This window comes from Neolamprologus brichardi, chromosome 14 (assembly GCF_056152115.1).
Source record: "Neolamprologus brichardi isolate AB-2024 chromosome 14, ASM5615211v1, whole genome shotgun sequence".
NCBI lineage: Eukaryota > Metazoa > Chordata > Actinopteri > Cichliformes > Cichlidae > Neolamprologus > Neolamprologus brichardi.
The window spans coordinates 16,267,513-16,411,691 of NC_142117.1; the positions used below are offsets into that span (position 1 = coordinate 16,267,513).

Genomic DNA, 144,179 nt, shown 5'->3' on the forward strand with positions numbered 1-144,179 from the left:
CAGCTTTGTGGTCCTTGCTGTGGCTCCGGAATCTGATCTCATGATGGGCCCAAACAGCTCGACCTTTGACCTCAACCACTGCCTGGGCTGTCAGCTATGCCTGGAATGGTTCTTGTTTCTCACTGGGCCTCTGAAGATTTCTCAGGAGATCCCTTTCAGCAATACTCTGACTGTTTCACCTATATTTCCTTGCTAGGAGGAAAAACTTCTATTTGGAGAGCATCAACAATCATCAAACCACATTCTTTAGTTCAGTGAACTTCACTTATAGGCCATCAAAGCCTCATCTGAACATGGATGCACCACTTGCATAGGTTAAAATACCCATAAATGAACTGTTAATCACACAAATCACTGCAACAATCATAAAAAACATTGTTTCATGTTAATCCTGGACCCCTCTTGACGCATGGACACTCCCATGAGTCAACTCATCAAACCTAGATTCCTGTCTTAAAGAAAAAGGTTAGCTAGATCATGTCCCAGGCAACATCAGGGTGTCTCCTCCGGAGTAGCTCCGTAACCCTGCAATAAAAGATGTTAGTGTTTTGCATATTAAGTTTGCTTAAAAACTGGCTCCGCCAGGAGCCTGCATACACACCATCATGGCCTGGAAAACAAGATCTGGAAGTGAAATCAAACTTCACACTTGTAAACAATTGTATCATAAGAGTAATAAAGCATTCAACATCAGCAAGACAAGTATCGTGCAGGTTTTCTCAAATCAGTAAACTACAATTATTACCATAATGTGCCTCAGACATGGATCATCCCATGTACTCAGTTAACATTAATGTAATCGGTGACGTCCCTTAAGCAAAGTCACTCCACTCATGTATCACTAGGAGCTCAAAAGTGGCCAGCTAATGAGCCCCATATTAAACTATTCCATAAACACTGCATCTCTTATTTGTTTTTCTCATGTCACTTGTCCGCTTCTGCTGAATCCTCTATATGCATTCTTAGAAAAACACAAACATTAGCAACACACATAGATCATCCTGGTGACCAGGCGCAGGTCGACAGGTTCCAGAGGTGCTATAAAAAGACCATAAAGTTAGCCATCCATAGCTGTGGAAAGAATGTTATTCACATCATCAAAGTAACCTTCACATTTTCCCAAAAACACAGTGTAACAGCATCACTAACCCATAACCTATAAACACAGCTTCTTCACACATAAACCCAGAAATCCTGTGGCAGAAAAACATTAACCAATTGTCCTGTTATAAATTACATGATCAAACCACATTAAGAACTGTAATGCTGTAGAAAAGAAAATGCAAATGTTAGCGCTGCGCAGGTGTATACACTCTTTCTCACAGTTTCCTCTGTGAGCAACACAAGGTAGTGAATAACACCCCTGGTAGATGCACAGACACAGAAAGTGGCACTTAAAAGGTTAAATGATCACGCAACCTCAAATGTTGCTGGCATCTTTCTGCTCCTGTAAAAAGAAACACACATAGATTCATCTGCACCTTTGTCAGGTGGGGGTTAACTTCGCACAGTCGTGTTACATCAGTAAAGTCTTGTCAGCTTTTACCAATCAGGTTTTTTTTCCTCTTTCATTCTTTCTTTGCTGATAGTGGAACCTATCGTCGCATTTAGTTTCCACTCTCAGCAAAATGACGTCATTCCAAAAAGAAAAAGAAGAACTTTAGATCGGATTACCTCGCTGAATCCTTTTTGGACAGGAACTTACTTTCTAATTGTCCCCAGATAAGTGACTTTCTCCTGAGCCCATTTTAATGTGGAGAAACTCACGTGTAACAATTCTCTCGACGACGTGTCATACAGCGCTTCCTGTTCTAATCGTGCAGATCTGCTCAAACAGAGATTATCGAACAAAACTTTCAGTGCACGGTGAAAGTAACAAAATAAAAGGCCTTGTTAAGTCATGACATATGCTCCTCATCTCAGGAGGGTAAATCATACCATTAGCATGGTTTATCATACCATCATACTAATTGGCAGGCTCAACTTCACAACAAAAGAAAAATCATCAGCTAGATTAACTCCAAACCATCCATCAGATGCACAACACACAACATAAGCCTAATGTCTTATTAGCTATGAGTTTAATCCCCAGGTCTGTGCTCTTCACTCATTTAGGCCACACACCCATTTTATTCAGTTTTCCTTTTTCCCTTCATCATAAAACATGTGACATGTTGTCATGCACTTCACAAAAGAAGTTTGTTCTGACGTATTCAGAGTTGTGTATCTAGGTACAGGATTCACTCGCACATCAAAACAGGAAACTCAGTGTTTTAGAGTCTCCACTCAACACACAACAAACTCCAACACATCCCATTCACTTGTGCTAGAATTCAGTCACCTTTCATTAATCTAAGAACGATCAACTAATTTGCATATCAGCTATTAACCCACTAAGACGACAGGACAGCAGAAATGCATGTTCAAAATGTTATCACAAAAATAGAATTCCCCTCATACAGTAAATTACTTGTTCTGCATCAATCAAGCAGAAAGCATCTCCCAATTTACTATATTAACAACTAAATTTATTGTCTGATCACTGGTTGGTCAAACCAGAATCTTTTTTCCCACAAAAATTAAACTGTTGTCCTGCAACCTAGAGAGTTAGTTGTCAGCATTGGATAAATTCAGCATTTGATAACAAGTATCTGCTAAATTGACACTATTTTAACACTGATGAAAGATAACAAGCTGATCTTCATTGCATGTGTGTTTGTGTTATTAGGCAGGTTTAATCAATGTCTGTGGAGCTGCATCTCCAGCAGGGCATGTTCTTAAAGCTGCCTTTCCTACACATTTCTCTGCTATTATTTGATCATTTCTTAACTAATGTGCTATGAGTCCACTGGTCTTTACATCACACTAAGTGACTTGGACAAGATGATAAACAGACTCACATGCTTAAGATGTTGTCTAATCTTCATGAGCTCTCTTGTGTATGTGTTAGTAGGGTTAATGCATGTTCTGCTTGTGTGTGTGATTTTGTATATGTTTCTTTTTTGCAGTGTTTCAGACTCCTTCACAATTTTCCAACTTAAGCAGTCAGTTTTCTTTTCCCCAGGTTTGCTAACCCAAATTTTGATTTCCCATATTAAACACCAGCACTCCTCTGTGTTCTACTTACTCTCACTTTGTTGTCCTCTCCCACTTCAACAGTCCAACAGCCGGCAGTTCTCCTTCAGCATCGTCCTGTGTTCCACTGTCTCTTCTTGCCATTTTACTCCAAAGGTGGCAAATGTCAAACTCCAACAGTCTCCTCAGTTCTCCTCAAATGTTCTTTTCACATGCACAGTGAAGTTGCAGCTTGTTGGAAACACAGTGCCATTCATCCAATCAGTCAGGATGATGGGTTTGCTCTTCTTCTCTGATGCTGTTTGTCCACACTGCTGCTGCTTGCTGGGACTCTTTGCTCAGGCCTTTGCTGCTGTCTCTTTATCTGCCATGTTATTGCTCTTTGGAGCTGCATTCCTTGTCTTCAGGGAGGAGTGAGAGCTCGCTTGTGAGATTGAGGGACACATGGAGCTGTAAATAAGTCAGCCAGTAACTTGGCCTGAATGTTTCCAATGATGTTAAACTATAACTTTCTTCCAACCGCTGCATGTGGAAAATTGATTCAGATCTGCTTTTCATCTGAAAGTGACAAACTAAGACATTTTTATTATTGTCATCACTGCTTAATCAACACACATCTCTCTCTCTCTCTCTCTCTGTTTTTGTGAACAGTCCTTTCTTAAAAGCAGAAGAAAGTTCTTGGCTGATAAACACAAAACCTTTTTCCTATGATTATTTTTCATCTACAATGTAAATTTTGTCTCTTTTGTACTCTTTTTTTTTTTTTCTCAATAGCTGGTGACCTGCAGAATCACCGCTCTCACAATCAGAGGCAATTACTTTTACACAGCGCACAAAAACACTGTGACGTCAGACACATTCACACTCACTTTTTTCATCTGTGTAAATAAATCATTTGGCCAATGGCATGTGCCATGGTGATCCATAAATATGATCACGAGTTTATTTAATTATTTTCAACCCAACAAAACAAATAAACAAAAACATGATGCTGATGCTATGAACACGCTACACACATGAGTCAAGATGCAAGAAAACTGCTCACGGAAACTCTGCACACTCCAGTTATCACAGTTATCATAGTTCTGTTTCCCTCTCTTTGAAGAGTTCTCAGCCAGCTCTCGATCTGATAATGTGTAGCTTGCTCATCAGCTCAGAAGAGACCGCAACGCAACCTCACACAGTGGTTGCGTGCTTTGCAGTGGCAAAGACTTGCACTTTCATATTCGATTCAGCTTCTCCATCAAGTAGTTTTCAGCTGCTTCATACAGGGTTCAGCATATTAGTCGTTTTCATAGGTGTGCTCTATATCTCAACAATGGCTCATAATAAGACGACAGTCTTTCAAACAGGTCAAATGCCTCTATGCACGTAATTTGTTAAAATATTTATCTATATCACTTCATCTCATATGTCATTGTACTTAATTTGAGCAACCCTAAGCTTAATGCAGATTACTTTTAACAACTGACACAGACATACACAAACAACACAAATAGGCCTACAACTTTCCCCAGCCTGCGTGAACCCGCACGGCCGTTGAGCTCCTGGACTTGCGTGTACCCGCGCAGTCACTGAGATGCACCTGCTTGCGTGAAACCCCACGGCATAGGCGTCGCTCTCTTTTATTTATAAGCCTGCGATTAACCGCACGGCTCAGGTCCGCGTGAAACCCGCGCGACCGTACTCGCGTGAACCCGCGCAGCTAAGGAGCCGTCGCTCTCTTTCCTTTATAAGCCTGCGATTAACCACACGGCTCAGGTCCGCGTGAAACCCGCGCGACCGTGCTCGCGTGAACCCGCGCAGCTACAGCGCTCTTCTTTGTACAGTACTTGCTTGGTGTTGCTCTTGCATTAATCTCGAATCCTGTCAATCACAATCCAGCGAGGAGAAAAAACAGACAGCTAATCCACCGGCCCGATGACGAATTCTCACGTCTCGGGACTTTACTACAGGAACTTCTATACGTCCTGGCTGACGTCTTTCGGCGTGTCTCTTTTTCCCCTCGGGAATGTCAATTCTAGGGATCCGGCTCTGAAGGACCAATTAATGTTAGGTCTGTCTAGCACAGGCCCACCGCTGGAACGAGACAATTTAAAAAACACAGCAAAAGCATTGAACACCAAGTAGGCAAAGTTCTTCGTGTTACTCATGCATGAGGGAGACCTGCCTGGAGCCAAGTGTCGTTCCACCACTTGACCTCCGTCAGACTCTCAGCCAGGTTCCCCATAGCACTCCTTTTATTGTGGTTACATGAATATGCATAGGGTCATTAACATATAACATCTTACATAGGTATACATGTGAACAAAGAATACTGTGTGTGTGTGTGTGTGTGTGGTCAGAGTATGACCCCATAAATGACTTCCCTAAACCTACTGGTCTGGAAAGTCCAGCAGTTTATCTAAACAAAAGGCACTTAGACTAAAACAGATATTGCTACGTTAATCCTACCGTAAAACAATAAAACAAGGTACGACCTCTTCCCATGCTCCCAGGATGGAGGTGTGGATTCCAGAACACTCTGGAATGCGCACCAAGCCTTTGCAGACTATTAAGGATCACACATCCTGTCACTACACAATCGATTATACACCTCTACCAATCTAAAACTAATTATAAAACTCTAAGCATATATAAGTAGATATTTCTAAGCATAAATGACAATCAACATTACAAAACCTAACAACGTAATACACTTCCAGGTTAAATTTACTTTGTGGAACCACCTACTTTGACTTTTACAAGTAAAGCCACAAATGTAATTCACTCAAGTACATCCACAGGGTCTTGACAATTTAGGTGTCACCGTTTAGGTTTTCTTTTGCTGTTTTACAGCAGCGGTGTCGAACTCCAGGCCTCAAGGTTCGGTGTCCTGCAGTTTTTAGATAACACCCCGGGTCTACACACCTGAATCAAATGATTAGTTTATTACTAGGACTCTGAAGAACTTCAAGACATGTGGAGGAGGTAATTTAGCCATTTAAATCAGCTGTGCTGTATCAAGGACATCAAAAACCTGCGGGACACCGGGCCTTGAGGCCTGGAGTTCGACACCCGTGTTGCATACATTGTACAGGGTTAATCTATGGGGGTTTTATCCAGGATTAGATTTAACTAATATATAAAACCTGGTGTGTGGTGGATAAATGCCATTGCTTAAGAGATGTTTTTATCAGTTTTTGTCAAAAAACATGAATGAAGACTGTGCGACCAATATCCTGAAATAATGTTTAAAATGGAAACACCATTCAAAGAATAGTTTTAAAAAATGCATGAACAACATAACATTTTCTATTGAATTACTGTATATACTTCAGATTGTCTGCACACCTGCTGTTCTATTAGCAATACAAAACTGTTTTTGTTTTTTTAATTTATAGCTTGGATTAAATTTAAGTGAGGTTGCAAATAAAAGACTTAGATCATTAGAGTAATTTAAAAATAATGTATTAACTAAAAAGTGTTAAGGACAACAAAACAAACTTTTGGTTGGGCAAGAAATGCAATTAAAAGAGACTCACCAGGCCATGAAAGGGTTGTTCTGAGAATATATAGACTGAAAAGATTAAATATGAAGCATATTGCCATGTCAACATAAATAAAAATAACTGTTATTGGACTTGTGGATGTGATATTGGATTTGTACTATTGTGCACTATTGTCTTGCACATTGACAAAGGCTATTCTATTCTAGATATATCAGAAACACAAAATTAGAAGAAAAATATCTGTCTTGGGAGGATTTTCAGCTGTAACAGCTTCAACAATTATTGAAACACATTTAAAAACTCAAATATAGACTGGAAGACTGTGTGACATCATATTGTCCTCTAACATTGAGAACAAATACAACACATGTATTGACTAGTTATAGCATAGTAACATTTGCTAACTTGAACATTAACACTCAAAAGGGTGTTCAAAGGAGACATTTCCCTTATCTGAATCATTGTTACATTTGATAGTTTTATGTTGTCATGAATATGAGATCTGCTGTAGCACTGTGTCTTACAGTTGGGAACATGTTAAGGTTTAGTCTGGCAGGAGGAAATTGACCTGTCATCAACAACTGAAAGATAACTGAGCTCAATTACACTGTCACATGGCACAGTAGACTAAATAGATGTAATTAAATGTGGAGAATATAGTTCATTTACTTTGGTAACTAAACACACGAGAGTTAACGTGTGGACGGTGGGATAAATGAATTCTGACAGGATGCTTTTAGAATCTGCTCTACCAATCTAATAAAACTAATGCGGTGTAATACAACAGGCTTGCAATAAATTCTTGCTTTGTGGGAATTGTTATGTTCAGTCACTGAATTTCTTGATGAGTGTGTTGGTCTGGCCACTTTGGTTGATTTGCTTTATTGATTTGATTTGTGAAAATTTGTGATGCTCAGCTATAGTGGTTTATACTATTAAGATTTTTTTTACCATTATGTTGATACTCTAGATTTATGAAAATGTGATATTTAGTATGACAACCCCCTATGATCAACCACTTGACCACAGTGGGAAGGAAAATCTCCCTTTTAACAGGAAGAAACCTGGCAGAACAAGGCTCAGTGAGAGGCAGCCATCTGCCGTGACCAGTTGGGCGTGAGGTGAGGGAGATCCCCCTAACGCTTATTTACATTGCAAAAGAATTAGGCTTTTCGGGGCTTCCTATTATGCATTGAGGATTTCTTGTTCACTCACGTTTTCCACTCGTTCCTAAATAGAGTATGCCAATAATCTGACTTCTTCAGCCACTGGTCTGTGTCCATTGGTACCTGAGCAAGGAATACGATCTCCATTCCTGCCAGTGATAGAAGGTGAGCACTATGTTGCCTCTATCAAGCATCACCTTCACAATTGCCACCATGTATAGAGGTCCATACATGCCACTCTGCTCCAAATCGAGGGACAGGATAAACGCCTTGCCGACTGTCACAGGATCTCAGCTCCACCTTATCAAACAGGTCAGATTTATCAGCAGAAAATATCCCACTGCGAACTGAATCTAAGAAACGTGCATCTATTATACTGGCTCTTTCACGATTCAATCAATGATTAACCCTTTGTTTACTCATCTACTCTTGCTGTGTAATATGAAGATCCATAACACTTTTCATTTCTCCCAGCTCAAGCATCTGTGGACAAGCCTGTTGTAGCAAGACTGTAGTTGTTGCACATTTTCATTGTAAATAAATTCCCTGTATTGGAGGAACCCTGCGCTTAAGTCCAGTTTTGCCTCCCAGTAAAGCTGACAAAAGCAGAAATTTCTCATACATTAAGTAATGCTATGGCTGTAACGACTCATTGACAGGATCTGAGAAAACGGCCATGAGACTATTGCATGGGGTACAGTTAAGCTTGAAATTTTCTTTAACTTGATGAATACTTTGATTCATTTATGACATTTGCAAAACATTCCCATCACCGTCATCCATTAACCTGCATGCTAACACTAAATTAGTAATAATAATAATAATAATGGATTGGATTTTATATAGCGCTTTTCAAGGCACCCAAAGCGCTTTACAATGCCACTATTCATTCACTCTCGCATTCACACACTGGTGGAGGCAGCTACGGTTGTAGCCACAGCTGCCCTGGGGCAGACTGACAGAGGTGAGGCTGCCATATCGCGCCATTGGCCCCTCTGGCTAACACCAGTAGTAGGGTAAAGTGTCTTTTTTTTTTTTTTTTTTTTTCTTCTTTGCCTGTGCCATTTGGTTCTTTAGCCGTCAGAATTGTTGTCTGAAGACCAACAAGGATACCCAATGGATTTATTTTGCCAAATGGATCATCATGGCATTGCCGTATTGGTCCATTTGATCGACCTTTGTTTTTATTATTTATTTTATTTTATTTTCAGTTGTTACAGACAGGACAGACATGAGTGAGGGATAGGAAAGGGAGAAAGAAAGAGGAAGGAAAAGAAAAACAGAAGGGGAGAGGGACAGTGAGAAAGGGGGGAAAAAAAATATCTCCGGGATCACCTGTTGAGAGAAAAAGAATAGAAAACAAGCAAAAAAAACAAAAAAACAAAACAAAGCAACATACTATACACAACACCATCGCATTAATCTAGCTAAGTGTAAACAGCAGTAAATACTAAATATTGAATGTTGTTGTGCAGCACGCAGGACAGACAGCGCAAAATGTGCTTTGAAGTAGCAGCCAAGAAAGGTGTGATTTAAGTCTACAAACAGTGAACACCTGTGTGCACACCTGTGTGGGTCGGCGCACTTGTATTCAAATGGTTTCCCCATGTAATGGTCTGCAAGAGGATGTAGAGAGCCATAGCCCTGTCCCTCAGGGCATGAAGCAGGCATGGAGGAGATCCAGGCCCCAGACATCCAGAGGTCCCAGAGTGCAAGAGCCCAAGGAGGACCACCGGAGGGGCATCCGTGCCACCTTCATGGGAAGGGCTGAGGATACCCAGACGAGGGGTCACCCAGTAGCCACCGGGCAGAAACTAGAGGGGGCTGCACCGGCGTGCCCGCCGGCTCCGCCGGCAGCCAGCTGTGCCAGAGTGAACCGAGCTGCAGGCACAGAGGCCAGAGGCCCGAGGGCCCTCCGCGCCCCGGAAGAGGCCTGACTGAGCAGCAGGCGCCAGGCCCCGCCAAGTAGCCACCGGGAGTGAGCTGGCACATGACCTGAGCGCCCAGCCCCGGACACCAAGAACCAACAATGCACCGACCCCTGAGGGCATCAGTCACCGGCAGGGAGTGTGGTGAGGGGAGATAGGCCTCCACACTTGGAGGGCCTGGGAGTTCCCAGAGAGGTGGAGTCTAAGACCCGACCTGACATATAGACACAGACAAACAGGCACACACAGACACAGACATGCATTCCCACCCTCATGCACACATATACAAACACTCAGCACTCACCCAACGTAGGAATAAACGTAAATGGACATGTACACACAATCACACTCCCCAAACATACTCTATACCCCGGGTCCAGGTATCCTCGCCCCCAGAGGGGGAAACGGCACCCAGACCCAAGAGATGTTACCCTTCCCTCCGGGGTGGAGGCTAGCAGACCGCCCCAGGCTCCGCAGCAGCAGGGAGGCCAATCGGACAGCCAGCATCTCTTCCCAGCCCCCCCGCCTCGATGGCTAGCAGAGAATGGGGGTGTGTTAAGACCCCATACCCTCCTCCTCCCGCTCAAGTGTAGTGTTGCTGCGTGTTGCTCTAAAGTGTGTTTAAAACAAGGGAGAGCATGGTGCTGCTGCCAGAGAGCAGCAGGTGTTAGCACGGCCCCTCCCGAGAACCCTCAATGTCTACATGGATTTAAAATTGAGAGGTGGGCACCGGCGCCAGAGGTAGGTTTGAATACACAGACCGTCTACTGGACGCCATTAACGTGCCCACCCTCAAGGCCCTATATATATATATATATGTGTGTGTGTGTTATGAGAGTGTAAGTAATGTGGATGTCTAAGTTGTGAGATAAAATTGAGGCACAGGTGGCCAGAAGAGGACAGAGGGGGGGGGGAATGTCTCCCCTGCACCCTGGTGACACACCCGCACCCCAAAGCCCTACCTGTGTGGGTGGGTGTGGTGGAGCGGGAAGAGGGAGGCAGCGGGGGATGGGGAGGAAAAGAAGGGAGGGGAGGGTGTCCCTCCCTAGGGCCAGCTCCCCCGCTGACCCCAATAGGCACCCCCGTCCTCTGGTATCCACCAAGGCAAGGGAGCCCAGGCCCATCCAGACCGGGGCCTACGGCAGCAGCACCGCCAAGCCCCACAGGACCCGGGGCAGCCCACCCCACCCCACCGCAGAGGAAACTGTACCCACCCCAACATTCAATCATCTCCCAGACTACACAAGACACAGACACCCAGGTTAAGTTTATTCTCCACCTCTCCTATGTCTCTCCCCCACCTGCAGAGTGGACTCCTGCAAAGATGGAACAACCTCCCTGCCAGTTGAAGAGCCCCCCAGTTAGGCCGATGCACAAGAGGCCCCCTGCGCCAGGGCTGAGCCCCCGTGCACCCACCCGCCCACAACCTCGGCGACACACCGACGAGGACCGAAGCCCCCAAGGCCCAGCCAGAGCCCCAGCACGGAGGCGAAGCACCCCCGAACCCCAAACCCCCACGCCCGCCCCGGATCCACTCAGGGGCAGCCAGGCCACCAGGCCAGTAACCTACGTCCGCCAGCACAGACCATCCTCCAGCCCCGCTGCACGCAGCCACGAGGAGAACACCCTCTGAGAGCGACCAGAGCCACTAACCAGGTTATGAACACAACCCCCGGGTTAAGCCCTCCAGGGATAACATCTCTAGGGGTCCTCCAGGTGCCCTAAGCCCATCCCAACCTCCACATCAACCACAATAGCCAAGGCGGGACCAAACCACGACCCCCCAACCCCGCTAGGTGATGGAGCCGATCAAAGGAGCCCAGAGGGATTGATCTAATGTGGTGGCAGAGGCTATATCGAGACTAATGTGATCTATTAGATAGTTTCTATATTGGCTAGAATTAAGATTATTTTTATTTTTCCAGTTCATGAGGACCGTTTTCTTGGCGATGCATAGGGCAGTAAAAACCATGTGGATTGTATTAGTTTCTGTAGTGACATCATCCAAATTTCCCAACAAGCATACTAAAGGGGAGGTTGGAATTTTACATTTCAGACACTTTGATAAGTCACATATCTCGTGCCAAAACTTCTGCACTGGTGGACAGAACCAAAGAGCATGGATGTAATTGTCTGGTGTATTGCCTTGACAGTGTGAGCAGTTGTTGGCGGATGTAAAGCCCATCTTGAACATTCGATGACCTGTATAGTGCACTCTATGCAGTATTTTGTATTGTATTAATTGCAGATTGGGATTTTTAATCAATTTAAAGGTTTTTAAGCACATCTGAGACCAGACGTTTTGGTCTAAGCTGACTGATAAATCTGCTTCCCACTTTGCAATAGGAAGGGATATTGATTCATCTATTTTAGAAAGTGTTCTGTATATTTTAGATAATAGTTTGGGGGATTTAAGAGTAAGAAATTGAACCACACTTGGTGGTGTTTGTAATTCAACTTGACTGAGGTTAAATTTCTTTTTTACTATGGATTTAATTTGTTGATATTCTAAAAATCTTTTCTTGTTGATCCCATATTGTGTAACTAGTCTGTCAAATGGAATAAATTCTGTTCCCTCTAATATATGTTCTAAGTATTTAATTCCTTTACAACTCCATTCTGGGAAATTAATCTTATTATTGTTTTGTAATATGTCAGGGTTATTCCAGATAGGTGTACGTTTGCATGGGATTAATGAAGACTCCGTTATTTTTAGAAACTCCCACCATGCTGTCAGAGAAAAGCTGATGTTGATGCTTTTAAAGCATTCATGTCTTTTGATGTTTGAGCTAATAAATGGTAGGTCTGAAATCTCTAGATCATTGCATAGTGCCTGTTCAACATCTAGCCAGGGCTCATCTAAGAGGGTACATTTTAACCATTCTGAGATGAACTGAAGCCTGTTGGCTAAGAAGTATTGGTGAAAATTAGGCAGATCTAATCCTCCTCTATCCTTGGTTCTTTGTAGTGTTTTTAAGCTGATACGCGGGGGTTTATCTTTCCAAAGGAATTTAGAAATATGTGAATCCAGAGATCTGAACCAATCTTGTGATGGTTTGTTGGGGATCATTAAAAATAAGTAATTTATTTTTGGCAAGATCATCATTTTTATAGTGGCGACCCTTCCCATGAGTGATATGGGTAGAGATTTCCATCTAGTCAGATCGCCTTCTACTTTCTTTAGAAGTGGGATGTGGTTTAATTTAATTAAGTCTGAAAGCTTAGGAGAAACATTAATACCTAAATATTTAATATTTCCAGATTGTAGTGGGGCAGAAGATGAATTATGGAAGGAGCAGTTAATGGGAAGAACTGTAGATTTTGGCCAATTAATTGAATAATCTGAAACTCTTGAAAACCAGTTTATTAGAGTAATTACCTCAGAGAGGTTGATTTGTGAGTTTTGCAGAAAAAGCAACACATCATCCGCATAGAGACTGATTTTATGTTCTACGTTCTTACATTTTATGCCCTTAATTGTTGTAGCCTGTCTAAATGCTGCTGCTAGAGGTTCGATAAAAATTGCAAAAAGTGAATGGGAGAGTGGGCATCCCTGTCTGGTGCCCCTCATGAGACAAAAGCTGGAGGATGTCTGGTCATTTGTTCTGATACGAGCTGTTGGGGAATTGTATAATATTCTTATCCAATTTATGAAAGAGTTTCCAAAACCAAATTTGTGTAAAGTTGCAAATAAAAATTTCCAGTTAACTCTGTCAAATGCTTTTTCTGCATCTAGAGATAATATTATGGTTTCAATGTTTTTATTGTATGAGTAGTCTATTAAATTAAATAATCTACGAGTGTTTGTTGAGGAGTGCCGACCTTTTATGAAACCAGTTTGGTCAGGATGAATTAAGAGGGGGGTTATTTTCTCTAATCTCTTTGAGAGAGCTTTGCAGATTATTTTAAGGTCTACATTTATAAGGGATATTGGACGATAACTTGAGGGAAATAAAGGGTCTTTTCCTGGTTTTAGCAGGAGATTAATGTTGGCAGAATTCATATTTGGTGGTAGTCTGCCATTTTTCTTGATTTCCTGCAACAATCTATGGAATACTGGTGCCAAAATTGTCCAGAATTCTTTGTAGAATTCTGCAGGAAAGCCGTCTGGACCTGGAGCCTTGTTATTGGGCATACTTATCAGGGCTTCCTGGAGTTCACCTGGCGTCAGTGGCGAATCCAGTGCTATTGCTTGACTGTCTAGTAATTTTGGAAGAGTTACGTTGTCAAGAAACAAATCAATTTCATTTTTAGACGGGTTTATTTGTGGTGAATATAAAGTTTCATAGAAATCCCTAAAAATGTTGTTTATTCTTCCAGGGTCATATATTGTGTTCCCCGATAAATCTTTAGTAGCACATATAGTTGTTTTTTCTTTATTTATTTTTAACTGGTTTGCTAGAAATCGACCTGATTTGTTACTGTGTTCAAAATTCTGCAAGCGGAGTCTTTGTACAAGGAATTGTGTTTTTCTATTAATAATTTCATTTAATTCTAGTTTTGTTTTGCATATTTTGTTCATTATTTCTTGATCTTGGTGGAACGCGTAGGCTTCTTCTAAGGATTTGATGGTTTTTTCTAATTCCTGAATATTTTTGTTTTCTTCTTTCTTTTTGTGTGATGAGAAAGAAATTATTTTACCTCTCATCACAGCTTTTCCTGCTTCCCATAGAACAGAAGCAGATGTTCCGGGAGTGTCATTAAAGTCTAAATATGAAATCCATTCCTTTTTAAAATATTTAATAAAGTCTTCATCTTTAAGTAGTGATGTGTTAAATCTCCAGTTTTTACTTGGCGTAGTATTATTCTTGTGCATTAGTGTTAAAGATACAGAAGCATGATCGCTGACAGCTATAGGGTGAATCTCAGTGTCTGAAATGTCACTCAGCAGTGAGCTGCTGACCAAAAAATAATCCAGACGAGAGTAGGAGTGATGAACATGTGAGAAGAAAGTATATTCCTTACTGTTGGGGTGAAGGGAGCGCCATGCATCGCAAAGGCCATAGTCGCTCATATACTGTTTGATTATATTTGTGGATTGCCAATTGCGCTGAGTTCCTGTTGTGTTGAGCCTATCCATTTCTTCATTTAGTCCAAGGTTGAGGTCGCCTCCAAGAATGAGTGTGCAATCAAGGTGTTCAGAGAGTGCACTAAAAAATCCGTGGAAGAATGAGGGTTCATCAACATTTGGACCATATATACTTACAATACATAGTTTTTTGTTCAATATTGATAGTTTAATAATTAGGAATCTACCCTCTCGATCTATAACTGTATCGAGTACTGTAAAATTAACATTTTTATGTATTAAAATTGCTACTCCTCTTTGTCTAGAATTATAACAAGCTGCAAACACATTAGGAAACTCAGGTGTTTTAAGTTCGTTTAAACCTGTAACAGGTCTGTGAGTTTCTTGTAATAAAACAACATCTGCCTGTAGTTTTTTAAGCTTTAAGCTGGGTAAAGTGTCTTGCCTAAGGACACAATGACCAGGACAGAGAACCTGGGGATCGAACCGGCGACCTTCTGGTTACAGATGCGCTTCCCAACCCCTTGAGCCACGGTCGTTAAGAAGAGCAACTGGGAAACCTTCAGCTATAGCAGACTGGATCATTGTTATAATGTTAAAATGCTGGCTTTATTTATTTATTAGAATAGTAATGTGTGAAAAGAGAATGTGAATAACAGGAAGCAGCTCAGTGATGCTGTGAGATCTCGGTCAGTGGCTCTAATAGGGTTTCAACTTTTTTGCCCTGAAGACTTAGTGTAGTCATAATGCAAGCACCCACAACCTCCTCAACCAAAATACTACTACTTTTCTCACTACTAGGGTCTTATTGTCTTACTATATTTTGTATTGCAAAAAGTATTTGGGCGTTTTTCAATGTATTCTTTTTCTGCTGACCTTTATTCAGTTGAGTTCAGAGATGACCTCTTTCACTTCCACCCAGCAGTGCTCCACCCTTCAAATGGCATTACTTCTGAGCACTCAGTGCTGTGAGAATGTTGAGCAAAAACACATTTTCACAAAGCCAGCTTCCTGATATTGCTATATTATGCAACGTGAGTCTTATTTTAACTTTTTTGGAACTTTTTGATGACTTTGTGTTTCATTTCCTGATTTTTTTTTTTAAATCTTGGTGATGTCACCAGGCTAAAACGGGAAATCATACCAAAGCTATTTTTCTCCTTCTTGTTTATGGACAACTGTTTTTCTCTTTTCTTCCAAACTTATCTCTCAGTAGTGGAAGTGAAAGATGCTGACTAACTACGGGGTCTTAATGGCAGCAGTTACCACAAGGTTGCAGTTCACGTTTGAGAGGCACTGTGAAGCATGGCACAAAGGGAGGCAGCAATAGTGGCTTTTTATTACAAGAGCTACATATCACTAAAAAACACTTTAACTGTGCTGTAGCTTCTGAGTAGGTTAATTTGTGAATAACATTCTAATATGAGAAACATGTTATGTTACTGTCAAATTATTTTTATGAGTTAAAGAATAAACTCTTTTGTCCTATAAATGCAGGACTGCATTCATTTTCAGGTGTTGAGGTTTTTTGTTAAAATATTAACAAAGGCAGAAATAAGCCATTTTAGCTGGCCTGACACAATCATACACAAACTCCTGACATACACTCCAAAAAAATAACAATTAAATAACAATTATTACTAAAATATCTTAAACCATTTAACTGAAATCAAAGGAAGTTTTATTTCTGGACTTAAGGGACACTGAATACAAAGAACTTGGCAATTTTAACTACAAAACTCCAAATTGACAGGACACACCGATCACAACAAAGAACAGATGAAAACTAGGGGCTTAAATACACACAGGAGGTAAACGGAGCACATATCTGGGAACACAGGCAAACTAATTCTGACGAATGAGCCAAGGAAGCAAAGCCAAACACAAAGCACATGGCACAAGAGATTATCAAAATTAGATCAGAAACAAACAGAGACAGAGACTCAACTTTTACAAACTCAAAGAGTAAACAAACACAGACACGTGATCAGGGCCACAGACGAAGATAAGTACATATTACAAACTAAGAAGAAAAATGAAAATATAAACAGATTACGAACTTGGAATGAAACCATAAACTAGACACAGACTAGGTAAACTTAACACAAAGATCAAGACTGATTGACTACAGGAGACACTAAGGAGACAGAGAGGCATGAGACCAAGACAGACTGGAAACGAAAGTGGAATTAACTAGACCAAGGAACTAAGAACTAGAAACATAAATAAATAAGCTTGGAAGCACATGGGAAAATACTAAACACCAAAGGACTAGGCAATGAAGAGCTAAAGCATAATCACATTATAAATCTAGAAACAAATCAAAAACCCACAAAACTAAAGAACTGGGTTCAAAGCCAGGGATCCTAAAAGGTATATTTACAAAACTAGGAAAGGAAGTTTGCTTTATTAAGAATGAGACACTTTTGTGCATGTGGAAGTGAAAGAGAGAAGCAAGTAAAATGATGACTGGTGCCTAAAACATCAGGTTTAACGTAAAGTAACTTTATTGAACCTTATAATAAGTATAAGTAAGTATACATAAGTATACAAGACAAGTTTTGAGCTACTGATCAATTAGGAATTGTTTCAATTTTACATTCTACGAATGCAGATAAGCCTGGTTAAACAAATCTATTACAAATAAGGTTCTAGGTATCAATTGGTATAATATATAACGGACTGATCAACCTATTATAGACCTATAAAAGTGGTGGGGCATTGCAATTTTTACATGTGCTGCTCTCGGATTCAGTGAGTACATAATCTGAGTTTTTGGAATTTGATCTTGAGGCGTCCAAAACACTCTACATCACATTTTTTTGGTTACTATAGAACAAATCTAGCCGTTAGTAAAGCGCTACTCTCTTTAATGACGCTTTTAATTAAACTGTAGCTCTCTGTATCTCTTTCAGAATGTTTAGAGTCCCACCAGACCTAATTCAAATGCCCAGAATTTTTTTTAAATTTATCTAATTATTGCAAATGTTCTAAATAAATATACAACTGCTTCCCTGTTTGGACATTAAATATTTCTCTTTTTTTGTTTCAAAGCTGATCATTTTTCCTACAGAAGTATTTTCAATAACCACTTTACATTTTGGAAGGTCCTTATCTGGTTAGAAATCTGGCATAGAGCTTGCCTCAAGTATCGTCACATTGTTACATTTATGACAAGGTTAATATGCTTGGTTGCTTATTAAGCATTTTTAAATGTCTGGTAGACTCTTTGAAACTTTAAATATGTCTTATGAGCACTTCTCTGCAGCATTCTCTACTAACTCAGTGCCCAGACACTAACTTTTAGCTTTAAGCCAGTGATAGTATCAGATGTGCATAAATCCCTCAAATGTTTGGAAAAACAAGAGGCCAAGGCAACGTATAGTCTTTCCTTTAGATTTTTTAGTTACTTTAAAAAATATTTATTTTGATGCAAATCAAATTCCCACACTATGGACCTCTGCTTTTTGTTCTCCCTTTGTTTAAAGCTAGGGCTCTGATGATTTCATTGTTTCAGTGGATAACAAGCAACACTATGTAGCCTTTTTTTTTTTTTTTTTTATCAATCAAGCCAAGACATTTGATCATAAATGCTTAAGCCAAAGACTTGTCAATGCAGGGTTGTCTGAAAAGAAAAAAAAAAACCAGTTGGATCGATTAAAAATTATTTATTAGGCTGGTCTCAGTGTGTACAGGTAGAAGAAAACACTTCTAGCTTCCTTAATGAAACAAAGGAGTGCCCCTGGATTCTGTTCTAGGGCCACTGTTATTTATTTTATATATGAATAATCATAATATCACTACAGCAAAGTTTACTTTTTATGCTGATGACATGTTCATATACTCCTCTGCACCCCCACTTAATCAGGTTCTCTGTCATCTCCAGCCAGCATTCAGTGCAGTACAGCATTAACTGTGATTTAAAACGTTTTAAATGTTGACAAAACTAAACAGATCACGATGTTCTCAAATTCAAAATCTAAACCACTGAACCTTTCAGGTATTACAACAGTTCAGGGCTTGTATCTCAGTCAGCACAAGTACTTAGGAATTAAAATTGATGACTCGCTCTCTTTTATAACCCACATTAAGCAACCAGTGAAAAGAAATGAAATTGAAACTGTTCTTTTTTGTAACTTAGAACAAAGTTAAATCTGTTTGGTGAAAAACATATACTATCAAACTCAATCAAATTGAATTCAATATTAATAACACTGAGAACACAAAAGTTTCTTATTGCAAACTAGTCTTTGCATTCAAATAAGTGGGAGGTTATCATGTTTGTGGGATTTGCACATTTCCCACATTTCCTGAAATGGCAGCTAGAGTGCCACCATGATCTTTAGACCACATCCTTCAAACACATCTGTTGATCTGTATTTTAACCTCAGGCAGATTCATTTCAGGTCTCAGCTCAAAATAACTGAATTCTAATTTGTATATTTTTATATTCTTTTCTTACATTGTGCGTACTTGCAGGTGCAAAACACACGAATAAAGTAAATATTACAAATTGTCACATCACTTCTGTGACCTAGGTCATTAGGCCTGTGACCTAATTATTTCTTGTGAAATGAATTTTTTGCAATTAAAACTATTTTTTTTTTAGATTCACCAATTTTGTGACTGCAGTTTCACGCCTACAATGAGGACTCTCAACAGAGATCATGTGCAACTGTGTCTGTGTGGGGTGGGGTGAGAGTATAAAGCTGAGACGCAAACCAGCTCAACAACTTCCTCTCAGTGGTGACAGAGCAACATAACGAGAGGCTGAACATCGGTGAGTTAATACTGAAGTCTAAACTTGATGGTACTACTAAAATTAATTAAAAAGTCAATAAATATTTTTTCTTGATTGAATTGTATTATTTCAGTGAGTTATGAAAATGTTTCTTATACTTCACAGTTGTAAGGAATCATGGATTTCAATGACTATAATTACACATTTCCTGATGATAATTTCACATTTCCTGACATTATTGAGTCTGTGACTCCTGAGATTCAGCCGATCCAGATAGTGGCTCTGGTCATGTACAGCCTTGTGGTCCTGCTGGGTGTGCCTGGAAATGCTGTGGTGGTGTGGGTGACGGGGTTCTGCATGTCCCGCTCTGTCACCTCCCTCTGGTTCCTCAACCTCGCTCTGGCTGATCTTCTGTGCTGCCTCTCCATCCCCTTGCTTATGGTCCCTCTGGTCCACGACGATCACTGGCACTTCGGTCCGCTGGCCTGCATGCTCATCAGAGGCCTGTTTTACCTGGTGATGTACTGCAGCATCCTGCAGCTGGTTGTGATCAGCGTGGATCGTTTGTTGCTGGTCATCAGACCCATCTGGTGTCAGAACCACAGGCGACCCAAACAGGGTGCTTATGGATGTGTTGCTGTGTGGGTCCTGGCCCTGATAGGCAGTATCCCACAGTTTGTGTACGCCAAGCAGATTGAGGCAGGTGACGAGAAGAGAGAGTGTAGGATGGAGTACACTGTAGACAGTGCCTGGCCTGTCTCTGCTTTTCGCTTCCTGATTGGATTCATTATTCCTTTCCTGGTTATTCTAGTTTGTCACTTGGTGGTTTTCCGCAACACACAGAGGAGAATGACACGTAGTCGGACTGGATCCAAGAAAACCCTGAGGGTTGTCATCTCTGTGGTGCTGAGCTTCTTCTTGTGCTGGATACCTCTGCACATCGTGGATTTCCTCATACTGACCACCCCTCGGGGTACTTATGTGAGTCCCAAACTTCACCTGGCACACGTTATAGCGCTCTGCCTGGCTTACTTCAACAGCTGCCTCAACCCTCTGCTCTATGTGTGTCTGGGTCAAAGCTTCAAGGACAGTATGAACCGCTCCCTGCGTAACATCTTCCACTTCATGGGCGAGGAACCGACCACCAAGAAGAGTGTCACTAATGTGGACACCAAGAGCACCAGCAGTGGCAAAGAAATGACAAAAATATAACTTTCTTGCATATGAAGGACTGCTGTAACATAAACATTTCTGTCATGAAGTTTAGCAAAAGACTTTGGCTTGGATTTAAGTCTGTGAACACGAAATACTTTTTTCCAGTGAATTTGGGTGGTAAGTCAAGTCAAATTTCAAGATTTCAAAAGCAGAACTGATAGTTACACTGTAAGGTTTCTGTAAAAATCCATGTCTTACGCAACAAAACTCATGAAAGTTCTATTTTTGGCTGTCACAAAAGAATTACTTCAGAGCATTATGTATATGATGCATTTTCTGACTTTTTGTCATGTTTTAGTATAGTTTGGTAGCAGAAATAAAATACATAGAGATTTGATTACTTTTTCGCAGTGATTATAGAAAAATGCTGATTACATCTTCTTGTATACATGCTGTTTTCATAGACCACAAGAGGCAGACACACTCTAAATGGCTGACACTCAATTTGCTGTAGAACTCTTTGAAAATAAATCAAAACTATTAATACCAGTTATAATTGCTATTAACAGTTATGATTTTCAGTTATATATCTCTTTTAAGCCCCAGTATGTTTCAGAGCCATAGATCCTGCATAGGTGCTTAGATTCTATTAATAGCTGGTGGTTGGTCCTTTGCTACATTTTGCTAAATCTAAAATCAGGAATCTTGGAGTAGTTTTTGACTTTTGTTTTCACTTTGAATGTTCATCTCAAATGTCTGCTTACGAAACAAGTGAAGTCCCATTGTGTGACGCTCTGAACTAAATGTGTTTTTCATGCATTTTTTTCATTATGTGTGGATTATTAAAATCCATTGTTCACTCCTGAACACTCCAGGTTGTTCTGAACACTGCTGCAAGGCTTCTGACTAAATCTTCCAGGTACTCTCATGTCCCACTGTTGCTGACCCAGCTGCACTGGGTCGTCATTAAATTCAGTCTCCACTTTAAGATTCAAATTTTGACCACGGACAAGCACCAGCATACATTAGTGAACTTTTACATCCATACGTCCCCAGCAGGTCGTGTGATCACCTCCTGATCACCTGGAGATACTGGTTGTGCATTACATGAGGCACTAAATGGAATGAGAGCTATTTGTAACAGTGGCCCCCAGACTCTATAACTCTGTAACTCTCTACCTTATGGTCATCACAATGACTTGGTGGTCTCTTTCAAAGAACAGCTGATAAAATTTTTTATTTTTTTAAAGCTTGAGTTTGTGATGTTTATCTTGAAAGTTGATGTAAAAAAAAATGTACATATATGTACTTATATTTCTATCTATATGATGGAGGTATTTTGAGGCAAAGAGACTAGAAAGAGACAAGAGCTACGATAAATAGTCAAATCTGGGGTTTGACCATCATTACATAACTATTAATATTGTTTACCATTACATATAGTTTGCTATTACATATCAAGGCTCAATACACACTATTGGCTGTATAGATACTTTCATACTATACTCAACAGCGAGAGTTGGTCATGAACTGCAAATCCATCCATCCATGCTCTCATCCTACAGTGGATTACCAGTCCTTCACAAGGTTAAAGCAAAGAGCTTAACATCACATGGGGGGAAAATGTATTCTTGAAAGTTTTCAATCAGGATTTCTGCATTTCTAACTTTTAACATATAAAACAGAACCTTAATTTTTGCATTATATGAAATATTAAGAATATATTAACCTTCATTTTGCTCGTTAACACATTGTCTTTTTTGATTTAAGAATAAACAAAAAAGTGCTAAAATATCAAAACTGAGTGAAATGCTTTCTTTATTTACAAACTACAGTTGTTCCAAACAAGGCCACATATTTATTTACAGTGTCTAGGTCCCAGTGTTTCAGGGAATCTGTGAGTTTAAACATGCATGCATGAATGTACACAGGCCCCTTAGTGTGGCCTCTAATAAATCCATCCCTGACACATGGATGTCTGGTTCTTTATGCTCACTGGCTGCAGAGGAGAGGTAGTAAGAAGTTCACTGCAGTGAATCCAGGACATACTAAGAGGAGCTCAGTAACAGCTGGATATGCAGAGGTGTGTGCATTGATTCCCTGCTGAGAGACTCACAGTTGGTGCAGGATTTTTGAGTCTGCAGGAAACCAAATTTAAACATGGTTATTCAGTTAAGTTTTAACACTTATACCACATTTCTAAATCGTTCCCTTGACTTTCTTACAGAGGATTGTGAATTTGTAGGAATAGGGAGATATTCATTAGCACAATTCTAGTGGATTAATCCAACATTTCAAGTGCACTGCAAAGTTTAGTTGTAGATTTTCTGCTAATATGTCGATTTTTGCTTGCGTTTGAATGCAGTTTAGCACAAAGAATTCAAAGAAATTCCTGTTTACTTTATGACTTTCAGCAAAAAGCATAATCTTTAAAAAAGACCAGGTTATTATGAAATCTGAACACAGCAAATTTACCTAGTATGTTTTAAGGCCTGTATCACAAAGATTTGATATAGTTTTTCGACTAATAATGCGACTTGGTGAAAATATCAGTAATACATTAATTAACCACAATTGTCTGATGAGAGCAAATGAAACAGAGAAAAAACTGCCAGCATATTCAGTCACTCCGCTTCTAGGTGGTACATGTCATTTGGTATCAGTTGTCATCCATTAGAGCAGTATACTGCCCATTAGTCTTGTGTCTGATGTGTCTTGTGTCTTGTTGTCAACTGGAAGATACATTTAACCAGATAGTACAAATGAAAGATCTTTGAATAGATCATTATTCATGCCAATACATGTAAAGGAATCTCACTATGACATATTGACATATTGAATATAAAGATGGGATGTGATATTTGACATAGGATTTGGTGCCAAGTACGTTACTGACGAGTATGTGTTTAAAACTAGTTTGACAATTTTCTCATACAGTAGTCATGACCTTAAGCGACCCTGAGCGGAATCTGAGAATCTTCTTCTTCAGAGCGTGGGAAGCTTTTATCTTGACAAAGGCTTTTGGTTGAGATGGGGTATTGGCAGTGGCTTGTGGTGAAGGAGAGGATGAAGAAGAGGTAGAAGCGAGGCGGGGTGGCAGCTGCTGGGGCCACACCAGCCCCCCGCTCTCATCGGAGTCGCTGGATAGTGAGCTGGAGGCTGGAGAATATACCTCGCTCATGCTAGACTCGGACTCTGCGGGGGCAGCACCACCGTAGCTCTCCTCCCCCTGACAGAGAGGTGCACTTTCCTGAAAGTCCTGCTGCCAGTGCTTGGTGTGCTGCTGTTGGTGGTAGTTCTGGGGTTGGGAATGGGAACAAGAAGGGCCGTGGCGAACTTTTCGAGGTGGTCGTCTGTGTACCTGCCCTGCTTGGACTTCCCCCTCATCTTGGCTGAGCTCCAGGTTAGATCGCCAGCGTCGGCTCTCGTTGTGGCCGTTGTTGACCACCTGGTGTCCTACAACCTGGTTTTGATTGTGAGGCAGTGTATGAGGATCACCTCTGCCTTGGGGCCTCTCTGTGGTGCTGTACCTCCTCTCTGGAAGCACCCGCTGACCCAGGAGGCTGTTTTCAGACTGGGATCTATTGGTTTTACTGCTCGACTTCTTGGATCTCTGTCTCTCGCTGTGATTTTTCTTAGATGCTCTGTACTTGAGGTGATCAGGAGATGTGAAAACTTGGTTGGACTTTGGCTGCTCTTGGTTGTAATGTCTTGGGGAGCACAGAGGGGCATGACAGGCTTGTCCAGGAATATACTGAGCACTTACTAAACTGTGCATGTGAAGAATAGGGGGCTGTGGATGTAGATAATGATGGGGGGATGGGGGTTCACAACAAAGGTCAAGAGCCCCAACTCCACAGTTATGGTCCAGTGAGGGCGGAGGGGATGGTAGCCTTCCACCCAGGGAAATTAGATTGGGCTGGGGGTAGGGCAGAGCTAAATAACAGTCCTCCTCCAAAGATGGGGCCTCCCCACCACAGGCCTCTCGCTCCAGGTCACAACCCCATCCCTGGCCATTAGGATTTGTAGAAAGGTCACCATGGGGCTGAAGATGAGGATCAGAAGGGCGGTGTTCTGTGGTTAAAGAAGGAGTTATCCTGTGTAGGGAGCTGTGTCCAGAGCCACTGCAGTATGGGGGGTCAGGGCTAAGAGTGGTGCGAGGCTGACAAGGTCTTGGTGTGAGGGTATGGCGTTGGATGAGACTCAGGATGTAACCCTCTACCTTCAAAGCCAGCTGATAGTCCTCTTCAGTGACCTGATCCTCTTCAGGTTGCTGCTCCCAGCCACCATTGTCTCCACTGGGGTCCCACTGCCAGGAGTCCACGGCAGTGCCCTCCTCAGCAATACCCTCAAGAGGTGGGTAGGGGGCAGAGAAAGAGCGGGGTAGCGTGGTGCGTAGAAGTGGTGCATCAAATTCTCCATCCAGCATAAGGGGGTCTCCTGATTGCAGAGAGAAATATTGAGAAATAAGTGAAGTAGTAAGTAAAATCATCCTGAATGCATCATTACGAGGTGATCAATAAAAGTTCTAATAGTTAAACAGTAATAAATAATCTCAAAACTAAGAGTCTGCAGCCATGCCACTCTCAGTCTGTTCCCATACATTTGCAATATTAGCATTTAACAAAAAGACAAATAACAGAATTGAACTTGTTATTAGGCTGGGTCTGACGCATCGTCATCTTTGACCTAAAAAGATGGTAATCAGAACAGAGCCAAACTCCAGTCTACAGAAAACCCTAAAATAAAAAGAATAAGTCTTCCAATGTTTATTAAGCCTCTTTCACATAAAGACAGTTGACTAAGAGTCTGCTGTTTTCTCATGCTAATATGCAAAGAGTATGTGCTAATATGTTAATCATTTTACTTCAACAAGAGCACATATGCAGGTTTCACAATATCTCAAATCTTCCACGTCTGATAGTCTTGCTTACCCACAGACTTTGGCCTGTCACTGGTGTAAGCCCAGGAGGAGACACTCTCTGTGGGCTCAGTGGTACAAGATTTTCCTTTTGGTGACTGACCTTCACTTGATTCATAGAAACCTAGGACACAGTGTAATTAGTGTAATTAATTCATTGCAATTTTAATGATTTCTTTGAACTGTTTTTTTTTTTTCAGGGTGGAATGATTGCACAGCATGCATCCTAAATGACTCGGTTTGGGATTTTCTTGAATGTACACAGGGTCAAAAGGATACATACAGGCTCATATATGCACATATATGCACAGTCACTTAAATCTTTTAATAAGTGATGCTGAAGGTTCTGCAATGTCTTTTAATTGAACAACAACAAAGCATATTAACTTCTAATTAGTGAGAGGTTAACAGGCCTTATATTGTACAATCATTTTACTCTGGAAAAAGAAGGGTTCAAAGAAATCTTTAAAATCCTCAAATTACCATAACATTCACACAGATTATGAGTCTATGTAAACTTCTGATCATAACTGAAGAGAATTAACCACATCCCACGCATATCTTTGGACGGTGGGAGGAGAACCCACACACAAAGGCCTCAAACTGGACTCAAACCCAGGACCTTCTTGCTGTGAGGCAAAGGCACCAATAAAAAAAGAAAGGCTCATCTCATCTCTTATAACTCATTCCACTCCTCAAAAAATATGAAGTTTCTCACTGCATTTCACAAATAGGCCACAGATTAAAATCACAAACAACTGGAGCATAAAGGAACAATAAGAGCAGAGACTCAAACATGAAATACAAAGAACACAAGTTTCGTTCAGCTGAGCAACACTCTGGAAAAAAACAACTTCATTTACTGAAAAAAGGGAATTATATAGTGTGTTTTCACTTTGATTTAACTGCCTTGCAGAAATAAGTACCAGAACTCGGTCGACTGTTGCCAGTTTCTCCTTGGGCTCTGTCACAACAGTCATCAGCAGCGTCGATCCTCAGCTCTCCCACCTGCTGTTCCAGCGTTTGCATTAGACTCCATGGGGAGCTCTGAAGAGCACTCTGAAAAACAGACAAACATGCATTCAGACTATTTTCTTGTGGTCTGTAACTGGTTGAACTGATGGGAAAATAACTGTTAAGTAGACAGTACGAAGCAAAAATGATTGATTTTAGGAACAAAGCAAAAAAACAAAAAAAATTCCAGCAGTGTTTGTAGTTTAATGAGTGCTTTCTGGATATGCTAATGGCAGAAGCACAGCTGTGAATCGTTCGCAGCTTGTTCCTCCAGCTGCAACATTGTTCCTAATTTATAATGCCTGAAAATATTAAAACCAATAAATCAAAATAACAAAGCCAAAACTCTGATGCAGAAGTGTGCAAAATCGAAACGTGGCCATCACATGACCATCATTTATAAAAGCAGGCTTACTGAAGAGGCAGCCGGTTGAAACATGAATAATTCATAGCACTGTGAAGGAGGGGGAAGAGGGAGGGTGGGGTGGACACACACACACACGTGCTTGCAGACACTCACGAGCCAGATATACAAATAATTGCTCATTTAGCTCAAACCAGCAACAAATGAGACTGGGTATATGTTAAACATATGTTAAAGTCCCCCCAAAACAAATAAATAAATAACGCTGTCGTTCTCACGCTTGTGTGTTTACCATTTGGAAGCCCACCCCGTTACCTCACACAGCCTTCCTCAAACCACTACAATCACCCACCCTCCCATTTACCCATCTGTTTGTGGTAAAACCGAGTAATTAAACATGCTGGTTCATCCAGCCTGATCATTTTTTGCTGGTGTCATATTGACAGCATGTGACACACACACTTAACATGGGCACGCATTTCCATGCCCGCCTACCTGAATGGGTTAACACAAGTGCACAGACAGCTCTGTTTGCAAGACTTTAGAGGACATTAAATGGACTTTGATTCACTGCCTGCGGGCTATCTTTCATTATGACAGCTAGCTGTCACAACCTAACCCTTCCTTGTTGCACTTGTGAGGAAGACAAGTACCCAGAATCTGAGTCTATAAACAAACTGTGTCAGCAACGTGAGTAATACCTTCTCTGATACACGCAGACCTAATACAGGCATTTTAGATGGCTGGATTTAATATGACTGACACGCAACGCTCGTTAAGAGACTTCATTACCAGGCGATTGAGCGTGCCCTCATAACAAGGTGACACTTTTCCCATTACACACTTCTCACGACAGACAACTCCTTCCTGAGCTCTGTCATTGTCGACACATGTAGCTGGATGACATGCAGAGAAGCTCGTTAGAAATCCTCTAAGAATGCACTTTATTATTAACAGACAACAGATAAAGATAATGCAGAATACTGAATAAATAAATACGTAAATAAATAAATACATAAATAAATAATATCAGAGAATCAACACAGCATCAAAGCAGGGATTTGTTTATTTGGGTGGTGCTGGAACAAAGTGGCTTTTAAGCTGTGCTGTGCACCACTTTGGGACTTGAAGCCTTCATCCATGAGGAAGAAGCGCACACTCACTATGCAAAGGTGTAAGTCATCAAGTACAACTGAACCAGCCAACCACTGTAAATGCCTGGCTATACAGGGATGGTAGGTTCAGCTGTTGCTCATCAATCAGCCACAGATTGCTCTAAAAGACTTCTGATTAAAATGTAATGAATTGTAGCTGACGAAAAGTCACCCAACGTAATCGAACATAAGAACTTTAAAAGTGTTTAAGTATTGTGGCATTTTCTACTCCTCTATGTGGTCTATAAACAAACTGCATTAGGGTCAAATACATGCTCATTTAATCTTAAAATCTCAGGCCGTTTTTACAAATGTTTTCACCACAACTGATCTAACGGTAGTCATTCATTTGCAAAACATTCCCTGTAACATTTTGTGCAAGCGACATAGTGGCATGCTAACATCAAATTAAAAAGATCAACAAATAGACATGATCATTCTTTTTGTGTTACAGTGCTGTTATTATCTATTCAGAACAGTAATGTGTGAAAAGACAATGTTTATAACAGGAAGTGGCTCAATGTTTCTGAGAGATCTCTGTCAGTGCCTTTAGGCTCTAACTCCACTGTCCTGCAGACTTAATGCAATCATAACGGAAGCACAGACAACCTCTTCACCCCAAATACTGTCACCTCTTTTGTCTCTGCTAGCGGCCTTATTGTCTTACTATAAACAAAGCGCTAGCATCACTATATCAATACTGTTTTGTATGGCAGAAACGTTGGGTGCTGGTTTGTGGTAAAGAAACGCTGAGAGGAGGGGAGGCTATTGGAAATCAATAAATCAATGATGCTATTTCAGAGTGGTAACTGACTGCCATCTAATTGTGGACATATGCACAAACACTGTAGAAGCCACAGGGCTGGATATTAATTTATAACAAAAAAACAACAACAAATCTCTGTGGATGAACAAACCATTTGGTTTATACTGTGACATTTTGCTTTGACTGCACTCTGTTATTACAGGTCTCACACTGGTTCCCAGACATGCTGCACACTGTATTATTGCTTCTTTTTTTTTTTTTTACTGCATCCTGCAGGCTGCTGGGGGATGGGGGAGATGAAGAACACTGTGCAGCCAGTCTCACTTATAGCCATTAAGCTGCTGTGGCTGTACAACACATCAGGACCACCTGTTCTCTCAGTGAAAAACACTGAGCAGCAGGTGAGGCCAGGTGAAACCAGGAACATGAACAGTGACTGGGCAAATATTCCTGTCATTAGCTACTGCGCTTTAGTATGTATGCAGAACGTGATGCTGCAGAGTTTAATAATAGTGGATTGTCTATGTTGATATAGAAAGATACATTCAAATTCAGTCACACATTGGGTTTTGCTGCAAGACAACAGAGAAGCAGGCAAAAGTGTCTCTGTATTTTTTTTTAGAAAGGACCAATGACCAGTGAAGGCCGGTGGGTCTTTGAAACAATATTGCCAGGATAAAGAAATCTATTGAACAGAGAGCACAAAGCATGCAGGCTCACTGCTGGACTCTCTATAATTAAAGCTATGTTGTGACTGGATCCACAGTGGGAGGCCGGAAACACACACACACACACACATGCACAGCACATGCACAAACACAGGGCACCCTGCCCCCCGTGTTTGCTCAGCTACTGATCTCTTATTTCTTCAGAGCACGTGGACACATTCTAAATGATTTGTTTTAGTTTGGTAAAATATATTCAGTGATTTTGGGAGGAAGTTCTTCACACGCACACAAAGAGTTTATCCATTGCATTGTGAATAGTATTAATTAGTTTCCTCTGAATCTGTTCAGTGTGCGCAGTGGCTCGTAGGCACAGCAGCAGGGTGCATGGCCTGCAAAGGGAATCCTTAAAGAAAGACTTGAAACAGGCTGTGCTCATGTGACTGAAAATTGCATAACTAAATGAGAGTTGATCTCAAAGTGCGCTTGTATCATAATGTTTGCACGTGTGTATCGTCTGTGTGCATATAATTTGTATGTTTTCTGAAGCTTATTTGCTAGAACGGCTGTGTACACAAAGAAACCAAAGAGCACAAACAAAAACCGGTTGAGGTTTTTGTTTGTGCGCCAGAACAAAGCGCAGTAAACCATCATGCGAGTGATCAGTCACTGCTGAGCAGACTATACGTTCACTAATGATGCGCTGCTGTCTTAAAACAAGGACACACACAGCCTGATTGATGATGAGCCAGCAGTTCAGCAAAGACACAAAACAATAGCAAAATCCACTGTAGATACAAACACACAATCCTGTAGAATGCAAAGATTTTTTTTCTATGTGCCCAAACATGCAATAATTAAAAATGTGGTTTAAATCCCCTAGGCCAATTAATATTCTTCAGAGGAGATTAAATAACATTTCAGAGCACATATTCTCCCCTAAAATCAAACACTTCTCCGCTGATGGATGTATGTGTGCCACATTCATACAAAATTCATATAATCCCTTCCACTCTCTCCAAAAACACACAGCAGGGAAGCTGAGAGGGAGGTCAGAGATTCGTGCTTTCCCAGCTGCTGTCTGGCGTCCCACAGCTGTCAACACCTTCAACACCACATACTGTATGAAGAAGGGGGAAAAGAAGAAAAAAAAATTGCATCTCTCAGCCTGTTTGTTGCCACATTCATGTTCAAGGCACACACGCTGTCAGTCTCATGGGTCAGTTGTTTCTATGTCACACCGTGAACTATACATTTTGCAGACTTTAACCTACACGCGAAATGAGATTGGGGATTTGGCTCGGACGCAGATGGTGACCTGATATCACGAAGACTCAATTTGAGGCTTCAATTAGAGTCCTGTCGGGTCCAAATATTCTCCCAGGACTTTCCCGTGTAATTACTCACACGCTTGGATGAGCGCAACAGTTAATAAACATCGATCCAAAGGCGGATTGCGCAGAAATGAAAACGGGGAAATTATGCGCCCTTGTGAGGAAACTCGTGTCACTCCTTCACTCGCCTTCACTCGTCACTCTCCAGCTGATGTGGAGACTGGATGAAATGCGCTGGCAGCTACTACAGCACCGGATGTGAGCGTAACTGCGCGTGGCACTCTCGAAAAACTCACTTTATGATGATCGTTAATTAATTAATTTATTTTTTAACAGAAAATAATATCATGTCATATTTCTAAAGCCAGTGCGGAGAGCCACCTATGTGCGCCTTTTCCTCTCACTGGGGCCTCGATCACCATCATTAGTATTCTGCTCCATATGCGCCTATTGTTAGGGCCCCGGCGGAGGAGGAGGAGAAGAAGGAAGGGAGGGTGGAGATGTGAAGAGGAGGAGGCTGATTTAATTTCTCCCTTTTTTCCACCCTCTTTAATAATGCCATGCTTTTGTAGTAATGTTGAGACAACACCAGAAGTTAAAACAGAATTAAACCTCACCGAGACATAAAAACTTGGGCAAAAAAAGAGAGAAAGTGAAGAAGAACCGTTTTCAGCGCAGATAAGTGCTCACTGGTGCGTGAAACTCCCCGTGTGAACCGCTGATGTAATGCTGTTAGTGAAACTTCTATTTGCCGTTATAGAACCAGTTTTAACCCCCCCTCCCCGCCCGTTTTACTCTGGCAACATATCGGTCTTATTTTGCTTGAGCGTCACGTAAATAAAAAAAACAAAACAACATTCCATCAATTACACGGATGCTAATGTTCACATAAAAACGTTAGCTCCACCAGCAACAAAAAAGCAAGAGGAATAATTCATCCATTTATGATGTGCGGAGAGTACAAATGAGAGCTTGTTAAGTGGAATATAAAAGTCTAGGTGGAGGGAACAATGGGCCATTAAATAGTCGGTCTGTGGCACAAACGGCGGCTGCTCCACCCCCTGATTTCGTTCCCCAGGGGCATAAATCTCAGCCAAAAAGCAGAGTAACGCATTACACCCTTTCAAACAGAGACCCTATTAATCAAGTTGAGTAACTTTTTTCACTTTGCAGCTAGACTTCACAGCAGCACAAAAGGCGCTGCCCAAACTAGAAGACCATCCAGCGGTCAAGCGGGTTTCAATGAGTCTAAGCTGAAGGCTATTAGATATTCAAAAGTATGTAGAGTTGTGATACATGACAGGGGTATAAGGTGGAGTTCTTTTATCACAGGGTGGGGTAATGCGGGAGGGCTGGAATGCAAACATACAGTGCAGTAAAAGGCTCAACACAAACTTCTTACCAGCTGACGTCTCAGTGTCAAGTTTTCCTGGCCCCAGCTGCTGAAACATCTCAGCTCTCCTCTGGAGCTTTCCTGGGCAAGCGGGTCTCCGAGAGCCAGCGCCCCCAGAACCAGACACTCCTGCCGCTGTCTGCGGAGCTCCAGTTCGCATAGCCCGGCCAAACACGCCTCCAAGCGCTCTTTGGTTCGACTGCGTTCCACAGTTACGGGATACGAGAAGGCACGATGCATGCCTCTCAGATCCAGGAATTATGTGCAATGAAAGCTACTTAGTTCCCTTGTATTGTAGTTTGCGCTCTCCAGTTGACCCAAATTTACGAGGGCAAGCGCAGGCTATAAAGGGCCATGCTGTATCCCATTCCTTGTGATAGTATGGTTGCATTGGAGCTGCATGGTTCTCCAGACTGTCTATCCGCTATACATTTTCTATTTCGCAGCTGTCAAACGGCAGGAACAGAGCTCCGCCCTCTGCGACCAGCCAAAGCGAAAAAGTGGGGCTCGAGCCATCCGCCCCTTTGTAAATCCACTCTCAGCCTTCATTGGACACGAGGGGCTGGCGGGGTGATGCGCGTAAACGATGTCCCATCCCCCTTGATTCATGACAGCGAGGCGTCGACCTCACCCATCTTCCCATCATGGACCTACACTAATGTAATTCTTCAGGAGGCAGTAAAACGCATGAAGCAATTTAACGTCGCCAACGGAGAAATGAATTAAACAACGACAAGACAGAAAAAAAGGACATCAAGTGAAGAGGATCCAATAATCTGATCGTCACATATCTTTTCACCAACATCTAGTTTGTATTGATCTACCTCATCTCCATGTGTTGTCTATAGCAAATGATTAACTCATGATTTATTGAGGGAAACAAGTTTTCCTCCTTCTTCATTTCACCCCCCGCTGCTCGCGGTGCTGCATCTCTTCTGGATGCTGAGGAATGCAGAACACGTCTTCCAATCAACGCTGTAAAAATGTTTATGAATGTTTTATAAAGTGCACGATTTTGTTTAGTCTGTGCAAGAAAGTAAAAAAAAAAAAGAAAAGAAAAGAAAAGAAAGCGGAAGCCGAAAGACACCAAATATTGAACAATACACAGGATAAGCAATTCATTCACTACCATTATTTAGCATTTTTTGAGGCTTTTACTTCGCACATGCACATGTCTGCGGTTTTTATGGCGTCATAATTAAATAATTAACAGGCAATTTATGAAACATAAAATGAGACAACAGGGAGCTGTAAGAATCACGTGAGCCATCTCTTCTGACTGCGGAAGGTTATGACAGAGTTGTTCTGTAGGTACAAATCCTAAAAATAACAACACTTTTAAACATGACATCAATATTTAAAAGTCTTATGATTTTATTTTTTTGAGTGCAGTAACAGATGAATATTTCATCCATGCGTCACACACTATTTTCCTCAATACTACTCTCTCTGTTAAGTCTTCTGAGGTCAAACATATTGTGTCTGTAGCAACCGCAGACAAAAGAAAGTATATGCTCTTTAAATTCTTAGGTTTTAGGTATCAGAATATAATAAAAATTATTCGGTCCTTAGCAAGTTATACAACAACAAGAAGACATGACATATTAAAACGCGTCATTAAAGCACGATGCAGAAGCAGTGTGCAAAATATTAAGTACATGATTATTTCTTAACAGTATTAAGAGTGTGGGCTGGGTGCTGCCAATGAAATGCACTGAATTAGCTGAATTAGTGTGAACATCTCCATTAAAGCAGAAGTGTTGGCACTTTGTTTGTCTGGAGAATTCAGGTGTGTGTTAACATGATGCCACAGAGGAAAGACATCAGCAACGATCTTAGAATCTTAGAAATCCAAAACAAGAAAATCCCAAGACTCTAAAGGTCTCAGTTAACATGCTAAATGTTAAAGTTCATCATAGTACAAATAAAAAACACTGATCATGTCATGGCTGTGTGCAGGCAGGCAGGAAGGAAGGACCCCAAAATGCAGGACTCACTGAGGCAAAGTTGAACTCAAAATAAACAGCTTTATTGCAGGTTGCAGACTGAACAAAAGACTAACTACACTGGGGGGAAAATAAACTAACAGGCAGGCATAACAGGTAACGGAACACACAGTGAAATCTGAGGGTGAGCAGACGTTAACGACGCGACACTAACACAGAGAAACACAGGGCTTAAATACACAGATGGCAGTAATCAAGGGATGAGAGACAGGAGGGGAACACACCTGGGAGAAATCACAGCTGACGAGACAGGGGAAACTTAAACTGGGTACACTCACAAAAGACACAGACCTTCACAATAAAACAGGAAACTCAGACACCGGGAACCAGACAAGACGCTGAACTGAACAGACAGATTCACAAACAGATGGGGTGACACCATAGACAGAGATACAGACGCAGACTCAGAGGCAGACCGAAGAGAACTCAAATAATAATCATAACAATAAACTAGAAAATGATAATAATAAACTTAAAGCGCTGGGTCACCGACCCAGGACCATGACAGTTCAAATATGCCTTTTTTGTAACTGTTGCTGGAACAAAGCCCATTCTCTCTATAAGAAACAGGGCAGCTCCATTGAGGTTTCCAAAGTTGTATCTGAACAAATTCTTCTGGAACAATGTGCTTTGCACAGACAAAACTAAAGTGGAGATGCTTGGCAATAATGCACAGCACCATGTCTGGAGAACAAGACAGAGACAGAAAATCAGCACAAGCACCTCATACCAACCAGCCACAGGGCCTGGGCAGCTGGCGAGTCGACTATAAGCTCCTGTGGATACCAAGGTATTCTAGAGTCAAATATGAGGCCATCTGTTTGACAACTAAAGCTTCCTAAACTGGGTTATGCAGCAATGACTTCAAGCACAGAAGCAAATCTACAAAAGAATGGCCAAAAAAAGGAATCAAAGTGTTTCAGTGGCAACAAAGTTCAGATCTCAACCTGATTGAAATGCTGTGGTGGAAGATCTGTGCTTAAACTTAGAAGAATGAAACCTCACTGAACTGAATCAACAAAAACTATAGAGAAGAATCAGAAACTACTGAATCATGTGGCGTACTTTGCTTTTTTCATGTGCTGCTTCTGCACTTCTTAAAAGCGACATGGTGCTAGGTTCTTAGACTGTCAGAGTCACTGATTGATTTTTTTCCATTTATTTTTGGGTTTGTGAAGCAAATTCTAATTCTATGCTATTTACTCTTTTGAGTTTTGTGTTTTTTTTCAGAGTTTTCTTATTTATATTAGTAGTCGTCAGTTCTTCTTTAAATAGTATCAGTTCCCTTTTCTGTCCACTCGCTCCTTGTTTCATCTCAGTGTGTTGTCAGCTTCCACCTCCATGTTTGTTTACCTTTAATGTGTGTCTAGTTTATGTGTTCATGTCAGGTTCACATTCCATAGTCCCTGACTCTCTATTTATGTTTCCTGTTTTAGTTTGCTAATCCTTAGCCTCGTGGGCATTGTGTTCAGTTTTCCTCCCTCTCATCAGTTACTTCCTGTCCACCTGTGTCTTGGTACTGTGTCCCAGGTGTTTCTTCTCTGCTCTAATCTCCCCGCTGTGTATTTATACACTTTCTTTCTGTTGTCAGAGCGTAGTTCAGTTCTCTAGCGTCATTCTGATCTCTGGTCCCTCGTGAATTGAAATAGTTTGCACTTGTTTTGCATCGTTTTGTGTTTGGCCTTATGTAGATTTCCATCAATCCAATAATGCCTTTTGTTAACCTCTCCATCTTGGGTCCTAACACAACATATCCTGACAGTAAGAGCTCACGTGTTGCTGTTTATCTTAGAATGAGGTTGTATTTACCTCATTCTCAAATCTACTAAGGATCCGTTTTTGTGATTCAATTCCAGATTTTCATGAATATTAATTTTCTTATCACGCATTACTGCATTTGTGAAACTCAAAAGTAACCACACCAAAAACAGCAGCGGCATTTGTTTTAGTATTTTTTCTTTATTCAAACTTCCAACCTCTACTTCACATGAACCAGAAAGCCACTTTTATCTCCCGTCTCTATGAGGCAAAAGTCATCAGCAAGTCAAAACCTACGCGCAGCGCAGGTCGGATTCTTTTGACAGTGTGCGTGTGTGCACACTGCAGATATACACAACATATACATACAGCATATTCATCTCATGTAGAAATTTCACTAAAAGTCTAGAGATCAAAACCTTTAAAAAAACATACAGCAGAATTCTCTTTGAACAGAACTACACAGTACATGTTTTATCAAGACACACTCGAAGAAGAGTTTTAATCAGTGGTCGTTTTCAGGAGGTTGCGTGTGATTCCTACTGTGTGTTAACCAAGGCTGTTAGTCAGCACTGTGTTGCAAGGGTAGCTCTGTTGCCTCTAGGCGAATGCCCAATGGATACAGTTAACAAAGCACGTACAGAAACTCCATCTGCTGTCAGTGACAAAATCTCCCAGATCACCTTGGTTCCACAGTTGTGCAGCGATCGCAACCATACAATCATTCGATTAACACAGATTAACTGCGTGAGTGCATGCTAGGAGAGAAAGAGTGAAAGCAAATGGACAGAAAAAAAAGTAGTAAGTGTTGATTGCTATAGAATGAAACTTAATTTGTTTAATTTGCTGGTAAAAATGAGAAACAGAGTTCTGAAGAAAAAGAAAAACAAGAAGTAAATTTGCATAACTGCTCAGATTTGTGAAATAAAACTTAAGTTTGCTGTCGCAACAGCTTCCTCAAAAGCCCGATCGAGCGTCTGACTTGGACTGAGGTGACATTAACTGCTTCACTCAGCCGCGACGGTGAAAACGTGTCAGTAAAACCATCTCAATCAAGCATTTACTACAGAAGCATCTGAAAATGAAGAAGAAGAAAAAATCTACTTACTACACTTGAAAACAAACTCTTAAAGCATTTCAGTTACATTTCCATGTATTTGCACCATCATACACACAAAGCATAACTTCACTATAATCGTTCAGTGCCTTCGGGATTGTGAAGGTGATTTCTATAAAACAGAAAACATCTCAAAACCACTCACATTCACGTCTTAAGGTTTCTGTGCGTTACCGTCACTGTGCCTCCTTCAAATGGAACGCGCTCAATATGTCGGTCGAGAACACGCCACAGTAAAGTTATCTGCTTGCCCTCATACTGATCGCTCGTCCCATCTTTGCTCCGGAAAATGGACGAGAAGGTGTGCCAGGCTAAGTTCGGGGCGAGGCCTCAACAAACGTAACATTGCTTTTTATATAGCTGCTTTCAGCTGCTCCCTTATTCACAAGGGGGTTGCCATAGCAGGCAGCTCCGTGTGTTTGATTCGGCAGATAAAATTATTATTATTATTATTATTTTTTTACACCGGGTGCCGTTCCTGATGCAACCCCAAATAGAGATTTGTGCATCATTCTGGGATCAAACCTGGGGATGTTGTTAGGTGAATGAGTAAACCACCATACTAACACTTGTGTGTGTGTGTGTGTGTGTATGTATATATATATATATATATATATATATATATATATATATATATATATATATATATATATATATATATATATATATGACATACATGATAAATACTTAATTTAAAACAATACGTTCTCTGTGAAAGTACATTTCTACTTTCTTTTGGTTCAATTTAGTTGCATAAAGTTAATTCTCATGCTTTCACTGCATCCAAGACAGACACTTGAAACGGGGAAAGGTAGAGTACATTTTGAGTTAACGCAGGTATCTTTAAAGGAAGAGGTTTCGATTTTGAGGAATGTGCTTATGCTCTCACTTTTTATTTATTCTTTTATTGAGAGTAAGATGAAAAGATTCTACCAAGATGCCAAATATGAAGGTAGATCAGGTAAATCTAAACTTACAAAGAGTGAACAAAAACTGTCAGGCTTAATTTCTTTTTGTTTCTTATTTACTTACTTAGTTTACACACGTGACAGTAGCATCCGATCATATCATCCAACCTTACAGCAAATGTGCAGATTTCCTAAAATGCCAAAACCTCTTCCTGTTTAGCAAACAGCGGCAGCTAATGGGGTGAAATGAACAGAAGAGTTGCTCACAGGGGGCACGAAGGGTTCATTTCCAAAATAGCATGTATCCATTTCATTTTTGCAATCTGCAAAAAATATATATTTGAAGTTTTTTTTCCTGCCCTTATTTAGAAAGGGTTGTCACAGCAGGTAGCTCTGGTTATTTTTGATTTTAAGCGAGATGCTCTTACTGACACAACCTCAAAGGGGTTTGTGTTTCCTCCTGGGGTCGAGCCAGGCATCGTTTAGCTTCTTAGCCAAATGTGCATGTGACACTACCTAACCAATCGATCGTGGCTGTTTCCAGCTGTCTGATACATCATTTTGGAACAAAACTCTTCAAATGTGCAGCTGCACCCTGGTGGGACTAATGCAAGGCAGCATCCAAACACATCAGCATTAAAAAAAGAAAAAAGGCAGTCCAGCTGGAAGAGCCAGAAAAGAAACATAGACATGTGGAATGGTAAAAATTCCTGCACACATAATCACACACACACGTACACGTACACATATACACGCTCACGTGCGCGAACACAATCGCGCGAATGAAGAATCATACTTGCACACTGGACATGTCACAGACATATCTGGCATGCATCTTTAGAAGAAAACACTTTTTGTTAGAAATTCTTTAACTGGTCTAGAGCTCTGATCATTTCTGTATGTACATAAATTAACAATAAATATAGGTAATGTTTTTTTTATATATTTTGAAATATATATATATATATATATATTATTAAATAATGAAATATTCTTATATATTTCAAATATATTCATGACCTCTTTCCAATCTGAAACATTTTTAAAGAGATATAATCACAGTTTAGTAATAAAACATGTAAGAACACAGGACTCCCTACTGGTCGGTCTAGCTGCAGCGTCCCCGTTTCAAAGTTTATCAAGTTGTGATCAAAGTCCAGCCTTTTTTTTTTTCTTTTTTTCCCCAGACTAATACATTCGACTTCATCAGAAGGATGAGAAATAATGCGACATAAGGTAGGTAACACTGTGACGGGAGAAACCGAGCCTGCGAATCGCATCTTATCAATCTTACGCTCTACTCATCGGTATGTCAGGGAACCAGCCCGGACAGAAACCACACAGTCCAGGCTCAAACAAGGCAATAAGGGCTGATCAGGGAAGCTGATCTCCTAGCTACAATACGTCTTTTCTCGTGGAGTGAACCTGTCCTCTGATCACCTGGAGGTTTACTGAAGGGACGCTGCAGCGAGGACCTCTAGGGTACGATTGATTTGGAACAGTCGGAGAGTGTAGAAAGCCGTTAAGACTCAAAAGGATCCCCCTCCCCTTTTCTTTGACTCAATCTCTCCTCTTCTCCTGTTCTTTTTCAGACACACATAGACTGGAACTGGACCACATTAACACTGACTGAGGGGAGATAAGTTGTCTAAATGCATGCAGTAGTTTTCCTTCGCTCTCTCCGCCACGCTCCTGGCTCACATGGCTTACAGTAGGATGCACTTGGAAATAAAGAGAGTAGAAGGAAACGGTTATCCCCAAGGTGTTTAGAGGAAGCAAGTCTTGCACTTCCTCTTGTTGGGGATACCTCGATTCCTGTGTGTGATCGGGACCCTTTCTGTCCGTGGTTTCGTCCTCTGGGGGTGGTTTTAACTTCCATACGCTAGAGATGACTGTTCCTCTCTTTATGTCCATGGATCCGCTCACTATTGGTCCCACCACCCCCCTCTGTTCTCTCTCTGTCTTGCCGCTGATGGCATACTGGTTCAAAAAGAAAACAGGTCCCGTATTGCACAGCATGCCCTCATGGCCTGATGGTAGTGTGTCAGTGATAGCGACTCCGCTTCTCCTCAGTCTCAGAGGTGTAGTCCCTTAAACCAATGCCTCTCTGGAGGTTCAATAAAGAGTCTTTCATCTGAAGAAGCAAAACAACAGGAACAGATGTTAAATAGTATTTTCTCCATTTTAATAACAGGTGAAAAAGTTATTTAAAGTGAATTTAATCATTTTATCATTGGTGACATTTGAAAAATTGCATTGATGGTGATTGATGATTAGTGGAAATGTTACAACTTCACAATCAGTGTCTAGAAAATTCCTCAACTTAGAAAAGCTGCTATTAAATGTGGTATGAATGCACAGTAGAGAGGCCTTTTTTTCCTTTTAATTAAGTATTTTCTGATTCTTGAATATCCATTATCCAAGTGGGCAGTGTGAAATCCAGTTTAACCTCCTAGGACCTGTCGTCCACATATGTGGACATCACATTTTGGGTTATTTAGACCAAAATACTCAATTTTGCTCTACATGGGCCTGATATCCACTTATGAGGACATTATACTGCTACTGTTCTATCGACATTTTAAATGAATATCCTCATATATGGCTCTTATTTTTCTTAAAAACAAAAATAAGGTAAAAAAAAAAAATTTGGTAATTCTTTGTTTTTACATTCATCGGGCCCCAATATGCCCAAATATCAAAGAGAAATTAAAGATGCATGCCGTGGAAGAGTTCGGGTCTTAGGAGGTTAAATATCAGGAGGAGGAGTTGGCACTGACTCTCGTAACAGCGCTCTAGGAGTTGAATTTGTGGAATTTGTAAGGTGGGGGCAATTCATTTCACTTTTTATACATTTTAATAAATCTACTGACATTCTTATTTAGTTCTAATATAGATAAACACCCTCCAGCCACTTCATTAGCTTCTCAAAGTTCTCACAAACATGGTCGCAATAGCATAAATGAAAATCAAGCTAGTTAGCAAATGTAAGCTTTGGTCAGAGTTGAATATATTTATGAGAACACGTACAATCTCTTCTGGCAGAAATAATATTAAAATGACACTAATATTTAAAATGAAACTATTAAAAATATTGAAACACATAAATAAAAGTAAAACTACATTTTCAGAATTATTATTCATCTTATTTAATTTAAATAATGTTAATTATATTATTATTTACTATCTGCTGTAAAAAAAGAAACTTTTTCTATACCTGGTCCAGCAGCACTACGGATGACTTGATAATCTCCCTCCACTTTTGCAGCTCAGCATCGTGGTACCGCTGCTGTGCCTCCAGGAGTTGGGCCCACTCCATCTGCGTCTGAGGCAGTTTACTTGGAAAAACACACACACAGATAAACACACACAGCAAACTAAGGGTGCAGGCACTGAAGCATTATTTCCATTTTAAGGGACTGCTAACAAGCAGTTTTTAAAAAAAACTTTTCAGTAAGCAAGCACAGAGATTTCCTGTTCGAGGCCATATGGATGCAGTTTACTTTACGGATGTGTGTGCCTGTTTACATCTGGAATTGTATTACAGTGTTTGAGTATCTTTAATGTGTTTAACAGAAAGTTCTGTGTAAAGAGTAATAAAAAAACAGTGCAAAAAAACGTGTGTACACATGGATCTGTTGGGGTGTGTTTACCTTTCATGAAACCGCAGACCTTGCCAGGTTGTTAAGGACTGTGCAGAGTACTCCAGCATCCACAGTTTGTAGAAAAGCATCATGTTGAGGAACACAAGCAGGACCAGGCTGGAGGAGGGCAAAGAGACAGAAATGAAGAAAGAGTCAACAAACAAGGGCTCAGCTTCACTTTGAAATCATTCATAATGCCTCTAATGAGCTGGTATGAGCACTCTGATGTATACTGAAAGTACACTTTGACTGTGGGATGATTTTCAATAAATACTGAATACAGACGGATGACAAATGTAATGATTGAATGAATCTCTGTTATGCTTTGGAGGCATTTTGCTCACATAGTTTGGATCTACTTGCAAACTTTATCCTCCCTGACAGGATAAAGGACACAAGGGCGTCGCTAAATCGTTTGATATGTAAACACATGTGGGAACAAAGCTTTTTTTAGAGTAATGAGAGTTCAACATCACTGAATGCCTACAGGAAACTTTCGACTGTGCATCAGTCAGTCAGTCACTCTCCATCGACATTGAGACATTAAATAAAAGAGCAAACTTGCTAAGGAACGCTAAAGCCAATCAATCGGCCGACATAGAGTGGCCCAGTACCTTACTGAGACAGTTTGTTAGTTTTTCTATAATTTGTAATCTGTCTATATATCAGAGAACATATATGTGTACCTGAGACAGATCCTATGGATGGCAATGAAAGAAGAGGAGAAAGGAGTTACACTCAAAAGAACAATAATGACATATTTCTAAGGAAATTAAAATAAGTCATGTCAGCATGTGTCAAATGTACATTTACATCCTGATGGACAACTGTGCAGCCATCCTCACAGGAATGACGCGTGCTCTGATGAGCTGCTTACACAAAGCTGATGATGAGCAGCAGTTTGGAGACGCTGTACAGAGCGAAGCCTCCGGGCAGGTGTTCTGGACTCTGGTGTCTCGTTTGCGTGGAGCCGGCCACGTGTTTGATCCTCTGGATCACTTCCTCATCTGTCGGCGTGGTAACAGGGCTGAGAGCCTCATCCAGATGCTGGCTGCGCATGTGGGGAAGCGGCCTCTTCTTGCGCCTCACCGTGGAGTTCTTCACCACTTTTGCCTTTGGAGACAGCTGGTGAGTCTCCATGAGTATCTCCTCCAGCTTGGACAGCTCCAACTCTGAGAGAGAAAAAACACACCTGTTACATATAAATATATATAACACCCATGCACTTTCAGTTTGATGAAAACATCCACATGGCTTTGTTCTCTCTTTAAGAGTTAAGCAATGATTAGATTAAGTCTATCTTTGCCATTATTTCTCCCCTTGAACGGGGGGAGTATGTAATCGGTTCCATTTCTTTGTCTGTCTGTTTGTCTGTTTGCTGCAGTCCAGTGTCCAAAGTTTTTAAGATATCATTGTGAAAGTTTTGTGTGATGGTAGACACCAATAACAGCTTCAGCTGATTTAATTAAGGTATAACTAGGGTCAAGATCACATTAAATGTTAAAATCAGTAAAAAAACTATTTTACCCACAATTTTTATGGATCATCTTCACGAGTTCACAACAACATACCAGGCCTTGGAGGACAGGTACCATGTTGGCTGAGCATTTGAGCTTGACCTTCATTGTTAGCGCCCAAGATCATATCGAGCATAACACCCCCTTTTTTGAAAAAATACGATACTCTACGAGCTCACAGTGACGCCATAACAGGCTGATGTCATCGTATTCTAATAAAAACAAGCTGACGTCAGCATGTTGTAATAAAAGCATCATAAATAAAGGTTTTAGTTTAGCCCTTGCTCTTTGAGTTGTGCTCTCTGAGTCTTCTTGTTAAGAAAACCACGTGACTGATGTGACCAATCGAAACAGCCAACCAAACAACCATGGAGTTTACCAAGATGGCGGAAGTTTTCTTCAAGCCCACTCCAGAAGTTCTTCTCTATGAAGCCTTTTACCAGCCCCCATGGCTGTTTCCTGTAACGCAGCTCTGTTGATATCCTAGGAGAAGAGGATGACTGTATTTATACACAGGTTTTGTCTTTGCAATAAAATGCTAAATAAATTGAGATAAACCATGAAAAGAAACACTTAAAAATAATTTAAACACGGGGAAAGATGGTCCAAAAAAATAAAAAAAATAATGTCACGAAGTCTTATGACTCACCGTAACCGACACTTGTTCTTGGCCACCCTCGTGAGCATGTAGCGGTTGAGAGTGTAGAAGTAGTCATGATAGGGGACGTCGTGTGTGATGACCTCAGCATCAATGATGTAACACTCACTCTCCTGACTGGCTTTGTATAGAGTCTGATAAAATCAACAAAATGTAGTTTAAGTGTCTCATAAAGCACAGCAGAGCTTAAATAATTAAACACGTTTCTACTTGACATGACTCTACCTGTGTCTCAGTGACTGTGGCTGTTTTGGGAGCCAGGGGGTTGGACAGAGAGATGGTGTACATGATTTCTCTGGTCTGGTTCCCATCTTCCTCCTTCTTCCATGGATGGTACACTATATCTGAAAAGCAAATGTTCGAATTGAATAAAGCCTGTCTTTTTAGCTTGCACTCTTTCCAAGGACCTCAGACGTGACTTGACTGAATCATGTGCAGGAACATCAGGCGTACCGACCTGAGAATCGCCTCTGCTCCATGAAATCACTCATGAACTGGGACTCCGTGAAAAGGATGTCATACAGCTTGTCCACACTGAACTTGTAGATCTCATTGATATGCTGCCTGCCATTGAGATCCTCATGGAAGGCTTGTACCTCTCCTACACGGCAAAGAAACACACATAACAAATAAAGAAAATACATTTCTTATGTTCTGATTTTAAATGATATCAATAGTTGTCCTGTTATAGCTTCTGAAATCTGTGAGAGCAAAGACCGTCCGCTCTCTGCAATTACCCTCGTCGTGTGTTTCTGAAGAATCGCTGAGCTCAGTGGGGATGTCTTCATTGTCATTGAAGTCCAGTGACGGTGATGGGACAGGACCAGCAGGCCCACTGGTCTCATTCTTTTCCTCCACCACCAGAGGGACAGCCAGCAGATCACCATCTGGCAGGCAGTCTGCATATTCCTCAGCTGGGAGGTCAAACTGTGGAAATTTATGGTGAAGTTATTCAGAGATTCTGAGGTTTGCATGTGATTTGATTTCAATTTTTGTGATTTTTTTTTAAATACTGAAAAACCTGAAAAAATTGCACAAAAATACTGAATGGAGCAATAATGATACAAATTAAAACTCTTATATGCAAACTAAAATGTTATTTCCTTTTTAAAAATGTGAAAAATGTCAAAAGGTAGAATAAACACTGAAATAAAAAAATAGAAGAGAATTGTCTGCCAATGATTTCATGTTTTAGGCTTTACGTGGTTAAAACAGAGTATAGAGCATAACTGCAACAACTTACTGTGATGGTATCGGGGTTGCCAGGGGTGGGGATGGTGCTGTTTGGGATGAGCTTCTTTTGTACAGGAGGAGGGCTCCCTTCAGGCTTGGCTTCTACGTTGTTCTTGGACAAGTTATCATTGTTGATCTCGTTCTCCTCATTGGGAATCTCCTCACTGAACCTGAAGGCAATGGAGAAACGTGACAGCCCAAGACTTTACTGCAGCTGTAGAGACGTCTGCGATAATAGAATAGCTAAGTTACAAATATATGAGTTTCTGCCTGTAGTCTGGATGTGTCTGTTTTATTGACATTTTATTGTCAACTTGACACACCCAGATGGCTACTGATTGCGAGCATGACCTTGCCACTGTCTACGAATCAACCACTGCAAAGGCAGCATGGTTCGTGGTATTATGTAGGAATGTTTTTCACGCTGGCCAACCAAAGGAACTAGCTAACATTACCGCTCCATGAGGGGAGAGCTATTGTTTCTGTATGTTTATATTATGTCACACGTTTGTGTCATGTCACACCCTCACGGGTTCATGTGCTTCTATGTTGCAGAGGTAGGTGATGAGTTCTCGAATGAACGAGTTGTTCAAATACATTTTTTGGCTCTTCTGAGCACAGTGAGCTAAGTGCCATTTATTTACATTATGTCATAAGGAACACAGACACCTCCACAGACAATTTCTCCAAAACGGATGAGCTCAACACAAAAAGGTCGAGATCGATAACTAGCACTAGGGGAGAAACATGTAAACTTGATTTTGAGGCAAACTGTCTCTTATGTGTATGTAGACATGTTCCTAACAAAGCCTTTAGCCTTCACTGTGAGTGCATTGTAGAATAAAAGCATTCAAACCGTGACTGTATTAATAGTACATCGGCACAGAAAATACTCAGTATTTACTGGCTCTGGCTCATGTTGGCTGGAATAATTATTTTCTAATTTGGGAAATTAGGTAACCAAATGACAATATTTATAATGGTAGCCATAGTAACTGATGCAGCACCATAACCAGACATACCCCATGGTGTTAAAGTCATCATCGGGAGGAACGTAGTCCTCATCGTCACTGGTCAGGCCGAGCTCGTTGCCATAGCACTGATGAACAAAGTGCCAGAGCTCTTTGGGGCACAGAGGCTGCAGAAGATCAACAAACCAGTTAAAAGGAACGAAGAGAGTGAGGAGGGAACCATGCAGCAATTTTTTGTTGTCATCCCATGTGTGGCAAAAGAAAAAAAAAAAAAATAGACCAAAGCATAAAGTCACAAATTGGATTTGCTGACCTTGTCGAGCAGCGCATTCTGCCACAGTCTAAACATCATCATGTACGTCCTGTCCCTGGCTCCGAACGAGGTGAAGAAGTGCTGCAGGGAATAAAACGCGATCTCGTATTAGCCGACATGGAACTAAAATAACACCATAAATAAAGGAATTTGCATCATGTACAAAGACATGCAAACAGAAAAAAAAGGGAAGAGAGTCAGTTCTGGGAGATTAAATAAGTGGAAACTACAAAAGTAACAAAATACAAAATGAAATGGAGAAATAATTTTGTAAATTAGTTGAAATAAATGAAAATAAAAACTAAAGCACATATTTATGACACATTTACGAGTGCCCTCCATAATGTTTGAGGAAAAAGACGCAATTTTGTAGTTTTGCTTCTGCACACCACCACCCCACAGTGGGCTGTAAATCAAACATTTAATGTGTGATTCTAATGCAGACTTTCAGCTTTTATTCAAATGTTTTTTCCCAAGAAAGTACAGGGACTAGAAAGTTACTGAAACCTCTTTAATTTGCAGCTTGTTTGCTTGTGTCATTTGCATGCAGTTTTCCATTTAATAACTAAAAAAGCGCCTCTGTTTCACTGAGATCAGATGACTGACTGGGCCATAGAAGAATATCCTGTTGCTTTTCCTTAAGAAACTCTTGGTTTGCGCTTCCGGCGTGCTTTATCTCATCATCCATTTGTAGCTGTCTGATCAATTTGGCAGTATTCGGCTGAATCTGAGCAGAGAGCACAGCTCTGTAAACTTCACACTTCATCTTTGTGCTTCTATCAGCAGCCACATCATCAATAAACACTGACATGTACACACTGAAAGTCTTGCGTATCCCTTACCTTCTCAGTGTCCGTGCAGACCTGGATGGCATTGGGAATGAGCCGGGCGGTCTTCTCCTTTGTCATTGAGCAGATGTCCTTTAGCCGCACCGTCAGCTTTAAACAAACAAACAAATGTACACCATTACTTACACACACACACCCAATACTGCCAGTAAGAATGCATAGAAGTGTGGCAATACCAGCGTTTCCCAGCGGAAGATGTTGCTATAGAAACAGATCCAGTTCTCAGAGAGGTAGAGTCGTCCCTGCAGGAGGATGTCCCGCTGAAGAGCACAGGAGTAGTCTGCAACATGGATGAGTCATGAAATCAGATCATGATGGAAAATGAGAAAAAAAGACAGCACAGGAACTGCACCATGTAGCACAGAAACAACAACAACAAATAGGACACAAAACTGTCCATTTCAGCAAGTTCGAGTCAAGTTCACATGCAGTTTGATTTAGTCGGAAGCATTTACAACAATGACTGTACTCATAGGAACACTGAGAAACTCTCAACAACAAATGAGCAAAACTTGTGTTCACATTACATGTTCACGTGAGTGCCCGAAAAGGAAAAGGTCTCCTCAAACAATGACACTAAGGCCTCTGAAGATCGTGGGATTTATTTTACTCAGTGATAAAAATCGACACATATTTACAGTCATGCCATGATGTCAGCCGGTGGGAATATCCCGTACTTGACTGCTCCGGAAGGATTAATCATTTTCTAATTACTACCAAGCTGGCTGCACCCTGCCAGTACTCAGATGGCCTCAGTGTGTACACTCACCCACAATGAGTCTCTCTGTGTCAGGGAGCTGCTTGAAGAGTTTCCTAAAGTCCTCATTGCGCTGCTTGTATGTCGGGCTCAGCACCTGCAGTGACAGGCAGAGTCAGAAACCGCACACACACACACACGCAACACACTCGCATCCTCATGCTCTCTTCACAAGTGTTGCCTTTGTCACACAGCCTGGGTTACTTGTTTCCACGAGCATGTGAGATAACCTTGTTAAAACCACCCACAGGTTTGATTGGTATGTCCGCTTTACTTTAATCATGCCGTGACTTTCATCCTGTGGGGGATTTTCACAGTTACTGCAAATGGAAATACAGAGTACGGCAAGCACAGGTACGTAGCCCGAGATATCTGAAAGGACGCATCATAACCGATTTAAAGCGCAATACAAGGAAAGAATCAGCCCAGTGCAAATCATTCAAAACACATGCTGCCATGATGGTATTTATGAGTCAGGATATCCTATTTGCATTACAGGGCAACATATTTCTGACAGTGAGGCTTTTGTTGGATCATCGATGAAACCTCAAGTGTACACAAGCAGACAGTGTTGGCTTATTAGGATCAAACGGGAAGCATATTCTGTTTCATATGACCAGTATTTTTCTTTATGCTTGGCTTCAGCTGACTAGATTAGCCTGTGATATATCTCCAAATGTGTACCAGAGGGAAGGCTCTCACTGTCCGTGCCAGATGCTTTCCTTCAACAGGAAAACTACAGGAAAACATAACAGTAACAAGAGTTAAGCAGAAAGAAAAAGAAAATACATATTCCTTTTGATCGAGGCTCAAGGGAGAAGTCTAAAGCCAAAAAACTGAAAGTGTTCTTAAAAAAAAAATCATGCTGTTCTCTGCAGACATCATCATGTTTCCATTTTTTAAAACAACCCTAGATGAAGTCACTCACATAGTAACTGGACAATCATGCCAAACAACAGGCCTATGTGAGCTCAAGAAGATTTCAAATAGCAATGACTCACAGCCAAACCACTTGTTTGAATTATTGGTGGGGATTTACCACAGAACTACGCTTACAGCAGCATGCACAGCACACAAAGTTCCCTAAAAAAAACCCTCTGGGCGATCCTCTGTTTTGCCGCTTCAAGGTTACATTTTCATTTTTCATCGCTTCTCCGCGTGATGTTTTCGGCTTACGAGCTGAGGTCGACTTACAGCAGGAATCTCCTCACTGTCCCACTCGGGGTCTTGAAGGTCTGAGGCAGCCCAGCCCCACTCCCAACCCCATTCCCCTCTAGCTGGACCCTGCAGAACCCACAATGCCAACGCCTCATCCAGCTCCAGCATGGCCTCCCAGTCAGACAGCGTACAGTCCTCATCCAGTTCCATATTCAGGGCGCCAGATCCTTTTTGCTGCCTGGATGGAAACAAGTTTTCCAAAAATGCGCCCAAGTGGGCTCGTCTCACAGCCGACTTGACTTGTCAGTTCGAGAAAAGTTGGGAAAATAAGAGAAGCCAGACAATGTGTGCAGCAGTTTGAAGCTGTAGTATCCGCGCTCCCCTCCTCCTCTTGGGTGCTGCTCCCTTTCAGCACTGAGCAGTGGACACAACGCACTCCAGCCACATGATTCCTGTCTCACTCTGTCTTTCTGTGCCTCTCTCTCGCTTCCTTTCACGCAGACAGGGAGAGGAGTTACGGCCGTTGCCCTCTAGTAACCCCAGCCAACAAGTCCTTTATTATCACGCCAGTAGCCTTTTCCTTTTTTCTGCTTACTCCTCCTCGTAAGTGTGCAAGCAGAGCACGAGTGTGTGTGTGTGCGTGCGTGTGTGTGTATTGCTGTCCAGGTCTGAGTGCCTGATAATTACTCTGTTTATGACCAGCAAAGAATGAGGCGAGTTTTCTCTGCAGACTGGAGGATTAATATAAACAAAGATGTAGCTGGAGGGAAAAAAAGTAGGACTGAATAAAGGGAAAAAAAGCCAAAGTATGTGTTGAGTCCGTCTTACAGTCTGAGCGAGTGATTGAGTTATAGAGAACAGATGTGAGCATAACCTCCAGTTACCTCTGGCTGCAAAACAACACCATCAATCTTGAAAGGGACTGCACCGGGTCGCAAGCCAGGGTTTAAATAGCAGAGCGAGGAGAATGAATAAATACGCGCTCTATAATTCTTTGCTCTTGGGCTTTTAACGTTTATTTTATGAATGAAAGGCCGCCGGAATCCAAAGTACGAGTACTGAACGTGCTGAACGCTGGCGATTTCAAGGAACAGCAGGTATGGAGTGGTTCCTTCTTGCCTTGGTATTAAGGTCATTCATGCACTCCTGACACCTGATCCCCCTCTGCTACTTTCAGTGGGCGAGAAGGATGGAGAGCTTCTACTTCAGCAGCACTTAAAATCGATAGATTTTCTTAACAAAAAAAATGCTTCAGCGCTCAAAAACGTGGGCGCAGTTATGGAGGTCTGACTGGTGAGCAAAACAAAAAACAAACAAATTTATAAGTCATATTTGGGCACTGGAATCCAGCCACGAGTCCCATCTTTGCGTAAGTTGAGGAAGCAGAAAGAAAAATATCACAGGCTTCTTGGAAAACATTCCTTTACATCATGAGCATGAAACTTAATGAAGGTTCCTCCCGTACTTGTGGTATTTCTGTGTATTCGTGACGATTTTTTAGCTTTATAGCTTAAGGAAAGAATAAGTTCATTGACTTGACTGTGACTTTGCATGCAGAGTTCAGGCGGCACAGTGACGCCTAGGACGAACGGGGTATAAAGTGGAACTACCAACATACAGCGTGTATCAATCTGGTTAACTATTAACATGCTGGACAAACAGTAGGGGATGGAGGAGACTGGTACTGCAAACCTGGGTGGGGTTTTATGCTGTGTACCGGAGGAGTGTGTTTATCCAATTAACAATAAACTCTCTATTTTACTACCGCTGTTGTTCATTTTATGGAAAGTTGGTCTCCATGCACTAAACTCATGCGCTGTCTATCCAGATATCTCTTATCTTGCTGTTTGTTGCTTGTTTTCTCTTTTCCTGCCAACTTCCTGGAGGCCACACATTTGTGTAGATGCAAAGCGAATAAGAAAACGCAATTATGCTGCTCCTAAGAAAGTGAGGTGACCGTGCCTACCTCGTACGGGCTCGCGTTAGGAAAGGTGGATGTTTAGTCACTGTAGTTTCGAAGTCGTGGCCGATCGCTACTGCCACGTAGACGTGCACACACACACATGCACACAGTGTCTGACAAGCAGGCGCACGAATGCTACAACACCTACGTGTCAGAATCAGGTGAATGGAAAAAGGATCTGTTAGACACACATTTCTCCAGCTGATTGAGCTTTAGTAAAAACACATGTGTGTAAAGATTAGTGTACAAGATGTCAGGAAGGTAGCCCTGATGCTAATTAAATTCACCATTATGAATCAGCGGTGATGGTGAATTTCACCCCGATTCACATTGTCAGCGGGGTTTGAAGAGAACATTGTAATGCCAATTCTGAATATTCATATTAAGGGATTACTCCATAAATGCGATATCAACATTTCTTATTTTCAGGCTTTTCCTCCCTGTTTGTGGCTCGGAGACCTGAGGCCAGCTATCCTGTTGAAGTTGTCTCACATACACACTCTATGTAGTTTTAGTCTTGAGCCAACGCAACTTCGAAATAACAACAATGTGAACTTCTTACTCTTAAGACGTTCACGGAGCTACAAAGACTGACTGGCTTGTTTGGGTGCAACTCTTAGCTTGGTGTGCTTAATGTGAGTTAATGCTGGAAAGCTTCATCCCTGCATCACATGTGCTGATTTAAATTTGATGGCTCAAGTCATCTCTGTATGTCAAAACAAAATACTATTTTTAACTTGTAAGCCACAGTAGATTTGTCTTTTGTGTCCACAGCATTTACTCATCACCAAACGTTTCAGTCTTATTTACAGACTAAATAATTTCCTTTCAACATCTGGGCGCTGTAAGCTAATGCATATATGTATATGCAGTATATGTGTGGACTGTTTTCAGCTGCAGAACTGATACAGATGGCAGGCTTGTAGTACAAAGGGACTCGAAGGAGCATGCATGTAAACAGTTGTGACCGTGTTCAGGGTAAAAACACGGCACGCAGTGCTTCCGCTGACAAAAATGCAGATCTGCAAGACAAAGGAACAAGAAAACGTGGCAATTAATGAGCAGGGTGGCTTCACTGTTAAGTTTGGCCTTTTACAGAGATTTGTTGACAGCAACATAATCTGGAGGTAAGGGCAGATCATCCTGCCATCTTGTACACGACAAGTTCACTGTGCTGGTAGCCGGCAATATATCATCTGTAAGTATGACAGTGACATCTGTGAGAGATTATCAGTGCAGTCCAGTGGTTTGCAAACTATAATGTCCATTTTCTGGTAATTTTATTGAAATAAAACTAATAATAATAGCATCAGGAAACTCTCATGCGTCTGCCTCCTCTGCTTAAACTGTAATAATTTAAGTTAATGTGGCTCCTTCCCTTGTGGTGCCTCTATTCTCCACCAGGGGGCCCACCCCACAGTTTGAGAACCACAGGACGGCACTTACAGCAGTGATTATCACTTGTTACGGTCTGTTCCAGATAGTAGGTCAGTAGAGGAAATGAAATGGGTTTATTACAGCTGAGTGCATTAGCGAAGTATTGAAAAGCTTTCAGAATCCTTTTTCATGTTTCAGCTATGTTTAGTTAGGGCCTTGTGTATTCTCCTTGATTTAATGCCAGACCAAGTGTCCGTGCTTGTCAGGACACAGGAAAGAGAGCTGGGCAGGAGGAAAACGTGCCACAACCTAAAGCACCATGCTTCATTCCCATGGCGCATTCAGAAGCCCTTGTGATGGTTTACTGAGCTGCTTAGTACAGTGAGGAACTCAGTGTGCTACCACCTGTTGCACGACAGAAATAGAAATTCACTTGTGCTCACAGGTCCACGTGTAAAATGCAAACCCTTTGAACACTGTTACCGCTACGAAAGAATTATTGTGCTGTACGATTCTTCTACACCGTGTTGAAAACACAATATGGAAGGTCTTGTTTTGAGCTTTACCATGACAGCACAGTGCTTTCTATTTCAGCGTGTCACTTGCTGGCGGTAGCAACGCTGAGTGCTGAGGGAAGGCAATGGAATGAGAAACAGGCAGGAGGGATATCAAAAAATCCCACCAGTCTGAGAGCAAGAGAGACAAGTCAAAGATAATCAGGGCTGGACAAAAATACAAGTCATGCTTACTCTCAGGATGTGTTGTCTTTCATGCTGGGGAGAGAGGGGAAGAGTGTACACACAGGGAATAAAAGAAAGGAAATAAACCAACAGAAGAAATAAAAAGAGCACAAAATGGGGGGAAAAAATCCAATAAAGAGCCTTCTGTAGAAACTGTGTTCTCACTTATTAGTGGTTAAATCCACTTAAACCCACACAGCTGGCAACCTTTTTGTTTTTTTTTTAAAAAAAGGTTTAAAATATTTGTTAAGTGGATATTCAGTGGCTATCGACAAAGAGAACCATGGTTAGGAAAACAGTGTTAGCACACCACCTTGTGGTGAAAACACAAAACTGCAATAATCTGCGTCGATTCTATACTGTGTGATACCAGTGAAATATGTGGGCATATTAGTCAAATCTTGCACTGCAGTGCTGAAGAATTGTTGTCTTGCTTTGCTGCATCAAAGGCCCACTTGCTGCTATTTTAAGCCTCCTGCTAATCCCTTCCTGCAGGACCAGTAACACACACTGGTGGTTCAGTGCTCCAGTAAACAAGGTCAAGGACAACAGACCTTTCAGCTCCTAAGCAGTGTTAGCAACTAAACCAACACTTTCAGGTGTCACAAACATGACATGAAGACACCCCAGCACACATACGCAAACCACACACACACACACACACACACACACACACACACACACACACACACACACACAGACAGAAGGAGATAAAGAAGGCGTGACTTACGTTGTACCAGCTTTGGCTCTTCTGTGGAAAGAGAAAAAGAGGAAAAGCATTTAACTCCGTGGAACTAGTGAACAGTGCAGCAGGCTTGAAGGCTTATGCAGATACAAACGATCACCTTTTTAATAACCAGATCCATCAGATGTAAAACAATAATTTGTTAACAGCAGAATTCCCCACACTATTTAAATAATGTACTCTATCCTGAACATGGAAACGATGGAGGGTTAAATTATCTTCCAGTCCACTTACGTATGCACCCAGACAGACATGTCTACTTAACAATCAAATATAGGACTTTTCCCCAAATCTTCCAAGGAAGACCTGTTTCCTGTGTTGGTGGAGCTGAAAGTAATTTAATTCTAAAGCATGTTGCGTGCTGCATTCGCTGACTGGATATACTATGTTTGTCTTTCAAAATATCTTTACAACAAGACGTACATCGATATGTCTTCAAAAATCATCACATTGCCTGCGTGGAGTTTATTTTTTAAAGAAAATGTGAAAATTAATTCACCTTTGTAGTTTAGTGAGAGCTGTGATGATAATTAAATGACCTGTAATGGGTGTGAAACGTGTCACTGGTGATTTTCTATAATTTATTCATTTGAGGTCTCTTCTTAGACAAACAATCACGTCTGTTGCAGTTTTACAGCAGCAGAGGGCAGCAGAGGTGCGGCCTAATAAGATTCACAATTCCATTCACATAAACACACTTTCAACTCTAACAGTCTAAATGCAAAAAGTCCCACAGAGGGAACATGCAGGTGATCATTCAAAGGGGAGAACAAAGAAGAGGGTTTTCATGGGAAGAAGACGGGGACTAAAGAGGAGAAAGTGCATCATACAGCATGTGTCTGGCAGCAGAGGGATGATTGACAAAGAAATATTATATTAATAAAAAACCCCAAACTGGCACAGTAAGTTAAATCTGATGTGAATAACAGACTTTGCGGATAAACCAGAATGAGTTTTGGCAAGAACACAGAAAAAAAAAAAGTAGATGATGTTGATTGTGACAGTGTAGCTGAAGAGTGAGTCACATGTTTCGTATCACACTTTGACTTGGCAGCTTTAGAAATTGCCACAAAACACAAATCCTGGACTGAATGAAGCCCTAAATATTGCAAAACTGTAATTTTAAAACACAGAAATATTTAGTTTGTTTGTTTTCTGTTCAACAGGGTTTGCTGCTTTTCTGGTGTGCGCAGCGTCAGCTAGCATTTAGCTACAGAAGCAGGCTCAAGGCTGTGATGATAGCTGGGCCAATGTGCGCTACTCTGATCTGAAGGTGACAGAGAGAAATTACTCAGAGTCCACTGTCTGGACAAGGCGTGCATGTATGCATGTGCCACTGTGTTTGACTTCCTGTGACTACATAAGAGGAGGGGCAGATTTCTTGGTTTAAATTTCAGATCATATTGTTTTAAAGAAATAGTTTTGTGTCGGGGCAAAAGAATTGGCTCGAATAATAATATTTTGTCATTTACAGTGCTGACAGTCACTACAGTGGAATCAGTCTTCTGATTAAGCCGGGCTGATTATTTAACATTTCAGAATGAAATCAGGACCCTTTCGCATTGAGTCAGAGGGTGGGGGCGCACTGGAAAGGACAAGAGGGACGGGAACTAGAAATCCATCTCTATATGATGGGTAAGTGGAGGCCTAAGGGACTCAATGGGAGGCAGCAGGGATTGTGAATGGGTCAAATGAAAACAAGAAGAAATGCTTACTTTAATCAGGTTTAGCCTGTCATACTGAAAGAAAATTAAAGAGAAAACAAAAATGTCAACTAAAGCAATGAGCAACGTAAACACTGACAGGAATGGAAACGCGACACACTGATATCATAAGCGCCTGTGGCTCAAGTACAACTCTGAAATAACACTGCCAATACCGATGTAACAGCGTCACAGGGCTGACTGAGTGGTTAGGTTAGCCTCTCCATCTAGCTGGATATGTTACATTAGATGCCTGATTGATTATTATTACATCAGGACTGCCGTTTATGCCGTTTTGCATAGAGGCACGGTGCATACGTTTCTTCTACCAAATGCATCTTTGATTTGTGCATCATTAGGGTTGGGGCGATCGAGCTCACGTTGCTTGGACCTAATGCCATTGCTGAGGTCATGTGACCACTGCAGGCCACAGAGGCTTTATATATGTATACATATACATATATTATTTATATATCTATATATATGGGAGATATTGCAAAAGAGTTAGGGTGGGGGTGGAGAGGGTTCAAACTGCGGCACATAAAAGGAGAGTCATATGATCAATTAGGATCTATGTGTGTGCACTAAACTGATTGTGTGACTGCGCAGCAGCAAACAGAGCATCAGGAGGGCTCTCTTCACACCGACCTCCAATTTACTGACTCACTCTCCCATTTTTGCGTCTTTCTATTCATTTATGGTAAAAATTGCACCCTATAGCCTGAGTCACTGTATAGCCGAGCCATAAATTGAATGACTGACATGAAAAACACTGCGACAAGTAGCAAATTAGATGATGGGGCTACAGGATAGCTGATGCACCAAAACGTGACTGCAGTCTGGAGAATTGTGGGGCATGTGGTGCAAGAAATTTTTTTAAATTAAATATAAAAAAAAGATAAGATGAATTTCTTTCATGTGATGACAGAGAGGCTGCTTAAATAAAGATCCGGTCCTGCTGCTCTGGACTAGGATGCTGGCAGTATTTTAAAGAGTTCATCCTTCTACAGCAAGGGAATTACAGTATATTACTGTTACAGCATAACAGATGTAAAGCACTCATTACCGCAGTGTGATAGCGAGATAAGTTTGTAAAGAGAGTTACAGGACAAAGGCCCAAGCAGGGAACAGGAAGAGGAGGTGAGGAAGGAATTTGGACAATTATTTGCAATATTTATTTATGTATTTAGTGAATTTCTCTACATCTGAATAGGAAAAAAACAACAAATAATCCTGATGTGACATTTCTGTAGAAATTCATGTCATATAAAACCACCAGAAAGGGAAAGGAAGGAAAGAGGAAAAGGAAAGGAAGTGAGTGAGGTTGCGTAGGGTTATTGGTATTGCAAAAAACGTCCATCTGCTGTGATGAAGGGTGCAGATGGGGATCGCAACGGCTGCAGTGTGCACAAGGGGGCAAGCCGGGTTTCAGGGGGAAGCATTCGAAAAACAGGAATGTTGTTTTTTGGGGTTTTTTTTCACAGCGCAGCTCACAAGACAGGAGGTGTTGCAGAGGGGAAGTGGGCACGGAAATATTAGAAGAACAGAAAAAAAGAGTAATGCTTACTTTGGAAAGACGCTTGTGAGACTAGCATGCAATCAGGAGAAGAACAAAGAACAAAAAAATCAGATAGAAAAATGAAACCCCAAAAACGAAACAAACTGCAAGAAGAAACAGCTGACAGTACCAACAGAAGAGCTGAACAGTCTTTATCAGATGGTATGTATTATCATTATGGCATGTAGCAGTAGCAGCAGCAGCAGCAGCGAGGAGAGAGACGGCGTGCACAGTGTGATGTGGAGAAATGAAAACGATCTCAAAAACCCAACGGAGATCAGCGGAGATGGATGAGGCAAAGCCAAAAAAGGAAATGGAGTGTGATGGCTTGTATCTTCTGTGAGAATACCTGACTTTCAAAGATTTAAATTCGCTTGTGATGAGAAATGCTGATGAGAACTCAGATAGATCCAAAAGAGAAAAAGCTCCAACACTTGAAAGCTACACAGAAAACATGCTCAGCGCAAGAAATCCTAATCTCTGATTTGAAACCATTGTTTACATTTTACATTTGTCAATGTAAGTCATTTCCTGGATTAATTTTGTTGTTTAGCAAGCTAAAACAGGTACAATATAAAACTTTTACTGATTGGCTTCTTTAATCTTTTATTGTAAAATTAGTGAAAAAATGTGTGTTCAGGAGGAATAGAGAGAATAGTGTTATCTGTTCAGATTGGTTTTGGAGGGGTGGAGTGATAGTTACAGATCATCAGTCACCTACCAAGTCAATAATCGAGCCGAACACGTGCATCACTACACTAGAAAATAACTAAAGCCGGGCCGACACTGACGTGTTAGTGCAGCCACAGTTACACAGCTGGATCACAAGAGTTAAAATATCATCACGAGTGTCAGAGAGTCAGGAGGACTAATTTAGAAGATGAAAAAATGTAATGCAACATAGCAGGACTATAATCACAGAGGAAATCCAAAGCATGGCAGGTAGTTGCTAACCTCATTTCGGTGCCCTCCTATTGATTTATGTCTGTTTTCTACACGATTATGTTCTTGCTGAGTGTAAGCGCTCACGTTATAAAACCAAATCTTCTCCAGAGTCCTGAAAATTCGTCTCCACCATCTTACTGTATTTGAGCCAAAGTGGAAACAACAACGTAAAGATTACACTCAACTGTAATAATGTGTATGCTTAGGTTTGAGGTTAAAGACAACATATTCTCAAAGCAGGTAACACTTTATACTAAAGATCATTGTTAAATGGTGAATAGATAGCTAATAAACAGCTTACTTATTTTGAACAGTTTTTGATGTTATATTACATTATAATTAATAATGTTTAATAATTGGTTAAAATAAGCAGCTTTAAATGTTCAGTATTCAGTTAAAAGGCGTCCCTGATAATGATTGATGCCCAGTCAAATCAGTTAGTGTACAAACTAGTTAACTAGTTAAATGTTATTAATAATTATCAAACATAATCAATGATAATTCCTTCACACTGAAATATTTTTTTTACTACAGTTTAATTAATTCTCAATGAATAATTTATTACTGAGGATTATTACTAAGTGTTCCACTTAGGCCTTATCCTGCCCGTCTCACCTTTATCTTTGTCTGTGATATTGACACCTGGTGTCCCACTGTGAAGCAGCTCTGTGTGACGCAAAGTGTTGTCGAGGTGTACGGGGGCCTCTCTTTCTGCAGTTCTGAGTGTTTTGGGTGGAAAGGACACACAGCTCAAAAAGGGCTGAGAGACGCTGAGCGCTGGATCCTCTGTTTTATCCGTTTTTAAAAAAAAAATATGCCAGTGAAAGTGCACCGTGTTTCAGTCCGTATTGTATTTCCATCTGATCAGATTCCAGATGATGCATCGAGAAGATAAAAAGGCGACTCTCCCGTGTACTCACCTTTGAGTTCTTTCCCCCGCTTCGCGCTGACTGCACGGAGTACGTTCTCTGGACAACCTGCTCAGGCGTGGAGGGGGACTTGTCAGAGGAGTGGTCTGAACCCTTCTCCACCATGTTCTCACCCTCCTGGCTCTGTGGTGTGGGAGAGCGCGAGCGTTTACGCAGGACTGGTGAGCAGGCGGGCGTGCTCTTGTTTGAGTTACTGGCAGTGCTAAAACAAACAAACAAACAAACAAAAAAAAAAAAAAGAGAGAAAAAGAAGAGAATTCATTCCAATGTGATTTAACCTCACAACAAATATTAAGACAAACTGCTCTGCATGACAGCGCTGACCTACAGGTCAGTGTGGACAGCAGCACAGCACGTACACTGTTTGCTCAGCCTTACATCACTTGAGGCTTAATAGGCTTGAAGCACCATGTGCTAACCTGGCTAATAATGGCCAAGCTAATACGGGAACTCAAAAACAACAACAACAACAAAAGCAGCAATGACGAAAGGAAATGGCGTAAGCTACATCCACACAGTTATTAAGAAATCTTTAGAAAAAATATCAAATTTGAACGATCCTCACTGTGATATTTCACTATTTCTGTTTTGCATGCAGTCCCAGACCTTAACTGTGCGCAAGGTTCCTATCTGCTAGGCTCTGTGATCCAGAACTAGACTATCTCAAACATCTCTGGCTGAGTAAGGAGCCTTCTTCTCCTAATGACAGAAGCTAACAAAAGGCCCTGTAAGTGATCTGTGTGACAGTGTGCCTGCCAGGCCTGGTTACTTGACATGGCGTTATGCAAGCCATTACGTCAGTCGATGGCTGCTGTTAGTGGTCATGAATTACTGATCTACCGTTACATTTGGGACTTCACTGCAGCTTGGAGCCTTGAATCATAGAGAGCGGTGATGACAGCTGCTGTCTGACTGTCAGATGCTGCTGTACCAATAGCTGCTTGATTTTAAAAGACAAGGACATCACAGAGCCTTCACATCTGTTGACTCACCAAGATAAATAATGCACGCCTCTGACATCAATACATATGATTACCTAAAGTTCAGTTCTTTAAGTCGATGATCATTTTAAGTATAGTGTACATTGTGTATTCCTTAGTGACGCCATTAAGAATACATTAAGGGAAAGCTGTCCTTAAAAGACATTAATTGTTAAACATTTAGAATTTTAAGTACACATTAATTTCTGCCAACGGTAAAGGACCACCACATGAGATTTTAGTGCAGAGCTACAGTTTAGCTTTCTAATGAGTATTTTTATTGCCTCTCACGCTCCCTCTTGTGCTTTTTGGCTTTTCATATTAACTTCTGGCGTTGTACACGCCAAGATGCATGCTATTAAAGTTTGCAGCTTGCTGATCTGATATGCACTGTGCAGTACAATCTCTGTCTCAGCCAGAAGATTTGTAGTTAAGCGCATATACGACATACCTGGAAGTTGGGGGACAATCAAGCAAATACTTTGATTTTAGCACAGGCAACACCCAACCCATAACCTGCTGAGTTTCCAAATAAAGGATGACATACTAGATTAAAATCACAACGGACAATGAAATTATGACATTGGTTATTCAGAACGACACCTGTGCTGCTTTTCTTTAAAGGTGAATGGGTGGTTTTGTAAGGTTATACATTTTTTATGATGTAAGCAGATTCTTGTCTGGGCTACAAAACACTGTGGGAAACCCTGTGGGCAACTGCACATGATGATAGGAGGATGGAGAATGGCACAAATTTGGCACATGCCCGTAAGTGGTGGGGGCGGCTGTTGTGTTCCGTGCTGCTGGTGGACGTGTAAACCAACATGAAGCACAAAGGTGTTCAATGAACGTCTTTTATGTTTGGTCAGATAGAATATTTGTGTTTTGGGGACTTTTGGGAAGACATGATGGGCAGATTTCTATTTTTTATTACTGGGTTGGACGCAAACCCTGTTACTTAAATTTGGCCCTTAAAACTGTACTATGTGCTGGGTCTTCTTCAGTGTGTTTGAATTCCAGAACAAAAATATAGATATAATTAAATACAAGACCCTTTTATATACTAGTTCTTCACTAATGTATTGTATTTGATCCATGACAAATTTAAGACAGATTACCATCATACGTTTTATTGTAATAGGCTGTGACACATGGTGAATTCCCAACCAGTTCACCCTATTCTAGTATTTTCTCAACAATTCATGTGAAAGCATAAATAAATCATGACTGAAACCACGTGTGTAAGACCAAGTGATGCACAAAAATACAATTCTGTGCACCATGTGCCCCTTGACTGGGACAGGTGACTTATAATCAGAACAGCTGTCACCAGTTTCACAAATATCAACCAGAAAAGGTGCAAGTAGCGCACTATACCAAACCTTAGAAGAGCACAGGTACATCAAATAGATGTATTAACAATATATATCAAAATACAATAGCTACAGAACTGGAATCTCATGACAAACCAAACCTGCACCAAAAGTCCACACTCAGTCATGTGTCTGTGTTCTCAATGATCTCATAACTGCAGACACAAACACATTTTTGTGCAAATAATACAGATAAAACATACTGTTTTCGTGACTTTGCATCCAAACAGAGCATTTTACTGTAAGACATAAAATCTCAGTCTGCACATTTGTTTGTTTCTTTGTCCGCCAACTCCAACACCTACATCGCCAGGAGCTGAGCGATAAAACTAGGCGCACGTTTGCATCTTAGGCTCCTTTAAGTTCTTTTCCATATCAGATATTATGATATCACCATGTTGCCTAGGAACCACCTAGCAATGGGCAACTTATATGAGCTGCTTTCAGTATTGATGCACCTGCATCCTTTTATTTCATTATAATGACATTTTATTTATGTCCACAAAACTTAATTTATACACCATCAGACACTTGATGGCCATCCATCCATCCATCTTCATCCGCTTTATCCGGGGCCGGGTCGCGGGGGCAGCAGCCTAAGCAAAGAGGCCCAGACCTCCCTCTCCCCAGCCAGCTCCTCCAGCTTATCCGGGGGAACACCAAGGCGTTCCCAGGCCAGCCGAGAGATATAATCTCTCCAGCGTGTCCTGGGTCTGCCCCGGGGCCTCCTCCCGGTGGGACATGCCTGGAACACCCCACCCAGGAGGCGCCCAGGGGGCATCCTTACCAGATGCCCAAACCACCTCAGCTGGCTCCTTTCGATGTGGAGCAGCAGCGGCTCTACTCTGAGCCCCTCCCGGATGGCCAAACTTCTCACCCTATCTCTAAGGGCTTGATGATCACTTGATGGCTTCATTTAAAAATCTGCCAAATCCAACATAGGGAGCTACCCACTGTGAATAATTTGTATTACCGCATCAGGTTGCCTGGCAACCACCTAGCAATATGTAAAAATGACCCGTTTTTAGCATTTATGTGCCTGCGACATCTTATGCAAGCATCCTGTTGCCTTAATTAAACAAGAAATAGCACAAATAGGCCAACAATACTATAGCATGGGCATGTGCTGGGCTCATAAATGTGCCTGTCGTGTTATTTTGCATGTCACATCCTAGGCTGGTCACTCTCACTCTCACACTAGCAGGTCTGGACTAGAGCTGCAAGACTGGATGGAGTTCCCATCTGGTCCTATGAAGGTTAATTATACTAAAAGTCAAAATGCTTGGATACTACAATGTAGCTACAATGTAGCTTGGTAGCATCACCAAACAAAAATAGACAATACATAAAGATAATGGCTTCTATAAGGGTTACCTGAAGAGCATAATTCATGTGAATCCATGTTAAGTTTGAGAGATGCGGTTGGGTAACAAACTAGCAAATAGAAGAGATAACAAAAAAAGACACGGCTCATCTCTTATAATGTCCCCGCATGCAAAACATGTACAGCGACCCCCACTTGTTGTTTTCAGTAATAGGAATGCACGGATCACCTCTCCCTTCCACATACACGGCAGTAAACAATGGAAACACTGAATCCGTCATCAGCGTATGAATGACTGAACCCAATCGGTCATTCACACAAGAGTTTGCTCTTTGAACCACCGGGCTAAGTGTGGACAGAGTGAACATGCAGCCTTTGCTAGCCTGGAGAAGAGTGGACAAAAGCATCAGTCGCAACTGCTTTGTTCTTAACTCCCTCATGAAACACAACACTGAGACACAAAGCGAGGACCTGTCACAGCATTATCTCTGGACGCTAGTATGTGGTGTGATTAATGTCAAACACAGAGTTCGGCAGTAGATTAATAGACAAGGCTCTTACAGTTATCACGTCATATGAAAATGCTGTATGTAACAGACATGACAAACACTGCAAACCTATATGCACTATTGGTTGTATTGGAGCTAAAATAGGGAAAGAGTCCCTACTGCGTCATAGGGTGGCAATGATAAAGTGGCCTGAAGGCTGCTGTGTACACTTATATTCAGTGACATATATACAGTATACACACACAGAGAACTTCAAGAAATTTATCAGTTTAAAAGAAAAACCCAAAAACATATCACTTGGAGCATTGCCTACTACAAAGCTCAAACACAGCTCTACTTTGAATGAAGATCGCTATAGCAACAGTGGACAGGATGGCTTAAATATTCAATGTGTGTGGCTAAATATACTCAAGCTCTGCAGTCAGAGAAGCCGTCTGAGCCGAAAATACAGCAGGACGGTGATGTGACAGACAATACCGCACGTGACAGACAATACCTCACAACCCATCTGGGCACCGTCATTGTACATTTCATGATTAAGCAAGTGTTTGTGTCTTCAAACAAACAGCTGTCATTTAAACATTGATTATTTACATTGCATCTGAGAAAACTTGAAGGTACAAACACAACTTGGCTCCGGAAATGTTTGGATTTTGCCTCTGTATCCCAGCAAATGGAGTTGAAATGAACTGAGATCCAAGGGAAGTGCAGAGGCTTGGCTTTAATTCAAGAGACCTGATAAACTGTTACATTAATTGTTGAATAATTGCAAACTTTTTTAATGCTCAGACTCTTTTAAATGCAAGTGAAAAACTCAAAACCTATTTTGTGGACACCTATGGGGCTATTTCTTTATTTCATTAAGCAGATAAGAAATCTGAAGATGTCTTATCTGCAGTTGCAGTTGTCAATGCAATGTTTCAATGCAATGTACATGAAGTAAATGGAGACTAGGATGACTTATTCCTGTGCTTTTGTTGGTTCTGAGCAGTAGCTTGGACTGAGTCGAGCTAAGACTTGATGATACAACGAGATGAGTAACAAGATTTTTGTTGTCCAGTTTTGGCATTAAGTTTTGCCTAGTTACATAACCCCCCCCCCCAGAGAACTGACTTCAAGGTGTTAATCACACAGGATCTTGACGTGCCAGCCATTCACAATAGGTCAAGTTCTTGCGCTCATAGTGAAAGAAAAAAGAAAAGAAAAGAAAGAGAAACAAGCTCGCTGTTTGCACCACTTTGTTATAGTCTTTTCTTTAAATAAGCTCTAAAGCCCTAAATCCAACCGGCTCAAGCTGTCCAAACGCTCAACTTCACAATAGAGCAGAGTTCCGGGCCTTTCCATGGGCCCCACTTGTTTTCACAGTTTTGCTGACCCTGGAAAATACCCATCTGGCATTGGTCCTTCAGCTCTGCTTGCTCCCAAAGGACCATGAGGAGCACCACGCTCGCTAGCAACCACTGCACATGCGCTCCCAGGAATGCGCGCATTGAGCACACAGGAGCAGAAGTAAACATGGGCATGCGCGTGGACGCACAGTATGTATGCCCACTAATCACACCAGGCACGTCACAGTTCGCTTTGTCTTGCCGAACTGATAAAAATAGTGACATCGCACACACAATCTACAAAATAATACAGAATAAACCACTTATTTAAATGTGCCTGTGAACTGCACAGATTACATAACCAAAACCATTCTACCCCACCCATCCCTTTTTTCCCCTGCATATGCACAGTGGCACTAACGCATGCATCACAGAATCCACCATACCCCTGATGAAAGACACGGCCCCTCAGCACCTCCTCACAGCAGCCCTCAAGGCAGCGACAGCCCTCGCTGGCCACCGTCACACACTCAAACACCACCATGTCCTCGTAGGCAGCTCCCAGTGATGAGCTGTTCACCCAGTGGATCATCCCACAAACTGCACACAACACTTCTTTTCTCTCTCCGTGCAAAAGAAAAGGTAGCTGGAGAAAAACATGGTGAGAGTGAGAGAGACAGAGAAAAAAAATGGAAGGAGGAGGCTGGGTGATTTCCTTCAGCAGGCTTACAGCCACTGATCTTCCCCAGCCAGCTCTGATCTCCTAATAACCAGCTTACGTTGCCCTTAACACCACCTGCCAAAGAAGACGCATTGGTGGTCTGAGGTGCAGCTCTCATCCTCCTAGGATTTTCCTTCTAAATAGAACGTGTTGATCCAAGCAGGGAAACTCATCATTATGCCGGCTCCGTGTCAGTCTGTCTGAATGCAGGCAGGTATGCAGGCAGTTGTTCCCAGAACTAACCTGCTTGTAGCCATGTAGGGAGCCACTCCGCAGCGCTCAGCCCCTTTCAATCAGCTTCATTCACGCAGCGGGAGCCTTAGATGAGGAACAGGAAGAAGGAGAGAGGAGGTGGATGAAGGGTGGGGGGGAGAGGAAAGAGGGATGAGGGATAAAGGGGAGGAGGGTGGACGAGTTCCGGAGCATGCCAGGAGGATGAGAGGTAAAGAAGGAGGAAGCAGACGCAGCAGAGCGAGCTAAAGGGAACATATTTTGTTCCCAACAGATGGAGAGAAGCCACCGAAGCCAGGATATCAGACCTCGTTCTTCTCTTTCTATCATGCGCTCGCCTCTCCTTTGTCAGATACGGGCTGATAAGCTCCCGTTCTCTCTTAGCAACCTGCACTTTTCCGTTCCCCCTTTTTCTTTCTCTGCTCTCTCAGCCATTGGATCATCTGTCTGCTTATTGCCTCTCCTAGTATCCAAGCGAGGCTCTTCCTCTCGCGATCGCTGCTGCTGGGTCACAGGATTTCAGGGCTGCAGGCTGACAATAGATAGAAGAGACTGAAAGAGAATGTGCGAGCCAGGCTAGAGCGAGAGCGGGTGAGAGACAGAGACGGAGCTAATGAGGAAAGAGATGGCTTTCACTTTGCATTCCATCTCTGCCCAGCGCCGGTGCACTGAGCCTGCTTCTTCCTCAATTATTCATGTGTTTCATGAATCGGAGGGGCTGACATCACCGGCATTCAGGTCATTTTACACTGGAAGCTCCTTTGAAATCGCATAATGAGCCACCCATTTCTCAGTGGTAAACACATTTCATGTTTCACACCCACACACATGCACAAAGCCACAGTGTTTTTTTTCTAATACTAGAAGTAACCCAAATTCATATATTTCAAAAGAATCATAGCTGCTGATGCTCCCTGTATGTGTCCAACAAATATTTAGGATTAACCTGCGATTCATCTGTGGAACTGTCACTCCATAGCTCCTAAAGCATTCTGTGTTTCCACTTTGTCTCATGGTCACATGAATAAATAAAGATTAAAATAAGAAGCTGTATCATTGCTATCCATTTTAATGCAGATATACAAGCAGTTCACTTTGCATTGTAACACACGTGTGCGACGCCTGTCATTAGTCATTCCTGCTGCAGTGGAGAGTGCTTCCTGAACTTGATCTCACCTCTGATTGTTTTGCATTTTAAAGCAAAGAGTGCAGCAATAATCAAACATGCCCCTGAATATAAAAGGCATCGCTGATTTAAACTTCACATGAGCCTACAGTACTTTCCCCCGAAGCAGTGAAAACACATTATTTTTACAGACAGTTACATTATACTTTAATGATGTTTTATTAATGCATGCTCAAGCTCTAATTACGGAATATAAAGGTGCATAGTTTTACAAATTTGGTATTTTATACATGGGCGTTTGAGTCATAAAGGTAAAAAAAATGAAAACACAAGATTACAAAAACAAATTGGCTTCTTATGGATTTCACATGGCACAGTAGGAGAAGTGGATGTGTAAATAACAAAATAAACCATCCCTAAATCCCATTAAACTGTTCACAGTGATGACTCATAGTCACACTAGTTCCATTTTCATATGGCCATTTTGCTACAGGGTGCCGCAGCATTCCTATTTATTTCATGTGTTCATGTGTAGAAGGGCTCAGTCCTCTCCCTTCACCCAAGTCTGATGCTTCCAGGATCTCAGCTCCCAAACTAGTCACAGGTTTCATAGACGTCACGACCTGCTCGAAGTTTTAAAGCCCGTTTCTGTTATTTTTTGTTGCATTTAGTTTTTATAGCAATGTTAAACTAATGTTGGTGCTTCCTACCTCTGCTTAGCATTAAATACTATCAATACTGGACTTTCTTTTCCAGTTTCTAGTTTTTTTAAACGTGCATACAGTATAACTGTATTTATGTTGGTGGGTTTGGGATTAGCGAACCAAAATGTACCAATTAACCTAACCCCACTAACTGTGGGAGGAAGCCGGCCACGCAGCCAGGTGTCGGAATCGAATTCAGGACCTTCTTGGTGTGAGGCAACAGTGCGGACAATAATTACCTGGATTACATTATTTTAAATAAACTGAAAATGGAAAAAAATCTGAACATAAAATCACACAATCATTCACATGCCAGCTTTGTGAGCCATTAAAATTCTGTTGTTATCTATAACTTATCGAATTAGACATATTTACACCTTCATGTAAGTCAAATAGATGCAAGGTTTTGGCTATAGGACTGGAATGAAACCCCTAATGAGGTACAACTGGTTTCTAATTATTATGGGTGAACCTGTTCCATGTGAAACCTAAAATGTTTGTTTATATTTACTACTTTATTAATTATTACTATGATCTACTTCTAACTGCACATTGTTGTGAGACTATAATAAGCTTGCAACAGCGGAAACCTGTCACATGTACATGCCAGGAAAAGTCATTTTAAGGTAATGAATTCACATTTACATTTACACATGCAGGCTATCGCAGTCAGTAATCACCTCTGTGTCTGTAAAAAGAAGCAAACTGAACCTTTAGCTGTGCTGCTGGAAAGACTTGACCCTGGGGCTGCAGCATTGCTGGCTGCCTCTGTGGGAGCGCTCAGCGGAGCTGTGCTGTGGAACAAAGGGAGCTGGTCCACTGAGCTGGACTACTGTGTGCCATGATAAGCCCGCCCAGACTCACACCAACAAGTGACCTACTTAGAGAACCTCTGTTCTCATTGTTGTTGAACCCGGGGGATACACAGATGGTCAAATTGACCACACACTCACAGACATGGTATGAAATGAACAGCCGTGTTTACGTAGCTGCTCCTTTGCAGCTACGTAATGATGATTGAGAGGTTTAAAAAACTATTCATTTGATTTCATACAGTTAATTTTGCTGATGATGTACGCAAAAGACACCACAAACGTTAGAGGCTCCTATGACTTTTGAGAGGAAGGCGTGCTGTTTACAGAGTTGTCATGACGACACCAATGTGACGATGCCTCGCTGGGTCGGAAATGTCTGTCAGCCTGACTGTGTCGGCCGTGCAGCTACCATGGCAGCCTGTCAAGCCATTCATGTGCACCGCTACTTGAAATGTTCCCAAGTCGAGGGAGAAGTAGAGAGCTGGAGGGTGGTGTGTTTGTGAGTCAGAAGGGGGGGGGGGCGGGGGGGGTGTTCTGATGATGCAGTATTTAAACATGCTATTAGCAATCAAAAAAATCCCAAGAGTTCAAGCTGATGATCGGTGTTTCCATTTGTTTTGGTTTTTTTTTTTTTAACCAAATAAAGGAGACTGAAAGACTGACATAACACTTTCTGCATCAATGCACAGTGTGTCCCCACAGTAAAAAACAAAACAAAATGCGGGGCATTATATAGGTTACCTTTCCTAAAACTATTTAAATCTATTCCCACAAGCATGACTTTAGTCCCAGGCTTAATTAAAATGCTTAATTATCCTCTCTGTGAGACAACCTAACATAGGGAGGCCTGTAACAATTTTTGGGTTCTTATTGAAGCTGTCACCTCTGGGTACAAGAAGCTGTTTTAAACGCTGATATAATTAAACATGCCGAATTAAATTCCAAACCACAGCTTGATGAGGTAATTTGAGAACTCAAGGTGTCAGAGAGGGACAGGAAGGGACGGGAAAGTGGCAACCGGATTAGGCCCCTGTAGGACACTTTGTCCCAGTGGGACGTGGCACAGCCGCTGCCATCTGCAAGGGATACACAGGCGGAAGCAGGCTGGGTGACAAAGCTCTGGGCAGGAGGTAGGACGAGGGAAAAAAAGTGAAGTATTTTTAAAGTTTGAAAGTCAAATAAGTAAGTAGTGTTACTACTAATGTTTGAAATATGTAATTAAATATTTTGATGAGAAACACAGGAACACCCTGGTGTTCTCATGCTGTTATGCTGCACTTCTATCCTAAAGTTAAGCCGATACCAGCAATTGATTCGTTTTACAGAAACAAAGATGATAATCAATGAATACCAGTTCTTCAAGCAACAGTTTCCAACACCCAGTAATCATATGATCTCGAATGTGATCTTTACATTGAAAAAAATAAAAGGTTAATTCATACTGTTAGAACTTGATTTGTTAGACAAACGTCTTCTATGTGTACATTTTCATCATTTTCTGGGCTATAAGTGAACCACAAGTTCTTATTTACTGACAGTTAGTATTAAACAAAACCTTTTTTACACTAGTTCCCTAAAACCTGCATGAATTTAACCTTGTGCATATGGACGCATACATTAATAACTACTCCACCTGACTGAGGTAATGCTGTAAAATACAGCATCTCCATTGTATCAATGTTAACTTTACTTCACTGGTCAATCTGGATATTTAATCTCTCTAATATATGCCAAACCTTTCAAGTCCTTCATGGTTACAAAGTTCTGCCCATGTCAGAGACATAAATATGCATCATCTCCACATTACTGCGGATTATGCATCTATAGCTACCACTGTTTGTGCCCTGAAGACTTTCATGACCCAGTCTAATAAAATATATAGTCTCTTTGTTTAGAGGGGCTTTGTGAGAGAAGCATATGTAAAGGTATGTCTGTGAAGGTTCTCAGTCATCCAGGTCATCGTAGTCAAAGGAGCTTGCAAAGAAAAGCGTCTGGACTTCTTTAAGTTACTTGAAGACGTTTCACCTCTCATCCGAGAAGCTTCTTCAGTTCTAAGGTCAAATGGTGGGGAGTCCCAGATATAAACCTAGTGGGAGTATCACCCCACAGAGGGACAAAAGGACCCCCTGAGCTTGCATATCTTTGCAAGCTCCTTTTAATTTGTAAAGGTACTATTTTTAGGCTGGCGAAAGAGCAAAGTATATGTTATATATGTGTATATGAACCAGTTTTCTGGTTCCTGAAATATTCATAGTCTACTGACTGTGGGGCCTTTAAGATCGCAGAAATATATATAAAAATATATAGAAATATATATAAAAAAGTCTTTTAAAATGTTATTCCTTATTTATTCACATATAACCAAACTTCCTAGTCTTCCTACTTAGGTAAGCTGAACCGCTAATGTATGCATTATTCCTATATCCCTAAGTGCTGTTATGTAACCATCTCTGTGTTTTTCATTGACTTTGTGAATCAATAATTCTGGCTTCATCAATCATATCCGCTCATACTGCAGACACAAAAAAAGCTTGCTGCATCGGATGCAGCCTGGGGAACAGTACAGAGTATAATCGGTGATGACAAATGGCTTGTGGCAAGGATGCACTAATAAAATAAGTAAACAGGGGGATGGGGGGACAAAAGAGAGAAAGGGAGATAATCAGTTGAGGCTGGACGGGAAAGCCTTCTGCAGTTTCTCTACACTGCGGAGCCCCCTGTAGTAAACCTGGGAGTCCACTGTGGCCTTGCCTGCTGGTGCAGTGGTCTATTTCTGACTCTGCAGCTGGGTCCAAGATGCTGCACCTATTCCTTACAAAATCTTGACTCTTGACATTTCATGCTTTTGCTTTGAATGCAGGGGGTTGATCACATCTGACACCTCTAATGGCTCTCGAGGACCAGCTGGACAATCAGCAGTTCACACAGAGGCACAGTCTTTTCCTTCTCTCTCTCTAACACCATGCATATACTGTGCTAAATTAAACATTCTCTGTACAGAGGCCTGGGAGCTACAATTTTCAAGTCAGCCTAAAATAGCCCAGAGAGCTCAGCACTGGATATTAACTGCCCGAAGCTTTGGATTCTATATATGCACATGAGGATCTAAAGCAGCTATGCAAATTCTTTGCTAGGTGCGAGTATCTAAATATCCCTGCTGTTTTGACTCTGTATGACAGCAGTGTATATGGACACAGCACATACATGTAGATAGCTGAGGTAGTGACAGAGCTCTGCTCCACAGCCGCAGAGGGGAATACAAATCGTGGATGGAACGACTCCTCAATGCCACTTGCTGCCTTAGTATGACGCGAAGCAGGGGAAGGGCATGCATTCGCCATCTACGATCAGTAATGTCATTATAGACAGAGAAGCTAAACAACTAACTAGACATGTTTGGGGCGAAGCAAAACACACGTTTCTGTATGCGAGTCTGCACACTCACAGTCTGTCCACCTATCCTGCAGCAACAACTGGCTCGTGCCACGTGCAGTGAGTAAGCTCCAGCTCTAGCCTGCTGTCAGTGCCTTGTTGCTACAGCTGCTGTTGGCTGTATGTGCACATCTGCGTGCGAGTAAATGTGTGTGTGTGTGTGTGTTTGTGAGCAGATTTAAGTCAGGCCAAATGTCATACCAAGAGCAAACATCCATACACTGCGGACACCGTCAAATCCTGAGCAATCTCCCTCCTTCCCCCTTCCCTTTCTCACACACACAAACATGTGCGCACATATCCTGTCTCTCTTCTTCTTCCCTATTCCATGTCTTCTGGGTAGTAAGTAATCAACAAACCCCACACTGGATTTCTTTAATGCATTGATGAACGCAGATATGTCCTCATCCCACTGAGATTAATAAGAACTGCATGTCCAATGTCAGCTCCTGATTTATAACCTTAATAACAAAATGAAGTGATAGAGGTATGGAATGACCTGCAGGTTGCACTGTTTTGCCTACAAAGCAGATTGCTCCTCGAAGGATGGAGAATAGTGTCATAAATACTGACAGTAGTGAGTTTAGTGCTCAATCATCTCAGTGATAAATGTGAAACAGGCAACAGATCATAAAGACATCAATAGCATGTGCATGCATTTCTGCCCCATAAGAGCAGGACATGCATGCTAGCCAGCCAAACAGGGTCCTCTAAGGGTCCTGTGTGGATGCAAACAGGAGGACACATTGGCTGACACGAACATATATGCACTCAATATGATTTGTTTTATGAAGGCCTGAGAGGAAAAATTCAAAGCTGCTGTCTGCATCTCGAAATACCCGGGGGTTTATGTGATATGTCTGAAATGCATAGACAAAAAGGAGAGCAGAAAAGAGATGAAAAAGAGAAGAGACGCAAGAAAACATAGAGATAATAAAAGAGAGACATTAGGAAAAAAGAAGAAGACGTCCTGCAGGAAAGAGGAGAAGTCCTCATGAAAGTGAGAAGGAAGGAAGGAAGGAAGGAAGGAAGGAAGGAAGTGGGACGCACGTTGCCGAAACTGCTCCCCCTCCAGTTTTTTTTCTTCCTGCAGTGTGCCGTAATTCGTCTCTAAAAATATCAAGCAAGAGGAGGAGGAGGAGCATAAACAAACACACGGGGAGGAGAGGATAAAAAGATGGACGATAGAAGAGTGCACGGGGAGCGCACAGTGCAGCAAGACAGGCTAGAAAAGAAAGTGAGAGTAGAATCACTTGCTGGTGCTGAATCTGTGTGTCTATGTGTGATAAGGAAGGAGCAGGAAAACAGGCAGGGGGGAAGGCGAGAGCGAAAGCCGCGGAGAGACCGAGGGAGCATGTGCATGCTCTTTTCCAGGCAGCCACGTGAGTGTCTCTCCTCAGCTGCTCCTTTCACACTGAGCCAGCCAGAGGGGAGCAGAGCAGGGTCGCTATAGTCACAGCGGGAAAAGCACGCTACACCACACTGGCCCCACCGGATGCACACGCTCTGGTCACAGCTTACTGGTCCTGATCTAGCCCTCATTACATGCCAGTTTCTAGCGATTTACATAAGCGTGTAGAAATACACAGGTGTTAGACAGACGGATATGTGCTCGATTTAATAAGCACAGCTAAATAAACATCCATCAAGCCTCATTAAGAGAATGTCATCTTAGGATGACACACGTCATTAAAGCCACAGAGGACAAAATACCAGAAAATAGCCCAGACATCTAGATGCTGGACTGGGTTGCGTTTTGCATTCATGACAGGCTCACGGCTATTTGGGGGAGGAAATAACGGTAACATTTCAAACACACACATTCGGAGTGCCACATCTCCTTGTCTTTTCTTACCAGGCGAGCTTGAAGCCTTTCATTAGTACAGCGAGGAGTGTCTGATATCCATAGCGTGTTGTGGGCACTGGGCTGCCCGTTCACACCGCCGCATGTTGACTGACAGCCTGCCAGTGCCTCACCTCCCATACACAGAGCAGGAGAGATGCACAGGGAGAAGAAGGGAAGAGAGACACGCACAGGCTGACGGATGGTCGGGAACCGAAGTCTGGATGGATGATCCTCTCGGCTTTCTCCAACCTCTCTGCTACATTCCTTCGCTCGGATCAAGATGCCGCAGTGCTGAGCACTTGTGCCAGAAATTCACACCTCCCTGGGGTTCCTCATTTTTCCCAAAAGAGAAGGAGGTGACCTGCACCGCAACAGTCGCAAAGCAAGCTGCAGCATGCAGCAGAAGCACGAGGGCTAGTGATTGCAAATAAAAGCCAACATGGCTAGTTGTTGCTCCTTTCTTTCAAGCCCCGGTCGGCTTTAAATCAGGCTCGCACACTGTCGCTTCAAGCTTCTGTTCGCTCACTTTAACTCTCTCTGCCTCTGCCTCAGCCTCCGCTGCGGATGAAAGCTGCACTTGCTGTGCTCACTATGAGCAGGCGCAGGATCTCTACCCTCCCTCCCCCTCCCTCCTGTTCTCTCTGTCCTTTTCCCTAGATGGCTCTCTTTCTCTATTTCTCTCCAAGATAAGCATAACTAGCCCAGCAGAGAGGGCTAGAGCAGGGTGGAAGGCTCCTGCCATAACATCCTCTTTGCATTTAGCCCTGTGCTCAACTCCGACTATACAAGAACAGCATTATTTGAGGAAACCTGCTGCAATTCTTTCCTCTCGTACTCGTCTCCACCCCTGATCTGTGTCAGCGGCTAACCCTGTTAATCTCTTAATGCATTGAGTGTAGTGGGGTACTTGTGTTTATAGCTATGTGGCCTGCACACATGATGAATCAGATGGCCTTCATGGTAACTCAGTTTGCTTAGTTGGCTAGTAAGTGTTTTATAACTGCAGTAACTTGACTTTAAATCAAACTGCCCTAATAGGCGGGAGGATAGTTCTGGGTGCTGGGTTTATAAGTCTGTCAGCAATAACTGCCCAGTCAACAAATAATGGGAACTATCCAACCTAGCCAGTGAGTGTATTATGCTGTTATTCTAGTTTTCCAAAAGATTTGTAGTTTTATTTTTAAATACCCTGGAGAGAAGTGCAGTGTTTGACATTTATTATACCTACACGTGGCTTTTTTAGCAGCAGCTTCTGCTAAGCTAAAGCAACAAACCACTAAAAAAAACTAGAGTATATTTTAGTTATGGGAATTTATGATTATGATTCCATTTGCTCATTATTTTTCAGGCACTCGTGCGTGGTAGTAGTAAAAGCAAAAACATTTAATTAAATTACCAACAAACGGCGGGGACATTTTGAGGATATTTGAGAAAAAGGGCGATTGGTCCCCTTCAGAATCACATGTTATTATTTCCACCCCGTTAGGCTTAGCGCATGAACATCATAACACTGAGCTCAGTGAGGTCAATCATTTTAATCTTTAACTATATCAGTGAGCAGCAGGTTGACGATCTATAAATGATAACTCAACTTTCTGAAGAAAATATCCAGAAATGTGGAGTGACAAATCTGTCTCGCTCATCTTTGAACTACAGTCTGTGCCTTGCAACCATTGAATGGCTGTAAAATATAGCAAAGGCCACTAATACAAAAAAAGACACATAAACGAATGGCTGAGTATTTCATGCTCTCAAGTTTGCGGTCCACTGAACACAGAAGTAGCTGCTTATCTCTTCCCTGGATCACTTGAGGCCACAGGGTTCAGAGAGCAGCTGATCATTCACTTTAACAGAAGCTGTCATCAAAAACGATGACTGACTTTAGCACCGACGCCGGGTGAAGGTGCAGCCCATTCTTCCTGTTTAATCTTCTTAAAGCACTGCACACGAATTACACCTCATTAGGGGTGACTAATACCATAACAGATGCAACACACACATGCTCTAAAGATCTAGAATAACAATTCTAATAATTTCCTCAATTATTAATAAAGTATTCTGATTCTGATTCGAATGTAGACCTCTTATTTTACTGAAACGTGTTTGTTTTGGAGAGATGTCTTTTTCTGTTGTTTGAATACATTTGTTTTATTATCACAACCTATGGTTAAACTGTGTAAGCAGTTTTATTAAAGCACAGTTTAGTTATAATAAGTTATTATTGAACTCAGCCTGAGCCACTGACCTTCAATCACTCACTTTGATTTCTAAAATGTAGATGTTGCCACGTGAGTGAGCACATGCCTGACCAATAAATAAAACGATAGCACGCAGATAATACAGATAAACCTGAGTACTTCAGTCTGCGAATAACATTAATATGCTCCAGTCACAGCCAGTAGGCCAAAGTTAAAGGCAGTTCTAAGCCAACACCTCGCTACACACATAGAAAACTCCTGTGTTGCTATAATGCTGCATTAACGCCACAGAGATTTCTGATTAAAGTATGAGCCGTGGCAGCGGAGTATAACAACTCATCTATTTATGGCAATGCAATCATGCTCTGAACTGTAACAAATCAGAAGTTATATGTAGGAGAGAGGAAACAACATCATAATCTACTCAGATATAAGTCTAGAACTTGTATCTCTATATCGAGTATTTGGGAACACATATTGATCACAAATAGGGTTAAATCAGTTAACCTTCACCGTCTCTGGATGGAGCTTGCTAACTGGTGGATTACTGTGAGTGTTTGTGGTTGCTAATGCACACATTAAGAAGTGCTGAATAACGCAAGCATGCCAGATTTTTTGAAAATCTATATTTTTCGCAGTTTTGTGAATGATACTGAGCCACTATACATTATTTTACAGAAGTCTGGCAAATAATTTCTAATGTCTATAATATGTCAGCAGCATAAATTCATCTTTGCACATTTGAGCATGTCTTATCTCAGAGGATTGCAAATTGTGCTCCATGACTAAAAGAGGGAATAGACAGCAGCTGCTCACTCTCAAAAGCCCCCCAGACCCCACTGTGATTACTTTTATCATGAAAAACTCTCACAGTGACAACGCTCAGTGAGTGCAACTTTCATCGCTTCACCAGGAGTGGGCAAGAGCAGACAGATGGACAGCTTCTTTCTCTACTGTTAGCCAGCATTTGCAGCTAATGTGAATGCAATAGGACTGTGGGGAAAGGGGCAAAAAGTGAGGAAAGGAAAAGAGGGAAGGAAGTGAGGTGAGAGCACTCTAATCGCTCTCCCAGGATAAAGCTGTGAGAGCTTGAACTTCATTCAAATAAAAAGACTCATCTCACACAGTGGCCATATGGTGCACACCTTATTTTAGACTGCTAAAAAAAACCCAGGGAACTAAATAAATAAATGAATAAAAATAATGAAAAAAATAATGATGTGAATATGTTCCATGTAAGATTAGTGGCAGTCATGATTTCTGGAAAATTCCAGGGAGTCTTTCACAGATTAGGGAGTGAGATGTCACCTGCCAAGGCTTTCAGTCTTTAATGAAAGCAGAGCACAGCTATTGTAAAGCAACTGCAACACGGAGCATGCATTGTTCATTTCTGTCACTATCACCAGATGGGTCTCTGTGACATTTTACTAGTTCTGCTGCCTTTGTAAACTTCATTGATTTTTCTATATCACAGGTTTCTTCGTGTGTATCTGTAGTTTGAATCTTGACAGGGCTTGAGCTCAGACACAGGAGACACGGGGTGCTGAAAGGACAGCTCCTCTGGTGAAGAGTCAAACAGTCAGTGACTGTTTGACTCTCACCGACGCCACCTGCTGGTCACTGAGTAGCTGAGTCTTCTGCAGAAAAATATTTGTTATGTTCAGATGAAGTGTTATTATAAAAGTATTCAATATGGGATCAGGAAAAATGACTTATTGTCAGGATAAACTCTAAAATAAACTTTAAATGTTAAATAAAAAAAATGTGTTCAACATTTTCTTTTTTCACCCAAAGACATAAAATTTTATGTTTATTTACACTAATACAGTATTTTATTGAATAGGCGTTACGGATAGTAGGTCCTTGTAAGTCTGCAAAACACTGGTCATGTGATTTCTCAGCTTCTTTTTTAGCATTCCTTGAACCATAATCTGATCCAGAGATTTTTCATTTATATCTAAGAATAGCATTGGCAGATAATCTGCATTAATCCCTCTACACTGCCTTGTGGGATTGGATGGTGACTCACTCATTCTGCCCGCAGGGCATTTCTTACTCTGAAGCTGAGAATGGATTACTCTCGCACTGGTTTCTGTCAATATAGATGACCCTCCCACGTTCATCTTTACTCTGTGACCACAGACGGAGAATTGGTGGTCACGTGACCAGCTGACAGTTTTGTTTATCGATTAACTGACCATGTTGGATAATCTGAGTTCCCAAGGTCACAGCGTGGGGAGAGAGAGCACACTTTTACAGCCCGCAAACACAGGCGTACATCGTATATGCACGTGGGTACACATCAACAATAGCATTTCTTTGTAGTTTGCTGTTTGAAGGAAGAAGAAAAAAGACAAACAGATACAAACATTAGATTTGGAATAAGATGAAAACCAAATCAGTGAAAAATATCAGAGATTAAAAAACGTCAGTATGTGAACTCAAACATTACTAAACGGTCATAATTATAACATGAAGAGGAATGAATAAAACCCTTAAAAGTCATATGAGCGATGTGGAGATGAGATGATGACACAGCGATACAAGCTGACGTGCACGACTAACAGAAGCAACAGATAAGCCGGGGACACAGCCAACGTCTCACAGTAAGAATAAGTCTGAACAGATGCAAACATCGGACAACAGCACACAACAAACATCAGCTCAGGATGGCTTAGTGAAATTTAATATTCTGTTGAAAGCACACAAGCAGCAGGCATCGCACCGAGGAGAAAAGAGACAATATGCAGACGCCCAACACTGACATAAAAATAAAAGTAGTGTAAGGAAAGCCAGACTGATCCAATGGTAAAATATGTTTATGTTTAATGGCAAGAATCAAGCAACACTGCAAAGGGACAGTCGTCACGTTCAATATCAGGTTGACCCACAAAGTGATAAAGTAAAGTACAGATGGCCTTCTGCCTGCTTGGCACGTGTGCCATGAATAAAAGAACAAAGTACTGCACGTGCTGACATTAAAGCACTCTTGAAAAAACCCCCCCCCCAAAAAAACAGCCTTCCACTTCCTGTTTCTGCTGAAACAAGCAAGATGGAAATGGGTCGATGTTTCTTTTAAAACAAACCTGCAACGCACACATCCATAATTACTAAACAAAGAAGAGAAAAGGAGGAGAACGGGATTTTGGGATTAAAAACCTAAACAACAACGTGGGTGTAGGCTTGAGGATTAGTAAGTAGACAACACACTATAAACAGTAACATGGTAGCTGGAGTCTGGTAGAGTTGTAGTTCTTTTTCTTTTATGATCTAAATCTGGATTTTATCCATCATTTCATTTCAAATCATTTCACCGTTCTTCAGCAAAACAGTGAAAAATAACACCAGTTTGAATATTTGATAAATAGCCCCAAACACATGGAAATAGCCAAGTTTGTAAGCTAACAGCTTTTAAATAATATGGGTAGACTAGTACAATTTTTTAGCTTCAGTAAAGCTTAATTGTGGTTTTGAGATATTGGCCTTCATTTACAAACATGTGCATGGAAACATTCCTACCCTGCACAAAAAAGTGTGCATGCAAAATTACCGTCAGGTTTCTTACACGTGCACACCAGCCTATTTTGGTGCACTTGTTAGTACATCAGATTCATTCTGAACCAACAGTGTTGTGCAAGCTACATATATGTGAAGCAGACTAGCAGAACTAAAACTATTGTGTCCAAAGAGTAAGTCAGAGAAGACAAAGGTTACAAAAGTGGTTCCATGGGAGTAATGAGAGTAAAAACAAAACAAATAAAACAAACAAATGAAAAAGCATGGCTCAGGCTAAAATAACAGAGGATCTGAGTATCTTTTAAAATTAAACAGATACTGTGGTAGTAAAAAAAATAGTGAGAAAAAGAAAGGTAAGAAAAGACTAACAGACTGCAAGTAAAAGAGGAAAACAGGTGGAGGACAAAAGAGTGCGTGATCTGTCAGTTGGAGATGAGAAACTCCCTGCAATAGGGGAAAAGGAAAATCCAGTTTCTCCAGCTTCCCAGGGATAGTGCCAAGAAATTAGACTATTAGACAATAGACAATTTAACATAGGGTGAGATCAGATAAGGAATACTGGAATAGATTTAAATTAAAAGATAAAAGTCTACATGTTTCCTTTTAGTGTTTGGTTTTCTGATATTCAGTCTTTTTTTTTTTTTTGCTTTATTTAGTTGCAATTCTGAGCACTTTGTGGTTTATGGTCTTTTAGGCAGCATTGAAAAAATGACCAAAAGGCAACAACAATAACAAGAAAATACTAGTAGCAGAATTCCTGTTGAACACTTAATACTTTACATGTCTTAAGCCTGTCAGGCCTTCACTGGTCAGAGGGACATTTTTTGAGAAAATATGAACAAATTTTGGTCTGTACTTCTTGATTAACTTTTTATAAAATTGATCGATGGCAGCTCCACTCCCACTAACAGTGTGAATGGAGGACATCTGATGGTTCACTCAGCCATTCCCATCAGTAAAAATTATATATTTCCTCAGGTCATTACTGAGTGTGTTGCAAACATCTTCAAATTGCAAACTCTGACACCTTGTAAAATATTTAGGTAATATATTTACTACTAACTAAACTACTGTGCTTGGTCTTCAATCTCCTTCCCGCTGTAAGCTGCTAATGATGCTTAAAATGATTTTAGCAGCCACTGTGTGAGCTCTGCTCGTCTCCCATCCTGAGTACTTTAAGAAGATGCTTATGATAAACCTCAATGCTGCTTCATTTATTGGCAGCCTCACTCATAAAATTGTGGAACGTGATACTGATATTCAATCTTTTTGAAAAACCAATGACTTACACTTTCTTTTTTCTTGTGTAGTTTATAAAAAAATATCTTATATCTCTTATGGATCTCTATATGTGTTTAGAATGGAGAAGTGCCTCCAACCTAAATTTTTCTTTTTAGGTTTTATCTATCTATTAGGGGTGCAACAATACTCGTATCGATATTGAACCATTCGATACAGTCCTTTCGGTTCGGTACCCATATGTATCAAACAATACAACATTTTTTATTTATTTTATCAACTTTTCTTCTGACGATGCTGTCTGTGTTGAGTGCTCAGTGGATCTGCGTTCGACTACTCTGCCTAGGCTGCACTGTCGAGTGCAGATCCACTGAGCGCAGCGCAAGCTAGCAAGACGGAAGCTAAGCTCGTTGCAACATGGCAAATTGAACCTCCACCACCCTCATTCAGATCTGATTCAGATTATTTTGGTCTTCATGTGAAGCATGACCCTGATGGTAAGTGCGTCATGGACAAATGTAAAACAGTATGTTGGATGTGCCACGCAATGCTCAATTTGTGGGAACTAGTGCATTAGCGCAGTTAGCTTGTTAACGTGTTGACGCCGTCCAGCCCCATGCACGGGGCGATCCGCGGTAACTTCTTAACGGAGATTTGCCGCGTTATGGCGTTAATGTCATTTTAACGATATCAACGCTGACAGCACTAGTGGGAACACAACGAATAAGACTGCACATTTACGCCGACATCATCCTAGTGCAAAGACAAGTGGAAGCAGACAAAAACAACAAGCACGCATGCTACAAACTTTACCCGAGTCATTTAGACAGCCGTTAGCACATGATTCTCCTTATGGGGACCTGATATGTTTAATATGCTGCTGAGAGTTTACCCCAGAAGAAGCGTACAGTGTTGCTTTTATTTTGGAAAGAGCCATTTCTATGTAATAAACTCTCTTTTCCAAAGATGAGTGATTTCTCGATCAGATAGATTTATTTTTTTATTTTGTTGATTCAGCAACATTACATTTAAAAACTGTACTTTTGATTTAAAATATATATTTATAATTTTAATAAATGATAAATTAAAAAGGCATGAACATTTTTTGTATCGAAAAAATATCGAACCTGTCACCAAAGTATCGAACTGAACCGAACCGTGAATTTTGTGTATCGTTGCACCCCTACTATCTACCCATCTATCCATCCATCCATGGTACAGCGGACTAATGGATGGAGCAGAAAAAGCATTTTAGCTTGGAAACTTATGCTAACACATGATGTTATAATACACCTCTTTTGTCTGAAATGCAGCTACCTGGCAACTTTAAAGAGGCTTTTAATGAAGTGCATTGACCTTTGAAGGAATAAATTGCGTGAGAGGTCTGAAACACTTGACTTCACGAATCGTGACTCCTTGAGGTTCAAACAATTGAATTCACTAATCATGATGTCATTTAGTTACCAGCAGAAAAAAAACAGAAAAGTGTAACGTCTACTCTCTAATGCACCACATCAGTGACTCATCACTTCCATGACCCTGAGCTCCTCAAATACACAGATGCGCCATTCAGAAAAATGATGTCATGACACAGATCGGGTTTCGCTGATCTCTCCAGATCTAGTCCACATCCAGTAGTGTACGGTATAGGTTTTAGCTGCTGCTGTAACACTGCATTGCTGACACTTTTGTCTAAGGACAGAAATGTCAAAGAGTCGTCTGGGGAAGCCGTGCTTTCCATTTACTGGAAAGTAATATTTCATTATATATACCCAAGATTAAAATGTTCCTTTTTTTTTTTATTATCAGTACTTGATTTGTTTTGGTATGAATATCAAAAACCTTCTCACTGTCACCAACATCTTTCTTTGTGTCTGTGTATGAAAAAGGTCCACATGACCTTGTCTTTAAGAAGTGAGAAATGCCGTGGTGTGGACACCAGCACAATCAGATGAGGTTTTGTCAGAGAGCTCATTCAACATTGGAAACACTCAGAGGCCCCAATGAGTGAAAGAGTCTTCATGCTCTTGCTCATGTCCTTGCTTGGGTTTAACTTAACTTGAAGTCTAGTGTCCACCCTATGATGGCGTTCGGTCTACATTAGCGCGTTTATCAGTGGTATTTAAGTGCCAGTGACGTGCAAACACTCGTCCGCTCTGAAGCAAAAGCTTGAAGGCTGAGTGAGGGATGCTATTTTTATATGAAATAACTCTGGCTATAGAGCAGTGGCGAGATAAGGTATTGGGTGAAGAGATATTGACTGACCCCTCCCCGACAACCCTCACTTCTAGTCAGTCAGGGCTGTTGCCACAGAGACGACCCTGCTACCATCAGAAGCAGCCCAAACTGCTGCTTCAGGGCCACATGGGGACCTTGGGTGCTTTCTTCACATAAACACGCAGATGTAGTCCGTGAAACAAAATGCTAAAGCCCACCTGAGCACACCCAAACACACACACATACACTGCGTACTACTCGTTGCTATGCCACTGTCGTCAACAAGGCATTCAACAACTACGTTTGAGCTATTTTGAGCCACACAACTGATCTGTGTCACTCATGGTGACAAAGCAACAAGGTCTCAATTTTGCATTGATGCACTCCTCTCAATTCTTTTTTCATCTTTCTTTTATTTACGCAACAAGCCTATTTTGTGGGTGAAAACTGGAAACAGTGGATTACATCAATACGGTCAAATTCAAGGGAGAGGGACAGAGTCCTCTAATGACTTAGTGTTATGAGGAATTTCTTCGCAAATGCTCCGACTAACTTTCATAAAAATCAGCTTGGTCGTTAGAAACAAAAAACGTACGGTGTTATTCACAACATAATCCCCTGCTGGTAATAATCATGTGCAGGGAATTGATTCTGATGTACATGCTTTAAGCACTCGTGAAATTTTATTATAAACTGGATAAGAATGGGATACGGCGGTGCCAGGAAAGGACTCTCGAGAGAAAGTTAATCAAGAAGCAGATATTCTGACATTTAGTCCTGAGTGAGTGACTCCCAAAACACTAGGAAATAAGGTAGAAGATACTGCGCAATTATAGACAGGCTGAGTAAAACCTCGCTTCACTAATAAACTGATATTGCATAATCAGTGGCGTGTAACTTCTTTTTTAATCTTTCCAGTTTGCCTACAGCCATGTCCTTGCAGCGAGGCTTTTGGGTAGTTAGATTCTGGATGCAAGAACAAGCACAGTTTCACATAACTGGGTTGCGCTCTGAAAAGGACAATGCTGACCTCGTCTCGTTAAATGATGCAACAGCAGTTTTGCTCCTGGATCTTCCTCACTGTGAAATCTGAGGACCATAAGAGGCTGATGGAAGGCAGAAATGCATCTTGGGATTTAAGACATTTCAAAACAGTGCCCTCTCTTGGTGGACCTGAGCATGGCATTGTCAGAGGTAATAACTTGCAGGTCTTTATGTTAAGAAAGTATTTTTTAATTAAAAACATGATATTATAGGCAAGTACATTTAGAGAATGAAGGACTGCATGATGTGCTAGAAAGTACTTTGTATCCTTAAAGATATGACTCACACCCAAACTGCCACACAATATCACTGCTGTGTGTGTCTTTTGAGATACATCCTACCTTTGAGGTTTCCATATCAGTTTCTTCCACTTCTTTTGCTTGGCCTATCAGTAAAGGTAGAGAAGAGTAAATGAGAAGAATATTTATAATATGATCCTTTGGATGGTTGAACTAAATGCAACCTTTTATGTGTTGTGGTTTCTGTAGATGGGCAAGATGACCTTTTCACTAGTAACAAAGCAGATCTTGGTCTCAAGACAGCCAAGAAACTCACTCTCAGCTATTTCACTGTGGTTATTTGTGAGCACTTGGACTCAAATTTCAAGGCCTAACGGACTTAATATGTCCTGATATCAGCTGCTAAACATCCAATTTAGGGAATTTAAACATCAGGGAAAGGGGGGGATATAATTATTTGATCTCCTGCTGAATTTCTAATTTTTATGGTTTTTTATTTTAATGGAGACAGAACATCAATCAACCAGTCAGAAAAAGAACTCCATTACATAAAAGTTAGACATTAATTTTCATGTCATTGAGTGAAGTAAGTATTTGATGTCCTACAAGAAAGCTGGAATTCTGGCTTCAATCAATCAATCAGTTACTCAACAACAGATGCTTCTGATCTCATCTACTGCAGCGGTCCCCAACCATTTTTGTGCCACGGAACGTTTTAATGACCAAGACAAAAACTGTGGTATCTTGCAACTATAATAATAAACGCGAATTCACTGTGTAATTGTGTAACTTTATTAGCAGCATCCTCCTGAAAATGCGCCAACAACATTGAGAGTAACATCCTCCTCTCTGCCCTTTAATGCTCTCTGGTCGCTATGGTAACGCGTAAATATTTCTTTCAAAATAAGACACACAACTACAACACGGGAAAAGACCCAGGGCAACTGAGTTAACGATAAAAACCCTGAAAACCATAAATTTCACATCCGAGGGTCGACTCTCGCGGCCCGGTACCAAATGACTCACGGACCGGGGGTTGGGGACCGCTGATCTACTGTATTTAAGCACACCTGCTCACAAAATCAGTTTCTTCCATTCTCAGATTTTTCTGTCAAAGGACATCAGGGACAAGACTTTAGAACTGCACAAGAAGGTAGAATGGGCTACAAGACCATCAGCAAGAAGTGCTGTTTGGGAGATTATTCGGAAATGAAAAGAAATTGAATCTGGAGCTTCATGGAAGATCGTGCCTCGTAGGCTGAGTATAACCATGAGAAAAGTGGTGGATTAGCCCAAAACCACACAAGAAGAGCTTGTTAATAATCTAAAGGCAGTTGGGACTACAGTCACCAAGAACACTGGTAACACACTACGTAATGGACTGAAATCTTGCAGGTCCCCCTGCTTAAGAAAACACATGTACAGCCCAGTGTTCAGTTTGACTGTAAACATCTAAATGATTCAGAGAAGGCTCGAAAGAAAGCGCACAAATACTTGTGTCACTCAATGACACGCAAATTAATTCATAACTTTTATGTGATGTATTTTTTTTCTGGATTTTTGGTTAATATTCTGTCTCTTTCCAATAAAATGAGCATACAAAAAATTAGTGACTGCTCATTTATTTACATATACATTTTTATCTGCATTTAATAAATAAACCAATATATTACTGGGTAGTTTGCTAACTCAACTGCTGCTAGTGACTCAAGACAGTGTATGCATGAATTATGGTGATCAGAGGCTCTCAATCACTCCTCCATCTATGTAGCAAATACATAATACAAATGTATTATGCTGCAATACATTTGCCTCCCAAGTCAGGGCTATGGCTTCCCACTCTTTTTGCCCGTGACTGAGCTTCCCAGCAGCTTCCTTCAGCTGTGCAACACTTTGTACAGACCCAATGCCCGTCAGTGAGGTAATCAAATTTGATACTTTTTCACCAAGAGAAATTGATTAACTGGAGTAACACCGGCAGATACAGAATAGAGGTTATTTAGCTAATGCTTTGGTATAATGCTGCTTACCTTGAGTCAAATAAATGCACAGTGTCAAATACCTTCAAGCAGGTTTTTTGGTACTTTTTCAGAGGCGCGGGGCACAGGAAAAGGGAACCCCTTAGCAAGAATAATCAAGACTGACTTTGGAACAGCTAGAGGAAAAATCAATCACGCCTCTGATGGAGGAAGGCAATTTATTGAAGACAGATTACACCACTTGATTTATAAAACCTGAAAAGCAGGCTTCCAGTAAAAGCGGCTATGTAAGAAAAGCAAACTTCTGCAGAGAATTTAATCTGAGATCTTTGGAGTTTACATCTCTAAACAGCTAAAGGAGCTTGAGTTTGAGATACTCAACAGAGCTGCTAAAACTATCTGTTTTGTCAGTTTGAATGATCATTTCAGTGTTTTGGAATTAAAACTGTAAACATTTAAATAGACAAAGCTTCAAAATGTCACCCACCCTGGGCTCAATGAAGCCAAAGTATCAACAAATAACTGGATAAATTATAGAATGTCATCAATAGACTACTCACGAATTATGTAATTGTTACTTTTATAATGATTTGAAACAACTGTGCTTCTGGCTCTCCATCTACAACATATACAGCATATCTGCAGAAAAAATGAATGCGATGTTGGTGTGCAGGGGCAGTGATATATTCATCAGTGGGACTGATTTGCTGATGAGTATAAGTGAATCACACAGTGAGTCAAAAGAGGCCCTGTGATTAGTCAGCACCAAGGTCCCACTGAATGCAAACACATGGCCCACTCAAACAGATACACTATGTTCTGTAAGTTGATGTGAAAACCTCAAACCTGGATGTACAGGGGTGACTGCAGTCTGTGCTGCCTGTCTGCTTATCCTTACCCACATACAATACTTTGAGTGCCCCAGTTTACTATATTGAGATGTAATAAACCATAGATCCAATTCTCCTGCAAACCAATGCCTCAGTAATAAGACTGTATAGGTGGACTTAAAGAAATCATAACTGGATTGCGGTCAATAAAAGATCCAACTGTAGTCAGACCTGTCTTGAAAGTGATTCATGAAAGACAAAGACAGGTCTATACTTAGTTTTCATACTATTAGGCAGCATATGTGCATGGCATATCTCCTTGTGTAACTCTACAGTGAGGCAGATGTCCACCCAGCATGAAAACAAGACCTTTCACGAAAGCAGTAAGCGGGTTTGCCAGTGACAGTTAGATTGTCTTTAGACAGGAGGACTTAATGAATCACCTTCAGTGTGACAACTGGCTCAAAATACAGGTTGGAGGGAAAAAAACCTTACTTATAAAGGTTTAGAGATGTTTTTAAAGAAGCTTTAAAAGAGCTCTAGAATTTCTTTTTAGGTCCGTTTTGCATGTCACTATCTTCAGCAGCTAAAAATGATATTTGAGCCTTACAGTCATTGCTAAAAGATTTGAATTTTCCTATACAGTGCATCAAACTGTATCTCTAACCAAGGCCGAGATATCCAAACATATTAACTCACAGAACTCACATTTTAGGAGGAAAATATGAAAAGCCACACATTTTTAACTCTATTTCCAACGTATGAGCGGTTAGGAACAACAGTATCTCATAAGCTTTAGCGTTTTAATTTACAACTACATGTAATTGAAATTAATTATCATTTTGGTAGAACTTTGACCTTCGACAAGTTAATGTGATTCAATGGTTATTTATATATCATATATATAAGTAAAAAAACGTTCATGCCAAAGTATATGACAGGGAAGAAAAACGAAATGCATGTGCAACTGGTATGCAATTTAGTATTCATAAGAATTCCTGAAATGTAATTTAAAAAAAAGATATTTGTGAATGTATATTAGTGGAGACACTTAAATACTTAGTGTGCATATTGCAAGCTTTCAACTATCCCAGAATATTAACAAATTGCAGCTTAGTTCATATCATAATATTTAACTGTTAACAAATTGCTTTTTAAAATTTGAATATTCTTAAAATACCATTTTGATACATATCATGTGACATGAAATGTGACTGAAAATATTTAACTGTAACAATGAATGAATCCAAAATAATGCTTAAAAAAGACCTCTTTTTTCCACTTCACTTGATCTTTAATGTTTATCTATTGGTGATTCATTTAGTAGCTAAGGGACAGTTATGTAGAGGTAGTGCAGTAATACCTGCCAGGAGTATTTATCACAGGGTGGTAACCTAAAACAGCCCTAGGACTGTCCTGCATCCCTGTCGACAGGCGAAGTACAGCTAACCAAATTGCCCTTAATGGATCTGGGCAGCAAAGATCACAGTCGAGATTTAGAAGCCGGCTGGAAAATCCTCTCTGCTGTGCGTGAGAGGCCGACTGTACAGGCACATTGTGATTTATTCTGCAAAACCCCTGTAGCCATTCATCAGTGTTAGGGAAAATGAAATGTGTTTATTAATCACTCTGACACTTTCTCCCAATTAAATATAAAGGATAAAGCTGACCAAAAGTTGTTGTTTAATGGTGATTTTAACCCAAGCCCCACCCTACAAAAAACATGGGAAACAGTGTAGTCACTGCAGCAGCACATTACGAAATCATATGAACTAAACTTATATTTATGAATCTACATGTATAACAATGTTTCATAATGCACGATGTCTAAAAATGCATAACCTTATATTAGTGTACAGCTGCAAGACATTCATAAAAATATTTAAATAATAAAGCAACTTAGAAGAACAAAAAAAGCTAAAGCAATTGACATTTAAAAACCTGCTTTGGACAGTTTTTCAGCAAAGGTCAAACAGAAAAGGGTACAGCAGGGAAATAATGCCAGGGCCATCTTGGTCATGTGAATTGGTCAGTGAGGCTACATTAGCATACATTATTACTTAATTCTGTAGACAATAAATAGCTAAATGAGCACATCTGGATTAAGGAGAACATACGTAGGTAGCTATCCATGTATTTTATACACACACACATACATATACATACACATACATCTGTATAATAGATACAGTTAGTCAGCCCGTTTGACACTTCATAACACCTTTTTATGTTAACACATTTTATACTTTATACTAATGCTATAAACTATTTTACGGTTTAGGATTAAGAATAGAGGTTGTTGCACTTTAACTCCAGGGCTGAAAACATTCTGCAACTGCACACCGGTAACAGAAATGAGAGCTGACCTTATGTTTGTGCATGGTGAACAGGTAGACACCATCCTGGCCTCTCTCCTGGCTCTCATGGCCTCTCTTCCCTTGTTCCGTTGTCAAAGTGTCACTTATCCAACATGTTTTGTCATCGTCACCAAATGTCGAAATCCCCGTCGTCCTTATCTTTCAAGCAGCACATCCAGTGTCAGTCAAATGAGACATAATGTCTCCGATGCAAGCAAACCAAAGTGATACAGACACTTGTAAAGCTAAAATGCTCGTTCGGAAGCCGCAGGATGTCCAGGCTGACTAAATGCTTATATCTTGGCAGAAACTGAACCAGCTGCTCATTATTCCAGCTACTGTCAAATCACTGCCTTCCTTCCTATACATAACAATAATAATAATAATAATGAAAAAAGAAAACACACACTGAGCTTGTGTTTTCAGTCTAAGTGGCTCTCACAGTCGCTTTCTACTGTATCACCTCACATTTGCTTGCAGAGCCATGGATGAGCAGTTGTACGCGGGAGGATGGATCAAGGATGTGAGTGCACTGATTGGCTGCCTGGTCATGGTGTGTGTGTGTGGGTAGGTCCCTTTGGTAGGCTCCCTGCGAACGGTTATGCTCGACGAGGGTGGTCCTTCACCTCTTTTCCTCTTGTCGTTGCTTTATCAGCCCCCCATCCTGTTCTGCTTCCCTCCGTCTCCGTGTCTGCACTAAAAGCTGCAGTTACGCTTTCCTGTTCCTCAGCCACCGCATCACAGCATGCTTGTGAGGACGCCACATCAGTGCTTCAGTGAATGCATGCACACAGATACTGAATGAATATGGAGAAGAAACAGCAGCTGCGTCATGCATTCATTTCCTCTTTCCAGACGTAATGGTTCTAGCAAGTGCTCACTGAAAATTTATTATATAAATAAATAAATAATTAAAAAACAACAAAAAACTCTCCTCTGAGGTCACAGCCTGAGCTAGATGTGGAGTAAGGAAGGAATTAGCTGTAGGTGGTTCAACACTGGATGTTATAAACAAATATATATTTTTTGGTCAATAAAAAAATGTAATGGTCATGAAATACCTGGTAAAAATTGCATCCATAGTTTTAGCTCATTTTTATTTATGTATTTATTGTTTTTAAATTAAAAATCTCATCATATGTTAATTGAATTCTTGCCTGTATAGTGAAAGTCACCCACAGCCAGACTAGTGTGTTTTCAAATATGTTGAATCTTTGCTTTTCTGGGCCCGTCTCACAAAGTAAAGGGCAAGATCAGATTATGCTGACCTCCATCACTGGAAGCTAATGTCTCTAACCACAGACATTGATCGATAATCCAGCATTTGAGAAGGCAGAAAAGCAATGCAGACATTAGAGCAAAGGCAGAGAGGATAAGGCAGGACAGTTTGGAAGAATCTCAGAAGCATAAATATCACAGCTAATATAAGGGGTGTCCATTATTAGCCAACCAAATCTTAGTTCATGAGAAGCCTCTTTATGGACCACGTTTTGATTGGTAGTTGGCTGCAGTATAAAAACAACAACAACACAACAAAGAAACACAACTAAAGTCGGTCAGTCATTCAGAGGCAAATGTTTTCATTTATATGGCTGGTGCCTGTGATTATTAGATTAGTTATTATCCAATGAGCTGGGCAGAACTCAAACAATGCTAATAATGTTAATGTATGTAGCATAAACCTAGCCAGCATGTATGGCAACGCGCTTTAACACAGGATAACGCAGACATTATCACATTTATAATAATTATAGGTTGTGCTCATTATTAGGCTTTTGTATTTCTTTCTCACTTTGCCATCAAAGGAAAAACAATGGAACTTTCCGAACCATTTTTCCAAATTTCCTGGAAAATGTATATGTAGATAATTGCTGAGTAACCCCATTATATTTTCCATGCAAAGAATGCATCAGAGCTTCTTTCTCCTCATCAAAACTGAAAGGTTTCTAATTACACTTGCATTACATTTTACCTAACCGAAGGGCTTTTTGCATGCATTATTTACAGGTGCTCCTATAAATAAGTATTGATCTTAAGCAGTCTGTCTCACTACTTAGGAAATACTGGAAGCCCTGTTACAAGGTCTACGGAGATAGATTTAGGTCCTGTTGGCTGTGGGATGGCCTCACGGATTGCTCTTTTCACACTGTACCCCACATAGGGATGGGTATCGTTTAGGTTTTATCCGATACCAGTACCAAACCGGTACTTTTGAAACGGTGCTGGTGCTTAAACGGTGCTCGAACCGGTGCTTAAAGAATGGAGAACACAAAATTGGTCCAAAAACCTCTCATGTTCAGCTGTTTTTTTGTAAAAAGATAACAATGTTAGCCTTTTCTGCAGCTATAGGGCCAGTGTTGGGACTAACGCGTTATTAAGTAACGCGTTACAGTAACTACGTTATTATTGTGGTAACGAGCACGGTAACTAGTTATAATGCCAAAATCAGGAACGCGTTAGTCGTTACTGGGATTTAGATAGGGTCGTTACTCGTTACTTCGTGTGGTGGCTATCGCAGAGCTTCCACAGATTCAGTAGCATTAGCAAGTGGTGGAGGCCAGCAGGTGGATGAGAGAAAGGGGACGCAGAAGGAAAAGAGACCCGAGGTGGCCGCCGGTCCGAGTGCGAACTGAACTTCAGGTAAGAAGTTATGACCTGCAGTCTATCTGGGTCAGATATAAACCAAGTTTAGGTGGAGTTTATTTTTGTTATTCTGACTTTTTCCGTACTGCGTACTAGCTAGCATGACAGAGTTTCTATACAGCTGGGTGGGTGCTATGAAGTTAATGATGTTGAACTTTATTTTGTTCATAAGTTATTAGAGTTGCCAACCGTCCCGTCTGGTATTCAGAGAAAATATTACGCGTATTGAGGTGAAAAGGAACAGTTTGTCCCGTAATTCAGCTACAATGAAAAAGACACAAAGCTGGAGTTATTCTGTGTCTTTGCTGCACAGCTGCCTCTTCTTCTTTGATTCTCCCCCTCCCTCTCCCGTTTCTACTTCAATCATGAAAACTGATCAGTGATCAGCTGATCGGCTTTTCTCTCTTGTTTGTTTATCGCCCACTTTGCGCCAGAAAGAGGAAACCAGCCGATGTCGCGTTAAACAACAGCAGCACGTTTAAGCTTGATCAGCTGTTGTTAGAATTTATTTAATATTAATTTCTAGTATCAGCTGATGTTTGCTGGAGCCACAGCTGTAAACCTGCTAGTCATGATATCGGTTTGGTTATCTGGTGAGAGGGAAACATGAAGATGAAACCAGGAGATGTTCTTACTGAATCATCAGAGCTGAACAGGTGATGGAGAAACAGGTTTACCTTTTAGGTGACATGAATGAGTTGAAGGGAAGTTATGAACTGTTTCTGAGAGACAAATAACCCCAGGATCCTTTTTTTATGTAGCTGACAGCTGGTAACTGTGCAGGTGCGGATCTAGCAAAGTTTTGCCAGGGGGGCCAGGTAGAGCATTAACAGGGAGAGGGGGGCACAAGGAAATACTTTTCTTTCTTATTCTCATTTAAAATATCTAGCTTTTAAAAAATAATTATCTGAATCTTACAACAAACGATTGATAGATTGATGCATATATACCATCAAGACAGTGTACATCTCTGTCACAACAGCGTTTGTTTTCATTCAAAGGCTTTATGATTTTTCCTATAATGGCGGGCCAGTCTCCAGTCAAAATGCCCGGGCCAATTTTCTGTCCCAGTCCAGCCCTGTACGCAGCTCATCTGCAGTCTGGTGTTACCTACATCTTCCTATTCAGAAGGCAGAATTTCCGAGTTCTGAGTACGATCAAAGCACCACGACTGCAGTTTTTGTGTTGGATGTAAAAGGCGCACATGACGCTGTGATGTAGGCTAGAATCATGGCAGCAGTCAATGACGGTCCAGGCGTGGGATTTCTCTCATGGAAATATGCACATTATCTTTTCCTTTCTATTGGTAGGTGGCACAGTGCACTTGTGGCAAGTAAGCAAGCTAGAAGACTGGCAAAGTTATGGAAGCAACACATTAACAAGAGAATTCTGAGTAAAACCAAAGTTACTTTCCCTAGTAACTAGTTACTTTGAAAGTAACGAGTAACTTGAAGTAACTGAGTTACTTTTGATAGAAGTAACTAGTAATGTAACTAAGTTACTATTTTAAAGTAACTTACCCAACACTGTATAGGGCATATATGGTATCACCCTTGGCTGGAAGCAGTGCTTAATCAATGGAAAAAACAAACTTTTTCCAAAAACCTCTCATGTTTAACTGTTTTCCACTTTTTCTTTGGTCATTTTAGCCTTTTTGGCCAGGGTGAAGGGAGCATCTGCCATCAAACAAGAAGACAGCCGCATGTAACTACGACGGTGTTTGCTAGTTCACCTGGGCATTTTTAATCTGTAGCTCTGTTCTAAAAGAACGTACGTACCTAGGCCCGCCTACTACGCTTGCAAAGGTAAAATGATTGGCTGGAATCCAAAGTGCATGACATCTCAGGAAGAAAAAAAAAGCACCAAAATGTGTGCTGCTTTTTAGTCTGGTTACTACCGTTTATGTCAGAACCGGTGCCAGATACCGGTACCCATCCCTAACCCCACACATGCTTGATTGGATTTAGGGGGTTTGGCGACTGGGTCAACACCTTGAGCTCTTTGCTCAGAGTAGTTTCTGCTGTGTGGGGAAACACATTTCGCGGAGGGACGTCAGCTTCAGCAACATTAATAAAAATGCAAGGATTTAAGACTTCTCATCAAAACATTGCACTGTAATAGTACGATCAGCATTTTTTAATCCCCCCTCCTCCCTTATTTTTTTTTTAAATGTATGACTGGTGTTAGATTAGTTGTTAAAAAAAAAAGATGTACTAACTAAAAATTTACTGCTATTGTTTAATTATATTCTGTCATATGCACTCATAACCATTCAGTTCTATGTTTTCCTCTCAATAGGCAGTTATCCACCTCTGTTGTTCTGCCATCCTACCCGAAGCAGAATGTATGAATCATTCTAAAAATGCAGAGGTGTTTAAGTGAAGATGGCAATCAAACAAAATGCAACAAAAGCAGCATCTCTTGGACTAATAGTTAACACTCACTATTACAAAATACACCCACTGTCATTCAGAAGGTTTGCCCACCATATACAACATGCAGCTGAGCCACCTGTGTATCCAAAACAAATTTCAGACATTCTCCGAGTCCCGTGTCCTCACAAATTCAACAAGCATTAACTAGGAAGAAAAGGAAAATCAACATCTAATTACCATCAATTTTCCCACAAAAGGCACGGCTCCTGGCTTGAAAGGCATTGCACTAAATGCCGAAGTACAGAGACTCCTAGTGGTTTAAACCTGGACTGGCCTGCTTGTCACCAAACTCGCATGACTGACCACTCAAAGCATACCAAAGCAGACACACGCATACCAGATTGCACACACACAAACACAGAATAATAACAGTGTTCATTCAGCTCAGAAAATGTGCTGCACAAACATCATTTCTCCTGAATGATCGCTGCAAGCATCAAACACAGGCACACATCAAAAAGCAAAGCGCTTACATGGTTATGGCCTCATAACAAACTGCCAGTATCACTTTCTGCATAAAATAAAACATGCTCAACACCATGTCTGAAAGATAGTACAGTATATCTATTCCTGAGTTGACTATACTCTGACTCAACATTGGAGAGCAGTCCTAAAGTCAGAAACGTAGAAACAGCAACTTATATAATTTCCCGTCATGCTGCCGGTCAAAGACTTGCTTGTAGCCAATCACACTCACCTTTCCAGTGTACGCCTTGGACCTTTTTGCATCAGGTCCAGCACAGTCTCTCTTGCACAGCCTTCACACCCCAAAGAGCAAAGTGTCTGTGCCCACAGTGTGAGTGCACAGTGCTGACCTGCCACCGGCTGGGTAGCTAAAGGACTACAATCTCCACAACAGTGCCCAACCTACAAAGCCCTGTTTGTGTCTAATGTTGTTTGTCCAATAAAAGATAACAATGGCATTCCATGGCTTGCAACTGTATTCACTGCTGGCCTCTCCAAATGTAAAGCGTATTCAGACACCTTGGTTGGTGGACAAAGGCGTGAATCTGTGTCACATGAGGGGTGGGTGGGGCCAGGGCAGATGGGGTGACAGTAAGGCTGGTCACGGTGCATAAGCTCACCAGCATACGATGCATGCCACCACCTCTACGGGGACGATGAGGAAGTAGACTCACCTGATTTTGTCCGCTGCACTGTCAGACCTGCACGGGGGAAAAAAAGAACATTCAGTCATAGCGTACTGTAGACACGGCTTTTATCTAACAGCTGAAACACTCTGCATCATATTATGTGGTTGTGACATCAAAAAGACACTTTCTTTTTCTTCTAAATAACTATAATTTCTCACTTTAGAACAACTCATGTAAAGAATCTATTGCATTCATTATATATTCATATAGTTTTACAAACTCACTAACTATAATTTACCTGAGACGCATGAGGTGAGGCGCGTGTCCACAACTGCTTGTTAACAGAAGGATCTAATCAGCCAATCACTTGGAAGCAATTATATTTAGGGATGTAGGCACTGGTCAGATGACCTGCCAACGTTCAAACTGAGCATCAGGATGGGAAGAAATATGATTTGTGACTTTGAGTGTGGCATGGTGATTGATGCCAAACAGAGTGGTCTCAGTATTTCAGAAACTGCGTCCCTACTGGGATTTCCCCGGAAAAGCGATTGGTCAGACTACTTTGAACTATCAGGAAAGCAACAGTAGCTCAAATAACCACCCAAACAAGAAAGGAATTAGAAGCAGGAATCACCAGACACTGAGGAGCCTTCCTGTTCTACAGTAATAAAACCAGAATACAACCTGCTTGAAACCAAGTTGTCCCATTAAGTTGAGCTCATTGACAAAGACTCATTCAGACTGATGGCAGCATGTGGGCAATCTGTCTGCATTTACAAATTAAGTGCAATTATTTACAAACCTTCAACAATCAGAGGGTGACTGCAGTCAGTCCAAATCAGACTGCAACTGTTTGCAGAAAGGTTGCCTCCTATCAGGCGATGCGTGCAACCACCTTGCATTCAAAAATGGTATTGACTGTGCAAGACCCACAATCTCTGGGCAGCCACTGGCTGTGAATGTGAAAAAACTTATTCAGGATAATGATTTACTAATGTGTACAATTTGATATCATTATGTAAGAATGAAAACACAATGCATATTAATTCAATATTTGAGCATTTATAATGTAGTTATAGATATCTGGAGGAGGTGAGCTTCCCCAGTGTATGATTAAATAAAGTCTATCTCTGTCTGCTTGCTGCATTGTAGTGCTTCATATGGTGGTGGAAATATAGCTGCGGATATATTACTTAAACCTTCTGAGAAGGGAGGGGGTTTAAAGCTAAGTGTCACATGACAGCCTGGCAATTTCACTGGAGTTACATAACGTATTCTCTATTCTGCAAATTGATCCAGTGATGGCATGTCTCACAATGCACAAGTTTTCATTCACAACTCACAATCATGTGCTGCATCATCTTCACCGATGAGTCATATTACACTCACTTAGCAAAGTCACATTGTGATATTACATAACACTATCTGCAGTTAAAGTGGAGGAGTTGAGCAGAAGCGTCAGAGGCAACGAAACCAAAAACATGACAATGACAGGGAATGAGCAAACTTGTCTTCACGTCCTTCCCAAAAACCTCCCCAGATGCCCTGATAATCTGGCTGAGGCAGCTAAACGTTCACATATTGTGTTAGCCTGCTGCCACTTCACCAGAAAATGCAGCTGCGCACATCATACACCGAGCAAAAACTGCAGCACACCAGGCAGACAGACAAACGCAGAGAGAGCAAAAAACACAAGCGTGACTGGCATGGAGATGACGACACGGGCGAAGTTTGCGAGAAGGCAGCCGCCGGGCAGAAATCCAGCTGTTTTTACCTGCAGAGGAGACATGACATTCCGTGCCCTCTAAAGCCGGCTACAGAACGCTGCTCTCCCTGCAGCTGCTGCAGACAAACCTCACTAGCTATCACCAGTGCAGCAAAGAAAAGAGCGGCAAAAAATCCCATAGGTTTCACAGGTGCTGTTCCTGATTTGAGTAAGAGGAGACACTGAGCGAGGAGAGTGCGCGGGAGGGAGAGCAGGACAGAGAGAAACAGTGGAGGTGTAGTGCACAGCTCTGGTAGACTGAGCTAAAAGCAAAGACAACTAAGTGGGTGGTTATTCAGAGGCTAGACGAAGGGGATTCTTGCAAATTTTCTCTTCAGGATGTCCTACTTTTGCATCATGCTTGACTGAATCTTAGCTCTGCACGTGAACAATATGAGCAGCAGTTCATTTGCTCTAAAGCAACAAACTATTTATTTTAACCAGATTCTACTCTGTTTTTGGCACACCACATTAAATTATGAGCATGAAATTAGCCAGTTTAGAAGAATAATTATTGACACAGTCTTGTGTTTTTTTTTACCTGCAGGCTGTCATTATCTGGTGTGATTTTAAGCACCACCCTTGGATTGAAAGACTTATAAATTTGGTGTGCAGGTTTTCTTATGCAAAAATCTGTTTAATTTTTGCACTGATCTAACAAAGTTCCTCTTCCTCATCTTTTTAAAAAAATATTATTTTAATATTTATAGCAGATGAACAGCTATTGGAACATCAATAAAGTTTGCTGTGCAGGGACAGAGACCACACTAGAGACTCTGCTTTTGCTTCCGGTACTCTGAGAATAGGAAAACTACATGTATTATCAAGGCTTCTCTACAGCTTTACTATCTGATTGTAAAAATTGCCATAAAAACTGGATATCACATCACAGGCCGACACATGTATGACAAATAAAGACATGCACACGCTTAAGCACCAGATTCAGTTACTGATTTTACTTCTCAGTAGTGATGCTGTGACAACTGCAGCAAAGAGTGACAAAGAGCTAATCTCTCAACTCAAACTGAGCTCTGGGACGCAGAGCCTCTAATTGCTGTGGGAGAAGTTACATATGACCGCTACGACTGTGGTGTAGGCACCAGTAAAAGAACCTTCTCTGTCAGTTTGTAATTCTCATGAATGTCACATCAGAAGGAAAATCAGAGCGTGGCATTTACAAGTTTATGGATAGTTCAAAAGCTTTATTTGAATCCATTTTCACAGAACGAGGCCCCTCGAAGAAAAAAATAATGTTTTTTTGAATGAGGCTTCAATTAGCATTTTTATGAAACTGTTGAAATATCTAAATGTAAAGCCACAACCAATCCTTTTGCCTCACTGTCAGTACTAGCAAAAAAATAGACCTTGGACTGCCCTCTACTGGAGAATATATGCAATAACCAGAGACTGCAATATGAAATGACCAAAAACACTGACTTCATTGTTCTTTCACTTTGAATGACTGTATCAGATAGACACACAAAACACAGTGTATGTGCCCTCACTGATGCTCACAGCATCATAATTCCTCTAATAATAAATTAAATTCTTACAGAGTGACCCTTGCAGTGTAGTACATAACTTCCTGGGTTTGACCTTCAAATCCCAGCTTCGACTTGGTTTGCTAACACATGTTAAAAGTCCTCTTGCACATAAAAAGTGTCTCATGCAAAGGCAAACGCGTGCAGCAGTTACACACTTGCTTACCTCTCCTCTCGGATCAATGGAGTCAAGAAGCGATTGCTTTCGTCTTCATGGCTACTCTGCAGGCTGCTTTGCTGACTGCTTTGCTGGCTGCTGCAAGAAAATCAGGGTGACAGTCAGTGTCACGCAATTCCAGCAAAAATGAAGAGATACAGAAGTTGCATCTAAAATGTATTTATTTTTGGCCTATTTCTCCCTAAAATAAATAAAAAAGAAAAACACAACAAAAGCAAACATACATACAAATAAACTCTATGCGTGAACTTATATAAAAATAAATTTCATCTATTAGTTTCAACTCTCACACTGTCAGCATGTAAAGTATGTGTCAGCTACAGTTTTTGCATGCACATATCCCATGGTAACACTAGAGGGCGACATATGACATGGGCTATGCAAAGAAAAAAAGAGTTCTGCAGTTTTTTGGGGGGTTACAGATGTTTAAATATATATAGAGAGAAAATATTCATTCACAAAAATGGGGCTTGAACAGCTTAGAGCCAGAGATCTTTTGAAGAGATTTAGGATCGTTTCTGCTACACCACAAATAATGCACAAGCTGCAGTTTATTTATCAGTTACTTTTTTATTTAGTGTGACTAAACGTTTTATATAGTATATGACTAATACACTAGTAATAGAGAGCGTTTTTTCCCGAGCATTTATTTCCCTATTTTAAAATTCTGCAGTTATTCTCATCCACGCTTTGACATTTAAGAATAAAGCCAGTCTGTTGGGGAAAAAGGTCTTCATTAATTCACACTCTTAAGTCTGCGGGATGCCTTGACCTATTTCCTAAAGCAGCTATGAGCTATCCAAGCCTGGAGGAGATGCTGGAATGTATGAAAAATGCAGATTTTGGGAGCCCGAGATTATTTTGGGAAATTGTTGACGCACTTTGAAAATACTTGTCCGAGTTAATCAGTTATTTTATTAATCTGTAATGTTCTTTTCGAACGTTTAAGTTCTTACTATTAATAATACACATGTATACACTGCTACTAATATAAATGAAAAGTAGTTAATAACATGTATCATGTAACAAAATGTAACAAAAAAAACAAAAAAAAAAAACAAAAAAAAACTTGACTCCTGACAGCAGATGTCACTCAAAAGATAAATTTTTGCAATTTCATATCATTTTGCCGGGTTCCTATCTTCCCTCCTGCTTCCTCCACTGCAACTACAGAGTGTCTGCAAGCTGTTCACTCAAGGCTAAGACATACTGTATGCACTCTAATCAGATGTGTTTATTCTGGTGTATGTATCTCTGTCCTTCAGAGCATGCTCATTCTAAATGATAAGAACAGAATGTAGACATGGAGTCAATCCAGACTGAATTATTCATTGCTCGTACACAACTAGTACAATACCCCCGACACTATTCATTATACTTTCTTACTTTTTCCTTTTTAAACCAACACATTAAAAGGTACAACAAAATCAAGGAAAACAAAGCTACATAATCCAAACTTCGATCACGTATGATCCATGTTTATAATTTATATTGTATCTCCTCATCTTTAAATATTAAGAAGTGACTGGTTTACAGTTCGCAGGATACATATTTTCTTTATTTATTTAGTAAATAACAGTTTAAAAAAAAAACGAAAGGGAAAATGAACTTTGCAAATGTGCGGCTTGATGCTTAGTACTTAATAACAGCCCATCAGCTTATAAACACTTTTTATAGCGGCTACATTCTTTCAGTTCTTGTCTGGGGGGATTTTAACCTACAGCTCCAGAATAAAGCTTCTAGTTCTGTGACTTCCTTCAGCTTTATTTTTCCGATGCTAAGCTTGGGAACTCTGACAAAACCTTGGTTTACACCTCTTTACGTTGTCCAATTTTGAAACCCTCCTTATTTTCAGCTTCTAGCACTGTTGCTCATTCAGGCCAAAAAGTTCAATTGAATTTCATCAGTGTCCAGGACTTAACTCCAAAGACTCCAGGCTTTTCTTTCCTTTCCTTTTAAATTAATTTGCAAATATTTCACTTGGCAGTAAGCAGATTTTTCAGTTCATATTTGTGTAGGTGTCACAGCACAGACCAGAATGTGCATTACTATTCCAGTCTAATGCAGTCAAACACTTAGAGAGGATTTGCCTTTCTATCAATCCTGCTTGACATGTACAAAGAGTGCTCTCTCAAAGTAAATCTTTACCTTCCAGAAGTCAACTTGTCCTCGAGTGTTCTTGTTAACTATGATTTTAAGTCACTGTGAACTGTGGAACTGTCTACCTGACAAAACTTTGCCATCTTCTTCCCGCTGCTTAATGAGAAGCAATTATTTAAATTTCCAGACCTTGTTAAGTCACCAGCTCCCCTGTGCTCCAGATGGACACACAGTGCCTTCACACTGGAAGCAGCAGGGGAAATAAAGATGGACGATTCTCAACAATGAAACTTCTCTGTTCACAATCCAAGCATGTGACTATAGATGCTATGCAGTTATTTAGATGTTCCCCAAGTCAGAGGGTTTGTATAGCTTTGAAATGTGCATCACCCAGACTTCCCTATGAACAAGTCATAACCCTAATAAAGACTTTGCAAACATTATATGAGAGCTCAGACCACTTAGGCTGCTCAAAGTTTTACAAACTACATGATGATTTTTTTCTTTTTCTACTCTAAAACCATGAAAAAAAATCTTCTCTTGCTTAAAACGTTAAATTTCATGTCTTTTGAAGACGATTTTAACCTTTATGCTAAAACTACAGACATTACGACAAATGTTGACTATGGTTGACCAAACTAACCACTTTACACCTTAAAGTAGAAGAATTCACCTTGTTTTGACATGTAATCAGAAGCACTGCTCTTTAACTCAGAAAGTTCTATTGTTCACATAATGACACAAAAATACCAACATTGTTTCTACGACTGCAATGAAACTACCTGAAGAACAGCAGAGTTCTGGAAATCTCTTCAAATCTCAGTTTTTTTCTGTTGAGTAGCTGAAATATTTATGTTTAGACTAGGGCTGCCACGATTAGTCGACTAGTCACGATTACGTCGACTATTAAAATCGTTGACGACTAATTTAATAGTCGACGCTTCATTTGAAGCTTTGTATGATCCCAAAAGACGCAGGAATAAGTAGTAGGATTTAAGAGTGTAATAACGGACTGAAACAGAAGATGGCAGCACTGCATGTACAAGGATGCCAGCTGGTGTTAAACCCCAAAGAAGAAGAAGCTTTGTCCCAGAATTCATAGCGCAGCCCCGCTCAGTTTCCAACAATGGCGGCAGCTAGTTAGTTTTAATATTACTCTTATTATTCTTTTTGGGTCACAAAATAAAGTTTAACATATTTTCAGGCGAGAATGTAGCTGTGTAAACCTCAAATATCTGCTCAGTTTATCAAGACACCACATACTTTCAAAAGCGCTCCGACGTTTTCGGAGACGTCTGTTACCCACTAACTCAATAGCTAGCAGGGGGTCTTTCGCTACTCAGGTTAAACATATATAAGTCACTTAGATAACTTAAAAATGGTATTGTTTGGCTTTTTTTTGTATTTTATTTGTTCCTGAATAAATCAGTTTGGCTGAGATTAAAGTTATAGTTTTTACACAGCTGAATAAACGTCAAGCAGACAACTGATTATCAGAAGTGTGAGATGCTCAAGAATTTACTCCGGTTTCCTGTTATATTTTAGATAGCAAGGAGTTTATTAAACTTCACCAAAACAATCTGCAAATTTCATTAAAATTTAATAAACTATCATTTTGTCTTTATTTTTAGTTAGCACATACCTTAAACACTTAAAGCTGTAAGCTAATGATAGTTATATGAGAGCAGATGCGTGCTGGTGCAATAAACTGTACGTTTTACGTCCAATGGATTTGATTAGTCGACTAATCGCAAAAATAATCGGTGACTAGTCAACTATCAAAATAATCGTTTGTGGCAGCCCTAGTTTAGACCAAGTAGGGGTCAAACTAGGTAAAAATGTTCTACCACTTTCTGGAAATTGTTCTGCTCTTATCAAGCAGCAGCTTCCACTGTGTCTGTAAGCTCCCTCTGTTCTTTGAAACACTATCTTAGACACGCAGAGATACACATAGGTCCACATGCACACACAGTGTGCACACCGAATGTGTCAGACCACAAGACGAGAAAAACATCAGAATGACAAGATTAAGATGAAGCAGGATAACATGTCAATACTGCGACAAGGGATAAGTAAAAACACTCAGGCTGGACAAAGAATGCGTTGCCAAGGCTTTACTTAGAGAGGATTAAAATCAATAACATTTAAATGATTTCATGATTTCGCATTCATCACAAAAGATTTAAACATTTAAAGCAGTTTGATGAGAGGAAAACCGATTGGGCTTCCATGTCAGTGATGAAAAACTAAAGTTGTATAACAAAGAATTAATTATTTAAAGAATTTTAAAACTGCAGTCAGAGTCAAATAAATCAATTGTATTCTACACCTGTTAATTCTTTAGAAATGTAAAAGGCATCATGGGCTGATTTACTACAGGAAGCGTAAAACGTCTTAATTTCATCCTAGTGAAATACTTCTGAGTGTTTCCATGAGGAGAAAACCGAGTTAACGTTCACACTGCAACACATCTGACTATCTGTAAAGGATCTGCCAGAGTTGTATATTAACTGAGGATTAGAAGCAGGTTTCACGTCACAAAGCTTTTGCACACATTGTTGAGTGCACAACATTTCTACTGCTGATTTTATGTCACATTTACAAACTAAAAACAAGTACTGACAGGTAACATTTTCTAAAACGACACCCTATATGTAAATGAAACATAAGAGTGCTTAAGTATAAATTTCTCCTTACATCTCAAAAAATGTTTCTAAATGCCTACGATTATATATAATATAATGTAATATAATATTTCTAAAGCCTTTCAGAAGAGAAGATCAAGATAACCAAGGTAACAGCACCAGATCCCTTTATAAATCTACAAAGATGTGGTTAAATATAAAAGCTCTGCTGCGTTTGTATATTAACTGGGAAATTAAAGCAGGCATTAAGTCACAAAACCAATGTAGGCATTTTAAAAAGCACAAGTTTAATAGGTTTTACTTCGGCTGCTGCTTTTGTGCCGTGCCCATGTCACTCAAAAAACAACTACTAAGCTAAAAGCCTTTTAAAAAGAAAGAATGATGTGATGTGTGTTATACCCTTCATATTTCATATCTAAATTAACTTCTTATCTTAATTTTAGAACCTCCAGAATGCAATAGCATGAGGTTAAACTATATCCAATTTAAATGAACTGAACAGCGAACCCCTAACTACAGTATTCATGAATGACAGCTTATTTATTATTTTTTTAGGTTCCACAATCTAGAGTTACTATTTATTTGTTTGTATAAAAAGACTCCAAAATAAGAGGAAAACAAATTGCATTGGAAATCGGAGGTCACAGTGGTGGTTCAAGCTGCATGCTGACAAAAGCTGCCTAAAATAACACAATAACAATTTATTTCATTCATACGTTTTTCGTAGTGAGCCATCAGATATTGTAGTAGATATTTCTAAGAATGTTAACAGTATGGAGGAAAAGTCAGGGAATGTTACAGATTGATGATGAATTAAGGGAAAAAACAGAATGACCGACTCTGACAGTGAAGGTTCCAGGAACTTACAGTTTTAGGGACATTTTACGGGCATGGTTTGGAGCCACTTTACAGGAAAGGGTCACTGCAAATTAATACAAAGCACTTATGAGTAATGAGTGAAAAAATTTGTATGCTCATGGGAATGTTTTCTCCGGGAAGAAAGATGCCCCACTCGTAAGGCATGAGGGTTTACTGATGAGAAAAAAAAATTATGTAAAAGACATTCTGTGCCATTTGTAATTTCTCTCTGATGCATCTATCGTGTGATGAATAAGGTAGGTAGAGTCGAAAAGCTACTGATATAAGAACCAGTTCATTTACCAATTAGTAGTATTGACTGATTATTTGCAGACAAACATGAAAAACTACAGGCAACCACGGGAATCTGCTAGCAACCAAAGCAACTAAACTCACTGGGAGGTTTTTGGTGCATCAACTTCTTTGCAACCCTCTTCACCCAGCAACAGCCAGAAACTACTGGGAACTGCTGTCAACCAGTCGTGATATACACATTTGTATCTAGCAACCATGTGGTTGATTCACATCCAACATGGCGGACAGCTGTAGAGCAATACGCATGTGACGTCATGTGAGACCACTCAGTAGAAGAATGTGGGAAAACAGCTTTCAGTCGTAACAAAGGTTTCGATACAGCGGATGTTGTATTAAATATCAACTCTGCGAGAGAACATTGTGAAACAGAACAAACTGTCTTGGACGTTTACGCACTTCTTGTTCTGCTTCAGCAATAATTAAGTAACGACAAATATTAACATCTGAATTATTTATATCACTCTCACACAGTTTTAAACCATGGTATATTTTTTTCTTTTACATAATAGATTCAGTTGTACCAGGCAGCACACTGAGAAGCCATGTCAGCTTTATGCCACAGTACATTATTAAGCTGAGGAACGCTTCTTACATAGAGATTTTCTCAAGAACTGCTCGATAATGACCGTACTTCACACTCAAGGATGTTGCAGCAGTTATGCACCTCTGGAGAGTGCCTTCAAGTCAGAGAAAGATAGCACATTTATGGAGGGAAGAATTAAACTATTCCTGTCTGCTGTTAGCAGTGGTAAGTGGCCTCCAAAAAAATACAGTAAAGACAGAAAAAAAAAAAAACACAACGAGAAGAGAAATTATCAGAGCTTTTCCTTCTAGCTTGTCATGGTTTGGGAGGAGAAAATATTATTTTCTACAAGACTAACCAAAATGCATTTGTATTCCTAGGCCAACCAGGCAGGTTACAGTTTAGATTCAGGTCAGGCCAGACTTATATGAGCAGTGAAGACAATAAAGATGTCTAACTGATAACTAAAGGTAAATGCCACCAGTTCTGTGTCTCATTACAACACAGTCACAATCTCGCCTTCTTTTTTTCTGAGTTATAGCTGTGAATACCAGTAAAAAAAAGGAAAACATTAACATGCCAAAGTAAATATGTCTGAAGGTTCTCAGTCATCCAGGTCATCGTACTCTAAGGCATCTAGACTTCTTTAAGTTTCCTTGAAGATGTTTCACCTCTCATCCGAAAGCTTCAGAGCGACAGGTGGAGCCCTATCACTAACCCCCTATTGATATTGATACTCTACCTAATTACACGAGCCAAGGTGTGAAAACGGGTGTAGGTCACAATCAGCCACGGTTTCGGGTGAACCCATTGTGAAAGGGTAATCTTTGACCTTTTGGATATTAAATGTCATCATATTACCAAATTATTCTATTGCATATAGTTCTGTGGAATTTGAGAAGAAGATGAGAAGTAACAAAGTACAAATACTGTTACTGTACTTTGGTAGAATTTTCAGGTATCTGTACTTTACTTGAGTATTTATTTTTCTTACTTTAACTTGTAACTTTCGTTCTCTACATTTTAATACAAGTATCTGTATTTTCTACTCTTTAAATTTTCAAAACAGCGGTGTTACTTTAGGTTTTAACACATTTTGGGGATATTTTTATTTAACAACAACACCTGAAAGACTACAAGAGATGTTATTTGTGTAGCCATTGCCAGGACTTATCATACACAGAAAAATGAAAAGCATAATTTATACATCACTTATAGGCCTATACTTCGGGGTTAAAGTGGACGGTGACAATCAGAACAGAGTGTTTGGTGTAGATGTCCATTAATTGTGGTTGCGGTACTTCAGCATTTAGCTAGTCTTATGGAAGAGGAGCAAGCATAAAGGGAGTAAGGTGCTTTAAGTGGCGGGTCATTTCAAATGCAACATTTCTATGAGCTCAACAAATATCAGCAAAAGCAAACTGCTTGTGTGCAGTTTGTCACACAGTGTGTCTGCAAGCTGTGTTTCTCAGGGAGAGCGTTGATGGCACTCACAGATGGAAGGGGAAACTACAGAGGTATATATCTAAAAAGTAAGAACTGCTCAGTGGCATTTGATAAATTGGAAATTTAAAGCTGCATTAAAGGTGTATTTTTTGCTTTTATTTGATAGTGGAACAATGAAGGCAGACAGGAAAGTGAAGAGAGAGAGAAGGGGAAGTTATGATGCAAAGGGCCGTGGGTCAGACTCAAACCCAGCCTGCTGCACTCCAGCCATGTGGCATATGGTCACCTGCTCACCCACTGAGCAAATCTGGCACAATGTCCTCATTTTTTAAAATCAGGTATTGGATCTGTATATGATGTGAAGCTATGTTTTTTCACAGACTCCGTTATTATTAAAATACTGCTGTTTAGTGCAGGATAATCAGGTTAGTTTGTGATGGATTTTAAAGTAAAGAACAATGTTGGGTGGTGTTCAGCAGCTGAAGTTGATCTGTAACACTGAACAACACTTTATAAGGAATTCTATGAAGTCATTACTGTTCCCACTTCAGGAACACTGAGGCATTTAACGCTTACCATAATTCATAAATGTTGAGGTTTCCTGTTTAACTATTAGCAATTATCTTATAGCCACATTAGCCATCTGTTATTATTAAGCTAGTGCCTATGGAGAACAATAAAGCAGTAACATTAATGTGGAAGCAAATATTATCAGCCCTGCTTGTCTGTAACATTAATAGACAACGTTAAATTAACAGGATAAAACAATTGTTTGTGTCTAAAAAAGGGATATTAAAAAGGAAAAGTCTACCAGCCACACACTACACAGGAACAGTGACAGAGAGTGGCAGCAACAAAAATATGGCACAATGTTACCTGAAGCATAGCACCATCTCAGACAAGATTAAAAGAAATTGGCTTTATTTTTTTCGTCAATACCTAAGAGAAATACATACTTAGTTAAGTTGTTTGTAATATTACTATAGTAGTAGTAGTAGTAGTATAATAGTAGTATTATATATATATTTTAAAGAGTATCAGAATTTTGTTATTATTTCCTCTGTGACACCGAAGTGTATTTTCTAGATGTCAGTAACGAGTTAACTAGTCGCTTTTGCTAAGTCATTTGTTTATCTTTGCAAAATTAGATTATCTGCTACAAATAACATTCAGAGGCCTGACTGAACAATTGAGTGCATTTGCAACATTATTTGTATTTGCAACTTAGAATACTATGACTTTTCCTCATGCTGCACGCTTAATTACTTTATCTGATATACCAGACTTTGCACGCACATACTTTCAAAGGAGGAAACTATCTAAACCTTTTGATCTGTCTTCAATAGTGTAATCAGATCAACCTTTTAAGCTATGAGTAAATGACTGAAAACATTTACTGTGTATGCCTCCTGCATGCATGAAGATGTAACTTGTTAATGTGGGTAACCTGTGGACAGGGGTCAACACTCTGGTGACTCCATTAATGTTGTGCAACAATCTGTGCAATTTATTTTTGTATTTTTTAATGGCTATTATGGCCCTTAATGTTCTTTTTTAGTTTAGTCTTTCTGCATACAGCCCTTTGTGACTGAAAAACACTCAACAAAAAACTATCTGACTTACTTATTAACTTATTAACTAACAAAATATGGACAAGCACAATCAGTACATAAGACTCAGCTAAACAGAGACCTAAAGGTTCAGTCATTGAAAAATACCATGCCAACAACTGAACTCTCAAGTTAGAGATACATCATTAGTGCAGATAGCAGGAATTATGAAGCATCATGGAGGTATTAGGGAATAAGAGGGGTTTAGGTGAATAGAAAGGGCCCATACAAACCTGCTCTCACTGCCTTGCTCCTTCTTTTCTCTGACCTTCAGCCACTTCCTCAACAGGAAACGCTTACGGCGAGGAGATGCACTTGGTGTGGAGCACCTCGACCAGGAAGCAGCATCTTCGTCGCTTGATGGTGTGATTTCGATGGAAGGCAACTGAAGGTACTCCTTGGAGCTGGAACGAGATCTGGCTGTAAGGTGGCAGTTGGTCGGCCGCCCTCTTTCGATCTCCCTTTCACTGGGCACATTCCTCATGCGGCGCATTTTGAAGCGTTTGCGACGGAGGGTTGGTGTTGACGAGCTGGATCGCACAGAGCCATCTGACACAGCATTGTTTCCTCCATCGGAGTATGCTGGAGCATCTTTTGGCACACTCACCTGGAGTGAAGGAGGTCTAAGAGTGTCAGTCATGATTTTTGCCTAGCTCTCTAAATACTCCCCTAAAACACTTCTTTTAAGATACACTACTTAAGATTATTACAGGTCTTGCAATTCTGTGCCTTGAAGAATTGCAGAAAAGCTCAGGGCTGAAAAAGTGAGGCACAGTTGAGATCCTTGACAATCTTTGGTAGACCTCCCATAGCCCTTTCAGGTCTTGTTTATGTTAAAGCCCTTTCTGCATGCTAGCCTACGGATTATAAGACTGGCATAGAGATCCTGGTAGTAGATATCGAAGGCTTAACCAAGTCCTTTTGCTGCTCCTCAGCTGTTGGTGTTTGTGTAGCTCAGTGGCCAGCTGACTGATTTAGAAGAGCAGTCTTGTGGCGATGAACTCAGGCTGGAGAGAAGAGGGCTAGATTAGATAACAAAGGGGGCTTCTGTTCTGAGGCTAGCAGATGAAACATGTATAAGGTCTGTCAGGGAGTGTAACACAACTCCTTTGCTGGTTCTCCCTAGGGACTGGGAGGCCAAGTTACACACACACACACCCAACTACACATTTACTATGCCACTGTCCGAGAGCTGTTATTTTAGCTACCGCTAATGCTAAAGGGCAGGCAACCACTGTCAGCTCTTGATTGCCGATTCCGATGTATGATGTTGGGAGGCTGTTTGCCGTCACTTTGTGCTCATTTTGGCGATGCTGCAGGAAGACACTGTTGCTTCAGGCTGAAGTCCGTCTTGTGCCCCAGTGTGCCGTGCTCTCCACACAGTTAATGCCTACAGGTTAAAGGGAAGTGATAGGACTGCAAGGTAAAGGCAAGGCTGAGGATGATAATGGCCAAGTTAAGCAGTCACACACGCACACACACAACCACACAGGCAGATAATCAAAAGAGGCAGGGCTTAATGTACAAGAACCCACACAGACAAAGGAAGACACCATGGACACCAATCACAGGAGACAGGCAGCACACTGTTGTACTCAACATACGCTGCCTACCCACCACCATGCACCAGCCTAAGTCTGTCAAACCACAAGGCCTTTGTTAAATGTATACAAGACTATAAACCTTCTGCCAATGTCCACAAAAAAAGGAAAGGGAAAAAAAAAGTCACATGTAATGGATGGCCTCTGTGGATCAGTATCATTGTAAACAGAGGATATTTGAGTGGTTGCAAACTGTTTTATGCGGTATATGTACTCAATAGAGAAGCTTTCTTTACAATTCTGAAGATGATAATTCTTTCAGCAAGTGATTTTGAAACTGCAACATTACTGACAGGTCCTTGATGTCTTGTTTTTTTTTGAATGAGAGCAAAACCACATGTGTCACTATTGTAAGTCTAACTGTGAAGCAAAAAGCAAACCCCCCCCCCCCCCCCCCAAAAAAAAAAAAAAAACACAAGACAAAAAGTGAAATGGGGGCATGTTAGAAATCAACACAGAGCAAGTTGCCAGTACTGTGTGAGAAAATGAGATACAAGTATCAACACATGCTCATTCACAAATCACCAAAATATTAAGAAATGCTCAGAATCTTTTGCTGTCACATTTAATTATATTTGTTTAAATGGGAAGGACAATGCTAGCTTACTAGCAGTGTTGGGTAAGTTACTTTAAAAAAGTAATTAATTACTAATTACTTAGTCAATATTGTATTTAAAATACTTATCTAATTACTGTGTCAGAAAAGTAACTTAACTACTAAATAAGTAATTTAACTAAATACTTCTTAAAATCGCTATAAACCTTGAGTGGGCAAACAATAGAAATTAAACTCTTTAAATAATAAATACTTTTTTTTTTTTAAAGACGAAGACTCTACGGTACGCAGCGGTAGCCTCTCTTCCACAATGTAGCCTGTAATCACTTTTTTAAGCTTTAAGATGCTTTCTGTGCTGCTGAAGTAAAATCAAGTTTTGCCTGCTTAGCAGGAGTTGCCGCGGTGTTATCCATGGATGATGAGCAAGAATCGCTCAGAAGTGTTCGTCTATGCTCTCGTGTCAGGCGCTTCAGTAGATTACTCGTGCTATTAACAGCAGCCGATAGTTTTTTCTCCCCAGGATATAGCTTACATATTCCTGTAATATTCTTGTCTGCTTGTTTCAGAAAAGTGAAGAGATGGGAATATGTCCATTTCATAAAACAGCCACACGCTTCAGCCGAGTCCAACATCTTCCGCTTTAGAATACGACTATGCAGCAAACTGGCGCGAAATGACGTGCACCTGCACTACAGCGATGTTAAAGCGGCAGAGTTTACTTCTACGTTTAGAAGACAAATTATTGAAATTAAATATTCAGCGAGTTTAATTATTTTACAATGTAACGCAAGTACATTGTAAGTAACTGTAATTTAAATACCTAAAAATGAACAGTAATTAGTTACTCTACTTTTTCAGTGGAAAAGTAATTTAATTACAGTAACGCGTTACTTAGTAACGCATTACACCCAATACTGCTTACTAGTTTACTTTATAGAATTTTACTTATTTTACTAATTTTATTCAGAGTGGAAGATAAAAAAAACAAACAAACATATGAAATACATGAACTGAAAAACCATACTAGTTTAAGAAAATATTAGCTCAGACTAAATTTGATGGCAGCAACACATCTCGAAAAAGTTGGGACAAGGCTATTTTTACCAGTCGATAAGCGCCCCCTCCTCTTTTAACAGTTTGTAACTGAGGAGACCAGTTTCTGGACTTTTGGTGGAGGAATGCTGTCCTTTCCTTTTGTTCTATTTCGAATAAAATAATGGTTTATGAAATTTGCAACTCACTGCGTTTTCTTTACTTTTTGCGCATGGTCCCAACTTTTGCCGAATTTGATTCGTAGACTTTCTAACATTAGAAGGCAAACTTTTCTTGGGTATCACAGTGATAAGCCTGCTGGAGATTGGAAAGGTTTCCCATTCTGTGACGTGACAATGTGACAGAAGGTGTGACAATGGCATAAACAGAAAATGCTCAGTTACAATCTCAAGGCTCAAGGTTTAATTAGGCTTAAGCAGAAACCAGTGCTTTAAAATGTGATGCCATGGCATCCTTACCATGTGCTGTATTTGATGAGTTGTGAGTGAGACTGCTACTGACAAGATAGCAGAGTGAATAGTGAATAGTGAAAATAACCATCTGTGCTTTCTCATAACCCACACCATTAACAATACTAGCATGGTTGTTGTGCACATATGGCTTTCTCAGTTGGGATCTATGAGGTGAGAAACAAACAGAGACTGGTAGTTTATATGCCTGCTATGGTAAAGACAGTGCACATCACGTTTGCAGAAAGAGACTGAATAACATTACTACTGCTGTTTCTAATATTCCTACGAATACTAATCATGTAATAATTAAATAGTTAAAGCCAGTCTTTAAAAATATATAAACTTCATAAGGTGTCAAGATTAAATATCGAAGACAGGATCATCCAGAGTCAACAATCTCATTGACTAGAAGCCCTGTTTTCTGTAGAAGCTCTTACAGATTTAGAAGTATAAGAGAGGAATATAACCATGCAATAAGTTTGCCCAGAGAAAGTGAGAACATGAAAATCCCACTCTTAAGTCAGAAAAGGCCTGATCTTAAAGATGATCCAGGAGTCATAATAGAAGTGGGATTTGCCAGCTGCACTCCAGCATTACAAAACATATTGTAAAGTCAAGAGAAAAAAAATCCTCCAAGGTTTCTTGCAGAGGGTTAAAGCGGCAGCCAAACTGATAAAATTAATTCATACCTTGTATCCTAAAATTGAACCTTTAACAGCAGATCTCCAGGGTATCGTAAGTAGGACAAAGTTGGCTTTTATCCATGCGTGTTTGTAAAAATCAACTGTGCTATGATAGTATGACTACACATAACACTTCAACTGTGTGGTTAGAACCTCAGTGGCAATGCAGAAAATAGGCCAGGTCTAATAATGGGTTGGTTTTTTGACAGGATGTAAATATAAGCTTGTTCACAACTACGTTCAGCGGTATTTAAAAAAAACAGGATGTAAACCACTCACACTTTTTTTTTAGCTGCCTACACTTCCAACCCACTGCATCAACTGGCTCATCTGCATGACTAAATCAAATGAAAATAAAGGAACCACTGATGCCAACAAGCACCAATACTGAAGATTCACCATCATTGGTAACCATCAAAACATTGCTGAAGACATGGTACACTGCAGAACCAACGATATGGAGCTGAAAGAAGCATGGGAGCATGTAGGGCTGTGCGATATGCCCAAAATCTCATCTATCGTCCCGATAACGATATAAATCACAAAAATGTAACATTTTCTGTAAATTCTGTGAATCCCAGGCAGCTCGACTTGCGTGAAGTGTTTCCAGCTGGGTGTCGTCTACCTAGAGTCGAGTGTTTTAACCGATGCATGAAACTATACATTTTTAGACATAAGTTGTAACGGCCACCGTTTCTTTGTGAGTATTTATTACACGGTGTGCTGTGGGGAAAAGCCTGTTCTAACATTTGAGTCTAAGGTTTATTTTTTAGCACCTGATGACTCTTTTTTTGCTTCTCATCTGTAAAAACCCTACATCTTTCACGTGATTGTTTATTTTGAAAATTCTCAACAGGATCTTGAGCTTTAATTGTGAAAGGTTTATGTGAAAGATAAACAAGCGGACACGCAATGGTTTTACCGTCGTTGTTGCTAACCACAACGCATAAAAAGAGGCGCTTGTCCGTCTGTAGTGTGGTTATATTAAATATAAGCGAAAGAGAGAACTTTAAGAAATTAATATAGCCACTACAGTGACCATCAAAACGATGAAAAAAATATTGCCGTAAACAGTTTATTTTGCGACACCACAAAACAAACAATAGCGTAAAATGAAACGATAGACGTTTTTATATTGTCATCCGATATATATGTTATATCAAACAGCCCTAGGAGCATGAGATCTACTTAGTTTACTTTACCGAACTGATTTTATGTACACGGCGCTCAAAAATCTGTCAAAAAATGTTTTAGTATGACTTTGCTAAGCTACGAAGCCGCACCGCTTGATGGATTGTGCGAGCATTATGGCTACCGTAGTCAGGAGCCTCGTGGAGTAATACGTACTGTACTTCAACATAATATTACCGTAATGTGTGTGTATAACCTAATAAGTTTTGTGGATATTATATGATTATGCTCAGGATATGTTGGCCAATTTCCACTGGAAATGCCTTTTGGTTAAACTGTCAGCAAAGAATTTGGATTTTCACTGTAAAAGTTTTTATATAGCTTTAATGCACATTAAAAAAAAAAAAACAGCTGCTTGTTTAAGTGAAAATACATTGAATGGGTTTTTTGCACTAATAAAGTTGTGGAGTTGTAAAGTATTTAATCCTACGTCAATTATATCGTCAATTATATCGTCAGTTATATCGTTATCGCAAATTTTCAAATATATATTGTGATAAATATTTTTGGCCATATTGCCCTGCCCTAGTAGTAAGAACTGCTATGATGACAGTTTAGAGATGGTGGCAAAAACACAGGAGGCACAGTTGGAGGTGACAGAATTAACATTTTCATTGGTAGTGACCAAGATGGACAGGGTTAGAAATGAGAACATCAGAGGGACAGCTCAGGCTGAGAGGTCTGGAAACAGTGTGAGAAAAGTGAGGCTGAGATGGTTTGGACATGTGCAGAGAAAGGATAGTGGATATATCGGACAATGTGTTGCCAGGCAGGAGGAAAAGAGGAAGACAACAGAGATGATTCATGTAGTGAAGGAAGACACGCAGAGGGTTGGGGTGAGAGAGGAGGATGCTGGGGACAGGATGAGATGCACGAGGCACTGTGCATCTCATCTTTGAGCTAAAGGCAGTAGCTCAAAGAAGAAGACGAAGAATATGCAGATAAAAGCTGCAAATTCAACATGCTACCAGTAACCCACTGCAGGGTTCCTTGCAATTTGTCATGTAAGATTATATCAAATATTTGGCTTAAAGCCACTTTATTGTTCAAAGATCAGTGCAGAATGGCAGTGCTGTTTTGTAGTTGAGTGAAATAAAGCCTTTGAGGAAATTCTTACAGTATGAAAGCTACCCTATTGTTTACTCTTACTTGATGCACATGTGCACAGTCATGAAGATGATCATTTATCATGGAGTGCAGAAACCCAGTGTAAAAATTCCTTTGCTCACTATTTGAAGTTAAAGGTGCTGCTACTATTTACTATACATTCACACACATACAGACATGACCTAGAGGCTGAGCATGGAAGTGGGGAAACATCATGCATTAATCATGGCAAGACAACGTGTCTCATTACAGTTTCACACATTCTAGCAAACTCGGGTTGTACTCTGACACTGCTCGACTCACACATGTGAGTAGGTGATGTCATTTTTAGCATGACTGAGCGCTTAGCTTTGGTTTTTCTGTAGTTAAATTAACAGATTAATAGTTTTCATTATAGTTATGCATGTGAGAAACACTGCTCTCTAGCTGGAGAGGATGTTGACACACCTGTCTAATATAATATTAAAATCCAGAGTGCACAGCAGGAAGGACCCGAATGGTCTAACCATCTTGTGTCTCAGTGCCTTGTGCACTTTGCCATGTGGACATTAGCGGAGTCAACAGATGGGCCTACCACAGAGCGGCTTTGCTGTTACAGCTGAGAAGGCGATCGCAGTTTTCCATCACTGTAATGACTACAGAAGACAGGACAACCACGTGATTGCTTGCCTTTCACGCGTCATTACTGACCATCAAAGTTCAACTCTATTGTTCTCTGCATCTCTATTCTTAGTACTCTGTCCCTGTTAGCACAATGTCCAAGACTGTGGGCAGATTACAAAGGCATGCTAATGCCGATTAACAAACACTCATGAAAATACATGCAGCATAAAGTGTTCTGATTAGTCAAATGAATTCTTTACAAGAGCATAAAATATGCAGCATACAGGACTGGGACATCCATGGTGTTTTGGTAAGTAATGCTACGTGTAATAACCACGGAATGGATGGTGGATTACAACTTTTAAAGTGGATATTTCAGTGTGGGTGGTAGGAGCATATGGCAATAACAGATTTTCTTTTCTATTTTTTTTTCAATAACAAGTGTGGGAATCAAGCTCTAAAAGTTTCTCCATACATGCATCTACAAACTGAAGTTTCAAAATTAAACTACGTACCAGAAAGGTTTTGGAATACTGTTATGCTCCTCCAACCAAATTATTAGTCATCATGTTAAGTACATATTATGGTGCATTTAACGTATTTATGGTCTTTCGACACATTAGAAAAATTAATTTGAAAAGAAAACACGCTGAAAAAAAAAGAAAGAAGAAGAAGAAACTGAGTTAAGTTTGACTGGTGGAATCGTAGCAACAACAACAACAACATGTCAAAGACACTGAACAAAAAATGGGGAAAAAAACATTTGCACATAAAATATTTATCCACTGGCTCTGCCAATGTCTTTCTGCAGGCATGATGTCTTTTCCCTACTAAACTAAACAACCTATTGCTCATACCAAACTGTATCTTTGAGCAGCTACATGCCGTTGGGAAACTCAGTAGTGTTGCAGAACTTTATAACACTGGATCTAGTTGGGTGATAGGCAAGTGTTACAGTACATCTTCAGTGGAGCTAATAGGATTAGAAAACAGTTTATGTAATAGAAAATTAACCTCATCTTACCTTTTCCTTTTGCTGCACTAAACTACTGTACAAATCTCAGAAGTGCTCCAGTACAGCACGCTGACTTGAAAGAAGGAACACATTGTACTGCAAACGACATGTTCAGGGGTCTTTCTCTCGCTCCGTCTCTCTTTGTCTCTTTTTATCGGTTCACCAGATTTATTTTAGAAACACGTTAAAAATGAATGCATTGTACAAGTGCTAAGCTAAAGGTCTTGTTAAAAGACCACCCTGAGGCATGTACAAGCTTTACCATGCAGCTCCCCAAAGTGCATCCTTCTTAATCTGAGCTAGCAAGCAATCCCATGTCCCATATTTTACTTCATGAAAAGGGCTGACTCCTTCTCTTGGAAGACTTGCTGTACTGATCAAAACACCAGCTTTCATCACTTATTTAGATACTGTGCCATCTAAAAATAACCTCGTTAGAGTATGGAAACAAGCACAGCTGTTTTGTGGAGCCGATTGTGAGTCAAACCTATGTTTAAAGGAAATTAAGAGAGATTCAGGTGAACAACCAGACATATTTTATTCTAACCTAGATATGTTGTGACTCACATTTGTAACTATAAAATAAAATATACACTCAATGGACCTGTTCTTTTTCCTGTTCGCCTTGCTGGTATTAGGTTTGACTCCCTTTTCCCTTCAGAACTGCCTTAATTCTTCAAGGCATCGATTCAACCAGAACCCAGAAGCTCTCATTAGGGATTTTGGTACATATTGCCATGACAGCATCACACAGATGGCGCAGATTTGATGGACTCACATCCATGATGCAAATTTCCCTTGCAAATTGTGATCTGGTGATTGTGGAGGTCATCTGAGTACAGTGAAATCATTGTCATGTACAAGAAACCAGTTTGAAATCTGCTGACTTGTTACATGGCATCCTGCTGGAAGAAGCCATCAGAAGATGTGGTTATAAAGCGATAGGTATGGTCAGGTAGACTGTGGCATCTAAACAATAATCAGTTTGTACTACGGGCCTGTAGCGTTTGACCCGATAAATACACGCTGGGGCGATTATTTTGACAGCACAACGTTTTATTTAGAGACGTGGGTTTATTCGCAGCCACTCCCGCTCTCTGCAGCTGTCACGTCCGCTCCCCTCCGACTGTCACTGTCAACATAAGAAGACACACAATCAATGTCGGAACCCAGCACACCTGTCGACCCCGCCCCTGCGCCGCCCCGGGAGCTCACTGTGTCACCCCTCCTCTGCAGCTGGCCAGAGACCACACCCACGCCACAGGGCCCATGACAGAAAGAATGGTTCGAAAACATGGATACTTTCATGTGGTTCATGCCAAACTTTTCTTTTAACTGTACAATTTGAATGTTGCAGCAGAAAGAATTGAGAATCATTAGCTTTAGCAACATTTTTAAAATCTCCTATTGCCCAGGTCACCAACAGACAGACCACAGTCCAGCTCAACATCCAGAGGCTGTTCTGGAGCAGCGCTGAACTTTTAAGAAAAATATTCTAGCTAACCAATACGCTGTATCCGTCGCAGATGACAGATTATGACTCATTTTCAAAGACCAGTGAAAAGTTTAGGTTTTTATCTTTAATTGTTTTAGAGAGAGCTGGGCAGCACAGTGGCACGGTGGTTAGCACTGTTGCCGCACAGCAAGAAGGTCCGGAGTTCAATTCCACCATCAGGGCGGGGTGTCCTGTTTCCTGTATAGTTTTAGAGATATTCATGTTCAAACATCGCTTCAGATTTCAATTTGTGAAAAAAAAACATGGTGCCAAAGTGGGATGATGGTTCATTTTTCAAAAGAATATATTGAAAAGTATTTTATATATGAAGCTAAAATTTCACAGCGCTCATTATGATAAAACCTTGTACCATATAATTTGCTGGTGAACCCTGCATCTCATAGTAAAAAATATATAATAAGCTGTGGCGGGGCGTGGCCTGCGGTGCCGTGCAGAGGAGGCGGGCGCACCTGTACGGCATCCGCAATCACGCCCCGCCGACTTAAATATTGTACTGGGTCCTGTGGTGGTTGTTGTTGTTATGTTGAGCTGGCAGCGGGAGAGCTGCAGCTCTATGACCATTGTGTACAGCAACCGTGTGAACCAATAAAGTATGCTGCAAAGCATGAATTTGCACCCGGGTCTGCCGTGTATGTTTACATAAGCATTGCTGGAAAACTATTGAACAGAACGTTCTTTCTTTAACTACATGCAGCCACTGACACAACTGTCAGGCTTTATGATGTCACCTAATGATATTTCAGGCTTTTACTTGAGGACATTTTCTCTAAATGGATTGTAATTGAATAGCCATGTTCTATAGTCCAATTTTGGTGAGCCCATGCAACCCATGTAGCCTCACTTTTCTGTTCTTAGGAGTGGTACCTAGCGTGACCCTCTGCTGGCATAGTTGTCCGTTTCAAAAATTGACATGTTGTGCATTCAGAGAGGCTCTTGCATACCTTGGTTTTACGTTATTTGGTTGCCTCCCTATCAGCTTAATCCAGTTTGACCATTCTCTATGTCTTTAAGCATCAACCAGGAATGTGATGAAAGCAAATATTTAGTAGTCGGTACCAATAGAATAACATGATTCTCTATACCCTAGAGATTCTATACCTTGGTGGAGTCAGACTGTTTAAGATGTTATTATATTTGGTTGATGATTGCCGAGTAAGAAATTTCCTAGTCATCTCAAACACAGGTAAATGCTATCATTTACTTCTTCTGGTCAGATACATCACCTTATAATCACGAGCTTTCAAACAAAGTAAGAACACTACAATTTTTGGGGGGGCATTTTGTTGTTCACAAGAAGAAAAACGTTATGCCAGTACCACAGAAGGTCATGCCAAAACCACATGCAGTGTGTAACAGGAAAAGGCAAGTGCAAGAAACTTACATATTTTCCACAACGGAAACCCCCCATAACCTCTAGCTCAGTCAGTTCAACACCTAACACAGTGCACACTTAAAACACCCTAACCATTAAAACAACATGAAATAAAAAAGTGTAGGCCAAACTTTCTTTATGCACATCCATAGGACTATATGTAATATACTCCGTGGAAGCTACTTAAATGGCAAGAATGCAGAAAAAAACTCAATGAGGTAAAGAAAACTGTGACTGAGAGTCATTTCCTGTGGAGTAGGAGGCATTTTCCCAGGCCTGACAACCACAGACAGTGAAGAGAACTAGGGCTGTCGGAAACCAGTAGACATGAGACGTTGAGATGCATTCAAATTGGCCTCACTAAGAACAAGCTGGGTATAGAACTGTTCAGGGCTGTTAAGCCAGGTTTAAAAACAAGAATGTGCCTGAAATATATTTGCAAAACAAAGTAAAGACTGATTAGAATCTGATCATGTTTATATGTATCATGTGTTTGTGACAAAGGCTGATTGGATACCTACAGAAAACTCCTACAGAAGACATGAAAGAGGAGTCTGGAGGTCGTCCCTTTGTTCAGCATCACACTAAATTACACTTAGTTTGCATAATCTAGTGACATGTTAATAATCAAACCTTTATTTCTGTACACATTCGGTCTTTTTGTGAATCTGTTGTTTAGGAAAGTAACCTGATTATATGTGAATGTGTCACCTAATGACGCTAATTCATTTGAAGGAATTTTTAAGGCCCAGGATATTAATAGCTCAGGTGTTCTCCAACACACACATATTTTGGGATTTTTTTAGGATTAATTTTCATCCCAAGCAAGTAAAACACCACGATGATCTGCTTTAGGTGTAATACTCATTTAGTACATAATGAAGTAGCAAGACTAGGATCCAGTCCTGAGTTGAAAATGACCAATTAAAACAAAGCGAGCACAGAGCAACACCGTGCATCAGAGAGCTGCTAGCTGAAAGGTCAACGATGTACTGCAACCTGTATGAACACAGACTAAAAATGCACAAACTGAGCAAGATTTCAAACTTGTACCAGCAGGAGCGCCACAAGCTGATCACACTGCTGGAAGCAGAAAGGGTTCGGGTATCCACCAAAGGATCAGCTGAAGCGGAGGGGCAGTGAAATTGTAAAGCTCGACGAGGAGAAAGAAAGTCTTTCTGCAAGGCTCAGCAAAATCTTGTGACAGACAAGCCCTGGCTGCCAAAACACAGTCCTCTGAGGGAGAGCCAGAGAACAGATGCAGAAGACTGAAATAAATTTTAGAAGAAGGCTGTAGAGGAACAAAACTTTTAAAAAGTGCTGTTGGAAAAAAGAAGATGCCAAAGGAAGTAAAGCTAAAAGGGAAGGAGACATGAAAATGGACGCTCATGCATCACCCGTTCTCCATCTCCTTCAAATTACCTCTCCAGCCTGCCTCTTCACCTGTGTCTTTCCTCTTTCCTTTATCTTCCCTTTGCTCCAATCACATCCACCCTGACCCCACTCTCCAAAACCACTTTACCTCTACTTTACTCCCTTGATTCCGCAAACCTCCATGCATTTTATATATATTACCCTTTTCCTCATATTTCTATATCCAACCTCACAATGGTGGCTCAGTGATTAGTATGCACCTCTTCCACCTTCCATTGCAACCTATGCAGCCAGGTTCTTCTGAAAATAATTAGAGTTACTATAATCATCAATATAAATTATATATTATAATTAATAAAGCAAACCAATCATACTTCTGCATCTATCTACAAATTTAAGTAAACAGAATAGAGTCCAACTGCACTAGATTGTGGCTGTTTATTAAGATTTAAGATGATTAAAGGTCTGAAGCACATTTGTAAAGGTTTATAAAGAAAAATTAAGTGCTTAACGTCACTGACAGAACTGAAAAGTGCTGTAGAGTTTAATTTACGAACTCTGACAAACCACAGTGAAAAACAAAGTTCATTGCCTCCATCAGGTAGAAATTATTGCTGCAGAAAAATGCTCCCCATCAGTGTTATATGAATTAACATTACTGCTGTGAATGTTTAAGGTGGGGTTCAGTTTAAATGCCTTATATTCTGTTGACCATACAGTAATGCGTCATACTCTATAAAATGACATGTTTGTAGTGTGGCTGTTGTGGCTGACCACATCTCTCAAAACAGCTTTTAATGCACTGAGAAAAACAGGCCTACACACCTACACATTTTTTAAAAAAGGCTATTGAAAGTGTCTCCATAGGTGCAGCGGTTTATATTTGCCTACCAAACCAAACATGTAGAGATACCTGCAATGGTGTCCTCTTGTGAATTAGAGAGCAGCCAAAACTAGCTCATCTACAGGTGGTTCAAAAAATGAAATGATGTGTCTGGTTGATTTTAGTACATTCAATCAATTGTGCCTGCTTCATTAAACCAGAAATCAACCTTGCCTGTCCATAAGCCAGGCTTTCCTTTCCAATGTGTTAAGGCCCAAAAAGTTGATTATGTTCATCTGGATGTAGCATTTTCAGGCCATGTCCACATTAATATGTTTTCGTTTGAAAACACATCTTTTTCTCTCCGTGTTGGCCTTCTGTCCACACTGAGACAGCGTTTTCGGGCAAAGAAAACGCTCTCCAAAGTAGTTACATTTGAAAACGCCGTTTTTGCGTCGAAGTGTGGACAGCGAACCTGGAGCCTTTTTGAAAACGATGACACATTTTAGTCATGTGATGCAGTCACGTGACTGCATCAGTGTCAAGATGCCCTCCGCTATCTTAACAGTAAGATAGAGCAGATACAGCAACAGCCCTATTAAAGATTAATATCAGTCTGTACATGCTCCAGATAGCTTTTCTTCAAATTCTTTAACTCTCACTTTTACTCGCTTTTGCAACTTTGTGCTTTTGTGTTACTCGCAGCAACAACTCCACCTCATTGTTAGTCCCTTTAAAAACACTCTCTGTTTTTCCCGCAACATTTTGCCGCAACATTGCAAAGAGCCAGAAAGTAAATAAGCAGCAGACAGAAATGAGGCAGGTCAAATCGTCTTGCGTTTCACGCATGCGCAGTACTGGAATGTAAGCATTTTCAGACGTTTCAATGTGGGCGCACAACTCTGTGAAAATGACTGAAAATGATAGTGTGGACGCGGAGCGTTTGCAGACGAAAACGCCGTTTTCAAATTTATCCGGGCTAGTGTGGACGTAGCCTTAGTGGGAGAAACGTTTCGTCACTCATTCAAGTGACTTCTTCAGTCTCAGTAATGTGTTACGGGTTCTCAAGATTACACTGTAGTCAGTTGATAACCTCAATCAGCCACCTCAATGCAATCTTGAGCTCACACCTTTACTCGTGCAACCTCAATGGTTCACATGCTGGCACAGTGGGACGATGTGTCACAAAGGATTCACATCTTCGTTCGGGAATGACCCACATCTTGTTTCACACCATGGGACAACAGATGCTGAACAGTGGGTTAATGACCCACAGGATCACCACCAAGAGGACAACCCCACTAGGGTTAAATACCTCTGACTCTTCATTAGGCAGTTTTGGAATTTACAAAAAGCCCCTTGGATAAAAAGTGAACACACACACACACACGCGCACACACACACACACACACACACACACACACACACACACACACACACACACACACACACACACACACACACACACACACCTTCAGGCATGTGAGGAGCAGTGAAAGCGGAGGTAGAGACAGTCCCATCAAAGACCTGAGGTTTATCCAGACGATCAAAAACAACAAGATGTTCAAAGAAGGTGAAAACACATTCATCCATGAAAACGAAAGAAACCATAGATTCCAATGGATTCATATCAAGCTAGTTTCTAGTGATAGCCAAGCGGGGCCACAAGATGAAAGTAATATACAAGATGGAAACAAACAATTAATTAGACGAAGGCTGTTTGAGATCTAAGAAGAGAGATCACTTTCACTTTGGTATGTTTTAACTGATGTCTATTTGCTTGACTTGCTTGCCCTAAGAGAACACCAGTGATTCAAGGTAGAGACAGCCACTAAGCATATCACTTGCAGGCATTTAGCAATATTACAGCAATAATTTACAGCCAAATGATAACTAACTTAGTTCAGTAAGTTCCCTAAAACAAAGTCTGTCATGTCACACTTCCTGCAGTCTTTATTTCTGCTGCTTCCTTGCCTAAACCACACAGTAGTATCATAAACCCATCTTACGCAGATTATTTCCTGCTGTGCGCTAAACGTAAGAAAGGACAGCTGTGGATAGCAACATGACTCTCCCAAAGCTGACCAAAATTCATGTTTTGAGTGACAAAGGAACATAATCCATTATAAACAGTCTCTCTGAGGTAATTTTGAGAAAATTGTAACAGTTTCTAAAAAAACTAAATGTTTTAGCGGTTTTACTTCACAAGTGCTATATATGCAGTGTACTACAAATAAGCAGGTTTTTGGAAGGATACCAATTTTTGTGCTACACTTTGATACCTGACTCCCACAGCTAGGAGCTGAAGGTTTAAAGTGACCAGAAACAATCGTTTTATTAAAGACTGTTTAAGAAATCAATCTGAACTGTTCCTTTGGGAGACTTAGTTTTACAGATTTTATCCAGCTCCAAATGTCAAATGTCTGTACTGTGTGAGTGCCTCATAAAGTGATTTGTACACACACACGTGTACACACACACACACACACACACACACACACACACACACACACACACACACACACACACACACACACTGAGTGAAAAAGATTCTGCTGTGCACACTGAGCTTTAGGCCCCCTGAAGACTTTTTTTAAACACATGCTGTGGTGATGTGCACATGCCGCACAGCAGACATGTCCTCTCAAACAGCTGGACAATCACGGTCACATTATAAAACATGCCAAATAAGGATCTATATCCTTTAAGTCACCACCACATGATATTCAATGCTCACACAAGAATTTTTTTCCTCTCCAAGACCTCAGCACCAACCACTCACTGTTGTAGTATTAATGTTATATGCAACTTCTACGTGAACACTGGACTTCACACGATCCCTCTCAAAGGGTAGCCACAGATCACCAAAAGAATGAAGAAACAGTATTAATTACTTCAGTCAGACCAACTTACTTTATATAAAATAAATGACTAACACCATAGCACTCCGTGTCAAATGATTGTAACCAAAATAAGCACACAAACTACATTCCCAGCTATTGGCTAAGATGCTTTAGTTTAAAAAAAAAACAAAAAACAAAAAAAACATTGCAAGGACACAAAAAGGTGAACTAGGAAGACATCCGGTCTTTACTGAACCTTACAAAATCCAACTTTGGACAGCTCTAGAAAAGATTATGTGGTCAGTGGAAAAGGTGAAAGAACAAATAGGGTAGTCTGTCCTTACTCATGAGCAAATCAGTGAGAACTGAAAAATGGAAATGAAGGGAGAGTGTACAAAGGTTCCTTACAGCTTCTTGTTTCGGATACACATATAAATAAGGTCAGTTAAGTGATTTGTGGGTTTAATGCACGCGTCAAGACATTGCTGTAAGTACACAGTAAGACCAAGGTGAGAGTTGAGGTTTATAATTGAAGTGTGAGGAGAACTTAATAACAAGGCAAGTAATCTCTTTATGAAACACGATAAAAATGGCTAAAAATGTAAGTATGGTCATATTTTACTTCTATACATCTGGCCAGGCACGTGCAGGGGGGGGGGGGGGGGGGGGGGGGCTGGAGGGGCTTGAGCACCCGCCCCTTTCCTGATGGGTGCCCAAAGTGCCCTTTTGTTGTTTGTTTGTTTTAAAAAAAAATTAAAAATTTTTTTATGTGTGTGGGCGTGCGGAGTCCTGTCTGTGCCCCTCAACAATAATATATACTATTAATCACAGTTTTGCTAAATAAAAGGATCTGGCTTGCATCAGTCACATGATCACATTTAACCAATGATCGCCCTTGACGGCAGAACGCGCTGGTTATGAGCTCACAAAGAGCATGCACATTTTTTGCAGTCCGGAGCTGTAGGAGAAACACAAATTAACTCAGAGACACAGACTGATGCGACAAAACCAGTAAGTAGGTGTACAGCGTACACTGTAGTGTATAGCACCCAGGAGTATTGGCTTATTACGTACACGTTGGCAAGTTGTCTTGTGGCAACTGACAAACTGAAACAAATGAGCGTGCTGTGTGTGCAACAGCGCGACAAACATTACCTGTCCTTTTATTAACTGCACAGGTAGTGCTGGTCATAGCTGCTGGCTACCTGTGTAAGGCTGTCATGGGTCTGTAGCTCTGTCACCGTTTTAGGGAACATATTTAGTTTTAAAGTAAGTTACAGAGCTTTTCCTGCCTTTCTGGGGGGATTATATTTCACTAAAAAACGATCTAATATGCATGTCCACATAATTATGTATTATAATATTTTAAAAAACACACGCTGTATTTTAAAGAACATACATTAAGAAGCAGATTATATTAGATTTATATTTTAAATACGACAAAATTTGGATTTTACAGCAGTAAAATTCTTGTATCTCTACAGTTTAAAAATGCAATAAGCTTTGCCCTGCACAGAGTGGACAGTGAAAAAAATGGAATCATCATAATGACATTATTTCATATTTATTACTTCCCCCTCCTCATTGCTTTATTATTGTAGCTCTAGTAATAAATAATAATGTAAGGATTCTGGATCAGCACAGTGATACCCATAGTATATAGAGTATTCTGAAGAACGTCTAAAATGTCACTGTGTGTGCGTGCATGTGTGTGTTTTATGTATATGGATTTTTTTAAATTATTACTCATGATATAACATTGTCCAGACATGCCTGGTAAGGACACTAGAAGGAAACAGTAGGAGCTGTGTGAGGCTACTAAAGGCAGTGCCATAACATTTTTCTGTCATCATTTTATTATAGATTAAGTGCAAGAGTTGTTAGGTGTGGATAATTAAATTATAGTTTATTGCAATAGCAAGTTGTGCCTTGTTCTCAGATAGACAGCAAGTGGAGAGTGATGGAAGGAAGAAGAGAAGCAAAGAGTGATTCACAGGCAGAGCCTAATTTATTTCTCACAGTTTTTGTTGCCTTATGGTTCCAAGCACTGTCACCAATCTTTGCATTTTGTTATTATCTCATGACACTTGTTTAATCAGCTACCATCTCTCCTATGGACTTTTTAATGTCTACAGTCTCAGATCAACACAGCCCTGCCCTCCAGCACTATCAGCAGCAGGAGCAGCAGCAACCCCTCAACAGCAACATTGTACCCATCAGGTAAAACATAGGCTAGGTTTGCTTTGCCTTGTCGCCACCTCACAACAGTGATATAGTATGATGCGATCCCATATTAGATTCTTGATGAATGTGTGTTGTTGTTATTCAGCCTGGTTCAATGTGCCCCTTTTTAACTTTGAGCACCCGCCCCTTTAAACCTCTCTGCACGGCCCTGCATCTGGCAACAAAAAGTTTACAATTTGGATGGCAAGATGGAGTCTGAGATGATGCGAGCCGGGGATCGAACCCGCATCCCTGCTCTGTGGCTACAGCTAATATTATTACAGTTAAAAAGTACTGGGTGGCCTATTTCTCTTCACTGGATTCGTTGGATGCGACAACATCCAGTTTTATAACTTTCTCACAAACAGCCTCTGTCTCCGAGAGCGAGTGGCAAACTGGACAGGAACAGCAAGTGCATTATTATGATGATCATGATTAGACTCGTTGTCTTCTCACAGCCATGTGGAAAATATAGTCTGCATTCATTCCGAATTACGGCGCGTCGGCCCTGCGGGGTAATCAGCGATCTGTTTACTCGGTTTATTCAATAAAAAACTCGACAGAAGTTGTAAATTACTGACGCGCGTTGTTTCTTCTTCCGCTTGTTAGACCTCTCAATGATCCCCGAAGCAGGTAACGATACAGCCAACCTCGACAATCCACCGACAACAGAAAGTGTGACATGTTTCATCAAGGTCTGACTTTACCTTTTGTGATTCTCCGTCGCCGACTTCCACAAACTTATCCGTGCACTCGGCTGTCAGACACACACACAGCCAGGCTGAGAGGATAACTTCACAGACGATCCTCCATGCTTACAGGTAAAACAAACCCGGTGACGTCTCCTGCTTTGCTGGCGCAGCCGAACAACAAACTCAAATCAGTGCATCTCGGAGGCGGAGATCCGTTACTTCACGGATGAGAGCCGCAGAGACCACACCACTGAGCGGTGACCTATCAGTGTCTGGCCAAACACCATTAATGACCTCCCTCCTTTTAACCTCTTAGTGGCCATCTACGTTTCTCCGTCTACATCTGCATCCTTCTATGCAACGTTATTTTGGGCTGTAACGTTCGTGCATATGGAGAATATTCAGGAGATCCTGTAAATAACCGAAGCAGGTTATTATTTCTGTTATTCAGTCAGGACACATGCTTCCATTAAATGAAATCGTTTCATCTGCAATATGCACATGTAAAACTGCTTAAAACAGATGTAGCCCAACAAAGTTTTAGTCTTTTATTAATTTAGAGGTTTTAATTGGCTTATGAGACACAACAATGCTGAAAAAATAATGCAAATGTGGATCCATCGTCTTTAAGTAGTATTTATATCCTACCTAAAAGTTCTAACCTTTGTTGTGTCATCACAGGCCATTCATCCTATAAAGTAATCCAACAGGTATCCTGTTGCTCAAAAAGCAAACACAGACTCGTTATGTCTCGTATCATGAGGTCTGACCTTCTCTGCCTCCTTGGGAACAAAAGATTAAAGGTTACGGACAAACAATGTGGGCAGTCCGTCTGCCGGCGTCTGCTCAAACGGTGCGTGTTTACTGTATGCATTTGTGCGTTTCCACACATTCCGCAGAGAGAGTGTGACTTTTTTCTGTGGCCTCGTGCATGCAAAAGACTATTTGTTTCTGTCTGGCAGAAACAATTTGCTTCTTGGATTCTGTGGACAGCCGGAACAATGTTTCTATTGATTAGAGAGTGACAGAGGAAGAAAGCGAGAGAGAAAAAGACAGGCAGCCCAACAGATGAGACAGAGACAAATTTACTGTAACTATCTGATTACAGTCGACACCATTCACTGTCAAAAGGGCAAAAAGCTTCTGGGAAAGCTGACTGGAGACACTCAGATCTGTCAGTTTGCTAAGTGGGCTGCAAATGGACTTTCTATCACGGTGATACTGTGTACAGATTTATAATATATTTGCACTAATATTTTTGTATTTCCCAAAGACTTATTCAAATTTCTGTAGATTCTACCTTTTTGTTTATTAATTTTCATTTCTCTGCAATTTCTTTCCATTGAAAAACACAGATCGTTTAATCCCATCTTGCCTAGAAAAATAAGGGGAGTAAAATCAGCCATGTGTGATGTTATGTATGCAACATCTACTTGCATGAAGCTCAGTCTAATGCCTAGAGCCAGAGAAGTATGGTGTGTTTAGGAAATTAGTCTCACAGGTGAAAATCACCTAATGAAATTAAGATAAGATATATTTAACATTGACAGCAAAGTAAATCAAATACTCGACTTAAGGGTGATTTATTAACTGCAGCAAATTTACACTAAACTGAAGAAAAATTGAATGTTTATTGAAGCGTCTGACAATAAAAAAAACAAACTAGATATTAATTTGCATATATAAATTTTAATTTGTATCATATCTGCTACATCTGGCATTTTCACTGGAAAAAAAAAATCAATCACACTGATGATGTTGAAGTTTAATAAACTCACAAAAACAGTTTGTATCAAATATGATACAATAGGCATTAACGGGTTAAAAGAGGGCATTACATTTAGTCCACTGTGCATTGCAGTCACTCACTTAGACACACTGTTTGTGTCTAAGTGACTGAATCCATGATAGAAAGGCGCACTACTGTGTTTGTTACGTTGAGGCCTAAAATAGCTACAGTTTGATAAGACTCCAATTACACTGTGAAAGTGTGCTGCTACATTCAGGCAGAGCTCGGTAGGAAATCACTGTCTGTGCTGTTGTACTGTGCAGTCACTGAGATTAATTCATGCCGCATACTCTGACCGCCATTCATTCATACGTAAAATTCTGCCTTAGTTATCCATTAATACACCTGTACTGAGTGGCTGCGGTGCCTTTTGCATACAAATACCGGACAAATAAGTCCATTTTAGTGTAAAAATAATTCCTGAATTAATTTACAAATTTACAATTTTATCTGATTAGCCGTCTGTGTTTTGAAATAGATGCATTACACGGCACTTTCAAAATCTCCCCAAATTATACACATTATCCATAGTATCCATAGTATTATCCATATGATGTAGAGTGCACTACTCCCTTCTCACAATTATGAATTATGAATGCAAAGTGTCACAGACTGTTGCTACATATAGTGATACCGATCATGATTTTATTCCCATTTTAGAGGAAAAGGATGGTCGAGGGAGCTGTAGCACCTGCCTCACTGGCGTATCGCAAGGTATGGCTTCAAAACTTGAACACTGTTATTTTGTCCTCTGTCCATGTATGTGCTAATGAGTCTATTCAAGATGACCTGATGACTTTGACATACCCTTTAATGTCACAACTCACTGCTTTGCTGGGTAGAAATTTGTCACTTCCTTTCAACTTTATCTCTTCATCTCTTCTCCTCCTGCTATACCCGCTTATCTGATTAATGTTTTATCATTTTTGTTGCCTTGGATGTCAGCTAGTTTAACTAAATTTCTAGTGTGGTGAGCAGTGTGATTTTATATATACATTAGATGTAGTAAATTAATGTGTATAATGATACTGGACCACCATGCGGCACTGCATAATTCTGTTTGTTTATGTGTGAAAAGAAAGAATGCAAAAGAAAAACCCTGAGCTAGAGAAAGAAAGAAAAACTCTGGTACAGTGGTATTAAGTCTGTAGACCTTACAATCATGGTATAGTAAGTACACTGTAAAACAACTAGCAATTGTTGATCTCAGTAAACATTTTCAGATTTATTCAGAAATAAAAACTTCATCTTATAGTTGAACTAACAGGTTTTTCAAAGCTGTATAGCAAAGATTTCCGAGTTACACAGAAGACTACTACAAAAGCAGACTGCCAAAGCCACAGATAATACTTCAATTGTTGGGGCACAGTTCAAACAAAAAAAACCAAAAGGTTTTAATGACATTGGATCATGGTTGCATCATGAATTGCATGATACGATGATCACATCATCTTATGAATAATCTGTAAAAATCATAACATTCATTTGGATGCTTTTACTCAATAACAGCTCCAGGTATGCATCTAGTTAAGAGAAGATGAACTGTGACGTGATGTTGCAATCATTTCAGCAAGCTAACAGTCGCCGTGAACTGACAAGTTCAATCTTTAAAACTTTAGGCTTTTAAGTGACACTTTAAGTGACAATTACATATATTTTAATTAAATTTCAGAATAGGAAATTCAGTAGGAGTTGAAATATACTCAAAATTTCATTCAACAGTATAATATAACACACCTATGTTTAAATAGCATTCCTTAAACACAACTATAGCAATATGAATAACCTAGTTTTGCCCAGGTAAAGTAATAGAGCTTTCATCAAACAGTGGTTAATTATAAGTGCTTTTCTACTCTACTTGAGCCCTCAGAGTGCTTTGTACAACTTGCCTCATTCATCTGTCACACACATTGATACAAGCACATTATTTCCATACGTGCTCTCCATCAAGCATTAACACACACATTCAAACTCTGATGGATGCATTGGGGGAGCAACTTGATGTTCAGTATCTTGCTTGAAGATACTTTGACATGAAGACTAGAACAGCAGCCAGGAACTGAACCATCATCATCAGCTATTTTTGAGTTTTCTGGGCTCCCCTTTATTCATGCAGTATACATTATGCTCTAGAATGATATCTTTCACTCACTATTTAGCAGATCCAGAAGAATGTTATTTTCTCCTCCCGCCCCCTCAAAAAACAAAACAAAAAAGAAAACAAAAAATAGCTGATTCATGAAAATACTCCCCTGCACTTGTTTGTACAAGATATGAGGTAATGAACATACAGAACAAGTGTGAGGTAGAAGCCATGGCTTAGTTTCCATGGCAACAATGGGAAGATGAATGACTGATCACTGCTATAATTAATAACGTTAACATCATATTATTAAAGTTTGCTCACTAATTTGATTTCCTTGACAAATAGTTTTAAATGATCTGTATTTCAATAAATAACTTTGCTGACGACATCCTTAATGTACTGTTTACTTCTTCATGTCAGAGGAGGTTTTGCTTTCCCTCTTGAGTACAAGTGCAAACACACGCAAAACTACAAAACTACACATACACACAAATGAATGATAATCAAATTCCAGAAAGTAATTATGACTGGTATGATTTTGCAGTCAGGAAATCATATGCTTGCTGCCACTTCAGAGTGTGTGTGAATTACACCCAGAGCTTCTAAAGATGAACGTGAAAATCTGCCAAACCTTGCATACCAGTCAGTCTGTGGTTTAAGGTTTATCAATAATCCATGTCATTCATATCTATGGACATTCATTTGCAAATAAAGACAGATAAGTGAAAATTTTGGCTATTAAAACAAGTGCATTAAATGGATACAGCTCCTCTACGAAAACGCCACCAGTTCAGTCCGATGCGCTGCTGGACTATCACCTCCCTTCCCAGTTAGTACTGGGGTCCACCAAGGGTCAGCTCTGTCACCCCTCCTCTTCATTCTATGTATGGATACCATCACGGCCGACCTCCAGTTACCTCATCCATGGTCTCTCATCCGACCAGGCAAACTCTAATTTCAAACATCCTGTTGTGGTGTCACAACATAGCCAAAGAAAAGAGATAACTATTGCCTAAAAACCCCCAGATCCTCACCTCTTTCTGTTTTTTCATTTCCTTACACAGCACACTGCAGACCATAAATCCACAAGATTACAGCAAAATGTCATTTGGATGTTATGGCATGCCACGGTTATATATGAACAAGCTGTGACTCTCTGGGTAACAGTTTTTTTTGGTTTGGTTTTCCTGACAGAGCCAATGTGTCTTCATGCTGGTTTCACTGTGCCTCTATGACAGTAGACTTTAGCATACTGGACTTTAAATCAGTTTAAGTACGACAACACAATGAAGCACCTCAGAGAGCGACGCTGCTTATTGTTCTGTGGTGCTGACACTCGATTGGCTTTTTCAAAATTTCAGCTCTTCAGTCTCTTTTGAAGAGCTTTTGGCAGATTGGCTCCAGTCCTTTTCAGCAACTGAATATGCTAAAACCTTTTTGATTTTTTTTTTTTTTTGATTTTAGTGACAGAATGTTCGGCTGAGCTGTTGCTTCTACAACACTCTAAAAATATTAATCGATAGGAGCGCAGATCTCACGTGTGAATGCTCAATATGTCCCTTTGGCTGTGTAGTTGTGCATTTTGTGGTTTTAGAGCAAAATGCAGAATTTATATGTAGACTCTATTTAAAAATGAGTTGTAAATGTAACAGTGTTTACCTTTACCTTTAACAATAATGCTGAAGACACTCATTCTGAGAAATCTTTGAACCTAATGCATTTTAGATGGGAAAGAATCAAAGAACAACTCACTGAATAAAACCGTTCAGTGTAAGCTAGGGATGCTATAAAAAGTCTCTGCTAAATTAAAGTCAGCTGGTAGGCAGAAGTTAGAGCTATTTCTGTTATCAGACAGATTGACTTTCTCCACAAGGCTGTGTACTGAGTCCCCTACTGTACACTCTGTACACACATGACTGTGTTAGTTCCCACCCAGACAACTCAGTCATCAAGTTTGCAGGTGATACCACCGTGGTGGGGCTCATCTCTGGGGGAGATGAGACGGCGTACAGAGCTGAAGTTCAGAGGCTGTCAGATTGGTGTGTAGATAACAACCTGGACCTCAATACCAACAAGACAAAAGAACTGGTAGTTGACTTCAGAAGAAGGAAGTCTGAGCTGCAGCCTGTCACCATCAACGGGGAGTGTGTGGAAAGGGTCTCCAGTTTCAAGTTTCTGGGTGTGCACATAGACACAGACCTCCAATGGAGCTCTAACATCTCTGCGGTTTTAAAGAAGGCCCAACAGCGTCTCCACTTTCTGAGAATCCTCAGAAAAATGGACCTGAAGAAGGAGCTGCTGACCGTCTTCTACCGCTGCTCTATTGAAAGTGTGCTGACATATTGCATCGGTGTGTGGTTCTCCAGCTGCACCACAGCACACAGAAAGGCACTCCAGAGGGTCATCAATATGGCCCAAAAAAATCATTGGACATCCTCTTCCCTCCCTGAAGGACCTGTACAGCACTTGCTGTCTCAAGAGGGCACGCAGCATCCTACGGGACGGTACACACCCAGGACACTGGGTGTTTAAGCTGCTGCCGTCTGGCAGGAGGTTCAGGCTGCTGAGGTCCCGAACAAATAGACTCAAGGACAGCTTTTACAACAGGGCAATAGCCCTGATCAATGCAAACAGCTGACCTGATTGGCTACCTCCCTGGACTTTTTTGGGGGGAGGTAACAACGGTAAAAACAGTAACAATAATAATATTTATATTTATGACAAGGTGCAGTAACAATTAATGTGCAATAATAACAGTGTGCAATTCAAATACACTTCTTCTTCTTTTTTATTACTAAGTTAATATACTGTGTTGTGTTGTTTGTGTTGTTTGTGTTGCATTGTGATGTGTTGTATCGTGTCGTGTTGTGTTATATGTAGTGCCGACGTACACTAAAAAAAAAGGGACTGGCCATCTCTTGGATTTATGTAAGCATCTTGCATGTATTTAACACAATTGCCTCATGTTTTAAAGTTAAATGTAACTATATAGTGTAAAAACTACATGATATGCAGAAAGGGTGTATTAAATTGTTCATATCATGTTCAGGTGAAGTACGTCAATAATATAGCAATGTTAAATCTCGTGAAACCACGCGTGATTTCAGCTTTGGATTGTGGTTTAAAAAATGCATCCATCTCAGTCAAGTCAAGCAGCCAACTCTACGTTTTTTGGTATGTCTTGATTTTTTGAATTAATATTTACCATATTTCAGCCAAATGTAGTTAAACGTCTAGAGTGTCGCTGTGTAACATGCTAAAAAAGAGCCGTTAGCTTATTTGCTGTTTTATCTGTTGTCAAAGAATTGGCGCCTTTTCATTTGAATTTGTCTTTGGCACAAGAGCCGTAATATCACATTAAACCTAATTACGAGGCACTCATAACATAATTTGGTTTTCTGTGTGAATAGATTTGCCAACTGACTCTTCAGTTACATTGTGTATTTACTGCACCGTGGTGTTAGTGAGATTTTGGACATTGAACAGCTTTAGCTAATATCATCAGTGGCATTATGCTAGCTTACATCCCTACCCCTCCTGCCCTCACCTGCTGTCCTTTTGTTTTTGTTTGTTTGTTTGTTTGTTTTTGTTGTTGTTGTTGTTGTTGGTTTTTTTGTTTGTTTGTTTGTTTTTTTGCCTATTCTGCATTTCACCAGGAGCTGATGGATTGTGGGTTCAAGGTGTTATGGTGAGAAAGTATATTCTATTTTCGCTTAAGGTTTCTGTAGCTTGATTATCATAGATTTATTTTTAATTATTAGGTGCATGCATACACCAATAGACCACCCTATTAATACAACTGAGAAATCCAAAATCTGCCATAGGCTTAACTTATACTTGTATGTATTGTCAGAAAGGTGATTACTGGACTCACATTAATGCACACTTGAACTAAAATGAGGTTGTAACTTGTGGGTTGTTGGGTTGCAAATCAGAAACAAACATCTTTGGATTTTTTTAATCCCATAAGATCTGGAAACACAGTTTTTATTCAACAAAACATTACTGATTAACCAAACACAGTGCCTGCTGTTATTTCAAAATAATTTTATGCCCTTTCAGATAAAATGCAGCATTCCAGTGCATCCCAACCATGCCTTTACAGTCAAGGTTTCTGACGGAGCTGAGTTTCTCTCTGACAGTCTGCCGAAAGTGTTTGCAAAGTGATCGGGGGAACAGGGCACACAGCTAAAGGATGTAGCTGCCATGATGACAGTAAGAACTTTAAAATTCTTTAACTACAAAGTATATATGTATTGCATTAGGTCAGTAAAATATTTTTATGCTGCATCCATTGAAACAGTCAACTATTACCTGTGAGTACTGATTCCACTGAAAGGATGCCATAATTTTCGTCATGCATTTACTGGCCCACTGAGAAAAAATTATCTTTCTTTAAAAATATATGTTCTGGAAACTATATATCCATAAAGTTGATGTCAAACAGGAACTTTTGATATTGCTTTGTAGATGCTGGTGTTGAGTTTTTGTCTGGGATCATTTTCTTCTGTGCTACTGAAAATTTTGAGTTCACAAATCTGTTTTCTTTGTTATAATACTTCAGGATGACATTAATGCTCGAAGGGAGTCCCTCATCAAAGTGCTCCGCATCTGTGTGAAAGACAATTGCAACATCTTGGTGCAGGAGTTCATGGTGAGTGTTTTATGAGTAGATTGTGGCTTTGCAACATTTAAAAATGCATTTAGTTATCCACTTGATCCTCATTGGACTGGTTAGGACCAGTAGTCCTCTTTAATAATTTGGCTACATGATTCCAGTACTGGGATTAAAACACAAGGTTAATTTTGTCACACAAGGGTCCAAACACTCCACTTTTTCTCCATAACCCCCTGTTATGAAAGTGGTAAAACCATCAATTTTGACGACTCTGCCACAAAGTGAAAAACATATTGTGGGAACTCCAGGCCTCAGGGGCCGGTGTCCTGCATGTTTTAGCTGTATCCTTAATCGAACACAGCTGATTTAAATGGCTAAATTACCTCGTCATCATGTCTTGAAGTTCACATGAGGCCTGGTAGTGAACTCGGCCGCCGCCCCTTGAGGCCCCACCCCTGTATTAGGGGTCACATCAGTGTGAAAAAACTTTAAATTTGTCATTCTAGTGAACAAAGGAAAATCACACCAATATTTACATTAGCTTTTGTTTGAAAAAAAAAAAAGACCAACTGACCAACAGCTAACCAAATTGTGGGGCTGAAAGTCTAATTTCTAACATCTTCTGAGTGACATAACCTGGATTTCTGATGGGCCGGTGTCTTTCTAACAAAAAACTAATGTAAAGCATTTGAAATTATTATGTTTTTCACCCTCTCTTAGAAACTCTGTTAGACCATGAATGGCTTTTGTCTTTTTAGTGCTTGTTTTTTTCGAGTTATTGCCATGTTTATGAAAATTAATTTTTCATTTGGAAAAATGTTAACATGTGGTTATTTTTCATACATGTATTATGAAACACACAACTACATATTAATGTGTTTGGTTTTTTAGACTTAGACTACCAGTGAAATACAATAACAATCATATTTGAATGTTAGGGGGCGATCGCTGCTCAAGAGTTGGCAGTTCGTCTTGTAATCGTAAGGTTGCCGGTTCGAGCCCCGGCTCGGACAGTCTCGGTCCTTGTGTCCTTGGGCAAGACACTTCACCTGTTGTCTACTGGTGGTGGTCAGAGGGCCCGGTGGCGCCAGTGTCCGACAGCCTCGCCTCTGTCAGTGCACCCCAGAGCAACTGTGGCTACAATGCAGCTTGCCATCACCAGTGTGTGAATGAATGGGTGGATGACTGAATGTTGTGTAAAGCGCTTTGGGGTCCATAGGGAATAAGTAAAGCGCTATACAAATACAGGCCATCTACCATATTTAATTTTTATGTACAATTTTGATTAAGTTCAGTTTACAAAATTAAGTAAATGGAACAAAATTTTAGATTAACTGACCATCTATTTTTCAGTTACATTGACCAAGCATGTCAGTGTTATTTACTCAGTTTTTTGACTTTTAACTTTACATTTGTTTTTAACTCATGATTTCTGTTATATTTACTCAATTTTTTTCATGTTTGTGTAACAACTACAATTATTCATTTCAACTTAATTTGACACCGATGTAGGAGCGGTGCTGAGCAGGATCAATGTCCACAAGGCTGCAGGTCCTGATGGCATCCCCGGGCGTGTTCTCAGAGCGTGTTCTGGGGAGCTTGCAGGAGTGCTCGCAGACATATTCAATATGTAACTCCTGAACTCTGCCTCCTGACATCTGACCCACGTTAAACTCATGGACTGGACATACACACACCCACAATCACCTACACACACACACAATGGACAACCGTACCCTCAAACACACAATAATAACATGGACTGAACCACCACTCACAATCACCAGCACTTTATATAGCCTCTGTACACAGCAAATTCAAAAGTGTTAAATGTTTTGGTGTTAGTAGTCTTAGAGTTAATTTTACTCTAAGTAGAGTCACATTCTTTTAATGTAACTCTGAGGTGTAAAATGATAGTAGTTAAAATCGAGTGTTAAAAATGAGTGTTTCTATTTCAAATCTGGAGGTGTTACAATGGAAACATTAACTCTTGACCTCTTAACTCTGAACTCCTACAGGGGCTATGACACTAATAGAGTAAATTCACAGACTCCGCCCCCAGCACGGCTCCAATCGAAGCTGAAGTGAAGCCGTTTCAGAACGTTTTGCTCTACATATTTGAGTTGTTTGCCATGCTTGGTAAGTCATGTTTTCAAAGATTGTTTCAATTATTGTTATTAGCTTTTACTTCTGTGGCTCTTTGGAGTTGAGACAAAGCTGTGTGAAAGGCATTAGCCATGTTGCTCGCTGATAGCATAATATTCTGTTTTAGCTAGCTGAAAGGTATTGTTTGCGGGCAAATACCACAGCCTTGAAAAAAAGCTTGCATGTGAATTTTCAGTCAAATTTCTTGGTCAAATACACCTAAAACAATGTCTAGAATGTGAAATATTGGTATAATGGTGCTACTTGAAGCCTGAAAACGATCTCCCATAAAAAAACGAGCAAACAGCAGTAGCAGATGTCCCGAGTCCCGACTGAGTTCTACGTTAGCACTTAGATCCCTCCAGAGTTTTGTGCACACGGTTTAGGTAAAAATGAAAAAGGTTGAGGTTTTACATTTAGTTCAGTATTACCTGTTGTCTGTGTCCTTGTCTTTTGGGAAAATACTTCACACAAGTAATGGCTCAAAAAGGATTCCTTTTTTTTTTTTTTTACTGTGCTGCAATTGATTTGTGCCATTAATTAGTGTCAACTAATTTTTATTCAATCTCCACATAGGATATGCTTGTGAAGATGGAATATGGGGGAGAGCAGAAGTGCGTTGAAGTTCCACAAAGTGATGAATGAAGGACATGCATATTGTATTTTGTATTTATTGAAATAAGTGATGAAAATGCTGTTATTTGCATTTACCAGCTCACCTATGTCAGACCTTTTGATAAACGAAATTCTAATGAAAATGAGAACATGTACACTGTTACATCTTTAGAAAATGTTTTGAAATTGTGGTGCACAGTTCAGAATAAATGTTTTTCAAAAACCATTGCGTCTTTTTAGTAAATGTTTATTTCCAAAATAAATTTCTAGAAGTTCAGAACAGTAAAATTCCCGCTTTTTAGAATTAATTAGAAGATAACTCTTACGTAGTTAAACGAAAATACTCTTTGAGAGTTAATATATAAACTCTTAACACCAAGTGTTAAATTATCAACTCCAGAGAGATTTGGTGTTTAACACTAAATCAGAGTTAACATACCAACTCTCCAAAAAGAGTTAAATTAACACTCTCTGGTGTGGACCCATATAGACACTTTAAAAGTGTTGAAATCAAATCTGACAGTGTTAATTTGGACATGCTGGATTTGCTGTGTAGAAATTATCCACATATCTCACTTATCTTAACTGCACTACTGTATAGTTCTGTGTAAATAATCATACGATAATTTTTAATCCTACAATCCTACAACTGTTTATAACTTGCATAGTTCACATTTCTGTATAACTGTATATCTCAGATTTCTGTATAGTTTTTTATTTCATATTTATATCCTGTTCATAGCCTGTACATAGCTTGTACTCACTACAGCCTGTACATACTTATAGTTATAGAATATTCCTAACATACTTCATACCGTGTACATTATAACATACCATAATAGACCCATTTCTGTAACATACTTACATATCTATATTATTGCTAATATATATTGTAATATATCTATATCACTAAAGCACTTCTGGATGGATGCAAACTGCATTTCGTTGCCCTGTACTTGTGCATGTGCAATGACAATAAAGTTGAATTCTATTCTATTCTATTCTAATTTGTTTAAGCTTTAGTTATTCAATTGATCAAGTATATTGAACAGATTTGACTGGTTTCCAATCTACTCAAATTTTTTATGGGTAAAAGTTTTGCCTCAAAAATTGTAAGTAAATGTCAGTTTTAGTTTTTAGAGTGCGGTCACTAGAAGTCTAACATGGCACATCATGGCAAAGAATTCTCTGAGGATCTGAAAAAAACCTAGGCTATAAGAATATTGCCAACACCCTGAAACTGAGCTGCAGCAGTGTGGCCAAGACCGTACAGCAGTTAAACAGGACAGGTTCCACTCAGAACAAAACTCGCCATGGTCCACCAAAGAAGTTAAGTGCATGTACTCAGCGTCATTTCCAGAGGTTGTCTTTTGAAAATAGATGTATGAGTGCTGCCAGCATTGCTGCAGAGGTTGGAGGTGTGGAGGGTCAGCCTGTCAGTGCTCAGACCACACACTACATCAAATGGCTATCGTCCCAGAAGAACTTCTCTGAAGATAATGCACAAGAAAGCCCACAAACAGTTTGCTGTAGACAAGCAGACTAAGGCCCTGGATTACCTGTGGTCTGATGAGATCAAGATAAACCTATTTGGGGTTTGTGGCGGCATCCAAGTGAGGAGTACAAGTGTGTCTTGCCTACAGTCAAGCATGGTGGTGGGATGTCATTGTTTTGGGCTGCATGACTGCTGCTGGTACCTGAGAGCTACAGTTAAAGGAGGTAACCATGAATGCCAACATGTACTGTGACATACTCAAGCAGAGCATGGTCCCAACCCTTCAGAAACTGGGTCATAGGACAGTATTCCAACATGATAACAACCCCAAACACACCTCCAAAAAGACCAGTGCCTTGCTAAATAAACTGAGTGTAAAAGTACTTGACTGCCCAAGCATGTCTCCAGACTTCAATCATATTGAGCATCTGTGGGGCATCCTCAAATGGAAGGTGGAGGAGCATAAGGTGTTTAACATTCACCAGCTCCACAATGTCATCATGGAGGAGTGGAAGAGGATTCCAGTGGCACCCCGTGAAGCTTTACTGAACTCAATTGAGTTATTTTGAGGTGACGGCAAATTTACACTGTTATACAAGCTGTACACTGACTACTTTACATTGTATCAAAGTGTCATATCTTCAGTGTTGTCCCATGAAAACATATAACAAAATATTTATGTAGTCCCTTTTGTGAGATACTGTAAATGCAGGACACGAAGGTAAATGAAAACTAACCTTTAACTAGTTTAAAAGCTCATGAACAAAAGTTGCAACATCCATACTCTTAACCAGAAGCATGAAGCACATGAGCGAATGAACACAGGAATGACAAACAGACACTCTGCCAAGGTCTGAACAGCGATCGAGGCTAAATATATACATGAGGTAATTAGAGGGAGTGGAAACACCTGGGGAACTAGACACAGCAGAAACCAGTCAAGATGATGAGACAGGGGAAGAAAAACTTTAGGTAAGTGAAATGAGACTGGGGGAAGTAACTACATGGGGAAACACATGACAAAGATTGCAAGAAGGCACTGAGGAGGCAAGGAAAATCTGAAAACACAACACAAACATTTAACACTAATGAGCCTCCAAGTCTACAAAACATAACACGCCCTACCAAAGTGAAGAAAACTCTAAACAGAAGCTAAACCAGTAAATATTAACTAAAACACTAAAACTCAAAATGATAAAATCAAAGGCGGTGACATTGTCTTTTTGCTTCTATCAGCTTACACGCCCATGCAATGACGTTGCCTCCACCATGTCTGACAGATAATGCGACATTCTTCAGATCGCGAGCTGTTTTCTTTTCCTGTTATTTTATACAAGTTACTCCTGGTTTCATCTGTCCACAGACCTTTTTCATAACTCTGCAGGCTTTTTTAAATGGCTGCAGTTCCTGAACAAAAAGGCTTGTAAACCCCACTTAAATTAACACTATGTGTCTGCATTTAAATCACCTGAAGTGCAGATTCTCTACTGTTTGATTTAAAATCCATTGTGGTGTTGGCTTCTTAAAAATGCCAAAGAAACAACACAATATTTAAAATAAAGAAAAATCTTCAGAAATATAAAGGCCAAGAAAACAAAGCCTGAAATTACACCTATTTTTTTTATACTTGACATAAAATTGAATTATATAGTCTTATTTCTTGGAGCTAGACAGATTAAGAACTCACCTTTCAGTCTTCAACACTCTGACTTATGCTCCACTTAGAGTGGGCTAATATTATGTGCTGCTGAACTGAAATGTGGGTTGTTTTCTTTGCTTCATTTCTGTCGAGTTAAAAAAAACATTTAACTATTCAAGCTGTTGTTACTCACCCTGTTTATTCAAATGTTCTTGAGCATGCACTAGCCAATCAAATCATATTAGGCATATATATTAACTATCAAATGTGATGTTGCATCTAAGTTTTTTTTAGATACAAGGTGCACAGTGTGAAATGCAATAAACTTATAAGACTTTGAAAATATTACAGTCTGTCGGTGCCTTAAGGCTTGGAGAGTTGTTGGTAATTTAGCTTTGGATATGTAAATGCAAACTGAGGATATAAGGTTGCTGTGCATATACTGTTAATAATATACAGAAAGGGAGTGATGCATAGGTTTTACAAGGCAATAAACTCAGCAACATGAAAGTACTAAGAACCTTTGATTACTTTGTGAGAACTTCATCAAAAAGGTTTCAAAGTGATGTTGCCCAGCTTGACATTTTCTACATCTGACATTTCTTCCATAATGTCCTTCGTAAACGTAAATCTCTCGCTGTGCAGGTCCAGATGAAACTCCAAAACATCTAATTATGCGATGTGTCATCTCAGCTTTATTCAGCATTAACCAAGTTATGGTTACTTGCTTCAAATGAGACCTTTGATAATAATAATATAAAAGATGAATGTGTTTTCTGGATTTTTGGTTGATATTTTGTCTCTTGATGAAGATGAAATTAGCATAAAATTAAGAAAAGACTCTTATTTTCTTTTTAAGTGAGCAAGCTTACAAATTATGTTAGAAACTACAAGAGAAGAAGCTGGTATAAATTACAAAACTTATATAAAAAGCTCATTTTTAAATACATTTTGACATTAGACGGTGAAAATTTTTGTCTTTGTTGGCACACACTTCCTAAACTAAACGCGAGAAAACAGAAGTTTAATTGCTATATTTAATCACACCGGGGTTTGACATCTATCCAGAGGCTATTATTTATGAGCAAGCGCGTGCCGTCTACCTTGATTTTTAAGTGCAGAGAAAAAGCTGTGACATGTGATTAAGGAGCAACTGCCAGGCGAGAATAGCCATCTGGAAACAGCTACAAGTAGGCAATTAGTCCTGAAAAAAACACACACCCTTCCAGCTGCAGAAGAAGAAAATACACTGAATATATTTAGCTCCTCTGAGGACCACAGAGATGCTGCTCATTAGCAGTTAATGGAAAAATGTTTTACTTTTCGACAGCAGTCAGGTATCTTTGAATCAATATGCCCAATGCAACCCTTCTGTGGCCACTACAATTACCTACACATGATATTGAATTGTAAGACAACACACAGTGAATCAGTTCGTTGTATTCTCTTTCTGTTTCTATGACTATATAGATAGAAAACAATGGGATGAAGTTTAAAAGCATCTTTTAACATAAGACAACAGATGGCATGGTTTCTTATTCCAGCAACTTGGGAATTCATGCAATTTGTTATGCAGATTTCACTACTCAGAGAAGCTTTGTGCCCTTAATGTATATCTGCAAGTCGGTGCCTATTCATGTAAAATGATTACCTTCCGAATATCCATTGAGACCAGCTGCAATCTTTTCACAATGTGATTCCAATAGCTTGGAAAATCAGTACTGTGCTGGCAGTCTATGATCTATAGCACACATTAAAAAGAGAAGAGTGATCTTAAGAGAAAAGAGAAGTTTAATAAAAAGCGCAGCAACAGCTGCCAATTCATGCTAACTATCCCCTAAAAACTGTTAAAATCAAACGACATCATTAAATACAGACCCACAGTTTAAATGCGGAGCTCTATTTTTTGGTGGCACAAAAATCTGTGTTTTCAATACAAATCACTCATCCCATATAGGCGGAAAAGGCAACTGTGAAGCTTATTGTTTGCTGCTCAATGGAGAGCCAAGGCTCTAGCCTGTGTAGAATAACAGGGGTTATAATGGATTCAAAAAGTGCAAAGCTTATCAGTGACAAGTATTAAAATGCCCACAGAAACCAGTCTTGCAGCTTAATCCACAACACAGCACACCATTCAAAGTTTCCTTTGTATTGCATCAAAAAGCCCTCTCTCTCATTGATATACAACAATTTCAAGCTTACTCCACGTTAAGTTTGTCTTTCATCTTTCTGATCTGTCATACTTAAAGGAATACATGAAAAAATATTGTTAAATGGATAGCTATGTTGGATCACTTTCAGTCTCTGTGACTAATATGATGGAGTATCAGTTTTTAAAGAAGTCACTGTCAAAAAATTATAAAGAGGCATTCTTTAAATCTAAAGGAAAAGAAAACCTCCCTAGTGAGGTTTCTACACAAAGCCTTCTACTACATGGGCACGTCAAATAAAAGCCTGCTGAACTGACTTAATTTGTTCAC

General features: G+C 40.4%; 3 protein-coding genes across 9 annotated transcripts; 1 reads left to right on the plus strand and 2 right to left on the minus strand.

Moving 5' to 3' along the window:
* The first annotated feature begins 19,417 nt into the window (after positions 1–19,417).
* On the plus strand, positions 19,418–22,385 carry LOC102777784 (C5a anaphylatoxin chemotactic receptor 1-like). The gene is made up of 2 exons (XM_006804621.3): positions 19,418–19,469; positions 19,596–22,385. Exon 2 carries the CDS (start codon positions 19,608–19,610, stop codon positions 20,640–20,642), a length of 1,035 nt encoding a protein of 344 aa, XP_006804684.2. The 5' UTR covers positions 19,418–19,469; positions 19,596–19,607; the 3' UTR covers positions 20,643–22,385.
* Positions 21,849–32,677, minus strand: LOC102778074 (dapper homolog 3-like). 3 transcript variants are annotated; one of them, XM_006804622.3, is made up of 4 exons: positions 32,206–32,677; positions 26,433–26,565; positions 25,520–25,630; positions 21,849–25,025 (listed from the first exon to the last, which is right to left on the minus strand). In XM_006804622.3, the coding sequence occupies exons 1-4, from the start codon at positions 32,434–32,436 to the stop codon at positions 23,515–23,517; spliced, it is 1,986 nt and encodes a 661-aa protein (XP_006804685.1). In that variant the 5' UTR covers positions 32,437–32,677; the 3' UTR covers positions 21,849–23,514. The 3 variants fall into 3 exon arrangements, with proteins under 3 accessions (XP_006804685.1, XP_035769737.1, XP_035769736.1); XM_035913844.2 differs by having other exon boundaries at positions 26,402–26,565; positions 32,206–32,334; XM_035913843.2 differs by lacking the exon at positions 25,520–25,630.
* Positions 32,678–36,141: 3,464 nt separating this feature from the next.
* gramd1bb (GRAM domain containing 1Bb) lies at positions 36,142–108,850 on the minus strand. 5 transcript variants are annotated; one of them, XM_087850904.1, is made up of 23 exons: positions 108,442–108,850; positions 98,700–98,789; positions 95,270–95,296; positions 59,036–59,246; positions 57,180–57,200; positions 55,625–55,648; positions 53,895–53,915; positions 53,174–53,197; positions 47,939–48,023; positions 47,346–47,449; positions 47,164–47,259; positions 46,322–46,402; positions 46,060–46,175; positions 45,048–45,207; positions 44,542–44,731; positions 44,262–44,405; positions 44,030–44,148; positions 43,796–43,938; positions 43,526–43,629; positions 42,507–42,801; positions 41,639–41,746; positions 41,203–41,323; positions 36,142–40,119 (listed from the first exon to the last, which is right to left on the minus strand). In XM_087850904.1, the coding sequence occupies exons 1-23, from the start codon at positions 108,846–108,848 to the stop codon at positions 40,030–40,032; spliced, it is 2,781 nt and encodes a 926-aa protein (XP_087707030.1). In that variant the 5' UTR covers positions 108,849–108,850; the 3' UTR covers positions 36,142–40,029. The 5 variants fall into 5 exon arrangements, with proteins under 5 accessions (XP_087707030.1, XP_087707032.1, XP_087707033.1 ...); XM_087850906.1 differs by lacking the exon at positions 55,625–55,648; XM_087850907.1 differs by lacking the exons at positions 55,625–55,648; positions 57,180–57,200.
* Positions 108,851–144,179: the final 35,329 nt, after the last annotated feature.

What these genes read in the sequence shown, in the direction of transcription:
- LOC102777784 (XM_006804621.3), top strand. Translation starts at nt 19,608, where the DNA reads ATGGATTTCAATGACTATAATTACACATTTCCTGATGATAATTTCACA.
- LOC102778074 (XM_006804622.3), bottom strand. Translation starts at nt 32,436, where the DNA reads ATGCATCGTGCCTTCTCGTATCCCGTAACTGTGGAACGCAGTCGAACC. An exon ending in TGACACTGAGACGTCAGCTG is followed by an intron (nt 26,566 to 32,205) that starts GTAAGAAGTTTG and finishes TCTGTTTTTCAG; the next exon opens with AGTGCTCTTCAGAGCTCCCC. An exon ending in TGACAGGCCAAAGTCTGTGG is followed by an intron (nt 25,026 to 25,519) that starts GTAAGCAAGACT and finishes CTCTGCAATCAG; the next exon opens with GAGACCCCCTTATGCTGGAT.
- gramd1bb (XM_087850904.1), bottom strand. Translation starts at nt 108,848, where the DNA reads ATGACTGACACTCTTAGACCTCCTTCACTCCAGGTGAGTGTGCCAAAA. An exon ending in AGAGCCAAAGCTGGTACAAC is followed by an intron (nt 53,198 to 53,894) that starts GTAAGTCACGCC and finishes CTCTCTCCCCAG; the next exon opens with CATGAAAGACAACACATCCT. An exon ending in CCGTAGTGCTGCTGGACCAG is followed by an intron (nt 40,120 to 41,202) that starts GTATAGAAAAAG and finishes TTGCTTCTTCAG; the next exon opens with ATGAAAGACTCTTTATTGAA.